This window comes from Oncorhynchus masou, chromosome 25 (assembly GCF_036934945.1).
Source record: "Oncorhynchus masou masou isolate Uvic2021 chromosome 25, UVic_Omas_1.1, whole genome shotgun sequence".
In the NCBI taxonomy this organism is placed as follows: Eukaryota; Metazoa; Chordata; class Actinopteri; order Salmoniformes; family Salmonidae; genus Oncorhynchus; species Oncorhynchus masou.
The window spans coordinates 32,965,998-33,110,176 of record NC_088236.1 but is presented as its reverse complement, the minus strand read 5'-3'; the positions used below and the strand labels follow the sequence as shown (position 1 = coordinate 33,110,176).

Genomic DNA, 144,179 nt, shown 5'->3' with positions numbered 1-144,179 from the left:
AGCTAATTGGATGAAATGGCTCTGCACTTTCCCTCCTTCCAGTGGCTGGCGTCCACACAGCCCCATCCACAGGGACCTTGGAGCCACTGAAGAGGTTATTACAGTGTGTCCTAAGGGAGCATTAATACCGTAGCCCTTGTTCAGACATGCAAATAATCTAATTCAAGGTCTACCTAATTAACAACTCAGCTACAGTAAAGATAAAGAGGCTCAATAATAGGTGAGGGCTTCTTTCATGGAGGGAGATACAGCACCACCTCCTTGAGTTGCACAAGTGTCACAATAACAAAGATGTGGCTATGAATAACCCAGATATAGTGGTATTATAACTGCACCTTCCAGAAACGAACAGTGGTATGAACAACAACATACAAAAAAAAAAAAAACACGTTTTTGAGAGTGGTCTTCTACAATATATCAATCAATGGCACAATGCAAACTATGTATGGTTGTCTTTATTGATTCATATCCCTTTTATATCTTAGCCCTATAAGAGTAGCATGCTTTCTCTACTGAAAATCTATAGAGCAGAAATGTTGCTACTCCTGGGATTGACATATTCAGAAATATAAACTGGTCGACGTGTTATCATTTCAGTCAAAGATTTGATGTGTATGCATTCCTTTTTTTTGGACACCTAGCATTTTTAGGACTAATAAGAGTTTAACCTTGAGTGCTTATGGAGTATACTGTGGACATTCATTTGAATAGCCTCTGTAGGCTGTTGTCTCATAACACACAAGGAAAATGGAAAATGTTATAAGGCATCTTCATGTTTTCCCAGGTAAAATGTTAATCCAGCTTTAGCAAGGTTACATGGTCAAGGTTGCCAAATTACCGATAAGCACTAATAACCCTTGCCTCAGAGCAAGTCTGGCTCGGAAGCAAACACTGTGGAACCATCGTTCCCAGTCCCTTCCGCAACGCCTCGCCAATCTCCCAGCCAAGCTCCTTTCCTGTTTATGAAATTGTGATTTACTACATCAATTTACACATGCCGATACCCAATAACCTTTCCTTAATTCGTTATAGTCCAAGACGTTGATTTTGAATTTCAGGACCCCTTTAAGAATAAAACAAATTATATATATATACACACACACATATACATACAATTAAAACGGTAGGTAGAGGTAGAGAGAGAGGTAGAGAGAAAGAGAGAGATATGTTGGCCTTTACTGCTAAAGCACATAGAAATGCATTGAATAACACATTCATAAATGACAGAAAGGATAGTCAAAAAATGTATCAGGGGAAACAAGGTTTTGAAGTGTTTGTCCTTAATCTAGGAGATGTAAAACAAAACTGGAAATATACAGTACCAGTCAACAGTTTGGTGACATCTACTAATTCATGGGCTTTTCTTAATTAAAAAAAAACTATTTTCTACATTGTAGAATAATAGTGAAGACATCAAACTATGAAATAACACATATGGAATCATGTAGTAACCAAAAAAGTGTTAAACTCCTCCTCCGCTGCAGAGGATAAGTTCATCAGTGTTACCAGCCTCAGAAATTGCAGCCCAAATAAATGCTTCACATTGTTCAAGTAACAGACATATCTCAACATAAATTGTTCAGAGGAGACTGTGTGAATCAGGTCTTCAAGGTCGAATTGCTGCAAAGAAACCACTACTAAAGGAGACCAATAAGAAGAGACTTGCTTGGGACAAGAAACACGAGCAATGGACATTAGACAGGTGTAAATCTGTCCTTTGGTCTGATGAGTCCAAAGTTGAGATATTTGGTTCTAACTGCAGTGTCTTTATGAGACGCAGAGTACGGTGGTTCCGTCTTTAAAAGTTTTGAGCTTATGCCGCAACCTAGCTTTGTGGTAGATGATGGCAGATTATGGTAAATTGTGTTATTCTGGCAACAATGGCTGACACTTAAATAACTACCATTAAATTCTGCGGCACCCCACTAGCTTTGCTGCAGCACACCACAACTTTTAAAGGAAGAACCACTGTATTTGAACGGATGATCTCCCCACATAAGTAGTTCCCTCCGTGAAGCATTGAGGAGGAGGTGTGATGGTGTGGCGCTGCTTTGCTCGTGACACTGTCATTTATATATTTAGAATTCAAGGCACACTTAACCAGCATGTCTACAACAGCATTCTGCAGCGATACACCATCCCATCTGGTTTGCGCTTAGTGGGACTATCATTTGTTTTTCAACAGGACAATGACCCAACACATCTCCAGGCTGTGTGAGGGCTATTTGACCAAGAATGAGAGTGATGGAGTGCTGCATCAGATGACCTGGCCTCCACAATCACCCAACCTCAACCCAATTGAGATGGTTTGGGATGAGTTGGACCGCAGAGCGAAGGAAAAGCAGCCAACAAGTGCTCAGCATATGTGGGAACTCCTTCAAGGCTATTGGAAAAGCATTCCAGGTGAAGCTGGTCGAGAGAATGCCATGAGTGTGCAAAGCTGTCATCAAGGCAAAGGATGGCTACTTTGAAGAGTCTCAAATATAAAATCTATTTTAATTTGTTAACACTTTTTTGGTTACTACATAATTCCATATGTGTTATTTCATAGTGTGATGTCTTCCGTTTATTCTAGAATGTAGAAAATAGTAAAAAATAAAGAAAACCCCTTGAATGAGTAGGTGTGTCCAAACTTTTGACTGGTACTGTATATATATAATAGTTTGACCACTCTAGGTAAAGGGGAGACTCTCATGAACACAATGGTGTTCTCCATTTTGCTCTATGACCCCCATAAGTGTCACGGGACTGAAGGTAACCGGTACCAGTAAAATAAAATGAATAATGGAAGTATGAAGGTAGTTTTGTGACTACTGCAAAAAGGGGTTAAAATGAATAATGTGAAGTAGGGGTTAAAGATGTAATATATATATATATATATATATATATATATATAGTTTTGTGACTACTGCAAAAAGGGGTTAAAGATGTACAATATATATATATATTGTACATCTTTAACCCCTTTTTGCAGTAGTCACAAAACTACCTTCATACTTCCATTATTCATTTTATTTTACTGGTACCGGTTACTTTTACTGGTACCGGTTACCTTCAGTCCCGTGACACTTATGGGGGTCATAGAGTAAAATGGAGAACACCATTGTGTTCATGAGAGTCTCCCCTTTACCTAGAGTGGTCAAACTATTCGGACGCTACAGATGTTTACAAACACCTCTTTAGCTTTGCCACCTTTCACCGCAAATTCGGGCGTGCAACACTGGCGGATGCGGTGGATTGAGACGCATCCAGATATCTCCAGCTTAAACTGAAAGCTTTTTTAAAGCTTTTTTCGTTTTTTGCACCGGTGCATCAATCGACTCTAGGGGGCTTTAAATACTCACAGTTTCTGGTCGGAAGAGTGGGGAGTTTTTCCTCTGAGGCAGTTTCTCTGAGATGTGCATTAAGCCATGCGTATTGAAGTTGTATCAGAATAAGACTTGATAAACATCAACATGACTATTGACCTTTGAAGATACAAGAAATTACCATTGCCAATATCAGAAGATAGATAAACAGTAATGAAGAGCAATGACGAATATTCCACAGTATCATTAAAACAATACACAAAATATCAAATGCTTTATTTATTGTTGATTCTATATTAAATTGTCCATGCAAAATGGCCTGATATTTAACTCATCTGGAATAAAAGGTTTGACATTTAGTAAGGAAAACATTTTTGAGTAAACTGAACCTTGATATCATGACATATGATGCTTAACATAGCTAATAGATTCTGAGTGCAAATAAAGAGTTTTGATATCAACTCAAAGATACTAGGCAGAGTACTATAGTTTACAGAGTATGTTGCAAGAGTACAGTAATGTTTTACAGAACCAACGAGACTGTTTTATGTGTTTATTGGTCTGGTTGGGGTAAGTGGAGGGAGGGCATAGAACACAAATGACTAAAACAGATAAAAGATTAAATTGTTTTCTTCTCATCCATGAGAGTTTTAAAAGAGTCAAGAAGGCATCATTTTAATGTAGGTTTAGTTTTTAGAATTTGCTTCAAGCCAAATTAGAATATGTAAATGATGTACAAACAACAAAGACAGTCACACAACAGGGTATAGTCTGGCTAGGCTGAAACTGCTGTAGACGAAGACAGGGAGAGTTTGAAGTTACCCCCAACCTCACATCAATCTGTTTGAACACCTCAGCATGCCGCTTTGCATCTCTCTCTACAAAACTCATTACATAAGGGTGGAGAGAGCATGCTCACATTTCTTTAATGATGGTTTAACATAAAATATTGTATACTAAGTCTTAGGATTCAATCCCTCTTTTTAATAGCTTCGTAGAGGCCAGAAAATAAAGTGTTCATGAAGATTGAGGAAGATGATCCAGTGAACTTCAATTTAATTGGTGCAAATTAAAACAATCCATCTTTTCCAGCTGTCCATCTATCTGCTATCACCACTTCATTGCTCGTCCTGCACCTTGATTACAATTATCTTTTAATAGTAAAACTTGTCAGCAATTTCTCCCCCTTCTGATTTACATCACCTCAACACAGTATGGATTCACCAACATAACTCATGTTTTTACTGTAATTCAGAGTAAACCTCCACGGGCCAAACACAAGATATATTGACACCTTCACCTCATATCTGCTGGGTACCATGACATAGTCATGTCTACAGTCAAACAGTGAATCCTTTACCCATTGAAACACAGTGAGCGAAGGGAACTCTGTCTCTATGGAGTGATAAGTGCACATGCAGACACAATTTTTTGCAGTGTCCAATAATGGTTCTAGGCAATTAGAGCGAAGGATGACATTCTGACTTTTAATTTGGGACAAAGTGATCTCTCTCTCTCATACCCTTCTCTCTTTCCTCCTCCCCTGCATCCCACCTGAAATGCTGAGGTAAGAAATTTGGAAAGATACATGGCCATAGTCTTTATTTTATCATAAAATGGGATCTTGCTATTTCTGCTCTTCATACTGACAGTAAGTTAAAATGCTCATTGTAAGTGACTCGAGATTTGGTGGATGACACTACATGTAGCTCTGAGAATGGAACACATCAACAGCTATTGAGCTAAGCAGAAAGCATTCACATAACTCATTTAAAAAAGTTAGCAGGAAGAACTGATTAAAGTTGAGTTCAAAAAAGTTGTTTGACTATGGCAAACAAACACCTTTGAGAGAACACACTTTTGAGATTCAATTTCACATAGACATCATGCCTCTTTCTTTCAAAGTATCAACAGCAGACTAGTTTTGCTGCACCTACAGTACACTGAGTGTACAAAACATTAGGAACACAGTCCTAATATTGAGTTGCACACCCTTTTGCCCTCAAAACAGCCTCAATTTGTCGGGGCATGGACTCCACAAGGTGTCGAAACCGTTCCACAAGGATGCTGGCCCATGTTGACGCCAATGCTTCCCACAGTTGTGTCAAGTTGGCTGGATGTCCTTTGGGTGGTAGACCATTCTTGATACACACAGGAAACTGTTGAGTGTGAAAAAGCCAGCAGCGTTGCAGTTGTTGACACAAACCTGTGCCACTGGCACCTCCTACCATACCCTGTTCAAAGGCACTTAAATTCACCCTCTGAATGGCACAAATACACAATCCACGTCTCAATTGTAACAAGGCTTAAACATCCTTCTTTAACCAGTCTCCTCTCCTTCATCTACACTGATTAAAGTGGATTTAACAAGTGACATCAATAAGGGATCATAGCTTTCACCTGGATTCACCTGGTCAGTCTATGTCATGGAAAGAGCAGATGTTCCTAATGTTCTGTACACTCAGTGTATAAAAACAGATTCAACCAGCAGGTATACAATCCATATAATGTACATTTTAAAAAATATATATATATAAAAAAGAGTTTTAGAATGTCTGACAGCAATTCCAACCCAGTAAGTATTGTGTAAGCGCTCCTGGAAAAGTGTTTCCCTTTTTCAGGACCAGTGTAAATCAATGTACGTGTAGGTATGTTGTGCTAATCTAAGGCTACAGTATATGGTGAAATACTAAACAAGCACTTCTGCTATAGTGGTCTTTAAAAAAGCCTATGGGTGCTTTGGGGAATGGTTCTGACCATTTCCACTCTGCCCCAAATAAACGTGGATGTTCTCCATCCATCAGGTGACTACATGGAGAGCTGACCTGTCATAAATTCACAGTGGGGATGATGACAGCGCTGGAGCCAATCTTCATGAAAAAAATAAAAATGTCACTAGCTCCCTCCTACCATCCCCCACTCCCTAAGCCCCTTCCAACCCCAGCTCACCCTTTACCCTCATAACTAGAGCTCCTTCTCTCACTCTTTTCCCATTGTTTCTCTCTCTACCGTTCCTCATCTTACCCCTCTTTCTCTCTCAACCCCCTCTGTCTCCCCCACCCCCTTATATCTCTCTCTCTCTCCCTCTCTCTTCTTTTCTCTCCATGGGTAAGCAGGTAATCATGAGCTGTCACAGAAAGGTGACCCATTAATGTGATGGATACGGTGTGAAAAACAAATGGTGTGAAACGTGTGGATTGCTGTCCTTACTGCACCTTGGCCTTTTGTTCTGTCATATCAATATCCACACAGGGCCTCATTACACCGCTGCACTACACAATGAGTGGAGCGCCAGGGTCAGGCCTGCGCCACGCTCCCTTTGACTGGCTTCGACTGGGCTTTTCAGCTAAATCTCGCCCCATAGGACTCCCAGGTAAACAGGAGGAGGGGAGCCTCTGGAGCTGCAGACAGAACACATCAACATGGGCTGAATGGGAACCACAAAACAGCCATATTTTAGAGAGGAGCCACCATTATTGCCCAAGGGCTCCCGGTCTCCAAACAAAACCAGTGCGTCCGAGATAAGCAGATGCAATGGCTTCTTTGTTGATGTTAGACACTTTTGTTTCCCCTTTTGGTTGGGTTGAATTTCATTCAACAGGAGCAGAGAGCATCGCTCAGAGAGATAGGAGCTTCTCTTTGTGTATGTGTGAATGTGTTCAAGCTTATACATAATTGTACTTATTTCATGACAGCAACAATTGTGAATACTACCCGAAATACTATTTTACATTACCAGGTGTAAGAAGCCCCCAGGACATCTTATCCACTACATACAGTATAATAATGGGGACACTAAAAAGCTATGATTTTCATAATGTTGTGACTACAGCAACAGTAAACCTCCCACACATGTTCTGCATAAGAGGGGAGCTACAAGTGATGCAGTTATATAATACCCTTATGAAACACATGTACTTCATACTACATAATTATGGTTTTAGTCAAGAGGTTCTCCATGCTAGAATCACAGAGGACCATGCACATATTGTATTACTAATTCATCACTTTCTATGTAAATGTAGGTTGTATCTGTACAATTTCTAAATGATTGTTGCATGGGGAAGGGATGAATGAACAGGACAAATACTGTTCTATAATACTGTATGTACATCTATTGCTTCTGGCTTACTGCAGGATATGCCATTTTCAAAGAGCCACCCTGCCATTCAAGGTCAAGAGGACAGGCAGAGAGGAGCTATTCCAGTCCTGGGCAAACCTTCCACTGTCCATTACACTTGATGGTCAAGCTCTTATTAAAGACCGGGGCTAATTTCATAGCCAGGACCTGTGATCCACAAAGTAACTGATAATCACCAATTAAGTAATATTATGGATTACAATCCATTGATTTTTTTTGGTGCAGAATCCAGGAATAAGAGCCCCAGGGATCTGTGAAGAAGCTTGGAGGGATATACTATACTATGCAGGGCTCAACTGTTCTACATGTGAGTCCCACACGTAATGACCAATGACACGGTACTAAAGTTGGAAAATGCTTATGACAGCATATTCCACATTTCCAGAGAAAAAAGGTTTATTTTTTTCTCTCCTAAAAATATAACTTGAAATGATCGTAGTTTATTGGCTTTGTTCACACACAGTAAGTGATAGTGTATGCCTGAGAAAGAAGCAGCCTACTCTGCCTCCCCACGAGTGAGCCAAACTCATGTCAATACACATAGCCGTGTTCCCCCCAAGGTCTCCAGTGGTGGTCTAGTGGACACCTCAGATGAAACGGTGGAGACTCTATTCAAGACAGTGGTTACAGGCCACAGACTAATCTAGTATGACAAACTGGAGGTGTCCTGTTATTTCCAGACCTGGTGATGAATAGACGGCCGTAGTCCCCCATGCTGTCACGTCAGGGTGGAACTGAAACAGATTGAGAGGGTGCGGACAGACAGCGGATTGATGTGCTGGGCCACTTCTCTCTCTCTCTTGTAAAACCCACAGAATCAGTCCATTAGCCCTCCTCCTATTTGCCTATCATCTTACACTGTTGGCTGCCAACACATTCAAATGTATCACTGGGATTTACTGAGAGACCAGGCAAAAAGCATAGAGCAGACCAGTCAATGTTCTTGTTCTTTCATGTGGCAAGAATGCCTTATCATATATTCAAGATATGATACTAGGACTATTTGTTATCAATACAAAATATAGTGTACACTTTAGTGTACTTTAGGTTTTGCAAAGTATTAGCAACCTTTAATAATTGTTTTTTCATGACCTGTTCAATTAATCTTTTAATATATGTCCTCTTCTAGATGAGGATAGCCTTGTCGTGGTCATGAAAATCATATTTAGTCCTTCATTATGACCCCATATTGTCATGCACAATTGATTGTTATAGGTTGGGTTAAATATATGGATTAGATGATGAGCTTCAATAATCTATATTGGATTTTTGCCCTCTGAGGGAGCACTTTCAACCCTGTAGCTAACCATGGCCTCATAGGTCCAACGGTTAAGTGATATATTCTAACCTCTGATTGGTGTGAATGAGCCATGCAGGGACAGACCTCACGTAACTGCTCTAACATCCACTCTTTCATCAATCAAGACCATTGAGTGAACTACAGCTGTTTCAGAGTTTCATTCATAGCATGATTGACATACAGTACACCACTACGGTATTTACACTGGTGCTCCAGTCCAGAGGATCCTTGGCCAGCAGGTAAACTGTAGTTTCTCTCTGCAGCCATTGGCAGCACTAATGGGGGGGGGGGGGGGGGATGAAGACAATGACATCTCTCTCTGTCATCACGGTGGGCCCTGGTGTGTCTGTCTGGTCTGTACTCCCCCCTGTACACCCCCCCTCTCTGCGATGACCACGTCCTCACTGTAATGTACCGCTGTGTGTGTGTGTGTGTGTGTGTGAAGGACACCCCGGCAGGGCGGCAGGGCTATCACAGACACAATCTCAGAGCACTTTAATAACTTTCAGAGCGGTCAGCACCCTGCGCTTTAATAACACTCCCTGTCAGCTCGCCCTGCGCACCGCAAAATTGTCTCGTTGGAATTCTTTATGGTGGCGGCCAAAGAACTGTGGTGATGGTGATGGAATATAGCCACGCTCAACCCACTCTGCCTCCAGATGGGTTTCCAAGAGCACGCTTTTATCTGTGGGTCAAAATAAAACAGGAGAAAAGACATTTACTTGCTCCGTGATGCAGCAATAAGCTTCTAAAATCAGTGCTGTCGTCTATGAAGGAGGACCAAGTGATTTTGTGAGAGCTTCTCCTACAGCTCAGTTCACTTGCCCATGTGATAGAATGACACAATTGACACAAGGCCTCTGAGCACATGAAATGCAGTTCAATATCTTTATCTGTAGAGTAAGGCAAAGGATGGTACAGCCAGCATTTCAGACTGAACTATGAGGGTGCCCTAAGACCTGTCCTCATCACATGCAAACATTTATGCGTTTGTTAGGGAAAAACAGAGACTGTGGGTTTAAAAATGCATCAGGTTTCCTCCCATAAAGAGAGATCGCACACATAGTCTGGAAACATGAAGGGTAACGCAGATTGCTTGGTAAAGAATTGCTGTGTTAAAGCTAATGGTGCATTTGGGGTGTGTTTTTGTGATGTGTCTGTGATTATAGCCTCTCCAGCATCAGTAGAGGTACACTCCTGGTCATTACAACCTCCTAGTACTACTTATTAGCATAATCAGCCAGCGTTAGTTATTCATGTGATGCGCAGAAGTGTTCTGGGAGTCACAACTTCGCTCTGTCTAATAACCTGTGTTAAATATTAAAGAAGAGCATGGTCTGCCTGATTTACATGCCTCTCATCCTGCCTCTTAGATGCACCATTGTCGGGGAACTGACTCCGGGCCTGTTTCAGATTACTCTGAACCAATGTGATATACTATAATATGCTGAAAATACATTGTTTTGAAGAGTATATTGAAAGACAATATTCATAGACCATGATCATGTACATTCGATAATAATGGATAACATATTTGAATGTTTCCATGTCCAATCACTGACTGGCCACTGCCTCACAGCAGACAGGCGATCAGTGTATTGTGTAAGAGGACCACGTAGCTATGTGTAAGAGGCTTTTCCACTCGGCTTCATCTGCCTTTCTGAAAATAAGGAGCCCACTGGGCATGAATGGGCTGACTCACTACGTCCTTATGCCCCTGACTCTTGATTAAAGACAATGAGCGCAGAGGCTAGCCAAGCGTTGTGCTGGCCAGGGTGGGTTGGAGAGGGGGAGACCTACAGTAGGGCCAGCGAGAAGAAGGCTGCTGCTGCTGTGAACCCTGAGGAGGTCATTAGGAGACCAGTGACCTCACTGGTACAGTGCTCTTACAAGCCACCCACTGGCATGATGTCATACTTCACATGTCATCACTCATCACGGCCACACACAAAAACAGTGAAGACCCAAAAATTATATTTAATACCGGGTAGCTTTACCTATGTTTCTATTAAAAGGAACAACAACATACACAATTTCCCCCTCCAAAAATATTAATCCTGTGTATTCTCCATGCAACAGAAAATTACATCAACTGATTCAGCAGCAATTCACTAGAATGTTGCATTACGTCTCCAAACCTGCCACCATATTGGCATATGCTGTGAGTATGAAGTACTGAAGCTGTAAAAAGAGAAAAGAGGAAAGTCCTCATTAACAACTTGTAGTCTGAAATTGAACAGATGCACTATTTATCACATACATTCCCCCCACCCTGTAGGACCAGGAAGTCCAAGCATGTAGACTAATAACATGGAAACAGTCCTCTAGGCTTTCCTTTGTAATGATTTAGCTACCTGGGATTTCCTTTTTAATTTGGTCCTTAAGAAAATAACAATTCTCCTTGGTGCTGCTCATTACTGTATGGCTGCGGTGACCATTAGGAAATGAAAATAACCTTGCTCATTTATATAAAGCAAAGCATTTTAGTTAAAGGCCTCAAGGCCAAGGGTTTGAATAAAGAATGACATTTCCAAACATAAATCATACAGCTCTAAGGTTACTAGGCACCAACGTGAAGAAATGTGATTCTGCCAAATGAATTCCTGAATACTTGGACATCTAAATAAATTCAGTCAGGGAATAAGAGATGTATGTTGTGGTATCTATCTATCAAAAACCAGAGAGACGCAAAATTAAGTATTTCATGATCTTATGAATTACGCTCTCTATGAGTCAGGTGTAATGAATAACAAACGCTGCATACTATACATACAATGGAATTTTATAAAGGAACTATAAGCCGTTATGAATGCTTATAACAAGTCTTAAAGGCATGATTCATATTATATTTACATACAGGTGGGTCAAAGAGAGTGTCACCATAATATTGTCTTTTTCATGAAGAATTGTGATCACTTTATAATCATCACTCTTACATTTAAATTGACAAACTTGATTTTGTATTTTTTTTATGTGTCTTTTCAAATATCGCTTGACATAGATTCTGGACTGGGCATATAAAAATGGTGGTCTACAAGCCCGGCAGGCCAGTGTCAAATTCCTTCAATTCCACCCCTGATTTTGAATGATTCTATACAGTAAAACATGAAATACAGAACTTGTGACTGAAGGCAGAATGTAGAGTCATTCTTTCATAACAGAAAAACTCATGTACACATATTTCAATGATATAATCTCACAATCGTGTGTCACTTACTCCAAACATAAATGCACTAGAATGGTATCCCAAAAGTAATTGGGTGAGACCAATGTCCAGTGTTCGCTAGATGGATGGGTTACAAACTTGCATCCCTCAGATCCAGGGTGGACTGTTTAAATCAAGCAGTGGTCACACTTGGTGTGTACATCACCACTGAGGCATGGTGAGCAATGAGACGCTTGTACAAGGCCCCTGCCTGCCCGTCGCAGGGCTAGACTGCTGAGGCCCGTGGGCTGCCTAATCAAATCTGAAACCATCACATTTACTTGCCTCTCAGGCAGCTATGCATGCAAAAAAACTGACTAGGCTACATAACCAATCACACCCTCATGGCCCTTAAAGACAGCCATTAGAGAAGGATTATAAAGGAATACGCGGATGGATCATATTTGATTTGTCTCTTTTAGTTTCCCTCTATAACCATAGGAACCATGCTTGCAGTTACTATTGTGCTGAGGAAAGTTAGAACATAACCTGACAGTGACATCTCATTATGATTTATTATAAAACAAAACCATGTGTTACATGAATGTGGAGCAACTGTAGTCTCCACTAAAAGATAGCCAATGCCTCAAACCCTGAACATAATATGGATAAGTGTTTATTTTGCTTGGCCAACCCAAAGTAGAGCTGTTATTGCCTGGTCTGAATGGGAAAGATGTAAGCCTCTTATTCATTACCATACAAGTTAATAGTTTCCTTTGATGGAGATTTGGGCCATACAAACTTCATTAGGCAAGCTTGAGCAATGATCATGATAAAGTGCAGAGTACTAATTAAAATGCTTAAGCATTACAGTGTTTTAAACATGACAATAAATATAACAGGAGGCCCAAAATGTATCACATGCTGTAGAGGGCAGACTTCCAGATAAACTGTAAGAGATGTAATGAAAATATGTCTGAATATATGAGATCCACCATGAAACAGCGGCCAACTGTATTGTGTAACATCCTTTTAACCTTAATTCTATACCCCCAAAGATACTATAAATCCAATATTGCCCCATTGACTCTGGAAGAATGTTTACCTTTCTCAGTATTGGAATCAGTAGAAGCCTGTTTATGTAAATAATGGTCATGCGGGGAAAACTGTTTGCATTATTCTTTGAATTCAATTGAACAGATCAGTAATACACATAAATCTCCCAAATTGAATGAAAATTGCATATGTTGCTGCATTAGCTTCCTGTAAACTGGTATTATTTATTTTAACTATAATCCTGTCATTTTTTTAAACTGAGTTGTACCTGGTTTGTATCTACTCTGCTCATTTTGTGAATATGTTTAACCAATCACATGAGTTTGTTTGGGGTCTTTCTCCAGATGGATAACAACAATAAATTGTAACTCAATGTAACAAAGCACTTTCTACATGCGCAGTAAAATTAATACCATTAGTTATCCAGGTTGTATGAATACACATAGATAATATAGTAGAAGAGCACTTTGTTTTACCCACTGGTTTGACCTTGTCTTTTTCCTTCAAAAAACATGTCCATAAAGACCCAGTCAACATTCCACATCATAATGTGATGTCAGCCGGGTTACTGTATTCATTTTTAGCCTCGCCAATCTTTTAATGCATGTACTGTGGCGACTTCCAAGAGCATTTGTTTCTCTGAAGATCAAAATAAAACAGGGTTTTTGAACCAGTCTCCCGAGAGGAGCATTGATTCCGTAATGAATGCAAGGGCAGAGAAAAATGGATTTCTTCCTTTAGATGTGTCTCTATATCTCTCCTTTAACATCTCTGCAGCACTGCATTGCATTGCATTTGATTGCACATTGAGAAGGAGAAAATCTTTGCATCTCTATAAAATATTCATTTGAGTGGATGTGAAACAGTGCTCTGTGGATGGGCTTGGGGAATGCTTAAAGATTTGGCGGATTGAATAGATGAAAACAGTTCATGGATTTAGTGGTAATAGGGAGAGGGAAGCATGTGCATTTTTTCATCTACAAAATATGATCAGTTTTATATTAATCGTGTGGCCGCTGAAGTTGTGTGTCATCCTGTTGTGTTTGGAGGCAGATTTATTTGATTATTTTGAGTGTACGTACAGTTAGATACCATATTCTTTAAATTGTAGAAGGATTATAGCTAGAAGCCTTAGGGTATTTAAGCTGAGGCTATAGTCAATTCTCATGTGCTTCATTTATCCATATTGCTAATTCTGTATTTACAACGGAATTCACACATTTTCATTCCCGAAACAATGCCCTATGTCCCCACATTCACTCATTAAAGCATATTTTCAGTCAAAAAAGACATAATCACAAATTGATTTTAATGCCTGGCTTTTAACGTGCCTTAATATGTGTTAATTGGGTAATAATTAAGATGGATTTTTATATGCAAAACGTAATCAAATTAATTTGGAGTTTCCAGTCAATGGCCATAATTAAAAGGAATCACATTTACATCATCTGACAAAGGGAAACATATGAGTTTGTGATTGGATAATGAAAGCTGTGGTGTATTGTCTCCAGGGTATGGGTTTCGGCTACTAAATGGTAAAACGTTATTCTGCTCTTGATATATTTGGATGAGAAATACCTGGTGACAAAGTGTTTGATTTGTTTCAGTCAGTGGCGTAGCTCTTAGATGTGATTGACATGTGTATAATCCCATTGTTATTCATCACAAAATGTAAGACAAAAGGGGCGGCAGGTAGTCTAGTGGTCAGAGCGTTGGACTAGTAACCGAAAGGTTGTAAGATTAAATCCCTGAGCTGACAAGGTAAACATCTGTCCTAGGCCATCATTGAAAATAAGAATTTGTTCTTAACTGACTTGCCTAGTTAAATAAAGGTACAACAAATAAATAAGATTAACTAATATTTCACGTCTCAAGGCTGAACTAACTCACTGCATATAATTATTGTATTCATCTTCCATTCATTAATTTCACAATTAAATAATTACACATAAGAAATCAATTGGTTTTACTATGCTCTATGATTAGGGTGAACTTTTGTACACATTTAACTTGTTTGGATTGTGTTTAGGGAGTGCCAGAAGGTGTCACTGTTCATGCAACACTACCAGAAGGTTCATGCATCAGAGGAGCATGGAATCACTCCCTCGTATGAGTCTGCGGTCCATTGGATCATGTAGCACACTCAAAATAAATCAAAACGTCATACAGATAGTATAGGTAATTATATAGCAGGTAAGGTGGCATACAAAACGCATAAATGACTGTTGAAGTAATTAATGAGAACTAATCAACGAGGAAGAGTTTGCTTATGCATGTACAGGAATTCTGATTCCTTTTAAACTTAATTAATAGGATATGCTACTGTATTTCCGTTGAATATAGTGTAAATCATAGAAATTATGGTATTAATCATACCAACGTGGGATCCACAGGGATGCCTCTCAGGCAAGGTGGTGTGGGCTAGAGAGACAGGAACAGTGTGCACCTAGAGAGATAGCTGGAGCTTGTCAAATCAATAATACTGCTTGCTTGGTATCTTCAAAGATGACTAGATGACAAACATGTCTGTCAGAGCTGTGCCAATATAGTTTAGGGCCTCTCGTGATGGGGCATACACCCAATGACAGAAGCAGGTCATTTCCGCTCCCTGGCACCATAAATCGAGCGTCTGGCCCCTGTCCGAATGCTGATGCTGCAGAACACCACACGCAGAGGGCCTGTCTGTACACCATGAGCTACTGCACTGTCGCCATGGCATACTGCACAGTCCACACTTCTTCCCTCCCTCTCTCTCTTGCTCTCTCAACAGCTACCACAGCAACACCTGTGTAATGCAAGACAATCCACATATTTTCACAAACTACAGTGCTTGTTATCACTTCTTGGATGTTCTGTGTCACTAGAGGCTGGTATTTAATGCTGGTAGTTGTACAGTGTCAACAAATGTTGTAAAAACCCAGAGGTCTTGCAGTTGACGTACGACGCCTTCTGGCGGCCATGTTGGAAGACCACCGCCTGAATTCTTCTGACAACAGCTGAGTAGCAACCAACAACGGCATGATAGCAGTGCCTAAAACTAGTTGATTCATCACCACGGTCATTTTCTGTGCAGTATTTGGCTGCTCTAACAAGGCAGAAAAGACAACGGGGATATCTTTTTTTAAAGATTCCCCGCAATCATGAAACACCATTGTTGACACCAAGGAGATAAGACTCAAGAACTGTCGGATAAGTAAAGAAACCTTTTTGCCCGTCAAGCCCTAAATTCAGACAGCTGTCAGTATGTGGTCTGCTACGATCATTTTATCACTGATAGGTCAAGTCTGTTCGATTTTGAGTTAAGCTGTTATTCTAACCAGGTGTTGACAACAACACTAAGTTAGCCAGAATTAGCTAGCTAGATAGCTTGTAGTGTAGCTATTAGCATGTGTCATGTGTGTTTCAAGTTTTGGGGAAGCTATTTTTTCACCATAAAAATGCACCTTTATTACAAAGGATTACATGCATCTATCATCGCATTTGCAGCCTTATGTAAACCTACTATTCCTAATATGAGTAGATTGGATAGTCATAATGCAGGCTATCAATGAGTGCGTAGTGGAATGGGCCTATAGGCTATATCAGACTTAAATCAAATCAAATTTTATTTGTCACATACACATGGTTAGCAGATGTTAATGCGAGTGTAGCAAAATGCTTGTGCTTCTAGTTCCGACAATGCAGTAATAACCAACAAGTAATCTAACTAACAATTCCAAAAACTACTGTCTTATACACACAAGTGTAGGGGGATAAAGAATATGTACATAAAGATATATGAATGAGTGATGGTACAGAGCGGCATAGGCAAGATACAGTAGATGGTATCGAGTACAGTATATACATATGAGATGAGTATGTAAACAAAGTGGCATAGTTAAGTGGCTAGTGATACATGTATTACATAAAGATGCAGTAGATGATATAGAATACAGTATATACGTATACATATGAGATGAATAATGTAGGGTATGTAAACATTATATTAGGTAGCATTGTTTAAAGTGGCTAGTGATTGATTTTACATAATTTCCCATCAATTCCCATTATTAAAGTGGCTGGAGTTGAGTCAGTGTGTTGGCAGCAGCCACTCAATGTTAGTGGTGGCTGTTTAACAGTCTGATGGCCTTGAGATAGAAGCTGTTTCTCAGTCTCTCGGTCCCAGCTTTGATGCACCTGTACTGACCTCGCCTTCTGGATGATAGCGGGGTGAACAGGCAGTGGCTCGGGTGGTTGTTGTCCTTGATGATCTTTATGGCCTTCCTGTAACATCGGGTGGTGTAGGTGTCCTGGAGGGCAGGTAGTTTGCCCCCGGTGATGCGTTGTGCAGACCTCACTACCCTCTGGAGAGCCTTACGGTTGTGGGCGGAGCAGTTGCCGTACCAGGCGGTGATACAGCCCGCCAGGATGCTCTCGATTGTGCATCTGTAGAAGTTTGTGAGTGCTTTTGGTGACAAGCCAAATTTCTTCAGCCTCCTGAGGTTGAAGAGGCGCTGCTGCGCCTTCTTCACAATGCTGTCTGTGTGGGTGGACCAATTCAGTTTGTCTGTGATGTGTATGGCGAGGATCTTAAAACTTACTACCCTCTCCACTACTATTCCATCGATGTGAATAGGGGGGGTGTTCCCTCTGCTGTTTCCAGAATCATCTCCTTAGTTGTTGACGTTGAGTGTGAGGTTATTTTCCTGACACCACACTCCGAGGGCCCTCACCTCCTCCCTGTAGGCCGTCTCGTCGTTGTTGGTAATCAAGCCTACCACTGTTGTGTCATCCGCAAACTTGATGATTGCGTTGGAGGCGTGCGTGGCCACGTAGTTGTGGGTGAACAGGGAGTACAGGAGAGGGTTCAGAACGCACCCTTGTGGGGCCCCAGTGTTGAGGATCAGCGGGGTGGAGATGTTGTTGCCTACCCTCACCACCTGGGGGCGGCCCATCAGGAAGTCCAGTACCCAGTTGCACAGGGCGGGGTCGAGACCCAGGGTCTTGAGCTTGATGACGAGCCTGGAGGGTACTATGGTGTTAAATGCCGAGCTGTAATCGATGAACAGCATTCTCACATAGGTATTCCTCTTGTCCAGATGGGTTAGGACAGTGTGCAGTGTGGTTGAGATTGCATCGTCTGTGGACCTATTTGGGCGGTAAGCAAATTGGAGTGGGTCTAGGGTGTCAGGTAGGGTGGAGGTGATATGGTCCTTGACTAGTCTCTCAAAGCACTTCATGATGATGGAAGTGAGTGCTACGGGGCGGTAGTCGTTAAGCTCAGTTACCTTAGCTTTCTTGGGAACAGGAACAATGGTGGCCCTCTTGAAGCATGTGGGAACAGCAGACTGGGATAGGGATTGATTGAATATGTCCGTAAACACACCAGCCAGCTGGTCTGCGCATGCTCTGAGGGCGCGGCTGGGGATGCCGTCTGGGCCTGCAGCCTTGCGAGGGTTAACGCGTTTAAATGTTTTACTCACCTCGGCTGCAGTGAAGGAGAGGCCGCATGTTTTGGTTGCAGGCCGTGTCAGTGACACTGTACTGTCCTCAAAGCGGGCAAAAAGGTTATTTAGTCTGCCTGGGAGCAAGACATCCTGGTCCGTGACGGGGCTGGTTTTCTTTTTGTAATCCGTGATTGACTGTAGACCCTGCCACATACCTTGTGTCTGAGCCGTTGAATTGAGATTCTACTTTGTCTCTATACTGACGCTTAGCTTGTTTGATTGCCTTGCGGAGGGAATAGCTACACTGTTTGTATTCGGTCATGTTTCCGGTCACCTTGCCCTGATTAAAAGCAGTGGTTTGCACTTTCAGTTTCACGCGAATGCTGCCATCAATCCACGGTTTCTGGTTTGGGTATGTTTTAATCGTTGCTATGGGAACGACATCTTCAACCCACGTTCTAATGAACTCGCACACCGAATCAGCGTATTCGTCAATGTTGTTGTCTGACGCAATACGAAACATATCCCAGTCCACGTGATGGAAGCAGTCTTGGAGTGTGGAATGAGATTGGTCGGACCAGCGTTGGACAGACCTCAGCGTGGGAGCTTCTTGTTTTAGTTTCTGTCTGTAGGCAGGGATCAACAAAATAGAGTCGTGGTCAGCTTTTCCGAAAGGAGGGCGGGGCAGGGCCTTATATGCGTCGCGGAAGTTAGAATAGCAATGATCCAAGGTTTTGCCAGCCCTGGTTGCGCAATCGATATGCTGATACAATTTTAGGGAGTCTTGTTTTCAGATTAGCCTTGTTAAAATCCCCAGCTACAATGAATGCAGCCTCAGGATGTATGGATTCCAGTTTGCAAAGAGTCAAATAAAGTTTGTTCAGAGCCATCGATGTGTCTGCTTGGGGGGGAATATATACGGCTGTGATTATAATCGAAGAGAATTCCCTTGGTAGATAATGCGGTCGACATTTGATTGTGAGGAATTCTAAATCAGGTGAACAGAAGGACTTGAGTTCCTGTATGTTTTTGTGACAACACCACGTCTCGTTAGCCATAAGGCATACACCCCCGCCCCTCTTCTTACCAGAAAGATGTTTGTTTCTGTCGGCGCGAGGCATGGAGAAACCAGCTGGCTGCACCGACTCCGATAGCGTCTCTCCGTCTCTCCATGTTTCCGTGAAGCAAAGAACGTTACAGTCTTTGATGTCCCTCTGGAATGCTACCCTTGCTCGGATTTCATCAACCTTGTTGTCAAGAGACTGGAAATTGGCGAGAAGTATACTAGGGAGTGGTGCACGATGTGCCCATCTCCGGAGTCTGACCAGAAGACCACTTCGTTTCCCTCTTTTACGAAGTCGTTTTTTTTGGGTCGCCGGCTGGGATCTATTCCGTTGTCCTGGGTGAAAGGCAGAACACAGGATCCGCTTCGCGAAAGTCATATTCTTGTTCGTACTGATGGTGAGTTGACGCTGCTCTTATATTCAGTAATTCTTCTCAACTGTATGTAATGAAACCTAAGATGACCTGGGGTACTAATGTAAGAATTAACACATAAAAATGATTTTTTTAAACTGTATAGTTTCCTAGGAACGCGAAGCGAGGCGGCCATCTCTGTCGGCACCGGACACAGGAAACATGTGGCCTTTGATAAACATGTCATACACTTCTACTGTCATTGTATTTTGTGTTGTCGTTATATATTTGGTTAGGCCAGGGTGTGACATGGGTTTATGTATTGTATTTTCGTATTGGGGTTTGTAGTATTTGGGATTGCGGCTGAGTAGGGGTGTTACATAGGTTTGGCTGCCTGAGGCGGTTCTCAATCAGAGTCAGGTGATTCTCGTTGTCTCTGATTGGGAACCGTATTTAGGTAGCCTGGGTTTCGCTTTGTATTTCGTGGGTGATTGTTCCTGTCTCTGTGTTAGTGTTCACCAGTCAGGCTGTAATAGGTTTCACGTTCCGTTTTGTTGTTTTGTATTTATTAGTTATTTCATGTATAGGTTCGTTATTTGTTTCACTAATAAACATGACTAACCAACACGCTGCATTTCGGTCCGACTCTCTTTCGACAAACGAAGAACGTTGTTACAGAATCACCCACCACACTCTGACCGAGCAGCGTGTTAACAGGCAGCGACAGCTGGAGCAGCAAAGGGAGGAGGAATTATTCGGAGCATGGACATGGGAAGACGTGCTGGATGGTAAAGGTTGTTACACTTGGGAGGAGATATTGGCCGGAAGAGATCACCTCCCATGGGAACAGGTGGAGGCACTAAGGAGAGCTGAGGCAGCCGGAGATAGGAGCCGACGATACGAGGGAACACGGTTGGCAAGGAAGCCCGAAAAGCAACCCCAAAATTTCTTGGGGGGGCTATCAGGGAGTATGGCTACGCCAGGTAGGAGACCTGCGCAAACTCCCTGTGCTTACCGGGGGCTAGAGAGACCGGGCAGGCACCGTGTTATGCAGTGGTGCGCACGGTGTCCCCAGTGCGGGTGCATAGCCCGGTGCGGTATATTTCAGCTCCGCGTATCGGCCGGGCTAGATTGAGCGTCGAGCCAAATGCCATGAAGCCGGCTCTACGCATCTGGTCCCAGTGCGTCTCCTTGGGCCGGCTTACATGGCACCAGCCTTGCGCTCGGTGTCTCCGGTTCGCCTACATAGCCCAGTGCGGGCTATTCCTCCTCGCAGCACTGGCAGGGCAACCGAGAGTATTCAACCAGGTAAGGTTGGGCCGGCTCGGTGCTCAAGAGCTCCAGTGCGCCTGCACGGTCCAGTCTATCCAGTACCACCTCCACACCCCAGCCCTCCGGTAGCAGCACTAGGCTTCCTGTGCGTGTCCTCGGCCTAATACCACCAGTGCCAGCACCACGCATCAGGCCTACAGTGCGCCTCGCCTCTCCTGTCCTGTCGGAGCCTTTCTCCTCTCCAGCACTGCCGGAGCTTCCTGCCTATTCGGAGCAGCCTGAGCTGCTAGTCTGCATGGAGCAGCCAGAGCTGCCAGTCTGCATGGAGCAGCTAGAGCTGCCAGTCTGCAAGGAGCTGCCAGTCTGCATGGAGCAGCCAGAGCTGCCAGTCTGCATGGAGCAGCTAGAGCTGCCAGTCTGCAAGGAGCTGCCAGTCTGCATGGAGCAGCCAGAGCAGCCAGTCTGCATGGAGCAGCCAGAGCCGCCAGTCAGCATGGAGCAGCCAGAGCCGTCAGTCAGCATGAAGCAGCCAGAGCCGTCAGTCTGCCAGGATCCGCCAGTCAGCCAGACTCTTCCAGATCCGCCAGTCAGCCAGACTCTTCCAGATCCGCCAGTCAGCCAGACTCTTCCAGATCCGCCAGTCAGCCAGACTCTTCCAGATCCGCCAGTCAGCCAGACTCTTCCAGATCCGCCAGCCAGCCAGACTCTTCCAGATCCGCCAGTCAGCCAGACTCTTCCAGATCCGCCAGTCAGCCAGACTCTTCCAGATCCGCCAGTCAGCCAGACTCTTCCAGATCCGCCAGTCAACCAGACTCTTCCAGATCCGCCAGTCAACCAGACTCTTCCAGATCCGCCAGTCAACCAGACTCTTCCAGATCCGCCAGTCAACCAGACTCTTCGAGATCCGCCAGTCAACCAGATTCTTCCAGATCCGCCAGTCAACCAGACTCTTCCAGATCCGCCAGTCAGCCAGGATCCGCTAGTCAGCCAGGATCTGCCAGATCTGCTAGTCAGCCAGGATCCGCCAGTCAGCCAGGATCTGCCAGATCTGCTAGTCAGCCAGGATCCGCCAGTCGGCCAGGATCTGCCAGTCAGCCAGGATCCGCCAGTCGGCCAGGATCCGCCAGTCAGCCAGGATCCGCCAGTCAGCCAGGATCCGCCAGTCAGCCAGGATCTGCCAGATCTGATAGTCAACCAGGATCCGCCAGTCGACCAGGATCTGCCGGATTCAACTGCCTGGCTGGGCTTCTTCTCAGTACTGGGCTTCTTCTCAGTACTGGGCTTCTTCTCAGTACTGGGCTGCCCCTCAGTCCCGAGCTGCCCCTCAGTCCCGAGCTGCCCCTCAGTTTAGTGGGGTTCTGGGTGAGGACTAGTCGGCCATGGTCGGCGGCGAGGGTGAATCATCCCAGGACGCGAAGGGGAGGAACAATGACATTTATGAAGTGGGGTCCACGTCCCGAGCCGGAACCGCCACCATGGACAGACGCCCACCCGGACCCTCCCTATGGTTTTGAGGTGCGTTCGGGAGTCCGCACCTTAGGGGGGGTTCTGTCACGCCTTGGTCATTGTATTTTGTGTTGTCGTTATATATTTGGTTAGGCCAGGGTGTGACATGGGTTTATGTATTGTATTTCCGTATTGGGGTTTGTAGTATTTGGGATTGCGGCTGAGTAGGGGTGTTACATAGGTTTGGCTGCCTGAGGCGGTTCTCAATCAGAGTCAGGTGATTCTCGTTGTCTCTGATTGGGAACCGTATTTAGGTAGCCTGGGTTTCGCTTTGTATTTCGTGGGTGATTGTTCCTGTCTCTGTGTTAGTGTTCACCAGTCAGGCTGTAATAGGTTTCACGTTCCGTTTTGTTGTTTTGTATTTATTAGTTATTTCATGTATAGGTTCGTTATTTGTTTCACTAATAAACATGACTAACCAACACGCTGCATTTCGGTCCGACTCTCTTTCGACAAACGAAGAACGTCGTTACATCTACTATACTTTGACTGGACACATTATTAGCACAATATATTTTAATAAAATCCTACCCTAGGTCTTCTCTTCTGACAACAGATGACCGTGTCTTGAATTTGCGGTTTATTATCTATACATAGTCACATTATCCCTACCTCCTGTAAATGTACAAACATTTCGCTACTAATCCGCAATAACATCTGCTAAACATGTGTATGTGACCAATACAATTACATTTGATGTACAAATTACCTCAACCAACCTGTACCCCCGCACATTTACTTGGTACTGGTACCCCCTCCCCTGTACATAGCCTCGTTATTGTTATTTTATTGTGTTGCTTTTCATTAAATCTTTTACTTTAGTTTATTTAGTAAATATTTTCTTAACTCTATTTCTTGAACTGTATTGTTGGTTAAAGGCTTGTAAGCATTACACAATAAGGTCTACACCTGTTGTAGTCAGCGCATGTGACAAATACACTTTGATTTGATGTAACAACGTAATCTAGGCCTATGAAGAAAAAAAAACAGCTTTTATTAAATTAATGTGAAGTTATTTGTTTTGCATTTTAGTTAAGCCTAACCCCCTTCCTTACCTTAACCTAATTCTCCGAACCTGCTACGTTAATTCTCCTAGCCGGCAGCGTAAATTCTCCTAATCTGCTACGAAAGTCAAATTATTTTAATTTGACAAAAGTTGGATCCCTTATAGCCATGGCCATGAAAAGAGGAGACAAATTATACAATGAGGTCCATTATTAACAATATTGTTTTAGCAAATGTATATTAAAAAAACTGAAATACCTTATTTACACAAGTATTCAGACCCTTTACTATGAGACTCGAAATTGAGCTCAGGTGCATCCTGTTTCCATTGATCATCCTTGAGATGTTTCTGATTGGAGTCCATCTGTGATAAATTCAAATGTTTGGACATGATTTGGAATTGCACACATCTGTCTATATAAGGTCCCAAGTTGACAGTGCATGTCAGAGCACAAACCAAGACATTAAGTCGAAGCAATTGTCTGTAGAGCTCGGAGACAGGATTGTGTCAAGGCACAAAGGGTACCATAACCTTTCTGCATCAATGAAGGTCCCCAAGAGCACAGTGGCCTTCATCATTCTTAAATGGCAGATGTTTGGAACCACCAAGACCCTTCCTAGAGCTGACTGCCGAGCCAAACTGGGCAATCAGGGGAGAAGGTCCTTGGTCAGGGAGGTGACCAAGGACCCAATGGTCACTGACAGAGCTCCTCTGGAGATGAGAGAACCTTCCAGGAGGACAACCATCTTTGCAACACTCCACCAATCAGGCCTTTATGGTAGAGTGGCCAGACGGAAGCCACTCCTCAGTAAAAGGCACATGACAACCCTCTTGAAGTTTGCCAAAGGGCACCTAAAGACTCTCAGACCATGAGAAACATGATTCTCTGGTCTGATGAAACCAAGATTGAACTCTTTGACCTGAATGCCAAGTGTCATGTCTGGAGGAAACCTGGCACCATCCCTAAAGTGAAGCATGGTGGTGGCAGCATCATTCAACGGCAGGGTCTGGGAGACTAGTCAGGATCGAGGGAACGATGAACCGAGCAAAAGACAGCGAGATCCTTGATGAAAACCTGCTCCAGAGCGGAGCACTCATGCCCTCAGACTGGGGAGAAGGTTCACCTTCCAACATGACCCTTGAGTGGCCCAGACAGAGCCCGAACTTGAACCCAGTCTAACATTTCTGGAGAGACCTGAAAATAGCTGTGCAATGATGCTCCCCATCCAACCTGACAGACCTTAAGAGGATCTGCAGAGAAGAATGGGAGAAACTCCCCAAATGCAGGTGTGCCAAGCTTGTAGCGTCATACGCAAGACGACTCAAGGCTGTAATCACTGCCAAAGGTACACCGTTTTATTGTAGCCCCGGACAAGCACACCTGAATCAACTTATCAACTAATCATCAAGCTCTCAATCAGATGAATCAGGTATGTTTGTCTAGAACTGCAACAAAAATGTGTGCTATTAGGGGTATTCAAGGATGGGAGTTGGGAACCACTGCTGTAGTTCTATGACTGCATTGGCTTTGCATGCCATTATCAGCTGCAAAATGGGTTCACATGGCTGATGCTGTATCTTGAAAAAAAAGTGTGACAATCAAACAAAACTAATTGGACAGCTTACAACTGAACAAAAATGTAGGTAGTGCTCATTTGAGAAGAGACAAATTCCCTTACCCTCTTTATTGCAGGATTGTGAGCTGTGGTTAATCGACATTGACACTAGTTCATCTTGAATAATATAGTTAAGTTAATTATAACTTATTTCTTTAAAAAAAATAAAAAAAAGCAAAAAAAAACTTTTTGGGTGATATCCAAATTGGTAGTTAGTCTTGACCCATCGCTGCAACTCCCGTACGGTGTCGTGAGAGGTGAAGGTTGAAAGCATCCTCCGAAACACAACCCTGCCATGCTGCACATGTTCTTGACACACTGTTTGCTTAACCCAGAAGCCAGCTGCACCAATGTGTCAGAGGAAACACCATACTGGCCTGGCACAGGGAGTTGCTAGCGCGTGATGGGACACCCTCCCCTAACCTGGATGACACTGGGCCAATTGTGCATGTGCGCCACCTCATGGGTCTCCTGGTCTTGTCTTGCTGCGACACAGCCTGGGATCAAATCTGGGTCTGTAGTGATGCCTCGAGCACTGCGATGCAGTGCCTTAGACTGCTACGTCACTCGGGAGGCTCCTTAAGTTCACAAAATAAAACAAGTTTAAACACTTCACTTCGAAGAATCAACACTTTCATATCATGTCAATGTGTACAAGTAAGCTAAATCATATTTAAAAGGTTACACATCTAGCAATAGCAAGTATGCTATTATTACTAAAGCATAATTTCAGGTGAACCAAAAAAAAGTAATTACCAGAGGTGGCCAACCTCACTCCACTGATCCCTAAACTACTGGCTGAGCAGACTTCTGTTCCAGCCTAGCAATAGGACACTTGATTATCAACTAATTCGGTTTGATACATTCAATCAGGTGTGTTAGTTATGGGCTTGAACAAAGCCTGCACACCCAGCAGGGTTGGCCTGCTCCAGTTGTAATTGGTTTATACATTGTTGACTTTGTTTACAAAATGTGCTAACAATATAATCCATGGTATACTAGGATTTACCTTTATTCTCTTGGGACATTCACTGGGACCTCTTCAACTGCAGACAGGGTTTCACGGCTCTCTATATCTGACAACAGAAAACATTAAAGAAACAGGCTGCATTATACTCAAATTAGACAGCACTGAATATTATGTTTCTATATCTCTCTCTGTCCTCATAGTTTCTCGCTAGGGATTTTAACTGGAGAATAGTTTCATAATGTCCTCCCACAAAGCTACATGCCTTATCCAGAGTAGCCTACTATCCTTTCTGACAGCTGGAACTGCTAGCTTTCACCCTCTCTGTTAGTTAGCTAACTACCTAGCTACAAATACGTTTTGAGTTACAAAAATAAATACATCAAGATAGGTAGCGAACTAGCTAATATTAAGTTAGCAAATTGGTGAGATTTAATTAACTTGGCTACTGTAGCTATATAGTATGTAAAGTTTGCTAGCTAGCAAACACATTACATTAGCATATCATTTGAGTTTCCTTGCACACAAAGTACCTGTAGCTATCATTTTCAGAATAAATGTATTTACTTGAATAGGTTCTCCCAATGCCTCCGTTTTCTGGGTCCTTAGAAAAACAAAATAATGGACAATCTTCCCGAAGTTTCCAGTGATAGCAGAACACATCCATCCTTTTGGACTATTGGAGGACTTCCAACAGACTGATTGGTCTTCCAACATGGCTCCTATTGCGGTTGCTAGGTGGTTTGTGACGCACTTGCAAGCCCTATTTTGTGTGCAATTATAAACTGCGTAGTTCGAGCACTGAATGCTGATTGGTTGACAGCCGTGGTATGTCAGACCGTATACAACTGCTATGACAAAAGGTTTATTTTTAACTGCTCTAATTATGTTGGTAACCAGTTTATTTATAATAACAATAAGGCACCTAGAGGGTTTGTGGTATATGGCCAATATACCACTGCTAAGGGCTGTATCCAGGCACTCCTTGTTGCGTCGCACATAAGAACAGCCCTTAGCTATGGTATATTAGCCATATACACCCCCTCGGGCCTTATGGCTTAAATATACTCTTCAGCTATGACGAATATCTCTCACCAGGAGTACAGTAATATATAACAATATCTTGCAGAACATCCATAGTCTGTCTTTTCTGTGATTCTGAATAGTGCTTGTGACATGAGCTGTCTTCTGTGTTGGCAGTGAGGTTAAGCAGCTACCACATCACACCACAGCATAAATAAAGTGTGGAACATGGTGGTGGGGTGAGGAATACTGTATGTAATATATTCATGTTTGTTAAGATCAGACTCAAGGTTAAAACAACAGCTATTTTTCTCCATGTCACTTCTCTTTGGCAGAGTGTGGAGAGTTGCAATGTGCCAAATTTGACGCCTATGTTCACTAATGGAGGGAAAATAAAAGATGAATGATAAATAAGTAAATATTTTCACAACCTTTCACTGCCCAACCCCCTCGCTCTTCTCTCTTCCAGACAGAAATGCAAATAGCCCCATTGGGTTTCATCCCCCTTATGCTCTAACATGCATTGACAGAGTCTTTATATTCCCACTTCCCCCGAAAGAAAAATATAGGCAACACTTTCGTTTAATATGAAAAGATATTAATGTTTCAGTATGTATAGGTAGGGATCAAATCTGTGCTTTAGGATGTCATAGACAGCAGTTGAGTGGAATGCTAAATGCCATACATCCTCAAGGTTATCTCTGCAGACAGGGGCCTTTTGCAATCCGTCTCTGTTTTATTTTCTTCAATGCATGCATCAAGTCAGCCGAGATTGTTGTACAAAGAAGATGAAGGTGACTTTTAAAAGAAGCCAAATCCTCCCTCTCGACATGTATTCTGTCAGTGATTTTAAATTAGGTTCACACCTTGCTGTGACCACAATGAATGGTAGTAATTTGGAGGGTCCAGTTGTGCTCTCCCAAAGCAGTGTGTGGGGTTGGTTTTGCTTGGGGGTGAGATTAGGCAGAGGTACAGTAACCCAGGGGCTATCACAAAGCACTGACACATGAAAGTGCCATTTCCCCCAACGAGTGCCCACCAAATATTAAAATTAGGTCATCAGTATAGCACACGCCAATTTTTGCCCTCATAGATCACTGCTGCCCTTCCATCCAGGATCTCATTATGCCATAATTGGTCAATAAGCAGTTAACATACAGTAGACAACGTGTAATTTTAACATGGATGAAGAACATGTTTCCATGTTTTCTGTAGAATTTTGTTTGTGTTGGTTCGAAGGCAGTCAGGCCCCTATCAAACAGTCATTTGTATTTGTATTTATTAAGGATCCACATTAGCTGCCACGGCAGCATCTACTCTTTCTGGGTTAAAGCATCATTAAGGCAGTTATATACAATTTAAAATATACAATTTAAAATATTACATGACATAAAATTTCACTTTACCCAATACATTTAGTGTGTTCCCTCGGGCCACTACTCCACTATCACATATTTACAATACAACATTCATGTGTACGTGTGTCCCCGCTGTTCCATAAGGTGTATTTTTATCTGTTTTTTAAATCTGATTCTGCTGCTTGCATCAGTTACCTGATGTGGAATAGAGTTCCATGTAGTTATGGCTTTATTTTGTACTGTGAGACTCCCATAGTCTATTTCTTAACTTGGAAATTGTAAAGAGACCTTTGTTGGCATGTCTTGTGTGGCATGCATGGGTGTCCGAGCTGTGTGCTAGTACAGAAGTTTAAACAGACACCTTGGTGCATTCAGCATGTCAACACAACACAAGTAGTCAATATCTTCTCCACTTTGAGGCATTTCGAGAGTTACATGCATATTATTAGTGGTGAAAAGTACGTAAAAAATACTCTAAAGTACTACTTACAGTGCATTCTGAAAATATTTAGACCCCTACAATTTACCACATTTTGTTATGTTACAGCCTTATTCTAAAATATATTACATTTTTTTCCCTCATCAATCTACTACACACAGTACCCCATAATGACAAAGTGAAAACATGATGAACGGTGCAAAAGACAGAGAGATCCTTGGAGACAACCTGCTCCAAAGCGCTCAGGACCTCAGACTGGGGCGAAGGTTCACCTTCCAACAGGACAACGACTCTAAGCATACAGCCAAGACAATGCAAGAGTAGCTTCGTGACAAGGCTCTGAACGTCCTTGAGTGGCCCAGACAGAGCCTGGACTTGAACCGGATCGAACATCTCTGGAGAGACCTGAAAATAGCTGCACAGCGACGCTCCCCATCCAACCTGAGAGAGCTTGAGAGGATCTGCAGAGAAGAATGGGAAAAACTCCCCAAATACAGGTGTGCCAAACTTGTAGTGTCATACCCAAGAAGACTCAAGGCTGTAAACGCTGCCAAAGGTGCTTCAACAAAGTATTGAGTAAAGGGTCTGAATACTTAGGTAAATGTAATATTTCAGTTTCTTGATACCTGATTTTGCTTTGTCATTATGGGGTATTGTGTGTAGATTGATGAGGGGGGGAAATAATTTAATCAATTTTAGAATCAGGCTGTAATGTAACAAAATGTGGAAAAGGTCAAGGGGTCTGAATACTGTAAGTCATTTTTTGGGATATCTGTACTTAATTTACTATTTATATTTTTGACTACTTTTACTTTTACTCCACTACATTCCTAAGAAAATAATGTACTTTTTTCTCCATACATTTTCCCTGACACCCAAAAGTATTACTTACATTTTGAATGCTTAACGAGACAGGAAAATGGTCCAATTCACACACTTATTAGGAGAACATCCCTGGTTGTCCCTACTGCCTCAGATCTGGCAAACTCACAAAACATAAAATGCTTTATTTGTAAATTATGTCTGAATGTTGAACTGTGCCCTTTACTATCTGTAAAAAGGATTGCCTAATGGAAGTAATTTGACATGAATTATATTTTTACTTTTGATACTTAAGTATATTTTTTGCAATTACATTTACTTTTGATACTTAAGTATATTAAAAACGAATACTTTAGGACTTTTACCCAAGTAGTATTTTACTGGGTGAGATTCACTTTTACTTGAGTAATTTACTATTAATTCTATTAATGTATCTTTACTTTTACTCAAGTTTGACAATTCTGTACTTTTCCCACCACTGCACATTATTAATGTTAGCTTTCCGTGTACATTTAAGGGCCAGCCAGCTGACTTGTTCTGAGCCAATTGTAATTTTCTGAGGTCCCTCTTTGTGGCACCTGGCCACACCAGTAGTCCAAGTGCGACAAAACTAGAGCCTAGTTGATAGTGTTGTTAAAACGGCAGAGTATTACTTTATTATGGAAAAACTTCTCCCCATCTTAGCTACTGTTGTATCAACATGTTTTGATCATGACAGTTTACAATCCAGGGTTACTCCAAGCAGTTTTGTCACCTCAACTTGCTAAATTTCCACATTATTTATTACAAGATTTAGTGAGGTTTAGGGTTTAGTGAATGATGTGTCCCAAATACAATGCTTTAAGTTATTGAAATATTTAGGACTAACTTATTCCTTGCCACCCATTGTGAAACTAACTGTAGCTCTTTGTTAAGTGTTGCAGTGATTTCACTTGCTGCAGTAGCTGATGTGTATAGTGTTGAATCATCTGCATACAGTACATAGACACACTGGCTTTACTCAAGGTCAGTGGTATGTCATTAGGGGCCTAGACAGCTGCCCTGGGGAATTCCTGATTCTACCTGGATTATGTTGGGGAGGCTTCCATTAAAGAACACCCTCTTTGTTCTGTTAGATAGGTTACTCTTTATCCAGAATATAGCAGGGGGTGTAAAGCCATAACACATGTGTTTTTCCAGCAGCAGACTATGATCGATAATGTCAATGTAGGAAGTCTAACAAAACAGCTCCCACAATATTTGTATCATAAATTTCACTTAGCCAATCATCATTTGTGTAAATGTGGTGCTTGTTGAATGTCCTTCCTTATAAGCATGCTGATAGTCTGCTGTCAATTTGTTTAGAATAAAATAGCATTGTATCTGTCAAATGCTTTTTTTCTCCAAAGGTTTACTAAGGGTTGGTAAGTGGCTGATTGGTCGGCTATTTGAGCCAGTAAAGGGGGCTTTACTATTCTTGGGTAGCGGAATTACTTTTGCTTCCCTCCAGTCCTGAGGGCACACACTTTCTAGTAGGCAAATACAGTAGATGTGGCAATATCATCCTCTCAGTAATTTTCCATCCAAGTTGTCAGACCCCGGTGGCTTGTCATTGTTGATAGGCAACAATACTTTTTCCAGTTCTTCCATACTCACTTTACGAAATTCAATATAGCAACGCTTGTCTTTCATAATTTGATCAGTTATACTTGAATGTGTAGTGTCAGTGTTTGTTGCTGGCATGTATAAATTTGCTAATCTTGCCAATGAAAGAATAATTAAAGTAATTGGCAACATCAGTGGGTTTTGTGTTGAATGAGCCATCTGATTCAATCAATAATGTAGTTCAGTTTGCCTTTTTGCACAAAATTTCATTTTAGGTGCTCCAAAGCGGTTTACTATCATTCTTTATGTCTTTGTTTCATACTATAGTTTCTTCTTCTTTTAATTAAGTTTAGTCACATGATTTCTCAATTTGCAGTACGTTTGCCAGTTGGTTGTGCAGCCAGACTTACAGTTCAAGTCGGAAGTTTACATACACTTAGGTTAGAGTCATTAAAACTTGTTTTTCAACCACTCCACAAATTTATTGTTAACAAACGATAGTTTTGGCAAGTCGGTTAGAACATCTGCTGTATGCATGACACAACTAATTTTTCCAACAATTGTTTACAGACAGATTATTTCACTTATAATTCACTGTATCATAATTCCAGTGGGTCAGAAGTTTACATACACTAAGTTGACTGTGCCTTTAAACAGTTTGGAAAATTCCAGAAAATTATGTCATGGCTTTAGAAGCTTCTGATAGGCAAATTTACATAATTTGAGTCAATTGCCATTCCTTTTGCTCATCCCTCTCAACCATACAATTGTACAATTCCTCATCAATCCACTGGGATTTAACTTTTTACAATAGTGCATGCTTATTCGTAACTGGAATAAGCAATTTCATAAATGTGTCAAGTTCAGCCATTTAAAAATCTGACATCTTGGCTGGATTAACAACAAGTTAAACTCTATTTTGATGTATTGCACTTTTGATTTCATTAAAGTTTAATATTTATAGTAATTTAATTTGAACTTGGCGCTCTGCCATTTCACCGGATGTTGGCCATTTCACCGGATGTTGGCCATAGGTGGGATGCTACCGTCCCACCTATCCCAAAGAAGTTTTAAGCAAGTCAATATTTAAATCACCCCAAAAAATATACCTCTCTGTTAATAACACATACATTATCAAGCATTTCACACATGTTTCCAGATACTGACTGTTACACTTGGTAGTCTATAGCAGCTTCCCACCAGAATGGGTTTTAGGTGAGGTAGATGAATCTGTTCCAATATTACTTCAACAGTATTTAACATGAGATCCTCTAAAAGCTTCACAGGAATGTGGTTCTGAATATAAACGGCAACACCTCCACCTTTGGCATTTCTGTATTTTCTGTAGATGTTATAGCCATGTATTGCTACCTGTCATGCATAGGTGTATAGGTGGCAGGGAAGTCAGGCGCAGGAGAGTCAAACGGAGTGTAAAATGGAGTCTTTTAATAAAGTCCACGTAACATGCTCCATAACACTAAAAGGTACATACATAAACAAACATGGGTACGAGGACCCGACGCGCACCTATACAACATAAAGTTACACTGACAATAAAACAATCTCTGACAAAGACATGAGGGGAAACAGAGGGTTAAATACACAACAGGTAATGAATGGGATTGAAAACAGGTGTGTGGGAAGACAAGACAAAACCAATGGAAAATGAAAAATGGATCAATGATGGCTAGAAGACCGGTGACGTCGAACGCCGAGCACCGCCCGAACAAGGAGAGGCAACGACTTCGGCAGAAGTCGTGACACTACCACTCTATCATCAAAGGTGTTATCTCAGTGAGTTTCAGAGATTGTCAGAATATGAATTTCATCTGTTACTAGCAAATTATTGATTTCATGACCCTTGTTTCTTAAACTACATATGTTAACGTGGGCTATTCTTAGCACTTTTCTGGGACGCTTGATTGTTTTCATTGCTTTACTGGGAAGCTTAGCAGAAGTAGACATGCTCATGTTATTTATGTTAGTGTAGGGTGTGCTGCACACATTGGACTTCCAACTAGGCCACACCGCCTCACAGCTAACAGTAAAACTCTGGTTCATAGGCACATGATTACTGCATTCAATAGCTGTATGATCAGCAGAGGCATTCAGGTCAGTTAGTGATACATCAATTAGGTTACTTATATTGTGTCTTCCAACGCCCCTGGAATAATGTACATTTGCTGAAGCATTATGACAACTCAGCGACACAATGGTAGGGATTAACTGAGCTGGGCTTGGGTCATTGATAAGTCATTGTCTCAATGCACCCTTATATTGCTGTGAAAGGATCCATGAACCCAAATGTTTTGTGTGGATCCCATCCTCCATATAAAATGTTCTTTGTTTCCAGAAGGTATCAAAATTGTCAATAAATGTTACACCCACAGAGCTGCAAGTTATGGAGGGCTAAAAGTCTGCTGAAACATTCAATGCCACGATTTAGGGAGGGCACAGGGCCAGATATTATGGGGCATTTGTTGGTGTCAAGCAGAGACCGAATCAGTTCTTTCAAATTCATCTTCAGCTGTTCTGAGCTGCTCTTCATAATTTCATTGAATCCCACATGAACTCGACTCAATTTCCTGATGCAGGTTTAAAATGTTTGGGAAAAGCTTATTGGTGTCCAATGTAACACAATGTTTGGCTCCAGGGAATGAAGCATTTCTCACCAATGAACTGCCCAATACCATGGCCAGAGAAACTGGTGCTTTATATAAGTAGTGATATACAGTGCCGTCATAAACTATTCACACCCCTTGACTTTTTCCATATTTTGTTTGTGTTACAGCCTGGATTTAACATGGATTATACTGAGATTTTTTGTCACTGGCCTACACACAATATGCCATAATGTCAAAGTAGAATTATGTAAAAAAAAAAGTATTACAAATTGCTTACAAATGAAAAGCTGAAATCTATTTAGTGAATACGTATCCAACCCGTTTGTTATGGAAAGCCTAAATAAGTTCAATAGTAAAAACTCTACTAAGCTAACATAGAAATGTTTTAAGATGGTCATACCCCGGCTTATTAAGCTATTTGATTTGGAATTTTAGGACCCATTTAGGTATCCACATAATTTTCTTTTTAAATACTTTGATTGAATTTGGCCTTTACTACTATAGCCCATAGAAACACATTAAATAACACATTCATAAATGGCAAAAAAAATACAGTAAAAAAAATACATGATAAGGAATAAGGTTTTGTAAGTGTCTGTCCTATATCTAGCAGATATAAGAAAGCTCAGGAAATAAATATATACATATATATATATTTACACATATTTAATCACTTACTTTTGTTGGCTTAAAACTACCTCCATACTTCCATTCATTTGAGTTACCTTCAGACAAGTCCCGTGATACTTGTGGGGTCATATTGTTTTTTTTTAGAAAACAGTTTGGATCCTACAGACAGAAGTTGGCACATCAGCATTACCGACTTCAGACTTGTCCTGTGGGGCCTGTGGAGAGAAAAACAGAGAACACCAATCCATAGGGTGGTCATATTAGTCCAAACCGTTTGGACACAACCGATGTTTTCGTGAGAAGACCGATTTTCGGGATGTCTCATGGTCTGACAAGCTTCGCTGTTGCTCGGCAACCATCCAGTCCTTGCAAAGAAATTATATCTCTAGCTTAGACTGACAGATTTTGATGGTTTTTTAAAATTATGTTACTTAGATTGACATGCTTCAATAGACTCTGAAGGATTAATAGCTCTGAACATAGTTACCTGCATTTGATTGGTTCTCTTTGATTTTAAAACTTCACAATTGCCTTCAGATGAGCAGGAGGTATCAAAATTCTCTATAACAAACCAAAGCAGGGCTCTGAGCCCCCAGCTATAATAAATGGGGGAAATCGTTGTCACAGCCCATGTTTCTCTCTTCTTTAACGCAGTTACATGACTGTACTAGGACATTTATGGACTTCTTGATCCAGTGGTGGTGGATTAAAACAAAATCAAGCCAAACTGGTTTAAACACCCTTTGTGAAGGAGTCTCAGCATACTGTGTAACAAAAAACATATTATGAACACTGAAGCATTGTTTTATTTTATTTTCCTTTTTTGATTCAATCTATTCTCCTCAATTTTTTTGTTGAGTACCTTCTTCCTGCTTGTGAAAATGGGGTTTGTATTGATGAGCTGGGCCCAATATTGATTTCCCATCATTCCAAGTGTGGACATTTTCTGGTCTATTATACTACAGTCGCAGCATATTCCCCTAGCAGCTGTAAAGTGGATATATGGACAACCTGACCTTGGCAATACGGAGATAATGAAATATCCTTAATGACCCTCCCTGAAAGATTTTACAGGCCCGACTATAGACTGCCAACCCATGTACAATAATAGTTAGTGGAGGGGGATTTTAAAGGCCTACCTAAATCTATAGCTTCCAGTACATATTGGTGAAACGGTTAACTCTTCTGTTCTGTAAAAGTACTGCAACCATTAAGGGCACATGAGTACATAATAGGCCCAAAAACATGAAACACAACCTGTGAGTGAAGTTTATTTTGAAGGGTACTGTTAGATATGGAATATGCGGGGAGAGTATTGTAAGAGTTATCTCTTTGGCTTGCACTGGTTAGCAGCGGTAATCTCGATAACTTTTGTTTCGAGGCGCTTTCCTGTCACTTTCATTCAATGGATAACTAATAATAATATTATTTTTTTTAATAAGAGGGGAAATATGAATACTGATGGTAATGACCTAATCCACCAATCTTTAAATATATATATATATACCTTATACTAGTTTCGGCTTAGACTTCAGCTGAGCATATGCAGGTGAATACTGTAGATCATTATTCACTCTACTATCTGACAGGCATTTCAGCGATAGGTACAGTAGCGAAAGACGATAATAAAAGATTTTGAACATGAAAAGAGCGTCTGTGTTGTATGATTGCCATCCAGAGGCAATCATACAAATACTGTAAATCACTTTAACATTTTTGCCATAGGATAATATAAGCCTAACTATCAGTATTGTGGACAGCCATCACACTTCATAGGTGTTTGTGAAAGGGCTATTGTAAATATTCCTAATGTGAAGCAAGAGTTGTTTTACAGATTTGTAAAATAACAGTTACACTTGTACTTATTGTGTGGGAAGTCCTTTGAGTGTAGGTTTCTGATTTAAATAAGGTCCTGGCCATCAGTCTGTGTGGCTTTTCTGGGCCTAAATTGAGGAGGGATGGTTGCAGAGGCAGCTGGCTGAGCATGTCTGGTTCAGACACGGCTGGTACATAATGACTATAATCACAGCAGATAAGCAACTGGTGCATGGGAAAGGGGGAGGGACTGAGGGGGTGAGGGAGATAGAAGGAGTAATTTAATCTTTTGGACCCACATTTGTATGAAAGCTGTGGGATTTGTGGGAGATGCCTTTCAGTGAATGACATTTAGATTACAGAGGCACCCCTGCTGACACCACGGTCAATACCACCCTCTCCACAACAGAGGTCCTAAGACTAAGCAACACCATTCTCAGAATAAAGCAAAGGTATTTTACAAGCAATCATTTTTTAAGCCTGTAATCATTTAAATATGGACATGCTCAGGACTTAGAATGAGTCAGATGAACATTCATTTCAGTGGAATCTATGATTGCTTTGTTATTTATGTCCAATCTAGTGCACTCACTTTCACGGTAGTTTAGCAAAACATGTTGTATTTGATCATTTAAAACATGAATTGGTCATGTACTGTACTGTATAATTGTGTATTGCTTTAGGGTGGGTTTATGGGATATTTGAACAACACTTGCGTTAGGTAGAGAATGCCATCTTCTTCGTCATCATCGTAATAATTATCATCATCCTCCTCATCATCATTATCATCTTATTTGTTGTTATCATCATATTGCATCTCATGAGTAGTAGTAAATCCACATATTTGGTGACCTCCTGTACATTGTTAAGTTTGGCCCCTGATCTGCGTATGTGGACACTAAAACAACAAAATAACTACCCTCCTCAGTGTAAGACACAATAACGTAGTGCTTTGCTCCTTCCCTGTTTCCTAATATTAAAGAGATCACATATTTCCCTGCTGACATATTTCAAATGTATCTCAGATTAATGATATATCACAGTAAGGGATCTACAAAAACCGTTAGAAAGCCTGACACCTTGATGTCAGATTTTTTTAAATCTGCAAGTAATCTTGTTGATTTATGAAAGTGTGTCCAGGTTCATCGAGAGTGATTTCAGATTTATCACATCCTGGTTAGAATTATTAATGATTTTCAATTTGTAAATCTGATGCTGCCATGTTCTGAAGTGCTCCGCAGAATCACCAATGGCTGATATCGGGGTCTAAAGCTTGTTCCTGGAACCATGATTACTTTATCAAAATATCACTACCTATGAGTTACATTTCACTTATTTTCCTCTCTTGCAGTCTCTCCACTCCCCTTCATTTATTTCTCCTCACGTACAAGTGCTAAACACATTTTTCAGAAGTTCCTCAAAACAACACAGCCACAACTTACTGTATTTCATTGCCCAGCTAATCTTTTAAGGTTAATAAAACATGATTTTTATATTACTGTTGACTAAATAAAGTTATTTGACCTTCATTGCCTCAAAGAGTTTTCATATGAGCCTCCCGGGTGGCGCAGTGGTTAAGGGCGCTGTACTGCAGCGCCAGCTGTGCCACCAGAGACCCTGGGTTCGCGCAGGACGACGCACAATTGGCCTAGCGTTGTCCAGGTTAGGGAGGGTTTGGCCGATATCCTTGTCTCATCACACACCAGCGACTCCTGTGTCTGGCCGGGCGCAGTGCATGCTAACCAAGATTGCCAGGTGCATAGTGTTACCTCTGACACATTGGTGCGGCTGGCTTCTGGGTTGTTAAGAAACAGTGCAGTTGGGTTGTGTATCAGAGGATGCATGACTTTCAACCTTCATCTCTCCCGAGCCCGTACGGGAGTTGTAGCGATAAGACAAGATAGTAGCTACTAACAACTGGATCCCACGAAATTGGGGAGGAAAGGGGGTAAAAATAAAATTAAAAAGTTTTCATACCACCAATTTTCAGTGGGGTAGAGAAAGCCACAAAGCTTGCATAAAAGTTAGACAATTATGAGTTATACCTTAAAGGTACTGTTATTACAATTTACATTTAAGATAAACAAACAAGCCAACTTAAGTTCGTGACACATGCACTTTTCCACCAAACCTTGAAGTGTAACTCGCAGACAGCTATATTGCGCAACCTTTGTAACAATGCTGATTAGCAGAAAAACTAGACCATCACTTTTGAGATGGTGGACAATGCCTTACTGTTGAGGTTTACTAGATTTTGATGGCTATGACATGTCAACACATTCACAGATCCCCTTCACTCTCCCACTCTCATGGCAGCAACTCAGAGCTGTACTCACTCGTTATGAAGGCTATGTGGGCATTCTGATTGCAATATACCCATGACAGACATGAATAAGGATGGCAATTTGCGAGTTGGCAGTATTACCCCACAAACATGTATTGTTTGGACACTTCTGTTGAAATGTGCTGTTTCAAAAGAGTAATTTGTAACTAACGAAGGACAAGTTTGCTCTTACCTGTTGAAATGTACATATACAATCTATTTTGGTTTGCTTTATTCCAAAGTAATAATTGCTGCATGTTATTTATATACTGGCATACCTATCAGGCTGCGATCAGATACTATAACCTTGAAGTAAATAGTGAATCTTATGTGAGAATAACCCCCTACATAAATGGTGCCCCATGTGAGGAGAATCCACTACTTCACTGTCTAATCTGTTACAGCAACAATTGTACTCTCTGTTTAATTGGTTGACTTTTTCGTGTTCCTCTCTTGCAGTAATTTGCCAGTTGGTAAATCAGTGTGAAACAGTGTTTATTGCTTTTTGGTAAAGAGCCCAGGGGAGTTTGTGTGTCCTAGTGGGGGTAATTAAGAGACATGAAGGAGTGGCAGGAAACAACGGTGGGAGTTCACACTAAATGATGGCCTATCTCCCTCTCTAAGTGATAACCCCATCCAATATGCAACATTTATTTCTGTATAAGATACTTTTGCTGGAAACAGTCACAGAGATGCCCTTGCCTTTAGCATAAAGTGTCAACTGATCAGAGGACCAATTTGTGCTTAAAGGTTTAACAGTTAAGAAAATATTTACTAAATAAACTAAAGTAAAACATAAAATGAAAAGTAACACAATAAAATAACAGTAATGAGGCTATATACAAGGGGTAATGGTACCGAGTCAGTGTGCGGGGTACATTAAACAATGCAGGATATTACCTTCACTCCAATAACATGTAGAAATAGTGTGCATCTTTCAGCTGCAATGCATTAAATGTGACATTATTTTTGAAAGAGCCCACCATATTTAAATTGTGAATATTTTCTCAGGTTGGATGGATAGCTCTAGTGTCGCTTTATCCTTGTACCAACTCCCTCTGTGGTGGGGATGGAGAACGGCTCATATTCCCCACCCTCTCATCCCATTTCCATTCATTGTGCTTGCCTGGGGACATAAGGCCATTAACCCTCCAGAGCAGTTGCCTCTTTTCCATTAATGAGGGTCTGGTGCTGCGACAAATGCTGTCATCCATATTGCTCAGCTTCTATATGTTAGATTTGAAGAGATATTATGGGGTCTTTGATCATTACCTTTATTGAGACAAGTATTTTTAGCTAATCCACTGAAAATCCGCAAACATTCCTTTGTGTGTGTTTTTTTACAGCCCGTTGCACACTAAATACAGCAAACCTGAACAATGCCATTCTGAAACATCATCCTGACTCACTCCCATTCAGCCATGCAGGTTATTTTCTCATAAGGAATCAATAGGAGGATGGAGAGTGAACAGGGATGCGTAGATGTGTAAAGCAGATGCTCTGAGAGGACACAGCGACAGGCTGATTTCTCTAGGGGGAGCGAGGGGAAAAAGGGAAAATGTGTTCCATACCTCTAGCTAGACACAATTGGAAATGGAGTTTGAATGCAAAACCCTCCATTGCCCCAACTCCTCTCTGAGCTGGGAATTCTCATTGGACGAAAACCTGTTTGTGCTAATTTGGTTTGATGTGCCTCAGTCTGTATGCCTACCTCTCAATGTGGTCATGTCTCCCAGAGGGACTGCAAAGGTGAAGGGTGACAGTACTTTGAGTAGGATTGTACATTTAATTGATAGCTTTAGGGGTTAATGAGAGAACCGTAATGGAGGAATTTGGGGTTGAAAAAGTCAAGCAAAGGATCACTTCCAACCAGCCCCTACTGTCATGACATGCTGTGACAAACAGGCTGCCAGCCTCTACAGACTTGACTACAGTAGTCTGACAACCAAACAAATTAAGGATGGCTTATGAAGAAGTATTGTGGTCTAAGAGGGTAGACTGCAAGTGCCAGGACTTCATTTGTGTCAGACTAGCAATGATGGTAAGTCATTCCTGTGGTGGGCTGGACACTGTGCCAGGTTTTGATATCCATGCCATGAATACACGAGACACAGATTCTGGACAGGCCACGACGTCATTTCTAGTTGCATCACTTCCTGCATGTATTCTCCTCATCTCCTCACATGTGGATAAGACCAATTTTTGCACAAAACAAGCAATATCTTTTGAACCATGGCTTAAAACCTCAAAGTGCAAATTCATGTGATTCTCCATGTAGTAACAGAGTCTCGGAGGTCTATAAAGCTTTGGGCCAGAGTATTTTATCCATCCTGTAAATAACCATTTTATTGAGAAGGTCAATGAGGAGATCTGGTTACCTATGCTGGATCGGAGGAAGAAGGAGACTTAATTGCTCCCAGTGAGTGCAGTCTGAGGACTTGATTAGACCTCCAACCACTTCTCATGTTCTTCGTTTGTATGGCGACAACCTTCCTCCTGACTGAAATCAGGCTGGGGTCGTTCCATGTCTACTGGTCTCCTGAGAGTCATACCCCAATGACTCTCCAACCTACTGACTACATTCCCTCCATTTTACTTCACATTGTTACCCAGTGAAAAAATATATACTGTATAACTTCAATTAATAGCCCGGTCATTTATTTGCTTTAATCACAAGGCAACCGGTGCTTATTAGAGATGGGCTTCTACTAGAGCCAAGCGTCTATTTCCTTAATGCACTTTTGCTCAGTAAAATGTTGCATACACTAGACTGTTTATTGTGACCAGTATGACCAGTATAAACATTACAATGAGTGGCAGATACCCTAGCAGTTAAGAGCATTGTGCCAATAACTGAAAGGTTGCTGGTTTGAATCCCCGAGCCGACTAGGTGAACAATCTGTAGATGTGCGTTTCAACAAGGGACTCAATGAGTCTGCTAAATGTAATAACAACAAATCCATCTCGATCAGACGTGCAAAGGCTTCCCCTGATACACCCCTGATTTCGTGCTTCAGCACCATGAATTTGATGTTGTGTTTTCTTTTTGGTGGTGCCATGGCTAGCAACGGTGACAGAACATTTATTAAATCATTTTTATGCACTTGACCATGGGAATATCAGAGCCGTTGTACATGGTAACATTGTAAACCATTCATTTATTCATTTAGACCTGCCATTTATTTTAAACAGGTGCTCATTTGTTAAAATGTGTGCCCGGATATTAAAATGTTTTACATTATTCATATCAAGACAATTAGTAAAATAAATGTGTTGTTTTTTGAAAGTACAAATCATACTAATATATAAAAAAAATATTAGATGCCTTTTACTTGAGTAATTGTCTTATTCTGTGACTGAATAATAGTATCTTCACTCCTGTATTTCAATTATTTATTTTGTACTTTTGTACAAAATTAATCCAAATAAACTGTGTTGAGGGAACTGAGGACAGACAGAGCTGTTATCTCTTAAGTGTACTTTTGCTAATTGTATTATCTCAAGGAAAAAATAGGAACTGCAGCCAGTATCATAAAATGAAAAGAGAAAATCACAATAATAGCGCTCAACTGAGCCGCCTGCCATTAGCAAGATGAATTAGTTGGGTCCATGCTAGTGACAACAGCTACAGAGGGAAACTGATCCTGGTGCCTTGAAGACCTGAGCTCCCAGACACCACCAGGAAGCAGACACAAGGCCGGGCAGACCTCCAAGACCCAGTGGACACACACACACACACACACACACACACACACACACACACACACACACACACACACACACACACACACACACACACACACACACACACACACACACACACACACACACACACACACACAGGGAAACAGTTGGCACAGAAAAGTATACGTACATACAATGAATAATCTGAGATCTAAGATACACATTTTTGCAATTATATTTGATGGAAATTCCAGTATTACTTTTCATACAACATATAAGCTTTAGTACTTTGGTAACAACGGACACAGAAAATAAAAACATACTAATTGCGAAAATTACTTTGCCCCTTTGATGTATTTTACTTTTAGCTTTTGTATTTAAAATCATCCTTTATTTTGCATGGTCATTGCTTGGAGCCTGGCTCCCCAGTGGACTCTACTCGCCATTCTATCCAGAGGCCTACGTAATAAAGTGAGGACCCTTGGTCAGAGGCAGGTTACATGGCAAGCACTGCTGCACATAGGTGACATTGACTACAAATTAGGTTTAATATTGGATTCCAGGCTGGCGGCCCTTGCCCGGACTCCATTACACCAGGGAGCCAGCAGCCGCATGAAGAAATTTGTATCAGATCACATACAGGACTATTTCAAAAATACGTAGCTAGGGGGAGTGAAAGTCACCTGAATACCATGTTTATGTGGCTAAGGAGGTTCGCTTATGCAAGACCTGAAGACTTGTGTTAGCCGGAACTGATACCTAGTCTTCAGGCTTTAGTTATACCATTAATGTTTTGGGCTTAGGTGAATGCCCCAATATCATTCAATTTATACACAACTAACACTTGAACAACATAAACCAATCAATGTTGTGGTGTGTGCCCAAATATTGTGGATAGAGAAGGCAATGTATTTTTGTGTTAAAAACAACTATAATTGACCATTGAGTCAACTTCAACGTGCTGTTATCGGTTCCATTGAATTTCACATTAACACGTCTGTTTGTCATGAAAGTATTCTGGTTAGTATCTATATACTCGTCATTTTTAGTGGCCATAGGTGCTGGGATGATTGATGACATGTGAAGTATGACATCATGCCAGTGGGTGGCTTGTAAGAGCGCTGTACCAATGAGGTCACTGGTCTCCTAATGACCTCCTCAGGTTTCACAGCAGCAGCCGCCTTCTCTTTAGCCCTACTGTAGGCCTCTCCACTCCACCCTGGCCAGCTCAACACTTGGCTAGCCTCTGAGCTCATTGTCTTTAATCAAGAGTTTGGGGTATTGAGTAGTAATTAATTTGGTATCTCCTTGCCCTTAATTGATAGCATGTTTTCTGTACACATACAGTGGTGTTGCTATGTATCTATTGATGTTGATCCTGTGGATCTTCATTCATGATAGCATAACGTCTTTCCTGCTACCTCATACTAGTGGGTATAATTTGCAGTATATATTCATGAACTTTAACTGGTCAGGTCACGAAAAACTCATGAGCTAGAAGTATGCTTGCATTAAGTATGCTTACAAGTTCTGTAACATGGTTACTATTCCTAGAGAGGGCTACTGTACAGCCCTTACGGTGGTCGCTAAAGGTCTTGTTGCCACACAAACATCGCCTCAGCAGACTAGCCACAGCCTCACATCAGTATTTGTTCTGCTCTGAATCATAGGTGGCCCAAAGCTGTCTTGATAAATAGCTACTCCAGGCAAGCATGGAGTATGCTCTCTGACACTATAGGTCACATAACCTTGTTGTCGGGACTAAGACTAATGCAATGTGAAGTGTCAAGTTATTATACTGAAACTAGACTGTGGAACAGAACCCGAACTAGTCTGGTGATAGGAAATAGGTGAAACAAGGCAAGGTGAATGTAGAAAGGTCAGAGAACAAAGAGATAGTGAGGAGCAAATGAGAGGGTACGGCCGGGGAAGTATTACACATTAACGGTAGCCTGTTGGAGCTGGAAAGGGGCATTGGGGGTGCTTGCTAGTTGATGTGAATGATAATAGGCTGCACAGAATAATTGAACACGTGATATGTAATAGCTACTCAATGGAGACTTGGTAGCACATGATGCTTGTAAGGAACTTGTTTGTTTATTTCAAGACTAAATAATGCAATAATAATTCAACTCTCTGTGTCTCCTGAGCAAATGCCTCAGCACCTGTCAGAGATTGTGGTACAGTGCCTATTGAGAGAGATGCTAGAAGAAAACATGCTATTATAACAAAGCCAAGTAAACTCAAAGTAATTGTCTGCAGATGGTGAAAACAAGCCACAGCTGTTAATATAGAGTGAAACATGAGCTATAAAATATAAATGTAGCAGCAAGGGATTGAGAACACACAGCACCAGACCAAAAGCAAATGACTTCCCATTACAGAATATAACCTACTGATCTGACTATGCTCTAGGTACATAGAGCATTTAAAAAGACCAATCTATGACTTGCTCATAAGGGTGGGGGGGGGGAGAAGGAGAGAGAGAGGTCTGATTTCACTGATATGCCTTTTTCTTTTCTCTTTTTTTGGAGGGGGGACTTGATGTCAAAGTACTTTACCAGCACAAAGGAATCCCGTGCTTGCTGACATGCCTCTGCTGAGAGGTAAAGAGAACATCTGTCTCCTGTCACAAGCCTTCACAGGCCTGCCATTACCCAACAAGGGTAAGATAAGCCACCATCAGTTTGGAAAGGAGGCTACTTGAAGCCTTGTTGCTATCCTCATATAAGAACGTACATTGTACTAGCTATGGGGAGGGAAAGATGGTGGAATGGTTTCAGTGTGCTTTGAAATGAAATTGAGAATGAACTCCAGAGATGCAAGGATAGGTGGGATCAAATGTTAATTAACTGTACTGTTTATAGCTCAAAGGCCACTTAGGACTCATGTCTTTATAGAAATCAGCACTCCAGATTAACTCAGTATAGTGAGTCCATGCCCCATAATGCTCATGCTCAATAAATCAAACTAGTCTACAGCTTGAGTCGTGTGTTATATGCACGTGATGTGCATTATAAAATAACCATATACACTGAAGGCAAACTGACGTTTTTGTGTAATGAGTGTTGACTACATCCAGACAGCCTATATTTGCTGAATTCCCTACAACTATCACATTATCAAAATGCAAGAGGGCATGCTAAATACATGTCCATGCTTTTCAAATATTATTATGCTGCTTCTTTCAGAAGTCTTTACCCGCTATTAAGGTTGTGCTGGTAGCCTAATGTTAGTGTCGTTTATTTGATGACAGATGGCAATTTTAAACAGCAGAATAAGCCTACATAATGCTAACATACTCAGTCATTTACAGAATCAAACCAAAAACAGCAATCATCTTCCATCTCCATTGCTATTTTCCTGCAGTGGAGATGTCTGTGCACATTGTTAATCAAATGTGTTGTGGAAAAGCAATGCATTTGTCTATACATCACCCACCAAGCAGGGAGAGCCAGGCAGGCCCTGTGCAGTAAAGGCCCTGTGCTGTAATGGGTGTGTGGTGCTTCAATGAAATATTAAAGGATCCTAATGAAAAATAGGAAGATTGCCTTTCGCTGCAGAATTACAAATGTGTCTATTAATTTATATTTGAAATCATACCAATTTCATCTGGTGTGAGTAGAGCCAGGCAATAAGAGCAGTTTAAATTTTAATGTATAAACATTGTTTCCCTATTGAAATGTAACATGGGTCTTTGAACAATGTACTAGCAGCAATAAATCAACAAGAGTAGAAAATTGCATGTCAAATTTGCATTTAACAGAATATGAACTCTACCTTAATAAAATCAATTACATCTTTCTTTAATTTAATTGACGTCAGCTCAGATCTTGCAGAATGCTAATATAATTCAAGATTTCCATATTTAATGATGCATGATTTTCATGGTAAATTTTACTTGGAAAATGTTGTCTTTAATGAACCTTAGAGAAAGCTTTAGTAGGATTCTTATTTGATAAATGTAACTTCTTTATTTCTAAAGGTCTTTTGGTCATTTTTCTTATTTGATTATAAAAAGCCTAATGGATCATATTTGAACAATAAAGAAATACTTAAATTGTTTTGTTTTTTACTTAAATGGGTCTTGTTTATTTATTAACGTTGCACACCGCATAGGGGTCCTACTGTATGTTAGTGATGGAAAGGTTGACTCTTTTTACTGACGGATCTTTTCGACTCGTTCGGTCAAAAAAACGAATCTTTCGACTAATTTCGTTAATCTGAGTCTGTAATGCCCAGAGCATACAGGACCCCCTACCGGCGAACGATGAACTGACGACTCGAAAGTGTTACGATTCTACAAGCCTCTCGTTCATATGTCGTTCACTTTAGGGGGGTTATTGGAGCTTTAATTTCCGACTGAGACTTGTAAAAGTGTGCTTTAAACAATCTAAATGTATTGAGTGCTAGTTATACAAATATGATTACTTCTTTGTACATGCATTTTTCTTCTCTATGCTTCCTGCAGCGTAATCTATTTTCCTGCGCTCATTTATGACGGACAGTTCATGGTCGGAACACGTTCCTGGACTAGAGCTCCTGAGCGGGAGGAGCGTATATCAATCCTGCTGTAGGACTCATAGCTGCCAGCAGGTCAAACTAATTACTAAAATGAACAAGTCATTAAAACGAATCATGCCTCTTGAGTCAGTAAAAAGAGTTGTTCAAAAATCATGAATAGTTTGCTCAGTGCACATCACTACTGTAAGTGCAGAAACTCTTTCAGGGGTTTGTTACATTATTGTTGAGCTATACCATATCAATACAACAGTAACAAATGATCTATTCACACTTTTGGTTCATACTGTATGATGTAGGTACAGCTACAGTAGCCAGTTTGCCAGGTGCTAGCCTAAATTAAATAATGCAACATGAATTACAATGCTGGTCTGTTTTAAATGTGTGTTATTTAATCCATCATTTACAGTTGAAACTGAGCTTTCATAGCGAATACATTTTTTGGTGTATACCATGCTCTTAGCTAGTGTTACCTGGAGTACATGTCCGAGCCCACATAATAAAAACATTGCCATCAAAATCCCTCTGTTTAAACTAGAAACTATCTGAGACTCACGAACGTGTTCTACGTTTATTCTACGACAACCAGAAAATTCACCGGCCTCGTGACGCCGGCGTTCCAACTTCGAGCAGGTCTTCTCACAAAAACGTCTGTCAAATCCGAACAGTTTGAGCCATAGACTATGACCCAACCATCGAAAAATGGGACTCTCTGTCTGAAGACAACCCGGTACAGACCAGTAGAACATGAATGAAAATTGAATAGGATTTTTTGGGGGAAGCAGTGTTACACATGTAACTTTTTTTAAATTATTGTAATGATATCCTATATGTATCAGATGCATCTCAGACACCTAAAACCATACTTCCTTTAGATTTATTTTTGGATGAATGTGTTATTCAATGCGTTTCTACGAGCTAATATCACTCAGGCCGAATAGCACTAAGGCCTAATTCGGTGTTTCATCAAATATACAATGCATTCAGAAAGTATTCAGACCCCTTGACTTTTTCCACATTTTGTTACATCACACCCTCATTCTAAAATGGATTAAACCATTTCTCTCATCAATCTACACACAATACCCCACAATGACAAAGCAAAAAAAGGTTTTTAGGCATGTTTGTAAATTATTATTATATTGTACTTGAAATATCACATTTGCATAAGTATTCAGAACCTTTACTCAGTATTTTGTTGACGCACCTTTGGGTATGACGCTACAAGCTTGGAACACATGTATTGGGGGAGTTTTTCCCATTCTTCTCAGCAGATCCTTTCAAGCTTGGATGGGGAGGTTGGATGGGGAGTGTCGCTGCACAGCTATTTTCAGGTCTCTCCGAAGATGTTCGATCGGGTTCTGGCTGGGCCACTTAAGGACATTCAGAGACTTGTCCCAAAGTCATCCCTGCGTTGTCTTGACTGTGGAATGTGTACTTTGCTCCATTCATCTTTCCCTCGATCCTGACTTGTCTGCCAGTCCCTGCCACTGAAAAACATCCCCACAGCATGATGCTGCCACCACCATGCTTCACAGTAGGGATGGTATTGTCCTGGTAATGAGTGGTGCCTGGTTTCCTCCAGACGTGACGCTTTGCATTCAGTTTAATCTTGTTTTTTTTATCAGACCAGAGAATCTTGTTTCTCATGGTCTGAGAGTCTTTAGGTGCCTTTTGGCAAACTCCAAGCGGCCTGTCATTTGCCTATTACTGAGAAATTGGTGGATTGGTGGAGTGCTGCAGAGATGATTGTCCTTCTCTCCAGAGGGACTCTGGAGCTCTGTCAGAGTGACCATTGGGTTCTTGGTCACCTTCTTGACCAAGGCCCTTCTCCCACGATTGCTAGGAAGAGTCTTTGTGGTTCCAAACTCCTTCCATTTAAGAATGAAGGAGGCCACTGTGTTCTTGGGGACCTTCAAAGCTGCATAAATGTTTTGGTACCCTTCCCCAGATCTGTGCCTCAACACATTGCTGTCTCGGAGCTCTATGGATAATTCCTTTGACCTCATGGCTTGGGTTTTACTCTGACATACACTGTCAACTGTGGGACCTTATATAGACAGGTGTTTGCCTTTCCAAATCATGTCCAATCAATTGAATTTACCGCAGGTGGACTCCAATCAAGATGTAGAAACATCTCACGGACGATCAATGGCAACAGGATGCACCTGAACATTATTTGGAGTCTCATAGCAAAGAGTGTAATACTTATGTAAACAAGGTATTTCTGTTTTTTTATTTTGTACATAGCTGCATGCTTCCCTTTTCAGTCGCAGTAAATGCACAGTCCCTTTCCAAGGAGTCTGCTACGAAAATGGGAATAAATGGATGTCAATTTCCATTTTAAATTGGTAACCAATGACCCATTGAGACAGCCTTTCTACCACAGACAGACAGAATAACTGGAATTAGAACAGCCTGACATTTCAGTTAATTGCACCAAGCATGCCACCTTCGCAATAACCTCCAAACCAGGTTCAATTAAGTCTTCACCTTCCAGCCACAGTTTCAAATGAGAGCAAAGACCACTTAAACAGTGCTATGAAACAGGAGACGCATGATAGATTGTAGCAGTCTTTTGAAACAAGTTCCTATTGGAAAGTCACATTGGGTAATTATATTTTGTACACTGAGTTCTGTCTCTGATCAATTTTTCTTCTCAATCAGACATATTTCCTCATCTTTACTCTAATATTCATAATTGGCAGGCTCTTCAATACTCAGCTCTTTGCATCTAAATGCATTTCCATGCAGACATCCATGAGAAGCTTACTTCACTGTCCAATGATTTTTACATGTTGTTTGTTTAGGATAATCCAGGATTTGGATTAATCACAAATCTGCAAACATCCCAATTCATTTAGTTGCCTTTGTCAGAGGACTCAGGCAACAAATATAACTATTAATATGATCTCGTCAGATGTCCCTCTTGTAGATTAACAAAATGTTTATCTTTCATTTGCTGTATTGGACTTGTTAATGTGTGAAAGTTACATATTTCAAAAAAATATTTTTGAATTTAGCACGCTGCCTTTTCAGCGGAATGTTGTGGAGGGGTTCCGCTAGCGGAACGCCTGCCCGAGAAAGGTTAAGAACACATTCTTACTTAAAATAATCATTGTGAATTGCAAGTCCTATTGGACTCCCAATCACGGCCGTATGTGATACAGCCTGGAATTGAACCAGGGTCTGTAGTGACACCTCTAGCACTGTGATGAGGTGCCTGCACCACTTGGGAGCTGTTCCTTGTATTTATATCAAAGCAAATGCCTGAAATGGGCCCTGAAGTCTTATAGCCTTGTCTGGCCTTGTGGATAAACCATGCTTTCTTTAAGGGTTGGTAGTTTGATATTTAGCATGCCACAACAAAATTAATTACCTAGATTGGTCATACTTTATGCAATGTATCAACCCTTTATGCAATGTAGGGGTCTTATGAGCCATATATAGATACTCTATTACTTTTGACTTTACTAGTTTCTGTAATGCATTCTGATCATGACTGAATGTCAAAGTCAAATAAATGTAAATTATATTATATATATATGGGGAACGATTGTTAGTAGTAATGTACAAATTAATAATAAGAACAAATTTCAATTTTTAAAGCAAAACGTTTATTCATGTTTGAAATTACACAGAACTACCACAAGGAAGACTTTTCAGTCCAGGGTGTAGTCGGGTTAGAAAGAAACACTAAACATTTTTAATACGTTAGAATCACTGTCACAAATCATTTTCCATGACTTTATCAGTTTCAGAATCACATACAATACAAAAAAGAGAAAGAAAGTTTGAACCCTGTCAAACAGAGCTTGAAATGTACAGTTCTGAAAACTGAAACCTCTATGTATTACAGTTTTTATAATGATTTTTTGTGTGAATTAGTAACAAGATGAGCAACATTCAAAATGTTCTTCAGTATTTACAACAGTTTTACTGTTTGGTGTTAATTTATGACCAACATTCTCCTAGCCCCTCCCTCAAAATCCACCAATTAACAATTTTGCACCTCTCCCTCTTATTTTTAAAAATGACTTTTTTTTCTCTCATTATTCTTAGTATTAATATTATTGTTGTTAACATCATACATTTTCTTGTTTTTGTCTTTTTGAAGTTGCAATAAAGCAACATTCTTTTTTTAAGATTAAAATATACATTAGATTACATGAACAAAAACAAAGAGTTTATTACAAGATGTAATCAAAACCACTAAATAAAAATGTTAAATAAAAAGACAAAAACTATGGTGGTGATATTGTTTAGAGGTAGTAAGTGAGCACTCTAAGCTATAGAAATGTTGAAAATCTATTGGTTTCTATGAGTTTGAATGAGGTAATAAAGCTGTGTATTGATTGGTGGGATGTATAAATACTCTTAAGCTATATTATATACAACATATTTTGTGTGACTGGTATCTTGTCACATGCCAAAAGGAAGTGCTATAACTGGTTGGATTTACTGTTAGACCCATGACTATTTCAACCAATAGCTCAAAATAACATTTGAATATCACATGACTTTCACCTCACACAGAATGTTAACCTATATAAAGTTGTCATTTTCTATGCTTGAAGATTTTGTCCCAAAATACAGTGTTATCCCATTAGTCTTGTCAATGAAAGGACTGCATGTCAACGAAAGGACTGCATGTCAACCTGGTGGTTGTAAGGCAAAACTAATACTGAAAGCAACTCTTCCAAGCTGCCAGTGAGTTTACAACAGTAGCATTTCTTATTTGCTGCACTCCTTGCGTTCAGTGATGGAACTGCTACTTTGTTAGTCAATATACAGTAGGTAAGATACCAAGGGAATTAGCTGATCTAAAACAAAACACAAATGATATATATTGCATTTCAAAACCAAAACATTTTAGAATGCATATGACAACACCAAATGCCATCCACTTAGGAAGAAATTCAGCTTGGGGAACATCACTTCTTAAATCAATTGTCAATTGAAATGAATGTTGCACAATAAACATCTGGGCCTTGTTTGATTGGTACATGTATGTGCTTACCCCTTCAAATGACAGACATAAAATAGAGAAATGGTGAAATATAATCATGAGACTGATGGAGTTTGAGCGAAGACTTCACTGAACTACCAAGAAAACATCAGGTGTCCATATTGTAGAACATCATTGTGAGGGGTGTTGAGGACTCTGGTAGATGTAGCAGACAATTAGTTCTGAAAAAAAGTTTTGTTTATCCTCTCTGGTTGGTCAGTCAGTGAAAGTTCACGCTCTACAGCTTGGGGATCAGATGCATCGAAAACAGATCAATTCGAGGTATCAGAGTGCACACTTCCAGGTCCTTCTGTCGGGGAGATTACAGAGGATGGAGTCATTGCATCGTGCCACCCCCCATTAGCCTGGGAAGGAAGCAGAAGAGAAGGGATCAAAATGAAATACTACAAATGAAAGAAGTCCATGTTAACAACATAATGCTTCGTAAGGAACCTATATTTGTAATCAAGACCGGTTATTCCCATCAAAATGTTTTCATGTGAGGGAGAATAAGATGACTCTGTACAATAAAATATATTTAGTAATACAGATAACCAAAATACAGGTAAAAGAGTCATTCTTATTGTGTAGAGTTTGTTTGTGTACATATGCTCAATTACTAATGAATAAATGAAAAGAGGTATCTCCTTTGATATACAGTAGTATGCAGTACAACTGGAAAGCCAATGGCCATTCTCTGCATTATACTAGCATCAGCCATGAGACTCCTAGAAACAAATGTGCCTTATGCCTCAGCCAATGGGAGCGATCCCTGAAATCAATGTCTAATCAGATTTCAGCAGTGGCAGACAGCTTGTCGCTACATATTCTTATGTCAGTCAGGAAGAAGGAGGGCTGGGGGTGGGTGAGGTGGGGAATGCTGAGTGGAAGTGACGGGGCAGGGCCTTTCCCAGAGAGCCAGTCTGAGCCAGCCTGACTCCGATTGGCTCGCGGCAGGGACTAGCCTTTGCTGCATCCCCTTCGTCACCATCAACAAAACAAAAGGTTAGCGTATGCTAATTAATCTATGATGCACTTCATTATCAAAACAATCTGTCTGCATTACTGTACATTGGGGGCTCTAGCACTCGTTGTTCATTGGTGGAATTAGTATTTTTATGATTTAGATCGCCTGGAATAGGTCAATAAATAGCTTTATCTGGTCTGCTTTGTCACAATGTCGGTACTGCATTGAAATAAGAGTATTGCTGTATGAGGAGGCCTCTCCATCTCTTTAAATGAATTATCCAAAGCATGTTTTTGTTGTTTTCTGGATGTTTCTCCTCTTTTGCTATATCATTGGATGTGTTGACTTGTCAGTAATGTTGTATTTCAGAGAGTATGTTTGTGTGGTGATTAATTGAACTCTGGCCTAAACAGTGAAGGAAAGTGAGAGAGTGAGAAACACTTCAGTTGAGCCTGCTAGAGGTTGACACTTCTTCTAAAGGCCTGCGGGCTAAAAGGTGTTCAACAAAACCAAAATGACACCAAACGCTGTCCGAGAACACTAACGACGGCCTGTGTTATCGTGTGTGTGCTTGCTTACATGGTAAATCCCCCCCAATTCTTTTTATTTTAAAAATAACAGTGTGATATTTTAATATACTTCCAGATATCTATCCCACTTTGTGAATGTCAAGTGATTGTCAAGTATGGAAAATTAAACATCTAAGCGGTTCATTGACAAAGGTTGGCAATGTCGAAAGTATTAGGTTCACCTCTTTGCAATACTGAAAATGTATAACTTTTATATGACTATCAGAATGTACATATTAGCTCATGATAGTAAAATGCCTCTCAATAACAATGGCTGTCATGTTGGGAAGCTGAAAATAACCAAGCCTTCACATCACTACTGTCCCAACCATGGCGACATGAAGACAACAAATGGTAATAGTTTCTCTCTGACATTGCAAAGGGAAATATGTCAGTAACCATTTCTCTCTCTCCCTCTGCCTCTATCCTTTCTCATCAAACAAATTAATCTTTACTCTGATGGCTTCAGATTATGCACTGTGTTATAAAAAAGAACCATATCAGCCCTCATCAACGAAGATGGAATTCACGTCTGGAAAAGGCTGCAGGCGATCTCACTTTCATATTTTATCATGGTGATAAGGATAAGTCTCTGAAGCATTTCAAAACAGCTAAACTAAACATAGAATACAACTAAAAGCCTACTTATGTCATTTTGCTTTCAGTCACATAAGGTATTACAAGATGTTTATAAAATCAAAAACAGGGGGGATTTTAAATCCAATGTATTTTTATTCCACCTGCACTATGATCTAGGTGTGTTTCATTTATCCCCATGCAATGAAAATGTGCCAACTTTCCTACAATCTCTAATCTCCAGTGTCATGTTTGCTCTATCCTTTAAGAAGCTCAATCACTTGCTGCGTTGCTGCGGCAGTGCTGAATGGAGTTTCTCACTTCCCTGGCTCCCAGCTGCTACTATCTATTCTCCTGACATCCTAGATTTCCATTCAACCTTTCACGTAACATTCAAAACTTTTTCTAAGAAAAGTAAATGTATAACGAGTCAAGAAATAAAATCAATTAGTGCAATTCATTTGGCCTAAGATGGCACTTTAATCAGACAGTTGGCAGCAACACGGGGTGCTCTCCGTCTGAGCTCCACACTACTACCATTATGTGTATAATGTTTACAGTAGAATGGATCCAGTTTGGACAAGGTCTGCTCAAGGTAATGAAAAAATAACCACTGTCTCCAGAATGGTGCCTACAGGAAGAGGATACCGAGATCACTTACATTCAAGCCATTTGGGCTGTACATAGTGTTCCCCCCCAGAGCTTCACTGTATCCTGCCGTCTGACTGATAACATGGCGCAGGGTATCCACCTGTGGGGAGAGAGAGGGTGGGCATGGCTGTCAACTCACTGTGGCATGGGGGTTTACATGAACACACATGCTCAACTCCACATTTCAAAACATACAGGACTTACTCCATGTGGAAAGGGACTATGAGACACAGACAACACATTATGGTGGGTGTTTGCAGTATCCAGTGTATGTAGAGTACATCCACTGTCATCTAAATGACTACTCTACCTATGGCTATGTCGAAGGTTCTTGTGGAAAATGTCTAAATTCTAACGTTGAGACATACCATTGGGAAAAGCACGGCCACACTATAAACATAAAGTATTCAAACATACAACAATGTGTTTTGTAAAAAAACTATATGCACAAACAAATAGAAGGGAGGAATACATCCGAATGGACATAATGACAAGGACATATTTGCTGTAACATATGGACAATACAGTTGTATTGTATGGACATGATTCATATGTTCTTTAAAGTGTTAAAGCCATACGTCTCTAGTTCTAAGGGGTTCATCTGACATGCGTATGATTATGCTCCTCTATGTGTCTCTGAACCTGAAGAAATAACATAATGGATGACAACAACAATATGTGACACAACCAAAATGAGACAAAGACAGGAAAAGATACAAGAGAGGAATGTAGGGGACCATAAAACCCAACACCAACCCAAGAGCTCAAGTCAAAGCCAAATGCATTCACAAAATGGAAACTTCAATCAAGTCTGTTACAGAGATGAAATAAATCCATTTTCTGGAGGCTTTTATAAATAATTGTTGATAGCAATGGGGTGGGATATTTTTAGGTAGGCCAGAATATTCCATCCAAAGCGAATTAGAGTCAGTAAAAAAGAAAATGGAGCTCACAGTGTGGCTCACTTTTGCAGTGGAGACCTGACTGTGGGAATTTGAGCTGGCCCAATGTGGGCAGCATATCTTAGTTACTGTACTTCAGACTGCACTGTGGATGGCTCAGCACACAGGCAAAACTGGGACGGCTCTGTGCATTTGCACACAGGACCTGTCCCTGTTTTTGGCTCCTACCTGTGACTGCACATTGACTCCGACTTGTGCCCCTTGGTAAGAATCCCCATTCAGAGACTGCATGCTCAAGAACATGTCCCCAGAGTTTGGGAGGTTAAAAGAACCTGAAGAACCTGGAAAGGGAAGATGTAAGTAGCTGAATAACTATATAGAGGGCTAAGAGGGAAGAGTACACACTAACTTAACACACACAAGCGCACAGAGAGACACAAACGCAGACACAACCTACTGTACATAGGAACACAACGCCCACTACTACACTCAGTTACTAGATTCCCAGAAAGTAAGCAACTACAAAAGGAAAGGACGGAAAGCAAGGAAATACAAGATAGAGGAGAGGATTATGGTCATGTCAGAACTCTGAGAGGCTATACAGATTTTCCCCAAAAAGGAGGCAAAACAAACTGAATGAAAATCACATGACACAAACAGAGATTCAATATGTGCCTGGTGGCTTTAAGCTCCAAATTTGTTCCACATCCCTTAATCCTTATCTAGTGTTAGTGGGGAAATATCATATACCAATGACAAGGACAATAAGAAGCTTATGAAAAGAGCAGTACCAGTAAACATGTTGGTTAAAAGAGTGTTTTTGCTCTCTGCAGAGTCCAGCTGAAATTCTTCATCTTTCATCTGGAATCCTGGGTGCAAGAAAAAGGGGACCACTTCAAATAGCTATCGCTTACCAGACCACATCCCTTTGTCAGGTCAGCCAAGTCCAAAATCACAGTCATTCTCCTGGACTATACATTGTGTTGGATGTCTTTGTATTGTCATTTGTGAGTCCTATTCATTAATAATTGTGTGCATTGTTGTTGTTATTTCACATTGGTAACCTATACAGTCTACTCTAACTGCTCCCAGCTATTATTTTCAATCTCTCTTAGAATAAAATGCACTACCATACAGTGGAGCTACAGTTTGACAAATTAGAGGGGGGGCTGAGAAAAAGTCAAGGGAAAACAAAACCTCAGTGACATCATTTTGAATTGTCTTTTTGCCAGAAATACATCTGTTCTCGGTTCACAAACCAAGAACGCACTCTTTATGCATGAGTTTGCTTGTCTTATTTGGCATCGACTGTCTCAAAGACAGGAGACTCTGGGATCCCCAGGCTGGGAGCAGTGCCTGTCACTCCTGCCTGTGTGAATGGTGCGTGAGTGGGGGTGAGGCATGGGGGGGCTGGGGACTGAGGGCTGGGGGTGGATGGCAGAGTTAGGGCCTGCACAGGGGTGCCTACCGGAGTTGGGTGTGGTAGGGGAGTTGGTCTGGCTGTTCTGCACTGCGGCGGCCACTGCATGCGCTGCTGTTACTGCAGTCTTAGCAGCGTACAGGTTAGCTTCTTCCTGGAACTTGCCTATGTTCTTCTTGTACCGGATTCTCTTGTTGCCGAACCAGTTGGATACCTGGGGGAGAGAGCAGAGGGAGAGCCGAGGTGTCAGACGTCAAGCAGCCAAGGCACTGTGCACTGAGCAGTGTGATTGTTTCAAGACGTTTGGGTCCATCAAGTACCCAATTCCCAGCCCCTGCAGTAATGTCCACTGGGTATGCAGGCTAATTAAGCAATAATCAGGAATCACTTGTGCGTTTTCATAAAAGTGAGCATGACATGCTCTCTGTTTGTCTCTTGACAAAACCAACACACCAGGGGTTGCTCGTCTCCCACAACACAAACTGAAAAGTTCTCCTGACTGTATTACATTGCCAGGCCTATTGCTAAGGAAACAAGTTCTGCCATTACACTCAAAGAAATGTAGACTTGTTTGCTTCTGCATTGGTGGTAGAACTTGCTTGTTTTTAACAGATACACAGTTTAATATTAATGAAGGATACTGCGTACTACACCAGCGCAGAGCATCAAACCCATGGCTGGCCACTACACATTCTGTCAGTCGGGCTGCATAACACAGGACACAGGCATTGTGGTGCTATGGTGAGGTCAAAGAGTAACAGTGAGACCTAAAGTGCCTTCACAAACTATTCACACCCCTTGACTTTTCCCACATTTTGTTGTGTTACAGCCTGAATTTTAAATGGATTAAATTGAGATTGTATAACTGGCCTACACACAATCCCCCATAATGTCAAAGTGGTATTATGTTTTTAGAAATGTTTGCAAATTAAGAAAAAATGAAAAGATGAAATAGGTTGAATACTTATTGACTCAAGATATTTGTTATGGCAAGCCTCAAGTTCAGGTGTAAAAATGTGCTTAACAAGTCACATAATAGCATAGTAGCAATAATAGTGGTTAACATGGTTTTGAATGACTATCTCATCTCTGTACAACACAGATTTTTTAAACACAGATTTAACCACAAAGACCAGGGAGGATTTCCAATACCTCGCAAAAATCTGACTTTGAATATCCTTTTGAGCATGGTGAAGTTATTAATTACACTTTGGATGGTGCGTCATTACTTTCCTAACTCAGTTGCCGGCGAGGAAGGAAACCACTCAGGGATTTCACCAGGAGGTCAATGGTGACTTTAAAACAGTTACATAGTTTATTGGCTGTGATAGGAAAAAACTGAGGATGGATCAACAAATATTGTAGTTACTCCACAATACTAACCACAATACTAATGACAGAGTGAAAAGAAGGAAGCCTTTACCAAATAAAAACTATTCTAAAACATGCATCCTGTTTGCAATAAGGCACTAAAGTAAAACTGCACAAAATGTGGCAAAGAAATTCAATTTATGTCCTGAAAGCAAAGCATTATGTTTGTTGCAAATCCAACACAACACATCACTGAGTACCACTCCATATTTTCAAGCATGGTGGTGGCTGCATCATGTTATGGATATGTTTGTCATCGGCAAAGACTAGGGAGTTTCTTAGGATAAAAAGAAACGAAATGGAGCTAAGCACAGGCAAAGTCTTAGAGGAAAACATGGTTCAGTTTGCTTTCCAACTGACACTGGGAGACAAATTCACCTTTCAGCAGGACAATAACCGAAAACACAAAGCCAAATATACACTGGAGTTGCTTATCAAGATGACATTGAATGTTTCTGAGTGGCCTAGTTACAGTTTTGATTTAAATCGGCTTGAAAATCTATGACAAGACTTGAAAATGGCTGTCTAGTAATTATCAACAACCAACTTGACAGAGCTTGAAGAAATAATAATGTGCAAATAGTGTACAATTCAGGTGTGCAAAGCTCTTAGACTTACCCAGAAAGACTCACAGCTGTAAGCGCTGCCAAAGGTGATTCTAACATGTATTGACTCAGGGGTGTTAATACTTATGTAATTGAGATACAGTATGTCTGTATTTCATTTTCAGTAAATGAGCAAACATTTCTAAAAACATGTTTTCACTTTGTCTTTATGAGGTATGATGTTGTAGATGGGTGAGACATTGTTATGAATTCAGGCTGTAACACAACAAAATGTGAAATAAGTCAAGGGGTTTATGAGGAACTGTTGCGTCCATATGAGATGTCTGCTGTGTCTCTTCAAATTGAAACCTGAAACCTCACTTTAACAATACTAGTAAATGCTAGCATTAAAAACAGTATAGGGTCCAGCTTCTATATTTCTAAAGTGCAGTTTCTATATTTACATTTCTACATTTCAATATTTATATTATATTACTATGACTACTACTTCAATATTACCGCACTGTGATAGAAATAAAACTGTCTCTCATAGTGGAAAGAAAGATTGACATTTTCTTTGCATGGGGTAAAACCAGTGTGTGAATGCTGGCTCTGCAATAATAGTGGAATAATAATGAGATTAGGTTTGTGTTTTAATAGTCCTATAAATTAGAGTGGCCTGTCGCCGTGCTATGGCTCCCCTCTCAGCTCCTGCAGCCTTCTGCCGGACCAGCCAAAGAGCATCTGCCCCTAATGAAGCTTTATTTAATTTCCACCCCTGCGCTTACTTTTTAATATCTCCAGCAGCCCGCCAATACTGCAGCAAGCGCAAACTGACTGGATTTGCATGACATCAGATCATTTCTATCCTGCATGTCTCTGTGCTTCTAAATCTTTAATATCTAGGCAATTAAAATTAATGACCATTCAGGCGAAGCCACTGTTGGCATGGTTTCCTTGACATCAATTGTTTGATGGGTTTACCTAGAGGTTAAACTAACAAGCAAGGTTTAATTGGATGCAATGAAAGCCCTAGCCATCATCCTTTTTACTTAACCTGCTTACAGTGTTTTTTAAGGGCAGACAGGATACAGGCAGTCTCACCCTTTGAGCCAGATCACCAACAGCATTGCAGACCATAGAAAACCTCTCTCTGAGTGGTATCATTACTGGGATATTACTGTATATATTTAACAGGAAACAAAAACACATTACCCTGCTTTGAGAAATCACTTTAAGGCAAATGCAAGGACATTGTTATATTTTAGTAAATGCAGAACTAAATTAAGTATAGAATTATCATTATTACAGTTAATTAAAATAAATGCATATAATAACAGTGATGATTGTGCGGTATAGTACTTGGGCTAACATTTAAGAGAGAGAAAAACAAAGCATAGGTAAAAACAAGCTTCCAGCCAGCTCTCTGAAGCCTCTGGCCTGTTTCATCTAGTAGTAAAGGCCAAACTGAGCTGCCTGTCTGTGTGTGCTTCTGGGTAATGGCTGGAGCTGCCTTTAATCCATCCTTTATGAAAACACATGGTGGACCAAGGCTGATGCCGTACACCCGTCTGCTTCAATGGCATCTATGGGCCTCACAGCGCATCATAAAAAAGTCACTTATCAGCAGCGTTGTGTTAACACAAGGGCCACAACATAATGAAAACTACCGAGCCCACCGTAGCCAGACACTTTATGCAGCCCATCTACATGGCATTATAGTGCATAATAAACACAATGATTATGACACTGAGCTTGGATTAGCAATATATGAGAGGCCTTTGAACATTTTTATACCGCTAATGATCATCATTGTGACTATCACTGGTTTTGGTTATGCTATAGAAACAGTAGTTCTGTCAGAGATATTTGCTTCTGATTCTTAATAATAATTCACTATCCGGTATTCAACAGTGTTACATGAATGCTTGAAATAGAAAAGTATTGCAATCAATTAATCAAAAACAGAATTGCTTTGACAGGATATATAATGTTGAAATGGTATTTAATATATCAGTATATCAGTTTGTGATGACCTGGTCAGTGTTATTCTGTTATTCAGGACAGGCTGTTATGACTGTATTTAACCACTGTTTGGTGTTAGATTGCACAGCCTCAGCAGTGTTAGCATCACCTAGCCTGGGTACTCGGGGGCCACTTCCTCTAGTCTACACACATTTTTCTCCTGCCCACTGAACCCTGGCTTTGGTGATTCACAGGTTGCGCTAAACATTGTGTAAATGCAGGCACCGTAAGGTAAGGACCACAACCCAATCCACAGAACTAATTCCCTTTTATCTTGTGGCAGACCGTGCATTCAATTGACTTCCCTGTGTTAGTGGGAGCCAGGTTGAAAGACTGAATTACCTGACCTCAGCAGCTGCATCAAAGGGAGCGATTGTATAATGGTCATGCAGACTCCTTGCAAGAACACGACACCGGGTTTGTTCTCAGCGACCCACTAGAGAGGGCATGTAACAGTAGTTAATAATCCACTAACATTTCTGTCCCATTCCGGGTCAATACGCCGCTCTTGTCATCGAAAGAGAATAGATGATCTTTCCCAGATCTCAATACAACTGGATTTATAAGGACTTCTTAGAGAACTCCTTAATGAAGCCTCACACTTGGGTCTTAATTATACAGACAAAGGTGGTTTCAGTGGCCGTGCTGCTACTTATATTATCAATAATAGAACAGAGAACATTAATACTTAACACATTAACCCAAGGCATCCCTCGCGCCCTCGCCTAAATATATAATGACCTGAAATATTGATAAGTGTCGCTCAATTGAAGAGTGTGAGCTCTGAACTGGACAACCACAGATTGCGGTGCTGAGTCGGCCATGTGTTCTGAACTCTCTCGTTTGTCGGTCTGGAGGGCTGCCTGTCCCTGTTCGTGCCCTGGGAGCAGAGTGACCCCTCACAGCAGCACTGTCTGGAGAAGATATCAATTATGGCCCCAGACACATCCATAAACCAAGACACAAACCACTGCCATCCAATCACATGCTTTCATTTAGGAGCCCAGTGTCACACATGCAAACTGACAGAGTGAAATAATACGACTGCATCCTGCATTTAGAGGGCCATTGCCTCATGAAGTGAGGTCAACTTTTAAACAACACCATTAGCTCCTTTCGCATCACTGATGGTCGCTACAAACAAGCACATTTGGCCTCGGATGGTATAATCCGAGGATATGCTGTTTACTTCACCAGTAAATAAGGCATCCATTCCTTTTATTGGATGAGAAGTCCAATTCATGCTTGTAAGTGTTGGTACACATGTTTTACAGATCTAAGTTAGGTTACTTTTTTTCAAAATGATGTTCATGCAATGAAACTCACACTGCACGTTCCTTCTTGTCAGAGAAGAATATAGGCATTGTATAATGTCCACCCAAACCTACTTAATCAATCCATTAATCAAAGCAGTACAATCCACCTAGACATCTGTGATAACCTTCAGGTTGATATTTAATGCTTATTGATTCACATAGTTATACTACAGTCATTGAAGTTCACCATTAAATTTGAGGTTATTTGGAAATACCCAAACACTCATTCTCTGGAGTAACTTTCCTGGCTCTCCTCCTATGCTTGAGTATTTTAGGATGACAAACTCAAAGAGGACTTGGCTTAGTCTAACTCAAAAGTAGTCAGCAGGAGTGTCTGCAGTGGCCTAGGCTTGTCAAGGAGAACCCTGCTAATGGGGCTTGAGATGAGTTCAAGTGAATTTGTAAAAGACCTCTTATTTCTGCATAGACTGATTTGTCCTCCTGGGAACTCCTACAGTGTCCTGTTTAGTGAAGCACTCAGAACAAAGAATTGTTCCACTTGTGAGGGTCAATGTTCACTCCTTCAACTAACATGAAGCACACAGGTAGAAAGCAGAACATTAGACACACGCTGCATGTTTTAAAACCAAGAAGAACATACCTAACAAATGATCTACAACTAACAAAAAAATGCATACAGTATAGAAAACAAATTATTTGTGTTATAGAAATAACAAAAAAGTGAAATGATATGACATGAGACATCAAAACAAACACAGTGTGGTGGCATGGGTGTTATCTTGAACTGGTATTTAACAATCATAAAAAATGATTAAAAGTGAGCTGAAAATACAAATGGAAATGTTGTATGATCCCTAGTCTTTGCATATGATTTGCTCACACTCTGATGTGTGAGATTCACAGCAAAATAACACGTTCTATGTATCACAGTGGAACTTGCTTGGTGCCAAACCTACAGTAAAACTGTAATCATGTTATGCCTACATGAAAATAGCATCGGATACATTTGTTATGCCAGGATATCAGTCCATTTGTGTGAGGGAGGGGAGCTGTGTGCAGTGGTAGACTGTGAAGGTGCACATACAGAAACAAAGAAAATATACAAAGAATGAAAACAACAACAGTGGATCAGGAGAAGTCATGACATACCTGTGATACTGTGATGGTGCTTCCCACCCCCTGAAGGCAAAAAAGAATGGGCTTTTACAGTATCTGACTGCATGACTACACTCAATATACCCTTTCACACCCCCTCCCCACAGAAAAGAGAGAACATTGCAAATCAGTGTTTCTTGTATAGGTAATTCTCAAATTGGAACAGCCATGGATTAACATCTGAACTAGAATACAAAAATCTAAATGGTTCAAGTTGTAACAATAGTAGCAGAACAGAGTGCAGGAAGATAACAATACTAAATTGGTTTGGGTGTGGGGGTTGGGTGTGAGAGATTATATTGCCTTCAGGTTAACCCAACTATTAGGCTAAAGGTCAAGTGGGAAAGTCACATAAGTTGTCTGTAAAAACAAAATGTTTAGTGGGTGAAGCAGTGTCGTCTCCATGTACAAGCCAATGTGACCACACACGTACACCTTAAAAATCATATTTATTTACTGGATAACCTATACTGGTAGACATCCAGTCACCTGGACTGATCAGGCAGACAGAGAACACGCATGGCAGATGGGAATGAGAAAGAAAATGGCAGGAGACCCAGAGTGGACAGCTATTGAAAGGCTAACATACTGTAGGCCCAGAGTTGACATATATGGAGGATTAACAGGCCTAGAGTGGATAGCTATGGAGGGCTAACCCACTGTAGACCTCCTATTGAGGCCACTATTGAGGACACTGACCTCCACTCCCCATGGCTACTGCTGCGATAGGCCGAACACGCCCGAACTGAGGTGTCATTAGGGTAAGATAAAGACACTGGGCTCTGATAGTGCGGAATAGCCGTCCTTCCAGGCTGGTCTGGTGTTGCAGCCAGGGGCCTCGTTTACTGCCTTTTCCCCCCTGATTACCCAACAGCCACTGCGTCTGAGACAAGGAATCTGCACCCACCTGGGATACTGTGATGCTGCACTTCTTGGCCAACTCCTCTTTGGCTTCTTCACTGGGATATGGGTTGCTGAGGTGCGAGTAGAAATACTCGTTTAAGATTTCCGTCGCCTGCTTGCTGAAGTTTCTCCTTTTCCGCCTGAAAAGTGAACAAAATGAGAGAAAGGCCAAGCTCATTAGCAAGACCAGTATTAACTCATCCATTTGGAACAGACAAATTGCACAATCAATCTCACACATAAATGGTGAAAATAATGAGGAATGTGGGTCTGAGAGAGGCGTCAGGAGCAGAATATTGTGTCCTGCCTTTCAGCACCATCCTCATCAACACACACCAAGCCATCCGGCGACCCACAAACACACACAACACAAACACGTACAGTACATTGCTTAATTTGGTCTGTTGGTCTCTGATCTCCAGTCCAAGCGTGTAATGTGTAGTGTTTAGTGCAGTGGATGGGTAGGCGTGGTGATGGAGAGCTAGGCCCAATTGCCCAGTCAGAGTGCATCTCGGTACATTATAAAAATCACAACATGCCCAGCTGAGCATTCTTCCTGAAGTGCCACAGCCCCAGGGAACTTCAGTGGGAACAAAGCAACTCTAACTAGATCCGGGTCCCCTTCTTCCCCCCAGGGCACTACTTACCATGTTATTGAGCATTAACTTATTTTGCCTTGTTTACTGCACTTCACGAAAGCAATGGGAAGCAAATGTGCTTCTGCTTGGTTTGCTTTAGCCCTAAACTTCCTCCCGCTCTCTTTAGAGCTCCACTCCACAAACTGTTTGTTATTACAGTAATCCAGAACACCTGCTCATGACCTCCACTCCACCAATTACACATGACTTTGTTCCTGCTTCATTTAATCTAAACTGCTTTCAGGTGCTAGCAGATGATTGTTTTGAGAAGATGGCTATAATACATAACGAATGCACTTTATGGCAAGATCATCTGTGAATATTTGCAGTGTGCTCTTTGACGCTGTATGTTGTGGGTTCGTTTTTTCTCAGACAGGAAGTGCATTTCTCTAATGTTGTTATTACGATCATATGTCTACATAGAGTTCTGTCTTATGGGTACCTTCCAATGCTCCAGGCTAGAAACATTGGTTTTGTGCATCACAGTGAAACACACAGGAACACACACGCACATATTTACACACTGACCTGGCATCAAGGAATCTGGAGCGCAGGATCATGACGGCCTCACAGGTGCTCTGTTTGAGCTGCATCTGGATGGAGCTGAACTTGCGGTGGATAATCCCCACCATGCGCTCGATCTCTTTGGGAGAGATGGGTCGCGTGCGACTCTGCTCCCTCAGCAGGTTCATCACATGGGTGGTGAACTCGTTACACGCCTGCAGAGAAATCACAGAGCACAACCCAGCCCTGTTAGCGTCCTCCTGGCTGTATCTTTTGGCTAGGTACAACTCTCTAAGTAGCTGACCCGCCTCCCTTGGTTAAAAGCATCTTCACTGAACGTGCCCTGTATTTATCCTACTGCTGAGTGCTTCAATGACTTAATAGGTGAAGTCATCTATGAATGCAAATGCCGATTTGCAATTTGGCTTTGTCCCAGCACAGAGAGAATTTAACCAGCTTTTTGTTAAACCAGTAGTTCATACATGATTCATTAGAATAACTAATTTACGTTGTGCACACTTTAGCTCATTACTCTGAGTAAAATTCGTTAAGTATTTACATTTAGATAATTAAACAAGGAAACACCCCTAAGAAAGATGCCTTCACTCCAGGCAACGCTATCTCTCAGAATGAGAGAGTACATTTGTGTAATTTACCTCGCCGCGTTGCTGAGGCAGTGTTCCAACCTTTCATTTTCTCCTATAATCCTCCTCTGTTTTATTGCTGAAGCTCAACGTGGCAGCCTAATGAGTTGATCATATTCTCATTTTACTGAGACGACTGCACCACTCCTCAGAATTTGTTCACGACCCACACAATATATACATGTTTACAATATTACAAGGGGAATATTTTGTTCCCAGTTTTGTACTCATGGTGGTTAATATTACTGGCAATATTTCTAGAACATCAGGGCAAAGTGAGAATGAAAAACATCATGCAAGCCTATGAAGCTTAAAGGTGTGATGTAAAGGAGGTTAAAGGTGTGACTCACACCCACCTGTTCGTATTTCTCCAGCTCTGTGTGGTAGATCTGTCTGATCTGGGTGAGTTTGGATCTGTAGTCTGAGTGTTCGATGGAGTTGTCTGAGGCCCCGCCCGAGGCTGCAGCTGCAGCGGCTGCAGCGGCTGATCCACCCCCTTTCTCTGGTCCTGACACGCCCTCCGCCAGCAGCATGTTGTCCAGGCGCATGAGCTGGGGGTCAGGAGGGTCCTCCTCTTGGGAACCACGGATGCTGAGGCCTGAGAGACAACAGAGAGAGAGAGAAAGAGAGAGAGAGAGAGAGAGAGAGAGAGAGAGAGAGAGAGACATAATGACATCCAGACCTCCAGACATGACACAGAGGCTTTTTGATTAGTGGGCTGTATGATATGGCAGAACCTCCATGGTAACTGAAAAGTAATATCACTCCATTATTTGTTTAGTGTTCCTTTGAAACCAGAGGGTGAGTTTGATTGGCTCACCAAGAACCACACCTAGACACATATTCTCAAACAACTCCATGGCTGACTGGGTGATTTCCATTAGGGTGGAAAACACACAACAGCTCAAATTATGCAGCTAAAGTACTAGCCTCACAAGTATTGTCTTGTACAGAATCCTGAGCAGTGAGCCACTAAAGCCCAAATTCACTGGATGTCTGAATTCTGGTACGTGCAAACATTGCAGGGGTAATTAACGCCATTACCTCAACAGAATCGTAAAGCCGTAGTGTGGGACAGGTAGTCCCCTGTGGGCATGGATTGGGTACTTCCTGTGTATGGTCTGTATTCTTGTTGCCCATGCCTTCTTTTAACTGCACACTGTGCTGCTCACTGTGTGTACAGGTTACCTTACATGACAGCAACATCCATAAACTGACAAAAGCTCAACTGCAAGGTAGCGCTTCTATTCTCCGAAAGGATGAATATACCTCAAGCATGTGTCTGCCTTTTCGGCATAGAGCAGAGCCTTAAATCACAATTGTCACTTTGTTTTCTGAGATGAAACACATTTTTTGCATTATTCCACTTCATTTACAACAATCTGCGAGAACTAGTGTACTACTACACTATAAAAAAAAAAAATCCTGCTAATTGTGCACTTATTTACTCTGCAACTAAGAAACCTCAGGGCACATGCCCGTGCACGCACACACCCACAAATCGTTGAGCGCTGACTTTTGCTGCTGTTTCTTTTTTCTTTCTTTCTTATCTTTCAACAAATCCTGATTAGCCATCAGTCAGCCTCGGAGCACACCTGCGCGCATAGAGAATGTTGCCATGCCGGCTGCAAAGAAAAAAAGACTGCAGCAGTTCAGAATTACCAGCCAAATAGCCCTATATTATTCAGTCTAATAAATGGATTAAAAAAACTGCACCCAATCTGCAGTAAACACTGAGTGCCCACTCAGACGTTATGATTACCAGAGTTGTCTCAATTCAATAATCTGCCTGCGATTCAGGGATTTCCAGCAGCTCATTAAGGCTTCATTAAGATATGGTGAGCCTCTGAATTCCAAATAAGAAGATTAGTGGTTCTATTGTGTGAGGCAGTAGCCTAGCAATCAGAGGCCCTCTCAAATCAAATCAAATTTTATTTGTCACATACACATGGTTTGCAGATGTTAATGCGAGTGTAGTGAAATGCTTGTGCTTCTAGTTCCGACCATGCAGTAAAATCTAGCAAGTAATCTAACCTAACAATTTCACAAGAATATGTACATGCAAATATATGAATGAGTGATGGCCGAACGGCATAGGCAAGATGCAGTAGATGGTATAGAGTACAGTATATACATATGAGATGAGTAATGTAGGGTATGTAAACATTATAAAAAGTGCCATTGTTTAAAGTGGCTAGTGATACATTTATTACATCAAGATGGCAAGATGCAGTAGATGGTATAGAGTACAGTATATACATATAAGATGAGTAATGTAGGGTATGTAAACATTAGTGGCATTGTTTAAAGTGGCTAGTGATACATTTATTACACCATTATTAAAGTGGCTAGAGTTGAGTCAGTATCTTGGCAGCAGCCACTCAATGTTGGTGATGGCTGTTTAACAGTCTTGAGATAAAAGCTGTTTTTCAGTCTCTCGGTCCTAGCTTTGATGCACCTGTACTGACCTCACCTTCTGGATGATAGCGAGGTGAACAGGCAGTGGCTTGGGTGGTTGTTGTCCTTGATGATCTTTTTGGCCTTCCTGTGACATTGGTTGGTGTAGGTGTCCTGGAGGTGTCCTGGAGGGCAGGAAATTTCCCCCCGGTGACGCATTGTGCAGACCTCACTACCCTCTGGAGAGCCTTACTGTTATGGGCGGAGCAGTTGCCGTACCAGGTGGTGATACAGCCCGACAGCATGCTCTCGATTGTGCATCTGTAAAAGTTTGTGAGTGTTTTTGGTGACAAGCCAAATTTCTTCAGCCTCCTGAGGTTGAAGAGGCGCTGCTGCGCCTTCTTCACCACGCTGTCTGTGTGGGTGGACGATTTCAGTTTGTCCGTGATGTGTACGCCGAGGAACTTAGAACTTTCCACCCTCTCCACTACTGTCCACTACTGTCCCATCAATGTGGATATGGGTCTGCAGCCTTGCGATGGTTAACACATTTAAATGTTTTACTCACGTTGGCCGCAGTGAAGGAGAGCCCGCAGGTTTTGGTAGCGAGCCGTGTCAGTGGCACTGTATTGTCCTTAAAGCGAGCAAAGAAGTTGTTTAGTCTGTCTGGGAGCAAGACATTGTGGTCCGCGACAGGGCTGATTTTTCTTTTGTGATTGACTGTAGACCCTGCCACATACCTCTCATGTCTGAGCCGTTAAATTTCGACTCCACTTTGTCTCTATACTGACGCTTAGCTTGTTTGATTGCCTTGCGGAGGGAATAGCTACACTGTTTGTATTCGGTCATGTTTCCCGGTCACCTTGCCCTGATTAAAAGCAGTGGTTCACGCTTTCAGTTTTGCGCGAATGCTACCATCAATCCACGGTTTCTGGTTGGGGAATGTTTTAATAGACACTGTGGGTACAACATCAACGATGCACTTGCTAATAAACTCGCTCACTGAATCAGCGTATTCATCAATGTTGTTGTCCGCCCCTATGCAGAACATATCCCAATCCACGTGATCGAAGCAATCTTGAAGCGTGGAATCAGATTGGTCAGACCAGCGTTGAACAGACCTGAGCGCGAGTGCTTCCTGTTTCAGTTTCTGTCTATAGGCTGGGAGCAACAAAATGGAGTCGTGGTCAGCTTTTCCAAAAGGAGGGTGGGGGAGGGCCTTATATGCGTAGCGGAAGTTGGAATAAAAATGATCTAGGGTTTTGCCAGCCCGGTTTGCTTCTTCTTACCAGAGAGATGCTTGTTTCTGTCGGCGCGATGCGTGAAGAAACCAGGAGGCTGTACAGACTACGATAGAGTGTCTCGAGTGAGCCATGTTTCTGTGAAACAAAGAACGTTACAATCTCTGATGTCTCTCTGGAAGGCAACTCTTGCTTGGATTTCATCTACCTTGTTGTCAAGAGACTGACCATTGGCGAGTAGTATGCTTGGGAGCGGTGCGCAATGTGCCCGTCTACGGAGCCTGACCAGAAGACAGCTCTGTCTGCCCCTTCTGTGGCGCCGTTGTTTTTGGGTCGCCGGCTGGGATCCAATCCATTGTCCTGAGTGGTGGGCCAAACAGAGGATCCACTTCGGGAAAGTCGTATTCCTGGTCGTAATGTTGGTGAATTGACGTTGCTCTTATATCCAATAGTTCCTCCCGACTGTATGTAATAACACCTAAGATTTCCTGGGGTAACAATGTCAGAAATAACACATAAAAAAACTAAATACTGCATAGTTTCCTAGGAACGCAAAGTGAGGCGGCCATCTCTGTCGCGCCAGAAGTGCCTGGCACTGACTGAGCGACTGACCCAGCACACCTAGTGAGTAGGCACTGGAGTGTGTTAAGCCTCTCTCTCTCTCGCTCAGACACATAAACACAAAATTGAGCTGAAAACAGTGACACTATATGGTCCTTTTAAATGAACATGATGTCATTTCTCCTATCACATTCCCAATTGACATTGGTGTGTTTGGTGTGTGTAGTTCAGATGTGGAGATGCGAATGCAAGACAAATGTGTGTCTATTCATGGATGGTCTGGATGTTTGTCTTGTAGGTGTAATGGTGTGAAAGTAGAGGATGAATGTGGTCATTTGTGTTGGAGACTGTAACGGTTTTCTTGTGGTGAAGGAGAGGCGGACCAAAACGCAGCGTGGTTATATTGATTCATGTTTAATAAAAAAAAGATAAACATGAACACTACAAAACAATAAATGTGGAAAACCAAAAACAGCCCTATCTGGTGCAAAACACAGAGACAGGAACAATCACCCACAAACACACAGTGAAACCCAGGCTACCTAAGTATGATTCTCAATCAGAGACAACTAATGACACCTGCCTCTGATTGAGAACCATACTAGGCCGAAACATAGAAATACCCAAATCATAGAAAAACAAACATAGACTGCCCCCCCTAACTCACGCCCCTGACCATACTAAATAATGACAAAACAAAGGAAATAAAGGTCAGAACGTGACAGAGACACTGATGCTGGAAGAGTTGTAGCATCAGGTCTGCCAAGCCAAATCCCCCATGTGGACAATATGCCATTAACTCCACTAACTCTAACCCCATCCCCATCATACCTGCAAAGATGCTAAGCTATTAGAATCGTATCTATGGTGGTGACAATAGCTGGAGGTTGATCTACTTTTGTCTACCTTTTGCTGCAGACACTTGTTTAGGTCTGCACTTTCCTTTGTGCTGGAGGTGCTAGTAAGTAGGTAGGCACGTTTTTCATGTCAGGTATATTAACTAGAACTCTGAGAGCAGCCGTTCACATTTCCACACCAAGCACATGTTGTCACTTTCACTCCACTCTTTATCCAGGGGAAATACAGCTGGGGGAATTTACAGGGCTTTTCAGTTAAATGGACATAAATCACTGGTTTCATTCCAACCAAATAATCACCGGCCATAAAGAGCTCCTTGTCTCTTACCATATATTACCTCAAAGTTCCTATGAGCAATAATGTGGCCATTCAGAGCTTGGGAAAACAGACCGAGGTATTAGGAAGTGACATGTAATCCTGTTATGAAGCTGACGTGTGGAGTGGCCATGACATTTTTATCATAAGTGTCCATTTCTATTTGGGAAATCAGCGGGATAAAAATGATTACTCTACTGGTCTGAGATTGTGCCGCCCCTCCAGCAGCCCACTAGGGTGTGTTTGTGCCAGAGCAGCTATCGAGCCCCATCCATAACAAACACGTTTGGAAACACTGCCACCCTCCACCTGGCTCAACATACAGTAGGGAGCAGCTCTCATTCAAAAGACCAAGTGCTGCGATTTTCCTCACAAAGTCTATCTACTACTGTCCCACTGGGTAAAAACTGGTTGAATCAATGTTGTTTCCATGTCATTTCAACCCAAAACAATATAGTATATGTGATGGTGTGAAATCCTCGTGGAAAACTGATTGGATTTGCAAAAAAGTGATCAACGTACTGTAAGGGAATTGTCTTTTTTTTTTCACCCAACTTTTAAGCTAAATCCAATATCATGGTGATTAAGTTTGGGGGGGGGGATTTCTTGTTGATTTCACGTTAGTTGACAACTCAACCAAATGTCAATCAAAACTAGACGTTGGAATGACGCCTGTGCCCAGCGGGGTGTTCCTCTCCCTCTCCCTCTCACTCTCCTTGTATTTTTGTTTTCTCTCATCATTGAAATCTTTGTTCATGTTACTTAATACCTAATTTCTCCTCTAGGGTTGAAAGGAATAGAAGTCGACAATGTGATTAATACATTCATATCAGCGAGGTCTGGCCTGACTTTTTATTTGTACATGTTTCAATGTCGTATCTGATCCGAGACAATAACACATACGACAGATAAAGACAAAGCAGGCGTCTCTCACAGCCTCTCTCCCCTCCTCTGTTTATGATCATTTCCGGTTTCAGGCTGTTGTCTCGTTCATCACCCCTGCTTGAAGTTCTGACAGTGATCTGAGCAGTGCCTCCAGCCTCTCCTTCTTACCACCTCTTTCCCCCTGTGCCCTCTTTCATTCCGTTGGCTTAGCTGACCTTTGGCCAGTGCTTGTTTACTCTCATCACTGAAGTGTGAGCTGGAGAGCCATAAAGGTAGAGCCCTGCTGGGTTAATGTGAGCTTCTGAGTAGAGGAGCAGAATCAGGGGCTGGAGCAGGGTTATCCACCAGTTCATACTGCAGTACTACACTGTTATAGAGAACAGAGACAATCATTTTTTCTAATGAGATGATTTTCTTCGTTTTGCATTTCCTTTCTTTTAATATTTCTTCCACAGATTGAATCAAAAGACTAATTATTGTTCTCTCTATAGCATGTGATTGGATAGAGGGCTAAGAATATGGAACAATATAAACTGTAGAATAGTGTCGTAAATTGTTAGGAAACTGTGTGCCTTGCTGTATTTGAAAGAACACATTGTATCTCTGTAACTTCCACTGCTTTCAAAATATCCTGTTCGATACACTTAACCCTGATCCCCTGCAGTTCCTTTCCTGCTCAATGCTTCCAACGAATGGGCCCAGCACATATCTACACACTCTGCATCTAATTGCATCGATCCACAAAGGTCTCCCAAAGCTAACTAATCGAAACAGAATTTATTTTCTGTCAATAATTGCAAAGGTCATCTCTCTTAAACCAGGAGACAATCTCAGGCAGTACAGATACGGGCAGGCTGTGGTTCTCCTCTCTCCTCTCAGCCCTCTCTGTTGTGTGTATTAGTGAAGATCCCTGATTTCCACCATGTGATTAGACCACACTGCCAAAGCAACACACCAGAGACCACGGAGGACTTAAGAGAAACACTATCACAAAGAGCACCGTGTCACTACAGTCTTGTTCCCATGTCTCTTTTGACTTGATATCATCTCAATTTTCAAAGCCCCCGGATCAGTAGCTGTCCTCTTTGGAAGCAAGGAAGTGCATCAAATTACCATTGGATATCTTTTGTTCTGGCAAATCAAAAATAAAGATTCTCTTTCATTGATGTCCTTAAAGTCTTTTATAAGCTTGGCCTACATCCACATGGTACAAAGAATCTGGGAGAATGCCTGCGGGCTCTCTCAAGCATGTACATAATTAACATGCCATTAACACATTAATACACATTAGCTATTCCAAATGTTAATGGCAATCACACTGAGGGAAAGCTAGCACGCATTAGCCACATTTTGTTCCAATTTCTTTCTTACCATGAAAGAGCTGAAAAGGATCCTGTCTAATTCGGGGGCTAAATCATTATATTTCCCCATAGACAGAAACAGTGGCTTTGACAGTTCTCTGCACATGTCTGTCAATGCGTGCTCACACTCTCTCTTTCAAACTGCATCAATAGGAAATGATACACACATTACATTACTATTCCATCTCAATAAAAAGAGACTTCAAAGCATGCAAGTTGTCGTTGTATTCAATGTAAACCGCAAAGGGTTTGACTTTAAAGGAAGAGTAACTGTGGGGATGAACAAGTGAGCATGCCGATTAAATGCAGAGTAATAGAGGGTAAGAAAGGGACCCTAAACTGGGGAATCCCTGTCCAGCATGATGCTGTATTTCCTCCCAGTATGGTGAGTGATAAGATAATCAGCAGGCCCGTTGACAGTGAAGTGGTACAGCCCCCGGTGCTGGGTCAAGTCATACACCACCAGCACATTCTAAACGGACAGCACGCGAGGGTGGAGGGACAAGACGTGACAAAAAGTGGCTCCGGTCAGAGAAGAAGATCCCTGTCAGCTCAGGTAGCCTTTGTCCTTCGATGATGATGCTCTCCTCTCCCAAAGGAGGCTTTGACAAGCTAATGGGGAGGGGGTGTACTCCAAATCAGAAAGATGGGAGGGGGGATGGGTTAGGGGGTGGGAATAGATAACCCGAACAAACATCTTGTAGACATTTTGCCGAGTACACCAAAATGAATCACTGTCCCATTGTGGCACGGACATTTCTGGAATGTGACACAAGGCATGACAGGCCAGGGAGAGAGGATGGGAGCAAACTGAGGGAGGGAGACTGGGTAAACAAGGCCTAGTGTCACTTGCTGTGTCTGTGTGTGTGTCCGTGTGTGTGTGTATGTGTGTGTCCACTCTGAATGCTGCTCTCTCAGACTGTGGTGGGCAGGCAGCCAAATGGCGCGGTGATGGCTGACCAGGCCTCGCTGTGGCGGCCGCACGCGGCGGTCGGGGAGACTGGCCAAATGAGTGGACAGGACCTCCGTTACAGATCAGCACACAGACTGACCCTACAGAACACATACAGGGATCAGCAGCAATCACCAACTCAATTCTGCCTGTTTACCTAATGAACCACTTACCATCAATATTAACATAAACCTAATAGAAAAATATGACATATTTATACCTTTAAAAAAATTGCATGTTGCTCTACTTTAGTAACAAATAAATTAGATTTACAATAAAGTGCTCATGTACAATTTCAATATGACTAAGATCATTTGTTGCTTCTTCCCTCTTCATTTCATATCTTATGTACTTTTGGTTTTTAGCTGCTAGCCTCAATTTACTGCAAAAGTACCCAGATTTTTTATTCAGACCCCAAGCACATAATGCAAATGTGGCACTGAAAGCCACTTATGAAATACCCAAAGGCAACTAATCTCTCCTCCTCTCGTTCCAGCCTTCTCTGCAGCTCCCTAATTAGAAGATTGTATGAAACCAGGTCACACAGCAGGTCCTGTACACACAGACAACCAGGCATATATACAGATACCATTTCATCTAAACATCATGTGCATGAAGCCATGCATACATTATTCTACAGGCTAAGGGTGTTATTAATCCCATGTTTTTACTGTTGTCCTCTAAAGAAATGGTTTAGGGTTGAAGAATTTGTGTGTGTGTGTGTGTGTGTGTGTGTGCGTGTGCGTGCGTGCGTGTGTGTGTGTGTGTGTGTGTGTGTGTGTGTGTGTGTGTGTATATGTGTGTATATGTGTGTTAGTCATGCACACATAAACCATAAAGCAGCATGGGGAACATACAGCAGACCATGATCCAGTGCCAGACAAATTATTCTTTGCAGTGGCATTTCTACACGAGAGTTGACAGTCTATCACTTAGATTTTGTTGCAGTGTATCCACGGTAGAGACTGCACTGCCTGGAGGAGAAGGAGCTGTTTCCCTCTGAAGAATGTATTTCATAGAGAAGAATATGACTCCAAATTATAAATTAACATTCCCTTCACAGCCGAGCTAACGTATATCGTCCCAATTACACTTGGAGGCAGAGGCTGTACCGGTGGAAAATGGCCGTCTTTGACACACAAAAGAATATCATACTGCTGAGCGGTGAGAAATGCTGAGAAGCGCACCATACATTTGTTTTTCCAGTGTTTATGACCTAAGGTAAATAGTGGATGTGATTTGGAGAGACAGAATGCTCAGGTCAGCCCAAGTCTCGTGTACCTGAACAGCAGCATCATAGCTTCTGGTGTATTGTTGTGCCTGATGCTGCAGGTTGCTGTGGTCTGCAGTGTGACTTTGAGGAGGAGCTGGACAAATCAACGTCCAGTCCCAACAACAGCATGTGACAGAAGCAGGCCAGAGAGGATGGACAGAGGAACAGAGACTACCAGGAAGGCTGCCAATCTACTCTTAATCAGCTCTCCTTTTGCTCAACGCATCACATCATATCCATCGCAAGAATAACTGTGACAGTACTGCAGTGGTATTGGGGTTTAATACAAGCTATTATAATAGGGATTCACAATAAAATAAAAATGTCTATAATAATTCCAACAACAAATTGCTAAAGGGAAAAACCCTTTGTTTTTTGTGTTTAATTTGATTGTATGAGTAACTGTTCTGTATTTATGGTGCTACTGCTTGTCTGGTATCCAGTGAACAAGTTAAAAAGGTTATTTGTTTCTAATTATTCTCAAAGTGTATTTTACACACCATTTAATGAGTTTGTCTGGAGGAGTGGCCATGGGCTGTGACTTCCTCCCCTAGTTATCCAAGATGAACCGTCCAGTCTCCCCCACGTCACCCCCATCATGTGAATCAAGTCCCTCTCCCTACTCAATTCTCTACAACGGCTTCACCGAAGCAAAACAGCTCCCGTGCCATCTCGTCTCGGCTTACCGGGAGAGAGGGGGGGTTGGGGGGGACAGAGCGAGGGGCTTGCTCCATAATTACAGTAATTAACAGTTGCAGATTTAATTGGAAGGGAAGGCATTAACGGGAGGAACATTGTGGCGGCGTGTGCGGAGAGAACCTTTGCGGCACAGGGCTTTTGTGTGGTACACACCTAATGGAGCAGTGGCTTGCTAGCTGGCTGGCTGGGCTGCGGTAGCGCTGCAGCCCACTGCTGACACAACAAGCACTGGGTTCAGATGCCGGGGCTCGTCACGACTCAAACTGGAAGCAGATAATTAGGTGCCAGGTTAATGAGAGCATGGGCTCTTGATGGCATTTGGTTACTGTATGTGGGCAATTAATGATTTAGCTTTTGTGTGGAAAACATAGGCCATTACTCAGCTTGGCCTCTGAGTTGGAGTGATGGAGTGGCAAAGGGCTGTAACTATGAACCTTTTTTAAATGGCTAACGTTGAATACCTGCAGTCAACTTGCAGTTCTATAACAGACGAATGGAAACATACATTTAATCTCAACTTCCGTGTTGGAAACATACATTTAATCTCAACTTCCGTGTAGCCACCAGCTGACCTTTTCAGACTGTATTGCCATATGTCACTGCTTCTACGTAAAAAAAAAATAGCCCCATAGACATCAAGCAGACCATGAGGTTCCAGGTCAAACACAGTACATTGCACGCCCATACACACACAAGAAGAAAGAAAATGGGTACTCATGCCATAAGTGTTAACTCACGGTATCGCCTTTCACAATGTGTTTGTGAAATCCCATACACTTTTGAAAAGCACTGCATTTTCATTCCATAGGATTTACTGGCAATGAATCCACAGAGAGAACTTAAGACATCCTCTTTCTTAGCCCTCCAGCCCAACGGCTCCACATCTCTTATTTTGGAGTATGTTGTTCTCTTGTCTGTGGTGGCCAATTAGAGTGGTATAAGATAAATGGGCACACACAACTTTGATGTCCATCTTTTTAATAAGCTTTGGTTAAGATGACATCTGTGTGAAAGGGTTCAATATCCTCACAGTGGGAGAGAAAAGAGGTTTATTCAGAAGAAAAAAATCATGTAAATACTGTTTGAAGGTTTGGGCTGGGTTGGGGATCATCGCTTCTGCTGTGACTCTGCTGCTGATATTCATGATCATTTATAGCCCAACATATTGGACGTCTTAGTTCTGCAAATTAGCCGAGGAGAGATGATGTTTAGAGCTTTTCCAAATCGTTACTTTTATTAACAGAGGCATGCGCAAAAAATATATATTCAACTACAATGTATAATCCCTCCCTCAAAAATATTTCATATTTCATGCATGGACAAAAGATTTAATTGAAAATCATGAAAAAATAACTCTATACTAGTATATAATATGTATCTGTGTAGCCTTTATGCATGGGTAATGTGTAGCCGCCTGTGACATACTGTACAGTGCATGGAGATATGATCACATTTTTCTGAGCATATTTGTTGGGCGTCCACGTGTGTGTGTGTGAAGTGCGCATACCCGCTCTGGCCTGGGGACGTGCCCTTTTATGTGTGTGTGTGTAACTCAGCCAGGAATAATGTAAATGTCTGAAGAGTCTTAAGACTGAGCAGGCCTGTATAAAAGCGCCCTGTTTTTGAGGCTAGTAAAACAAGTCAATAAATACAGACGAGAAGCCAGAGCTGTCTGCTGCGGGCTCTCCTGAATGAAAAGAGAGGTGAGCTGCTTATTTTCAACATGGCATCACAAGATGACAACAGCATTATGAGCCCTCATACATTCTGACTATCACTCGTCACTCGCTACGTATATCTGTCAACATAAAACTCGCCTACATCCTCGATGTAAAAAAACATCCACCTCCACAAGAGAGAACTGTGATGGTCATAGAATTTTGGAGGATGGTAATTGGCCAGCCAAATGACCACGGTCACCGTAAGAACCGTTTCTTTTTCTCCTCTGCTCCTGGCTGCATGAGCTGCCCTAGAAATAGAATGAATCCCCATTCAAGACAATGATGGCATAGTGGGTGGACTGGTGGCCATAGCGAGTGTACACATAGGAGCAAAGTAGGAAGTAAAATACTGTATGTGCTAAAATATATGTTGTGCTTTGTTGATTCAACTCAACTGACATTTGCACATATTTTACTTCCAGCTTTGCTCCTATGGGTACAGTTGCTATGGCCACCAGTCCTCCCTTGAATGGGGATGCCCATTCTATTCATTCTATTTCTATGGTAGCACATGCACATGTTTGTTCCACAAACACAAATATATATATTTCTTTTTTTTGGGGGGGGGGTTATGATGGTTATTATATTTTCATGACAGTCTACATACATAACCGTTGGTTACACGGTTATACAGTAATTGTGCCACTGTCAGTACACAGCTGGTTGTGTTGGGCAGTGACACATTGTATTAAATGCTGCCTAGTTACTGATCCAGGTTGTGAACTCTCTCTCTCTCTCTCTCTCTCTCTCTCTCTCTCTCTCTCTCTCTCTCTCCCTTTGAATTTTTTATCTCTAAAAGAACAGCAGCAGGAGATGGTACCACTCTCTGACTCCCACCACAGACAGCACCCAGAAGGTAGAGTTCCCGTCCTGTTTGCTCTCCAAATGGGAGGGTGATGACACAGACTTACCTAAATGGAAACACCATTACGAAGACAAACACTACACTATAAAAACTGTTACCTGATTACAGGTGAGAGCAAAGCCATGGCTTTCTACCTTTTACATTATGTCAACACTTCAGAAAAGCTAATAGGTCAGCAACTGACTGACTGGCCTCTCTTTAGTCTGGTCCATTTTGTGTTCTTTCCCTTTTCTCCATATCTGTTATCCCAACAGGATGTGTTTACCAATGGGGAAAGTTCCTCTGAAAACAGGCTACAGTACTGTACTGTGTGTATCATATCTGTGGCTTTATGTATGAATACTCTGAGGTCATATATCACCACAGGTCGTATATCACATTGAGGCCATTTTCAGTCTTTTAAATAACACACCTAATATTCAATCGCTGTATGTGGATATCCGTCTTCCATTTCTTTTGCATGTTTTTAGGGAGGATCATGTATGAGTCATTCCACCTCAAAAAGCACAACATAGAGGATTTTGACACCCACCATGTCACATTGTTCTGAAATTGTTTCTGCAGTTACCGTTGCTGAAAACGTACCCAACATCCAATTTGGAACATAATTCTTCTTAACAATGAGTAGGACGTGAGGAATCCAATAAAATGGTCAAAAGCCACCCACGGACCCCCCACACCCCACGCTAATCCCATCCCAACAACCAGGATACACAGTCAGTTCTCTATGTCTGACAAGTAGTATGGAGCTGCTGCTTGGAGTATTGCTTCTTCAACCTTTGTAGTGTATTCCCTGTGAGTATGGTGAATTTTTGTTTTCATATTCTACACAAAGTTGCAAAGAAAATGTTGTGATCCATTTAATAAACACAAGAGATCAGAAAATGGATACAAGGGTGTTGTGGAAGTACTCAATGGTAGGAAGAAGTTTGGTCCAAATCAAATGTTGCTTACTATTTTTGTTGAATATTATGTGAATCCCATAAATGAAAAGGGTCAATTTGGGTGCAATCAATTAGCTTAATCTCTCAGGGATCAAATACAGTTTCACCAAAATAATATTTCAGGAATGCTAATCTTATCTGTTTCCTAACTACAGAAATTATTCCAGAACAATCTGAGATAGTGGGTGTCATCACTTGCTGAAATGACATGGAATTTACCCATTTGAAGTATCATGGAGGCATGTACTGCACATATCTGCACAACAATGTCTGGAGTGGGAGGAGTCATGAGACAAATCTACAGGAACAACTATTAGTCCGTTTCTTTCCCCTCAGACAATACCACCACTGGTGATACACCAAATGTTGCAAGCCTAAAATCCTGTGATAAGCGATACAAATCCCCTGGACAAAATTAAATGTATTAAACATATGGATTTCATAAATCTAGCCTCCCTCACTCTGGGTCAGAGGTAGAGTCACTATAGAGCCCAGCATGCAGTTTCCCTGAGCTCTGTTACTCAAAGTCACAAGTGCTCTGTCTGCTATAAAATTGAACACCAGCAAAAGCAGCAAGAAGCCAATAAAAAATGTCTCTCGGTCCAGGAGTTGTTGAATTTCTCAGGGAACTTTGACTTACTAGCATGTTACACGGTAACTATTGTAAGCTATTCCAATGGTTGTGACTCTAGTACAGTATAACCTGCGAATCTGACACTTGGAACGGTAGTAATGATGTTTCATCATTACTACTTTCTGGCATCCATATTGATGGTGGATGAAAAATATGGATCAAAACCATCTAATTGAGACAACTGATCATCTTCATTCACTCAAAGACAAAGAGTTCACCCAGGAAATAGGAGGGAGATATTCCTCAAGGTTCAGTGCTCTGCACCATTGCTATTCCTGTTCAAGATACAGTAGCTCATGTTAGTGTTAGCCCGGTTCCAAGCCGTACGCATTGTTAAACACCCAACTGGGATCCTTTTCACCTTGAGCAGCATACCAAAGGTAGAGGCAGCCTGGGGCTATGGGGGGACTGGGTTCCACAACTCCCAGTGCCATGCTGCTTCACAGTGGGGGCCCAACATGGCCAGATTGGTAGAGAGGCCTTGTGGTATAAGGACTGAACAGGGAGGAGGTAGAGGCTAGATGAGGGCCCGGGAACTAAACCCATTCATCTGGACCAGTGGTACTACATTCATTTGAGTTGTTTCATTATTTATTTGCTTTGATGTCCAAATGAGGCTTGTCTGGCCATCTCACTAGGCAGTGATACAGGGGGAAAATGCAAGAACATTCACCTTGGTAGAGACAGTGGTGGTATATGAGCATCTGCTCCCAGTCTGTTCACAAGACATTCAGGGTAATTATTTCTCTAGCTTGATGGATAATCTGTGATCACTAAAGATCAGAAAGAGCTAAGAAAAGACCGCCAGTAATTATCATTGCTCTGTGACTCTCCCTGATAGGTGAAGGACTTTTGAGCATCTCGTAAGTCAACTGCGCAACTTGTTTTAAGCAAACGAACACAGAAATATTCAGATCCAGTCTGGCAACAAGGTCACACTAACAAAGGCAAAGTCTTCCCCACTAAAACACGTTGTTGGAGACACGGCATCTGTCATGTTGACTGCAACTCAGAATGTACTGCTGCAGTAATCTTACAGGCCTCTTTAAAACAGATGCGGTCTATTTATATATTTTTTAAGATATACGTTATAATTTTGGGGTCCATTGTTGTACAGGGTCAATAGGAATTTTTGGAACGTTGTTTTACAACAAAAGGGGGGCACTGTAGAAAATACTACAAATGTCATATCAGTGATTATGTACTTGACTGCCGTGTGCTTCCATTAGTAGCTAGCATTTTTTATGCCATTTTAAAAGTGATAGCAAATAGGCTTTTGTGTCAGAGTGGAGAATAGAATGGAAAGGAAACAATGTGTGGAAATAGGTTAGGACAGAAGTGCAGTGGGCTAATAGATGTCCAGTGGTCCTATGAAAACCATTACTTTGTTTTCCTGTGTCCCTCCCTACCAGGCTGTCCTCAGAGCACACAGAGTCCGAGAACAGCCAGAGTGGATGACGGTAATACACTAGCAGACTAGGTTTAGCAGCCTACTGTATGTGTGGGCAGAGTGAATATGATGAATAAATGAGTATTTGAACAAAGTAGAACCCTTTTTTCTCTCAGGCTCATATTATTAGTTGTGCAAAAACAAATATACAGCCTTCACCCTTTGAATCATTTAAATTCCGATTTCCAAGTATAATTTAAGATTTTTTTTAGTTGCGACAGTTGGCGGTTATTTCAAAACAGCGTAATGACAGATTAAAAAGTTGTCAAATTGGATATTTAAGAGGACTGCAGGCAGTTGTGAATTTTTAAAGGAATAACACAGATTGGAGATGAAATGAGGAACCTATATGCATATGTTATGCCATAGGAAATGAATACGTAGATTTTCCTCCAGGCCACCTACTTTCTAATAAGGAACCGGAAGTGTATAGACGTGGTAATGTCACAGAGTTCATGTGGGCGAGACATTGCTTTTACACAATGATGTCAAAAGGAATATGTCACTGTATGATCATGTGGAATAAAGATACTATTTTCTTCTCTCTGTGAGTTAGTATGGTTTCATTATTCCCCTTAAGAATAAAGAAACCAGCCTTTTATATGAACCTTGAATCAGCTTCTATTGAAAGTGGTTAACAGCATTTTAGTTTTCCATAGCAGCACAGATCTGTTGAAAATACCCACGTGTAACATAGGCTGTAATGTAACAGCTTTCTTGTATATTGAACAAAAGAGCAAGTGACAAGTGACAGTAATGGTATGACAGTTTTTGCGAGATGAGTTTTTGTAAACGTACAAAGCCAATGTGCTGGATGCAAGAGGGTTAGGTCTCAAAGACAGCAGGGTGTTGCTATTTTACACAGCCAACGTAATTGATTGTAGGAACAATGTCTGATCAATACACACATACAAGCCTCTTCCTAACAAAGACCTGCATGTAGAATTCCTATACAATATCATATCTCAAAAACAGATAGTTCTGGACAAGCATGCTGAAATAGCACTTACTGTACCCACTGTCACTTCTGGCTGTTATTATTCAACACCAACGATATAGTTTTTTCTGACCTTTGGTCATTTTGTTGTTGTTTGTTTGTTTTGTCTTTCACAAGCGTTTCCTTTCAGTAATTGTTACTCAGAAACGCCCTCATGTCCATACACACTTCCTCATGTCCATACACACTTACTCATGCAATAAGCATCATTGTCACAGTTCCTTCCCTTCCAAATGGCTCTGCCTCCACCATCTGCAGGCATTCCCAGACACCCCGCTTTGAGTCTGCCATAATGATGCATGACTAAGTACAGTTAAAGTGTTGCAGTCTGTTGGCAAAAAGCAGTCAAGCACTTTGCTATAGTGTCACTACGGATAAGCGAGACAGTTGAAGGTTGACGTTGGATAAAAGGCAGTGACAGGTGGTGTGTGTATGTGTGTGTGTGTGTGCGTGCGTATGTGTGTGTGCGTGTGTGTGTGTATGTGTGTAGGTGCGTGCGTGTGTGTGTGTGTGCGTATGTGCGTGCGTGTGTGTGTTCGTGCGTGTGTATGTGTGTGTGTGCGTGTGTGTGCGTGCGTGTGCGTGCGTCTGTGCGCGTGTGTTTTCGTGCGTGCATGTGTATGTGTGTGTGCGTGCGTGTGTTCTGCGTGCGTGTGTATGTGTGTGTGTGTGCGTGCGCGTGTGTGTTCGTGCGTGCATGTGTATGTGTGTGTGGAGACCATGGCACAACAGCTTTAAGTGTGTATTTCAGTGGCATGTGACATGAGGATGGACACACAGAAGAGAAGTGCTGCGCTGGGGTATATTAAATCTGGGACATGGTTTAAAATAAGCTCCTCTGCCAGGGAGTGTGGCCACAGTGCTGCCAGTGCAGCTTGGTCACGCCACTGCCACTGGCTCAGTACAACCACAGCAGCTGGGCATCTCCCTCCACACAGGTGGCAGGACCAGGGCAACACTGGCACCGTCTCTTAGGAAACTAAAACAGCCTGATGATGCCGGACTAAAAATACTGCTCAAATGGTGAAGGAAGTGTATGGTGTAAACACATGGTAATATAACTGAAACGATCACATTTATAATAAGAAATCCCTTGGAGAAGGCAACGTTACTCTTCTGAGAATGCCTACACAGAGTGCCCCAGCACTTGCAGTAAGCCTGTGAACAAAGTACAGCCTTTCCAGTGCACTCCTCATTAATGCAGTTTATTTGGCTTCTTATGCTGGGCTGTGAGAGCCGGTCTCTTTGGTGAGTCTATGGAGCAGCTGATGCCTGCTCTGTTTGACAAAGCAATCAGGGGGCTGGAGGTTCACTCAGAGCAGGGATTCTCTCTCTTCCTCTCTCTCGCTCTCCCTCGCTCTCTCTCTCTCTCCATTGTCCTGCTTCTGCCACTAGATATTCAACTTACAGTCAATGAAAAGCAGACAAAGAAATACCCGCTCCACTTTCTTTTGCCTGGGGTTTAATGTCTACAGTAAATGCTGCATAGACTCACTCGCTCCTTTACCAAATGTAATGCCGCTATTGCTTTCATGTACATTTTTTAAAGAACGCTTTTTTTGTAGAAATGCTCATTTTGCCTCATCATTCTGTCACAAACCCTTCTCCTCTCCCTCTTTCTCCCTTCCACTCTCTTTCTCTCCCTCTCCGCCGCCACAGACTACATAATTGATGCAAATGCTGTCACTTGCGTCAAGAGTGGAGGCTCTTCTGGTTAACTTCTCTGCAACACTTTATCGAGGAACATTAACTACAGAAAGCAGCCTCGCGCCAGGGGTGGGAAATATGCTTGTCATGGGTCTCATTCAAGCTGCCATTCAAGGGACTACTTCAGGACTGTTTCATCAAGGTGATTGAGAACAAAAAAGTACTGAAGCAAATTCCAGCTTATGTTTAGGGGCCTCGGCACATACATTATTTATACTGGCCCAGCCCAGCCTCTCCACCCCTCAGAATACATCATTGCCTTATTCTCAAATATTTCTCCAGGTTTCATTCCATTTAAGCTATATCATTTTCGCATCAGGCTCGACAAACCATTAGGCACAGAGAGCCTGCTTTTTGTGTGTGACACAGACCTGAAATTATGGATTGCTGCTTTCATGTGGGAGCAGTTGGGGCTTGATGGGAAGTCTCTCACGATTGGTTAGCGACAGGGATGCAGTCAGAGACACAAACCAAGTTCCGTCTAATAGAACAATGCTGGAGGAATATTCAATTTAAGCCCGTTTCTAAAAGGGTATAGATTGTTTTCATTTATGCAATTACAAGTACTGAAATTCATCATATTTTATGTGTAGGTCCAACATTTAGCGTTCTAAATCTGGTTAGGATAGATACTTGAAAGGCAGACATTTGCAGTTCTCAAGTATGCACATTGTCTACTCCCTCCGACTTCCAGCAGAGTGCTGCGCTTGTCTGCTCCTGCCTCTCCCTTTCTCCCCCTCTCTCTCGTTCTCTTTCTCTCTCACTCCCTTGTCCTCTGTTTCTGGCCCAGGCCTGTGCTACAGATTAAGTGACTTGATCCTGCAAACATCTGAGGAATTCAGTTCCACATAGGGGTCAGAGCAAGGCCAGGGGATAGCCTTACAGTTCCTGGTCCATTAGCAGATCAGCAGAGGTGTCTTCAGCATGGCTCTACCGGCAGGACAGGAAGTAGGTATAATGCAGGATGCCATTCAACAACACTCATTATCATTACAACCATAACCTCAGCCTACTCACTCACATGACCACAGAGATTAAAGAGGAAATGAATTAGTACCACACAATAGTTGTTTCTTTGGTAGCATGTGTCTTGCTTTATGTGTTGTACTAAAGAAGCATACCTTTGGAGATAAGACTTTAGTTAGTAATTGCGATGACACAGTTTTGAAAAGTGCACAATGATATTTTGAGCAGTAATTTTTGTTGTTGTTGACTTTTTCACTTATTTGTGAACTGCACAACTCAATCTCACTAGCCTGCTGACTGGTTCTAAGTAGGTACTTCAGAAATAAACAATACAACATATTTCTGGCCAATAACGAAGATCTTGCTTCCTGGAAAAACATTTCAACCATAATTAGCTTTCTCCATGAGAGGCTCAAATGCTTCAGATAGATTTTTTGATGATCTCACTGTGTTGACTGTTCAACCCTCTGTGCCATTCAGAGGCAATAGGCAAGACAAAATATTTAAATGTCTTTGAACGGGGTATGGTTGTAGGTGTCAGGTGCACCGGTTTGAGTGTGGCCAGAACTGCAACGCTGCTGGGTTCTTCACGCTCAACAGTTTCCCGTGTGTATCAAGAATGGTCCTCCACCCAAATGACATCTTGACACAACTGTGGGAAGCATTGGAGTCAACGTGGACCAGCACCCCTGTGGAACGCTTTCAAAACCATGAGGAGTCCATGCCCCAACAAATTGAGGCTGTTCTGAGGGCAAAAGGGGTACAACTCAATATTAGGAAGGTGTTCCTAATGTATTGTACACTTAGTGTACACAATCCATGTCTAAATTGTCTCAAGGCTTAAAAATCCTTCTTAAACATGTCTCCTCCCCTTCATATACACTGATTGAAATGAATTTAACAGGTGACATCAATAACGGATCATAGCTTTCACCTGTACTCACCTGGTTTGTCTGTCACAGAAAGAGCAGGTGTTCCTAATGTTTTGTACACTCAGAGTATATTGTGGTAAGCAATTTAGGTACGCTATTTAGCTTGCTTGTTTTATGGCATTTACATTGATTGTGTTTTGCTCTATGTGGTAAAGTATATGAGGTGAAAACATGCCAGCATGAAGAACTGCCGTTAAGGCAGTGGTGTCCATCTCTCAGGAGCCAGGAGCCCTGCATAGTGTGACCTGCTCAGAAGGAGCTCCTGTAGCTTACTGGCAACGCAATGTGAGTTTACGGCTAACACAGACTCATTTATTTGACTTATAGAGAGGCCCATCATGGGCAGGTTCTGTAGAACATGCTGACCTTGTCATTCTGGGGGGGGGGGCTATCCCCCTGGGCTGCAGGAGCAGGAGCCTATTGGTGCTAAAGTACTGTTACCCATCCACCCTCTGGCCCATTACCACACAACAGAAAGGAGATTTTAATGTGTGACAGCAGCACAGGTGTCTGCTGTAGGGTTAGGCATAACTAACCTTTTTGTAAAGTAAGACACGGTAACATGTTTGTCTTATTTCTGAGCCCAGCTCAGATTTTATTAAATGTAGTACATTATATCAGATGAATAGGACATAAATGGGGTATATCTGGTTTTGCAAGAAGATACATATTTCCTTATACCAGGGCACTCCAACCCTGTTCCTGGAGAGCTACTGTTCTGTAGATTTTATCTCCAACCCTGTTCCTGGAGAGCTACTGTTCTGTAGGTTTTAACTCCAACCTTGTTCCTGGAGAGCTACTGTTCTGTAGGTTTTAACTCCAACCCTGTTCCTGGAGAACTACCGTCCTGTAGGTTTTAAATCCAACCATGTTTCTGGAGAGCTACCGTTCTGTAGGTTTTAACTCCAACCCTGTTCCTGGAGAGCTACTGTTCTGTAGGTTTTAACTCCAACCCTGTTCCTGGAGAACTACCGTCCTGTAGGTTTTAAATCCAACCATGTTTCTGGAGAGCTACCGTCCTGTAGGGTTTAACTCCAACCCTGTTCCTGGAGAGCTACAGTCCTGTAGGTTTTAACTCCAACCATGTTCCTGGAGAGCTACAGTCCTGTAGGTTTTAACTCCAACCCTGTTCCTGGAGAGCTGTAGGTTTTCCCTACAACCTTAATCTAGCACACCTGATTTTAATAATTAGCTGGTTAATAAACTGAATCAGGTTAGTTACAACTGGGGTTGGAGCGAAAGGAGGGGTAGCTCTCCAGGACCAGGGTTGGAGAGCCCCGCCTTATACATATGCTGAGTATAAGAGAACCTAAGCATTCATTGCAATAGTCTTAAAGATGGTTTAAAATGACACCAATGACACCAATGAGCCCAGTAACTGCCCAGTGTTTCCTATCTTCTATGAAATATGACCTATACATATTATATAATTACAATACGAGTAAAATAGTTTTCCTTCTATGTTAAAAATAGCTTTTCTGTATTGGAATGGTGTGGGCATACCCCAACAACAGAATGGTGTGTATACAGGTAATTAAAAAGGTTAATGCAAGTAGACCGCTGATTGGGCAGCTCATCGTCCTCTAGCCCGCTGATTGGGCAGCTCATCGTCCTCTAGACCGCTGATTGGGCAGCTCATCGTACTCTAGACCACTAATTGGCCAGCTCATCCTCCTCACAGAGATTATATCATGTTCTATGAGGAAAAAGCAAGCATTTTTTAAACAGCCTGAGATAAAAGTCTGGGGTGGGGTTGTGTCTCCAATATGTGCTTTGGCCACAAATATGAGTATAGGGTGAGTCAACAACATTATTTGGATATGAACATTTAAAAGTGAAATTTTCTCTGGGCAGTTACTTTAAGGATAAAGGGGGAGGAGTGGCTGTAAATCAGGAGCAAGGAGAGCATCTTTTAGCTCCCTATAAATCCTTATTATTTCAAATAGCATTTCTGAAGGCTAGAGAGTAGAGCAGAGCATGTTCTCTTTATTCTGTAGTCAGTGGCAGACACGGTCAAGCACTATGGGTTAATGTAATATCACAGTTGGATGCATCCCCAAGCCACTTAAACTCCCTATTAGTAAAACAGTCCTTCTATGCACAAAAAAATGAATGTCTGCAGTAACTTAAAGAGCAAAGAGCATTGTCTAACCTACTTCAGGGAGTAGATATGTAGGGAGTAGATAACGAAGAAAAAAACACAAGCTGTTTCCATTGCAATATGAACAGCATATGAACATAATTTCAAAAAACAGCTACAGTTGGTGGAAATAATGATAATTACTAAGCTTTATTCAGAGTTTCTTAACAAACTGAGATATTCATAAACCCAATTTGGTCATAGGAGGAAGTTAGACTAAGTAGCCTATGGAAAAATGGAGTGTACAAAAGCCATGGTTCATCTAGTGGGACTGGCATATCAATTAGGATTCTGAATAAGAGTGTAATTGGAAGCAACAGGAGCAGAAAGAAGCGGAAATTCATCAAGGCAACCATGGAAAAGCACAAATGGGTTCTGAAGGAAAAGTAGAGAGCCGTTCCGCCACTCCCCTTCCTAGTCTTTGCCAGGAATAAAATCACCTACTATCACCAATGCTTACCAAACAATTAAATCAGCAACCAAACAACTCTTGATTAGTTGTTTCCTTCCCTGGACAGTCCTAGAAAAGTTAATGGTTTTGCTGCAAATATTAGTGAATTATTCCAGAAACCTTGGTCCTTCAAGTCACATCAGCTGAGATGTTAAACTGGGTCTTAAGAGCAAAACATGGCATTAAAGTTTTATGGCTCATGTGCTCCACCAAGTTGTAAATTTGTTTCATTAAAAATAAGATAAAAGGGAGGAAATGAATGTAATGACTGTCTGATGCTCTCGGCATCCCTCCCGTCCAAAAGAGGACAACATCATTTTGTGAAAACTGAAATAGCTACGTGGTGTTTGGGTCATGGGCAATATTCCAGGGTGTTTTATAGGTAGGTGGGTTTTATGGGGTGAGCATGGTGAACATGTGCACTGTCCTTGTGTTTTCAGAGTAGGACTGGCTGCCTGGTGACAGAGGCCCACTGCCCAGGAGCATCTGTCTCTCCACACGCCCTGCCTCTGCTGCCAAACAGGCACACTGGCGCAAGCTTGCCACACACTCATTGTGCCACAGCTCCACTGTCACTAAATGGCACGTTCTCTCAGCCCCAGTCCTCCCTTTTCATAGGCACAGGCTTCTCCAGCTGCAGCTTAATTTCCTGTGACTTGCCTAATTACTGTAATTAAGGATTAATTGCCATTAATTATTCACACATAAGCTCATCGCAAATCATGGGGTAAATGTCTTATGAAAGCTGCCATACAAGTCATGTATAAACACACTAGGATGCTCCAGGCTGCTGAATCGATCACTCAGCCCTCCAGCAAATCTCCACGCCACACTTAGGAAAACAGCGATAACTCTCCCCAAAATCAACAGTCTAGCCAGGTAATGGAGGAATCAATCCAAATGTTTTTTTGTCTCTGTTTCAATTCATCTATTTCCAATGGTGCATCCGAACATCTAAAACATCAAACGGATATATGTGCCTGAAAGTGTTACTCAATCACAACCGTAAATGTTGCCGTAGCAATGTTTTGGTTTACCCGTGAGTCATGTGGTCAGAGATGATGTATGTTGGTACTAAACACAGGACATCACAGACTAAAGAAACCAAGAGGTTGGAAATCAAGTTAATGTGGGAACATAAACATGAGCATATGAAAGGGCTAATTTAGCTTTAAACTCTGCTTCTAATTCTCTCCCTCCAGGTCAAATGCATGAGAGGATAGTTTATTCAAACTGCTATCACAGCAGAAAAGATGCCTGAAAACTGGCAGGAATTATCTTTGTGTGGCACATGGGGTGAATTAAATCAGTTAAAACATTTTCAGGAGGTTTCAGGGGGGAGGGAGTGAGACAAGGTTTCAGGGGGAGGGAGAGAGGGATAGAGATGGGGTTTCAGGGGGGAGGGAGTGAGGGAGTGAGACAAGGTTTCAGGGGGGAGGGAGAGAGACAAGGTTTCAGGGGGGAGGGAGAGAGACAAGGTTTCAGGGGGGAGGGAGAGAGACAAGGTTTCAGGGGGAGGGAGAGAGGGATAGAGATGGGGTTTCAGGGGGAGGGAGTGAGACAAGGTTTCAGGGGGGAGGGAGAGAGGGATAGAGATGGGGTTTCAGGGGTGAGGGAGTGAGACAAGGTTTCAGGGGGGGGGAGGGATGAGACAAGGTTTCAGGGGGGAGGAAGAGAGGGATAGAAACAGGGTTTCGGGGGGGAGGGAGTGAGACAAGGTTTCAGGGGGGAGGGAGTGAGGGATAGAGACAGGGTTTCAGGGGGGAGGGAGTGAGACAAGGTTTCAGGGGGAGGGAATGAGGGATAGAGACAGGATTTCGGGGGGAAGAAGGGAGACAAGGTTTCAGGGGGGAGGGAGAGAGGGATAGAGATGGGGTTTCAGGGGGGAGGGAGTGAGGGAGTGAGAGATAGAGACAGGGTTTCAGGGGGGAGGGAGTGAGAGATAGAGACAGGGTTTCAGGGGGAGGGAGTGAGGGATAGAGACTGGGTTTCAGGGGTAGGGAGTGAGGGATAGAGACAGGGTTTCAGGGGGGAGGGAGTGAGACAAGGTTTCAGGGGGGAGGGAGTGAGGGATAGAGACAGGGTGTCGGGGGGGAGGGAGTGAGGGAGTGAGAGATAGAGACAGGGTTTCAGGGGGAGGGAGTGAGGGATAGAGACAGGGTTTCAGGGGGGAGGGAGTGAGTGAGGAATATAGATGGAGTCATGCAGCAACAACCTCTCTCTCTCTCTTCTCTTAGAGCTACACAGACATAGACACACATTTACATGTGCCTGTGCAAAGCCTGAGAAAACTCCATGCACTTTTGAGGCAATAGTTTAAAAAGCTCATGGTTCATAAAACCATAATAATGGCCATGTAAATCTGCTGAATATGAAATGTCTTCCAGGGGGTAGCATGCAAACAGTATTTAAAATCAGACACTTTTACTAGCCCTTCAATCAGTCCTTCCAGTTTGGCCCATTTATGTGTTGAGAGACAGAAAACAAGATAAACTATGTAGTCCTTACAACCTCACAGCAACCCAACAAACTCAGTTCTAATATACAAGTCTGACAATTATTTTCAGATTCCTGGAGTGGTGTCTGGCAAAGGTGCTGCTTCAGCAGTGACATGGAACTCCAAATCTGCTGTCCCAGGTAGTTTCTACATAAACACTACTGGTACTACTGATTGAACTTGGGCTGGGGTGCGGGTGGCAGAGGGGGCACTAATTGTTAGGCTGGGGCCGTCTGTGCCAGATTAATGCAGGGAACATTTTCATTTGGGTACATAAGTTTGTTTGTCTGATTTAAACATTTATGTTAATGGCCCTTCTGGCAGCTCTTTAATGCTTTATACACTCTTGTAAACTACTTCTTAGCAGATCCATCATTTAGCCATCCTCTCCTTGCTATCCTGCTCAACCCAAGTACTGTAGAAAAAAGAGAGCAGATAGAAGATCATTTGAGATGGAGAAATGTGGAATACAAGACCTCCTAACAGAGCTGGAGCCAACACTTGCAGAATTTCATAAGATCAGCATTATTTCAGCCAGTGTTTAATTTATAGAGCCGACCCAGGGCTGTTTTATGCGTTTACTAAATTCATGTGCAGAGCCATACTTTTTTACTGCTGTGGTCTTTGATCGAGTGAAATTTATTGGGATTAACATGCGGTTAAAGCGTGGTCTGTGATCCATTTCAAATCATTATAAGAAGCCACTTTTTTTTCCTCTCTACGATTGAGTCTGCAAAGCTCAGTTATTATATACAAACATAAACTGTCAGGTTGTCTGTCACGCCACTATGCAAGTCTCACCATAATGCTATTACTGTACATTCTGAACAACTCCTTACAGAAAAAAATAAAAACCAGTCATAAAGTGTCATAAAAAGTCCAACTTTGTCGGCTGAATGTGTTACTCTATGTGACTCGGTGCTAATCATTACACATGTAGACACCATCACCTAAAGCAACACCTTATATCCATAAAAAAAGGTGTCTGGGGTAACGTGCTGTTAAAGCGCCAACGCGAGATGCAGTCAGTGTGTCATCACCCCTACACAGTGAGTCAATGTGTGAGCTGCAGGACCCCACAGCTTCTGTCTGTAGCTAGCTGTCTGTAGACCCCTCCGCCCCCACACAGCACACTCCTGACTCTCACCTCCACCCCCTGCATGACACCTCCCAGCACATGCATCACCGCCACTGCCTCTGCCTAATTGATACTTCTCTATTTATCGTCACCTTCCCTCTGTCAGTTGGCTAGGTTCTCCATGTCTCTTTGCATTTATGGACTCCCAACTGCCTTGATCTGGGTAATTAGAGTTTATGTGTTAATTGGTGTAAATACAAAGATGGGAGTTGCAGGCGAACATTTCACACTGCCAGCTATAAATTGTGGCTCTGATAAGTGCGGGCTGCCGTGTTGGAGGGACAGCAAAGGGAACAGAGAGGTTTCTGAAACTGATTTTATAGCCTCTCCTTTCAAGTGCAGCAACAAACTTTATGATGTGATTGCAGCAAAGTGCTTCTAACAATCCGTATGTATGAACACATGGTGAGTCGTGTTTAATATCTACTATATCTTGTTAATAAAATCCCCATATATTCCCAATGTAATTTACTGTTTTGAGTATTTGTGTACAAGAAAATGGCAAATAATTAGCAGAAACACAAAACAATAATAATAATACATGTTATCAATTAAATAAATACAAATGTAAAGAAACACATTATCAGACAAAATATGCAGATCAATTACACAACTTTGTGCTGATTACAATGTGCCCCAAGCCTGTGCTTTTCACATGCAAACACACAGATGGATGTTTCTTTGCCCCCCTTTTCATTTTCAATGTGGTTCTTTTTCAACTCTGTGGTGTCAGCAGATGTCCTTCTAACGGAGACAAAGAAAATGAGAAGGGGCTGGATATCATCAGCATAGAAATGAGGCTCCTCTTACTGCCCCCTCTAAGGCACAGCCATAGCGCCGCTCCAGCCACTGCACTACCTTTTCAACTTGCAAATGACAGTGTCACCAAATGCTATCCTTCCATCAATCAAGTCGGGGGGGTCATGAATATACAAAAGGCGAAGCGGAGACTGGCTGCCTCCCGCCGCTCTACTTGGCCCAATTATACAGGCTCAGCTTTCTCCTCTGCGCTCCCACTTTTTGTTTCAGTCTAAAGGGTACTGTCCTAGGCAGCCCCAGGCTTAATCAAGGTAGGTCACGCATACTGGCCCTCTCAAGTGGACTGCAAATGCAAGTTAAATGTGGACACCAAATGTCATCTTTCTTTTGCATCATTACTGCTAGAGGGCAAAGACAGCAGGGGACATTTCTGCAACCCTTACCCAGACATATCCCATGTGCCGCATTCCTTCTCTTCCACCAGAACCACACCAAACTCCTACATGTCTGATCATAGAAGTGAATTAGCATTCTAACGGATACACTCCAATCCAGGGATGAATTAGCGCACTGGGCTAATGACCTTCCTACTGAAAGTAGAACTGATGGTCGACGGCACTGCTGATCAATACCAAAGCCTCAGCTCTCCCTTTCCTGTTTCCCTTTTTGTTGATTCCTCAGCCTCATAACACACTATAGATACATCTTCAATACAAACATGACACACTTTGTTACCATGGGAGCCATAAGTGTGGAATAAGGTGGAAAGAGAAAGAGAAGATTTCTGATCAGGGTTGTTATGATCAAGAAAACTATAGACATTATTCAGGCCAATCTATTTCCTTTGTCATAGATAATTGTCAGATAAGTTGGATGTAAAATGCAAATAAAATACTGTGCCTACAAATGCAAGTATGGCTAACAGAGCACAAGACATCAATCACCGAATACAGAAACAACTGATGTACCTGCGCCGCATTGACACATTTGGTAGTGAAAGATGACTCATTTATCATCTTATTAAAAGTGATGACTCCAACTGCTTTGATTAGTGCAGCTCTGAAACAAAGGTTAAGTTCAGGCCATTTCTTGGGGCTCAGCCCAGAGTGGATGATGTGCTACACTATGTCTGAATTTGACACATAAATCTGTGCCGATGGAGGGGGAGGAGACGTTCCTCTGCATCTGACCTGGTCGACTACACTTTGTTTGGACATGACCACTCCCTGAACCTAGTCAGTTTGGCATTTCCTTGAGAAGTTCATACTCCCTTTCTCAGATCTCTCAGACAGATAGTCTAGTATCATGAAATACACAAAAGCATATTCATACTGTTAAAGGACAAGGATTACAATAGTATTTCTCCATCTTCACAACAGTCCGTCTGAAAAAGTCTTGATAGTTAGTGAGCGTCTAAAACACATTCGACAGGGTCTGTTTTCAATTAGCTTTGATCAGGTTTTTGAGGTGTTCATGTGGCAGCATTACCTTGGTAATCAACACACACACACAGAGTCCCACAGGAGAGTGAGAAAGTAAAGGGTTAACCTTGGCCCACGGCTGAGAAAATAAATGACTTTAAATATGTAAGTGGACGTCAGAATGGGCCATGCAAGAGCAGTGTGGGTTTGGGTAAACCAACAGTCTGCCTCCAGTAATTTATAGACAGCTATGATAAATGCTATTTGTCCATGACAGTCACATGAAATAATAAACCTTGGCTTGCTATAAACATTACCAAATCCTGACACTATTGATTTATAATGTCTAGCAGTGACATCAAACCAAACAACTGACAGAAACAATGCCGGGGCTTTAGGAGCAGTTTGTCAACTATTAATTCTGTCAAAGGGGGTTTCGGCTCTAAGCCGGGAGAGCTTGTCTTGCAGTTGTCAATCCCTGTACTGAGAATGAGTGCAGTGTGTTCGTGGGTAAGGGCCCAAGGTACTGCTCCGTTAGCCCTAATTACCCCCCAGCCCTGCCTTGGCAACCACAGGGCCAGCCTCTATTTAAAATGCATGTTAATTATGCAAATTATTAATTGGGCTGGTGCTCGAGGATTTGTGTTTATGCCCGGATTATAGTTAATAACTGTATCAAGCCGCATTTTAAGCCTGACCTATGACATGTAATGCTGAGGTGCTGAAAGGGACATTTTCCAATACATTAGCTTCTCTTCTCTTCCAAGTCCATTCCCCATTACTACAGGCTGAATAAATGACATGTGCATTTTCCAACATAGTGGAAGGAAACAGGGTATGAATACCCTCCTGAAATTGTACAGTAAGTGTATTAGATCTTAAGAATAAGTAGCTATTCTTCTGAAATTAATGTCATGTAATACTATCTATTATTTGTATACAGTATATAAAAAAAGCCAGCTGTTTATTTCACACGCATGCACACACACACACACAAACACACACACAAACAAACACACAGGCATTTTGGAAGGTGTCCTATTTCATGGCTGTCCAGGATTAGCTGTCAGGCTAATTGCACACACCTGTGAGGGAGACCACACATGCCCTGTCACCACCTGCAATATGGAGCTGGCCTATTGCATGCTGTAATCCCCATACTACCAAAGTCCTGCCAGCCTCAGCCCCGGCCCCGGCCCCAACTCTCAACATCTGTAACGGGGTCCCAAGTAGACTTAGGTCCCTCTTACTCCACACCTAAACTACAGGCCCTCTCCAAAATTCTCAACATCAGTCCTGTGTCCCCTGGCCCTAACCTTCTCAAATGCAGCTCAAGCCGTCCTGTGCGAGTATGTGAGTATGCAAACTAGCCTTCAAAGTTGAGCAACAATACAACTCTGGGGCAAAGTTATGTCAAATGCCATAGTGAGCATGGTTGTGACTAGCATACCTTAACCCTGGCAATGACTCACTCACAGAGATCCTGATGGAGCTTGCAGGCCCTTTGGGATCTTTGAGTGTTTCCTGGATGGGGTTAAAGCTTGATTTGGTGTGCAGACAGTCATGCATGAGTGAGAAAGTGCTACACAATACCCAAGAGCTATGTAAAGAATATCCTCGGCCAAAACCTTGACATTAAGAGATTAGATAAATACAGTGAGCTCCCAAAAGAATTGGGACAGTGACACATGTTTTGTTGTTTTTGGCTCTATACACGAGCACTTTGGATTTGAAATTATACAATGACTATAAGGTTAAAGTGCAGACTGTCAGCTTTAATTTGAGGGTATTTTCATCCATGTCGGGTGAACCGTTTAGAAATTACAGCACTTTTTGTACATAGTTACCCCATTTTAGGGGACCAAAAGTATTGTTACAAATTCACTTATATGCTTATTAAAGTAGTAAAATGTTTAGTGTTTGGTCCCATATTCATAGTATGGAATGACTACATCAAGCTTGGGACATTACAAATTTGTTGGATGCATTTGCTGTGTTTCTGATTATTTTGTGCCGAATAGAAATGAATGGTAAATAATGCATTGTCATTTTGGAGTCACTTTTATTGTAAATACGATTTGAACCTAAAAGGGTTCTTCGGCTGTCCCCATAGGAGGACCCTTTGAAGAACCCTTGGTGATTCCATGTAGAACCCTTTTCATTCCAGGTAGAGCCGTTTTGGGTCCATGTGCAACCCTTTACATAGAGGGTTCTACATGGAACACAAAATGATTCTAGGTGGAACCAAAAAGGGTTCTCTTAAGCGAACAGCCGAAGAACCTTTTTGGAACCCTTTTTTCTAAGTGTGTAAAGAAAGTATTGTGTCATTTTGGAGTCACTTTTAAATAAGAATAGAATATGTTTCTAAAGACTCCTACATTAAGTTGCATGCTACTATGAATCCTGAATGAATCGTGAATAATGATGAGTGAGGAAGTTATAAATATAATACCCCCCCCCAAAAAAAAATGCTAACCTCCCCTGTTATTGTAATGGTGAGAGCTTAGCATGTCTTGGGGGTATGATATTTGTGCATCTGTAACGCTCACTCATCATTATTCACAAGTCATTCAGGATTATTCGTAATCATGCTAGGATCAAATTAAAGCTGACAGTCTGCATTTTAACCTCATAGTCATTGTATCATTTCAAATCCAAAGTGCTGGAGTACAGAGCCAAAACAACAACATTGTCATAGTCCCAATACTTTTGGTGTTCACTGTATTTCTCAATCTTAATGGTTCACTATGCAGAAATTGCTCCACCATTTCCTGGTTGGTAAATTCAAATATTTCGCCCAATTTCAGTTTACAAAACAAGAAAGTATAGTGTAGAGAATCATTGTACCATCTAAACAATAATTTATCATCTATATCATTGTACCATCTATTTTCAGCTGTTTGAAGCTGGTGTACAAAACTGAAAGTAAAAGACAAAAATTAAAATAAAAAAAACTCAAGAACGGGAAGCATAGAAATAGTGCATATTGAACAGATCTACCACTTATTAGATATGCTTTCAATGAGAATGACAGCTATATGAGAATGACAGCTATATAAGAATGACAGCTATATGAGAATGACAGCTTAACCCCCTTTTTCTCCATATCCAATTATAATCTTCGCTGCAACTCCCCAACAGGCTCAGGAGAGGTGAAGGTCGAGTCATGCGTCCTCCGAAACATGACCCGTCAAACCACGCTCCTTAACAGCCGCCCGCCCGCTTAACTCAGAAGCCAGCTGGACCAATGTGTCGGAGGAAACACCATTCAACTGACGACCAAAATCAGCCTCCAGGCGCCCAGCCCACCACAAAGAGTCACTAGAGCGCAATGAGCCAAGTAAAGCCACCCCCTCTGGCTAAACCCTCCCCTAACCTAAACGACACTGGGCCAATTGTGCACCACCCTATTAGAATCCCAGTCATGGCCAGTTGTGACACAGACCTGGGATTGAACCCGGGTCTGTAGTAATGCCTCTAGCACTGAGATGCAGTGCCTTAGACCGCTGTGCCACTCGGGAGGCCCAATAATACACACAATTAAGGCATTTTTTCCTTCAATGAGCCAGGACACCATAGCAAGATATTTAACCCTATGACTCAAAAAGACATGTAAACAGTCAGAAGCCATTCTCTGATGTTAAATAGAAAAGTATTGTCAAATGTACTGATACTTAATGATATTACTTCACAGCAAGAGGGGTTTCACGCATTCCTGATAATCACCTCTATTACTAACCTAGCTAGCTAGCTAACTCAGAGGCCTGTGCAAGGGAGGGAGCAGTACGAATAGCCCAAAGGAGAGTTGTAATGCTGTTGAGATTGCACACTGTACATCACATTGAACAGTAAACACACTGAGAGTCACAGTGTGTACTATTCCTCGGCTCAAGTGCCAGCTAACCAGCAGTAAGCAACACTTCCTCCAGTTGCTGCCTGCATTGAAATGGTTAAGAGAGCATTAAGCCATTTTGCTCAATAGCCTTTGATCAATACAAAGAAGTGCTTGGATTGCATGTTCTGATTTATGCCCTGTGAACACATGCATGCACACACATGCCTATGCACACATACAAACGCCAACAAACACACTTTGCTCCAAAAGCGTTGCTATACCACACTAATGAGTTAGAATATCATGAGAAGGAAAGGCCAGTAACCTTTGGCAACGGACTGAAATACTAAAAACAGCCTTCCTAGGCACTTGTCTTACATCACCTTTGAATTTGAACCATTTGCTCAATTGATTTAAATGCTAGTTTGAAGAGAGCCTAGTAGAAGGCTACTGTAAATCCTGCTCTCCTTTAATGTTTGCTGCAATTCCTCTGAAATGGGGAATATTGATCAGTGTGATTTCCCTGGGTAGCCAGAGCCAGGCAGAGAGAGTGACAGACATTCTTTAAGGGACATGGAGCCAAAAAGTAGAGGGGATGTTTTTTGCAGATGTTTTCTACATCCCGATAAGCTGATAGATGACACGCATCACTTCCCCGTGCTGCATGTGTTGTACGTGTTGTGCTGACAATGGTGGATTTGCTTTAACGTGGGACTGTTGGCTACACTGGCTCTAGCTCATATAATGGGTATTCTAATGGGTATTCTAATGGATATGGTAGGAAAAGCTCTTTTCTTCTTACTTCAAAACTGTGGAGCGGAATCTGCCATTATTTGCACTAGATCAAAGCATGTAATCATGTTTCAGAAATCAATAATTGCTATTTTCTCTGAGTTGCCTGTTTTTCTTGGCTGGAATGTTAGAGCCCCTGAAACAGATGAGTTAGCTAAGTGGGTTCGCTAAACGGAGGGGCTTTAGCTGGTCAGGTAAAGAGTATGCATCAATGCCTGGGAACCAGTGAGTAGTGATCTGATGTTGGTTTTACATTATTAATTTGAGACACACAAGGTCATTGGAGCCTGATAGTCCTGGGAACTGGTTGTTATCTTAACAAAGTTGTCAACCTGCATCTGCATTGACTGATATGGCACTGATTGATAACACTGGGCTGTGTAGCGGTTCTGGATATTCTTTGGTGATCTCTGAAATGTAAATGGCAGACATTTTGCTTTAAAAACAAAAACACAAAAGTGATTTTTGGAATACTGAAAATAAATGTTTATGCAGTCTGTTTGGTGGCAAACTGCCAGAACTAAACATATCCTTATTCCCTTAAATCTAGCTCAAAACGTATGGTCAGTTGGAAGAGAAAGCACACCTATTTGTGTGAATTGTTTTATTCTAACTGGAAAATAAACATTTGAAAAACCTGTGAAATATTTTACAAAAGGGTGGAATCCTGAGCAGCTGGCATGAAATGAACTCTTCTGTAGAGGGAATGCCAGTTTCAGAGCGCCTTGAGCATCGATTTGGAGCCAAGGCAGTAAACAGCTTTTATCAGCAATAATGATGGCATAATCCCAGTTAAAGAGGAAAGTAGCATATGGCATCAGGCTTACAACTGCAATCCAAACAAAGTAGGGGGGATTTATAACACTGTGTCCACTTGAAGGATATTGGATAGCCAATACTCTTCTTTTTCTTTTCATTCACGGGTTATCATCGACACTGTTAGAGATTAACCTGACTCATGGGATTTATTCATTCATTCATTTTTGTCATGATTTGAATCATGCCAATACACATCATAAGAGTGTACTACTGCACCATAAGCAACATAAGCAGCATGGCACCATATGGTTAATAGCTTACAACTGGCAAGTGGGGAAGTATCCATGTTAGCCATGCTACCATGTTAAACAACTTGTCACAAGGTATCAGTCAAAACAAATCCTGGCTGATATAAAATTATATAGAAAAGTATAATACCTCAATATTGCTGCTGTATTGCGAGCACCTGAAAGGACTAGCTACAGTAGTGTACAGCGTGTTTATGCAGAGCAAAAGCAGTCTCTCTACTTCCCCTAAGCAGCCAATTTAAATGTATTATCAATCAGGCCTATTGCATGGCTGGGGCTCTGAAGTAGAAATTCACTGCGCCGCAATATCTATATTTCTGTTGTCAGTTCTATCGTATCTCCCTTCATTAAACCTATCAAGTTTTCCCTTTGATCATGCAACCAAGGCCAGAAGGCAGATTTGTTCCTGGAACAGTGTGCGCCTGCCAAGTTGCTCTCGAGACCGGCTTCAACCTCCTCCATTGATTTTCCTCCAAGCTGCGACCATTCATTGTTTGTGACATTCTCCTGTCGCCTCTTTAACACCCTTCAACCAAATCAATTTCATATTTTTGTCAATGCCTTGCAAGAGGATGAGGATGAGCCTGATGGAAAGGGACTATACATGATTTAGGATGTCGATTTTCTACAACAGTTTTATCTGCAGGTTTTACAAGACTTTTACATTTAAGGACATAGAGAGGAAGAAGAATGTGCTGTCCATCACGGTAAGCTAACAGTCCTCTTAACCACCTCTCGAAACAAATGTTTAAAGGAAAAAAGGGGATAAAACACTGCAATTCTGTGAGACAAGAGACACATCATGTATGTCTGTGGAGCACAAAAAAACTCATACTTGATTTAGCAAACAATGACAACCATTTCAAATACAATCTTCCTAGACTTGTAACCTAAAAGCTCATTCACAAACTAGCAAAAGGTAAGACATATTTGTATTATGACCAAACAGCATGCACTTATATTTTATGCTTTACATTATAGGAATTCTAATCTTATTTCTTTTCCTTTTTATGTTTAATTTGTTCTGTTACTTTCTCTCTCATCTCAGCAAGCGTATGCTATTCTGCTTTGCCCTCCATTATAGTCTTGATACCAGAGTCACAATGACAACAATAATAACAAAACTGACCTTGACTTTCGGCATGAATTCTAAGAGTACTATTTGATAACAATATTAACTGTAGCCATAATGAGATGAATATTCCCTATTTAGCGTGGAAAGCTTTAGGACAAATTCTGAGGGGAGAGCTGCCTGCTCCAGCTACATGCTGGTCACTCTTGATGATTTATTGCCTCCTAGCTGTTCAATTTCACATTTTGTCCTCGTCATATCCCCGACTCATGATCATTCTGCGCTGACCCTTGTAGGGCAGGCAGGGAATATTGATAAAACAATTATCTGCTTGCCGTTCATTTGATTTTCCATTTCAATTACGGATTGGAGAAGGCAAAAAGAAAAGATTGCAGCATTGATTTCCCCCCCTACCTTACAACAGGAAGGAGGCTGGGTTTGATGGGATGCTTTGGTGACATGAAATGGAGGCAGGTGAAGCGAGGCGTTCGGTAGCTTCAGGCTTTCTACATCTTCTTTTCTGTTGCCGTTGTAAAGGCTTTGCTTTATGGCCTGTTCTCAAATTAGGTATAAAGATGTCATAGGGACCAATGACGGTATTTTAAAATGCAACAAGATGGCGAATTTTTAAAAAAAATACAAAAAGGGTATACATGTTTGCCATTGATAATCTCAAATAAAATCTTAACCCAATTTCCATCCCACTCTATAGGCTAAAGGGTTTGACGCCTGTCCTCTCCACCAGTGGAGTCTGAACTGCGATGGGATGAGCTGCTCTCCATGGAGGAGCACCATATTTACACCACTGCTGACCGGAGGTAAATCAGTGCCAGGTCCTCTGGAGGCCAGGGGCCCAAGAGGTCAGGGCACTTTGTCAGTGACACCATTCCATTCCCCCATTCTGATGTTCTGCCAGTGTGTATTTGTCACTCTGAAATGACAACATACTGTAGCTGCATCATACTAGTACTCCCCATGGCACTGACGCAATCCTTACTCCACATGGGGCTGTGCTATGGTTGAGAGGATACAGTTTGACCAGACCAGACAACAGAGCGCTATGTACAGTATTCCAATAACAATTCAACTATACACAAATAAAGGCTGCAGGCATTTGAGTGCAAATTCTGTCATACTGAAAAATCATGTAAATATGTACAGTGCCAGTCCAAAGTTTGGACACACCTACTCATTCAATGGTTTTTCTTTTTCTTCAGTTTCTTCAAGTGCAGTCGCAAAAACCATCAAGCGCTATGAAACTGGCTCTAATGAGGACCGACACAGGAAAGGAACACCCAGTGTTACCTCTGCTGCAGAGGATAAGTTCATTAGAGTTGCCAGCATCAGAAATTGCAGCCCAAATAAATGCTTCACAGGGTTCAAGTAACAGACACATCTCAACATCAACTGCTCAGAAGAACCATTACTAAAGAACACCAATAACAAGAAGAGACTTGCTTGGGACAAGAAAGCAATGGACATTAGACAGGTGGAAAGACAGGTGGAAATCTGTCCTTTGGTCTGATGAGTCCAAATTTGAGATTTTTGGTTCCAACCACTGTGTCTTTGTGAGATGCAGAGTAGGTGAACAGATTATCTCCACATGTGTGGTTCCCACCGTGAAGCACGGGGGATTAGGTGTGATGGTGTGGGGGTGCTTTGCAGGTGACACTGTCAGTGATTTATTTAGAATTCAAGGCACACTTAACCAGCATGTCTACCACAGCATTCTGCAGCGATACGCCATCCCATCTAGTTTGTGCTTAGTGGGACTATCATTTGTTTGTCAATCGGACAATGAACCAACACACCTCCAGGCTGTGTGAGGGCTATTTGACCAAGAAGGAGAGTGATGGAGTGCTGCATCAGATGACCTGGCCTCCACAATCACCCAACCTCAACCCAATTGAGATGGTTTGGGATGAGTTTGACCGCAGAGTGAAGAAAAAGCAGCCAACAAGTGCTCAGCATATGTGCGAACTCCTTCAAGACTGTTGGAAAAGCATTCCAAGTGAAGTTAGTTGAGAAAATGCCAAGAGTGTGCAAATCTGTCATCAAGGCAAAAGGTGGCCACTTTGAAGAATCTAAAATATATTTTGAATTGTTTAACACTTTTTTGGTTACTACATGATTCCATGTATTATTTAATAGTTTTGATGTCTTCACTAATATTCTACAATGTAGAAAATAGTACAAATAAAGAAAAACCCTTGAATGAGTAGGTATGTCCAAACTTTTGACTGGTACTGTATTTCAAATGTCACAAAACTTCAACAGAAAATCATGAAGTCTATACAGAAGAAACGAGTAAGATATGGATGTGGAATTCTGGTGTTCATGAGCATTGAGCAAGCCATGTGAAATACATTTATTAGCATATAAAGTAAATAATTCTGTATTTGGAACGTTGGTAATGGGTTAAGACCTAATGGGAATCCTAGTAAAATAGCCTTCTGGGAGCCTGGGAAAATGTGCCTCAGTGAAGTGGCCGGCTCCTGGCCAAAACTATGTGTAGAGGGGAAGGGGAAGGGAGGGGAAGCGCTGACTTCACAGAGATGGCAGGACAGTGTGTGAGAGAGAAAGGGCGAACAGAGAGCGAGAGCAAGAGAGAATGGGGGAGGCAGAGAGAGAGAGGGAGAGAGACTGCTCTAGGAATCTTCACCCATGGATGATGTTAAGTTCCAGTGTTGAGCATAATCGTGTAAAAACGCTGAAGACTTGAAATGGCTGATGATAATGCTATTGCTGGCCAGTGATCCAACACGATCCCAGGCAGCAGCAGCAAGGCACCCAGTGCTATACAACCTCCTATACTGCAGTCCGCTTCAGCGCACACAGTGGCTCCAGGGGAATTCACATGGCTGACCTTAAGGAAGTTTGGCTTTGATCAAAGTTTAGCGTTAGCAGGATTGGGCTGCCTGCTGCAGATCAGGCTAGGGGATCAGGGGCTAAAGCCAGGGGCCCTGGCAAAGATCTGTTCCCAAAGCTCCAGTGCACCCTTCCAAACCAGGATTCTGTTTGGCAATTAACGTAATGAACTGGACAACGTAAAAACGCATAATTACCTTCTTTATCCCCATCCATTGAGGTGCCTCTCCTACATTTTCTAACATGTTTACCACTCTATCATAACTGATAGGAGGGCTTGACCTGTCTCTAACTGAGTACCTCCCTATCCTGCATGACCCAGAATTCATCAAAATGATATGTTATGATCATCCTAACTGTTAGTATTCTCACTTATGTCTAGGGTTGCTAAGCTACCGGTAGTTTACCAAAGTTACCGGAATCTTCAGTAATTTTGGTAATTAACAGAAATCTATGGTATCTAGTGTAACTTGGGTAATTTATACTTGAATATAAATATTGGTCTCCATATTTTCCCTGAGTTTCTAGGGGAAATTATTAAAGAGAAAATAGCCTCATTAATGTAAAAAACTAAAAAATCTCATCAACGATGGCAATATTTTCAATAAACTCTGCAACTCTTCTAACTGGCACCAGTTCGATGCCAAAACATTGACAACAAATACATACTGACATAGTAAAATAAATACAAATGTGTACAAAAAAAATATAAAGGATATTTCATGCTGAAACCCTCACATTAAACACCAGTGCTATTCACTAGGTTGATGGTTTATATTTAGGATAATGTTTTACAGATTTTTCATTACATTTTTTACTTTGAAAATCATCGTATTTAATTATTTCATATATTTTAACGTGATAAAGACACACAGAGGGTCAGAGATTATTACAGACACCTGTGATAATTTGAAGTACCCAAAATGACCACTAGATGTCTTGTGATAGATTACATAAAATCCTTGAAAGATACCAAAATTCTGGTAGATTAATTGTAAACTTCAAAAGTTTACAGTAATACACCATCCCTTCACAACCCTGCTTTATGACACAATAAATAATATCACAAGTGCTGACACGTCTGTAAAATAACACTTTCTTGTAGACTTCCTTGTCATCAGCAGGGGTGAAACACTGCAGCCCTTGTTCAGAGGGCAGCCAACAAGGAGAGGCCATGGAAAGAACAGAGGGGCAGACAGAAGAGACAGAGTGGAGAAAGAGAAGAAGACCTCCAGTAGGGAGAGAGATAGTGCTTCCAGGGCATATGGTGTGTGTGTGCATGAGTGTGAAAGATAGAGCCATGTGTCCATATGTGTTGCTGGGAGTGCCCGTGCTCTCGTTCCCCCATCCAACCTCCCAACTCGTCGATGCACAACATGTCTGCTCGCTCCCTTTTCATTTGAACACATTTACTAGCCCCAAATTTCACTTCAATCTCACCTCATCTCGCCATACTACATTAACCCCTGGCAATTGCCTTCCAAATGACCCCATTAAGCCGTAATTGCCTCAGCAGGCCCGCTCCCTCGCTTGTAATTCTGTGCTGCTCGCCCACCAGACGTTCCCCCGGCATTGTTTCATGTTCTGGCTCCCATCAGCGAGTTCAGATGCTGACCCCCCGCCATCGTGGCCGGAGCCACCACTCCACTCACTGACCGCTAGCTAACAGTGGCACTGTCAGATGACTACTACCCCCCCACGCCACAGTGAGCTCACACACACTGGAGGCACCATGCATTCACTTCCTCCTCAATGACCAGACACACAACCAATTTGATTGACAACCTTGCAGATGATACAGGAGCCATTCATTGGCGATCAATGACTCTGAACTTCAACCTAGATTACCTCAGACTCAGACTATTTCAGTGTTATACTTAAACCGCTGTTGTGACGTTGTAATGGAAATATGCTATGGAAGTGTGATGTAATATATTTTTCTTAATGTGTGCCTATATCAGCTCTCAAGAACCAAAGCCAAGATTTTCAAGTGATGTGTTCAATATTTAACTTAGGAAGTGATTGGTGTGATATCTGAGCATTTACAGCCAATGAGCTAACAATCCATTTTTGCCTTCAGTATTAATCAGGTTCGTGTTGGGAGAGAGTGCAGCCAGCAGTGACACCCGCCATGGCACCTCCCAACATTGCCTCACCTTCCGTGTTCCCACCAGGGAGCTTGTGTCAGGACTGCTCAACTTTTTTGATGAGGGCCTCCATGGGTAACTAACGTGCAAATGCAGATGGGTGGGGAAAGCAATCCTGACAGTGATGTATTGCAACTGGTTGCAGGTGTCAGAGAAGAGAGAGGCTTGGCCAGCCATTGGTGTGCTTGTGTGTTTGGGGGGGGGGGGGGAGTAGGACTGATACCCCATCTCCTCTCAGCCACCATGTCCACACTGCCTCCCACAACTGGTTCATTACCCCATCAAAGCCCTCATCTTCTCCTCTCACAAACCCCTCTCTCCTCTGCTCTCTCTCTCTCAGTCTCTCTGCTTCTTCACAGCACTACTCAGCTAACAGCCTGGTTCATCTCAACATCCATAATGTATGTGACCTTTGAATACAGTACTGTTGACATACGTTCAATAGAAAACTGATAATAACAAATCAATACTCTATACTAGACTATACACTATAAAATATTGTGGTACAGTTCTACATAAGTATTGTGTATTTAACGAATCCACCCAATACACTACACAGGACACACATTCATACATTGTAAACACACACACATCCGCGTCGTTTATAGCCATTTCATTGTTTATTTTTTCAGTTTTTAAATAGCTCATTCATTTAAATTCATTATTTTCCAAAGCAAAATGTTCCCTCGGAATATCAAGGTGTTTTTGTTGCAAAGCTCTAACTGATCCAGGGGGATTTGGTTCCAACAGCCTGTCTCTCCCTGGCCTTTCAACACAAAACTCTGTGCTCCAATCAAAATGAACCACCAGGGACCCCCCCCCCCCCACGCACACACACACCCTCCCCTCCCCCGAGCTATGCCTTCTCTGAGTGCTGTGATACCAGCATCTCTGCCATTGATCGCAGAGTTTTGCAAAGAGCATGCATGCTAGTATTAGCAGAGAACAAAGGCCTGTGCTGCCTTGATAAACTACTGCACACGATTAGTGCACCTAATGTCTCAAATATTTATTTATTTTTCTCCAAAGAATAGATCACTATTATACAGGTTAACTAGGGTCTCACACTAGTCACAACTAATCTTTTTTGAGAAATTGTATGATACTTCAAAAATGTATTGATATCTTTGTGGTTTACAATTGACTTGTCATATATGATAAGTATATACATATCCAGTATGTAATAAATATACAATGTTTTGTGTGATGCAGTTCTATGCACTTCAATTGCTTTCATTATGTCCAATCTAATTTCAGGCACTAAGTACATTAAATGAAATACAGCTTTATTGATCCATAAACTTCAGCTGACACAAATCAAGGAAATCTAATACATTATAATTGGGATAAATCACAATTAACCCACGGCAAACTCAGTTATTGGTCGACCACTGACATAGTGCTAATTATTTTTGGAAAACTGTGTAATTCTTCCTGGCAAAGTTTAAAAATAACTCTTCTATAAATACAGTATGTGCTCGTTTATTTAATCAAAGGCTAATTTACTTCTGACAGAGAGTAAATTCCACTATTTTCTGTGAGGCTCTATAAAATTGCCATCATTTTTAATTAATTCTTAATTAAAATATATTACACCACAGCTTCTACCCATCTCTCTTGATATTCTAACATAATCAATTCAGAACCATTTACATATCATTAATTAAAAGCTTTCCTCTCTCATCCTTAAACCCATAATGAGGGCCTATTCCTCATTAACAACCTATAAGGTAGAATATAACAATGCAGTGGAGAATGGATCGCAGATTTTGCAATGTGTCCTCTGGTTTTCAGCAGAGCTTTTTCTCATTCTAAAGTTGACTAAATGTTGCAGTGTAAATTTTAAAGCACTGGAGGCCTATGGGTGAAACATCATCATGTTTAGAAATCACAATCAGAATTGTGCAAAAAGTAAACCTATATCGTTCCCAATTTTGCTATTCAAAGAACATACTCTTCTTCCAGAAAGGGGAGTTTAAATGTATTTATAATGCAAAGAGAATTGACAGTTCAATATCAGCAGTCCTGCATTTTACTGTATAATGAATTGTGCAGTAAAATGAAAAATAAAAAAGCAGTGTATTCATTACCGAGGCTTTAAAAACGCTGCCACGTTTCAAATATCTCTCCATCTTGAGCTCTCTCTTAAGGAAGAGTAATAATATCAAGTAATGGTAGGTATTGTTATGCCGAGGATCAGGTATATCCTGATGTTTATCGTCAGTCTCTCACAGGTGCTCCAGCGTTACTTGTCACGACTGCATGTCTGGGTCTTCCACACGTCAGATGGAAATCTCTGCACTTGGTGTTTCAGCAGGGTGACAGCAATTTATTTGAATGTTTCGTCACAACGGTGGTGCATATTGTGTTGGCTGCCCGCACACCAGAATGGCAACAGCTCGTACCATTCTGACACACACATAGTGCTGTCACAAGTCCTGCCATATTAGCCAAATGGCCAGTGAGGGGGTGACACGTTTTTAATTCCTTATTCACAACCCAGATCCCGGGATATGTCTTATATTCAACCATCGAAACCACCAAAATGACTGATTTGTGCAAAATGAACCGAGTCAAAGACACACTGACACATTCCACCAATGTAAGGCAATCAGACAATAATCAATAACAATGCTTGTGTGTTATAACCTCAGTCGCTGTTGAATAGTCAGTATTATTAAGGAGTTCTAGCAGGTGGAAATCAGCAGTCTTTCTGCACCTCCGGGTTGTACAAACAGCCTTTACCCTGATAAGTTTAGGCCTATGCCCAATTACATGCTTGCAAAGTCATGCCCAAGTAGAGAATTATGAACAGATCCTACCGCAGCCTCATCCGTTGCCTCATCCGCAGCCTCATCCGCAGCCTCATCCTCTCAACACAGTGTTAATACCACTGGCCCAAAGCAAGCTAACAGGAACACACATGCACACTCACAGACATATACAGACAGCTAAAGCATTGCTGTACTTCAATCTGCAACCACAAACACTCATTTCTAAGAGCAATAAACAAGAGTGTGTTGACCATAATTGGCTGCACGGTGGATAACAAACATATTCATGAATGAAAGTAATACATCAAGTTGTTGTGGCCAGGAAATAACAAGAAAGAGAGCATGTCATAAAACTGTTATGTATTGGATTCACACCTATACTAAATATTAAACTTACATTACATTACAGTACGGAAACAACTTCAAAGCCAAAATAGTTTAACACCAAGCTGTCAGCAAATGTCATGAATCTTATTGACTTGGGAATTGACATGAATATGTTGTCTCTATTTTAGAATAGGTGCTTATATTTCACTAGCCAGAATAGCCCAAGGCTGGCTGTGTCAGTACATACCTACTACATACCAACTACATAATGTAAATACAATTCCTCGTATTATTCTGGAAGAACAAATTTAGCACACACAGGATAATCAGTAAGTTAATGAAATCCTCTCAAAGATAGGAACTCTATTTTTACACTGTGATAATTAAAGTACTGCACAGTTATAATTTACAGCCCTCGCTTAATTGCATAGGAAAAGTAAAATGGGAAAGGTCTATGAGGAGATTAAAATGAGAGAGAGAGTGTGTGTGTGTGTGTGTGTGTGTGTGTGTGTGTGTGTGTGTGTGTGTGTGTGTGTGTGTGTGTGTGTGTGTGTGCGTGCGTGCGTGCGTGCGTGTGTGTGTGTGTGTGTGTGTGTGCGCGTGTGTGTGCGTGTCTGTGTGTATGTGTGTGTGCGTGCGTGTGTGTTTGTGTTTCTGCTCTCGATGTTGGGTTGCAGCCTCAACAAGAGATTTCCATGCATTTAAACAAAAGCATTATATCTTTTAGCATCATGGAATCAATCAAGGATTAGGTAATGAAATATGTACTGTCCTATTTTCTTCTGCTACCAGGCCCTTTGACAAATCGAGCGCAATCCAAAATCTCCATAAATCACTATTAAAGAGAAGTATATCATCTCCAGCGCATATATCTTCCCCAGCCTGACCCGTAGACTAATGAGAAGAGGCCTAGACTATCTTGTCTGATTAATTAATTCAAAATGTCGCCTGTTATTCAAATGTGAGGCTGGTGTTATTTGAATAAGACTTGACAGAAATGCCTGAAGAAATAATTTCTGGTTTGTGAGGTTGCTGTTGCATTACTGATGATGGCTTATGGAAATGTTAGAAGCAGGGAGTATTTTCTCCCTCTGCGCCACTTCTCTCCCCCTCTCTCTCACCTCTCTCCCCCTCTCTCTCACCTCTCTCCCACTCTCTCTCACCTCTCTGGTCATGATAGCTCAGGGAAGTATGTCATTACTTCCACCCATTCACAATTAGGGTTTTAGAACTTATTTCTACTGTCCTCTGTGTTTTTTGCATTCCGTCCCACAACTGGCCCAGATCTGCAGGGCAGTGCTTTGGCTCCACAAGAGGCATGCTGGCAGAGAGCGAGGTCATGGTTTTTACAACAGCAGCTCCCCACTGCTGACAGCCACTGCTGCCAAAGTGACACACACTGTTTGGCTTTCCCACGTTCATACAGTTCATACAGCTCCACAGCCCTTCATCTTTATCACGCCCCATGCCACACACAACTAATCACAATTACAATGTAACGGTATTCCTCACTCGGATTTCCCAGGATCGCTCCCTTTAGCTCACCATGCTAAATCATATACAAGGTAGGCTACACAATTATCAAAGGCGTAAAGATAATAATTTTAAAATATCTGACTCTATAGAATGATTTTTCCTTAACCCTAGTTTCTGATCTTTACTGGAGAAAGCGGAGGAGACGGATAGAGTGGAGGTGGGGAGGAGAAAGGATGGAGGAATCGGGAGTCCGTGGGTCTAAGTGCGTGAGGCTGGTGCACACCACTCTATCCCTTCCCTCATCAAGCATGGATTCTAATCAGGGCTCGGGAGATAAAAGACACTCAGTCATTAAATAAATTAACTCTTCCACTCCATGCTCTCCATCAGCACCCAGGAGAGGCCAGGCCGTGCTCGGCATACTTACAGACAGAGGTACCAGGCGCCCTCGCACCCAGCCTTCACTCCAGGACCTGACGGGTCGGCCAACCCACACAAAAACACACACACACACACACTACGTTAGGGGATATTTTTCATTATTTAGAGAATGTGGGGAACCACGCCTTCTGTTCTAACCCAGCTATGTGCACATTTGCATGGGAGGCCTATCACTTTGCATAATTGTATTAAAAGACCGAAAGCAAATTGAGAGCATTACATATACAGTACAGACTGACACAACTTACTATATGTAGTAAAACTGTAGAGGTTTAAACAGTAAACAAACCCTTGCAACTATGCTGATTCAGTGACTTTGTGAGATTTTGTTGATGGGAGCTTTGAGCCTTCATACACAGGAAACAATTGAAATGACGAATGGTGAGATAGTAACTATTCAAATCACTGACAAGCCAAATCAAAGCTGACATTGTCTTCCTACGCACCCGTCTGAGAGCAGAGAGAGACCCTTATGAGGCTTTCTGATTCACTGTTTAAAACTTTGACTTCTCTGCTGCTCGCATACACTCCTACCTTCCACAGTGCTACGAGAAAGAAAGTGCTCCCTAAATATGTATCAATCATTCTGACAGAGCTAGTGCTTATTTGAGAAGCAGGAGTGAGGGAAATACCCCGTGTCAGCAGAATGTCCATTGGCAAAACTTGCTTTTAGAATTTTCACTGCAATGTGCAGAGAGAAATGACCTTAGCAATCCTCTTACAAGGTGCCTGGTATCATCCTAATGTATGCTTTAATTCTCCATTACGTAGAAATGAAATACCTAGAAGGTGGAAAAGACATTAGTGAAAGTAAGGCCTGAACAGAATGCTCTGGGGATGTCTGTGGCACACAGGATTAAATATGAATGTGTCTGCTGCTAGGACACAACAGACACTCATATGATGGCTACTGCACATCAGCTCAGTGTGTTCACACATGGGCTCCCGAATCTTTCACTTTCAGACAATCCTCAATGTTTAAGATGTTCAATTAAACCACTGTTGTTATATCCCAAAACACACTTACTATGAAAAAGCACATTGTCATCATCCTTTCTTTACAACATTGAATATATCTTATTTTTGTTTGCTGTCCTTTTCCAAGTGTACAGACATGATCGATCATATTGATACATGGATCTAGGTTGCCAACATGCCATTAACTGTGTTATAATATCTATAGACATGTAGTGAAGATATTAGGGACGCCTGTTAAACAAATCAAGCAAACATCAGTCAATACCTGTTATGTTGTAATATAAGTAATTCCATATATCAGTAGGTGCTTTTCCTTTCCCATGTACTTCCTAACAGCCATAACTCCAGGAAAGACTGAGTACTCCCAACAGCATGCTAGTGGACAGGATACCAGCTCACAAATCTGGGGAGCGGACCATCCTAAATTCATTAGGAGGAACCATCCAATCTCCCACCGGAAAAAAAGGAAGAGAAAAATAGCAGTAATGTACTCTGGGTGACCTCCACTTTCTAAAGGGAAGAGAAGCCAGCCTTTTTCGCTTTTCAATGCCCGTCAATGTGGAGTAAAAGGAGGGACAGCGTTCCCCTGCTCGCCGTCATTAATCATGGCTTTCTGGGAGCAAGAGCGTATTAATTTCTGTCATCCCAAACATCATTGCGTATTGTTATGGCACGGCTCAGTCCTCATTCACCACCAGGCGTTACCCGCTCGTCCTGGCTGAGGGAATACAGGCCCGGTGTGGCTATGTTTCAGAGCAAGAGGCCTTTATCCCTGGGGCTCTGACACCAATTAAGCCATTTCACCAAGAGACGAAAACAGGACCCGCCGTTTCACTGTAACATGAGCCAGAACCTAGTCATTGGCCACTTGCCATCTTTCCATTGCTTCAGCCCACAAAAATGAACTTCAAGGGCTGAGGTGAAGAAAAAGAAAGATACATTTAGAGTAGGCTTATACATTCACCAACCCTTGCTTGAGTAAATATGACGCGAGAAGAGGAAGGGGATTTCAGTCCCTTGTGTATTGTTCTAGGAGTAGAGATAGTAAATCTGGATCACTCAATAATAGAAGGTTTCTCTGTGTGTTCAACACCAGGAACCAATATGTTGCCTTTAAAACAAATACAGCCCCATCATGGAATTGTTTTCATCTGCCCTTCAATATATATTTTCACTTTTTCTATCATTATCTTAATGTTGAGTAAAAATAGACAATCTCTGCCCCATTTTAATAGTATAGTGTAAGGCAGTATAGTATTTATTGATAACTTCAAAGCTGCTCATCCAGTTGCCGTTAGACATTTACATCCACTTTTACATTTTTATGGTTGCCTTTTGGCAGGCAGCAGAGTGGGGCTTGTTAGGGCAGCAGCAGAATAATGCAAGGTTTGTTATGAATTAAATATTAGGAATCTTAACACAGCAGCCATAAGAATTATTTGCCTTATTAAAGCAGCAGCAGAAGACGCTGATTAAATTTTCATTGCATTGCAGTCTTTTTCCCATTTCGGCCTTCAATATATCATTCTAATGTGTGAAACATGTGGAACAATGGCTTGTGGAACAATGGAAAATAGTCTTCATTTCAGCTGAACAAATAAGGACAGAACTTTAGAAAGCACCTTTTGGGAAGATACATATGGTACAGCAAGGGAGAAAACGGACTACAGTCACGCGTTGTTATTCAACATGGTAGAGCATGTGTGTGATAACACTGATAATGATTTGAACACGGTAGCAGCCTTGCAATGTTGTACTGTTATAAATGCTCAAATAAAATCTGTAAATCTAATAGCCTACATCTGAAAATGCCAACACTTCTCTGAGAGAAAAACAGATCACCTGTAAGAGTTCCATTCACTATACATGTTACTGTATTAGATGGATAATATTATATTCATCGTATAACGAAGAAAACAAACGGCCAATCATAAAATAGATAAACCCCAAAACAAATAGCATCATCAAAATATATTTCCTGTGAACAGCAGTGGTGCACCTCTGTACTAAAAACCATTATAGCATGTTGGTTGTCCACATGTAATGTGTATGGAGAGTAAATTAACATCAGGCATCTATTGCCCCATGAGAAAATCTCTTCCCTGAAACACTGGAGCTAATGAAATGGGGACCTATAAATAGCAGTATCATTACTGACAGCAGACCAGTCTCTCCATCTGACCCTCTTTACACTAATAACTGCTATATGGCAATATAGCTCCACCATCTAACGATGCTGCGTTAAAACATTAAGACCAAGATTGGGCCCAGATCAAGAAACTCTATAGGAAACCTCCGGTAACCAAACCTTTAGTTGTATCATTGTTATAACTGTGTAACAGTCTTCCCCATGGTCCAGTGTCTCTGTTACCTGACCTGATCTGTGATCAGCTCTTACTGAATCAATATCACTTATCGCACCATAAGACACTTTCAGACTAGTCCCTTATAGGCTTGAACTGAATATTACCGACACAAATCTAGCAATGTATAATTGAGAAAATGTCATTAAGTAAACATGAAACAAATTGATTTAACAGACATACTCGCTGTCAAATCTATATCTGAAAGGAACCATACAGCGAGGTCTGCATGGGTAAATGGTCATTTTACATTTTGCTGTAGACATAAACACCGTGGTGGGTGGATGGCTTTTTAAGCTTTTACGCCTGCTGACAAAATTATTGATGATAACACATCACAAATTGTACTTATTTCATATACACGTCAGGGGAAAAGTATGAAATATTGAAAACAGCTGGTGGAACATTCTCTTTAAATGAAAATGTAATGTTTCAATACTGAGCACAATTTGGTTAACCTGCAAAGAATAGCTGCCGAGTCAAAGGTGATATCGAATTCATCAGCCGGCCTCTTTCTGGTCTGTAGAGCGCGCAGCCGCGGCAATATATTAGAGGAGATGCCATGCTAACAGATGCCGGGGCCCTGATAGAGAACAAGCTACCTCCTCCATGTTGCTGTGCCCCTAAAACATCTACAACATTTCCGTTCCTCCATCAACATAAGGGCACCATGTAGCCCACAGGGGGAAACATTATGACCTCTGGCCCCTGGAGAGGAAGGCTTAGCTACGCAATGATATAGTGTAGAAAAATTAATTATATATTCTGCAGGGATTGAACATCTCGAGTAACTCACACGTAAAACAAACATATTCCCATTTTAATTTTTATTTTATTTTAAGACAACTGAATTGATCAACTCCAATGAAATTATAATACCAGAATTCTGGCTATGAGTTAATATTCTATATGTTCATATTCACTGTGTTTTTCTTGAATTACAAAGAATGGAGCAAACCGAGGGATCTGAGATAGAAGGTACTTAAATGAAACATGAGCTCATCGAAAGAGTTGGGGGTGGGGGTGCAGGGACCACATTTATTAAATGAGATTAGCAAATATAAGACAATGTCATTGATACCCAGACTGGGTCAATGTGGGAGGAGCCTTTCTGCCTGATGGAGGACGAACAATGCTGAGGAGGATCTGAGAGATTTATTCTAATTTTCTTTTCTATTATTCATCACGCTTCAGCAGCATGTTGGTTCAGGTGGGATACTCTGTTTGGTTAGCAGAGAGAGGCACCAGAACATTGAGGATAATGGAGAGTGCACAGAAAGCAAGCAAGGGCCATGATGCTCAGAGCTTTACCGATGTCAAACGTGTGAAATAAACGTGTGGCAGACACAAAGCAGTATTCCTTGACAGCCACACTCCTACAGCTGTAACCCCTCAATTTCAATCAATCCTTCCCTTTTGCATCCCAAGCAGCCTTTCCTGGCTGCCACCGCCTGAAGATAGCTATTTCACCACCTCTGTCATGCCTAATTAACAACGCAGATGTACAATTTCGAAATTTCACAATTAACCTACTAAAATATTGTTGGAGGATGCTAATTCTTATGCCAGTTGCCATAAAGACTAATTTGCATAACGTATGTGGAAAAAACAATTATCGGCTGTTGTTCGCATAGGAGCCCACAGAAAACGCTTCCAGCTATAGAAATGGGAGCGAGAGAGGCAAGTGCAAGGTTCTGCGTTTGTACAGATGGAGGGACATCGGCACCAGCGGATTATCGTTCAAAAGCGCCTCGTTCAGATCAGAATCAGATTCCAGTGCTGCTATATACTGTAGGAGTCAGGATAACAAAATACAACAAATACTCAGAGCATGTGAAACCATGAGATTACAGATTTTCCCTCCCTATAGATACTGATATGCACCCTACTTTTTCTCCATTCTCTCTTTGTCATATGCTTGCTCTTTTTTCTCTGTTGTTAGGAGAAAGGAGGGAATTTGGGAGCTGCTTAGATAACAGCCCCATCTTCCCAATCCCCTGCCCGCTGCCCGATGCAGAGGAAGCACAAGTGGCCCTGCCATTGAGACGGCCAGGAACCCAGCTGTGAGAGAACCATTCTGCCGAGTGCTATCTAGTCACTGCAGCCACATCACCGAGGCACTCTCAAACAAAAAGCAGCCAAAGTCAATTGTCTGTCTGCTGAATAGCTTTCTGTTCCCCGGCATACATTGACTCTGGTATTGTGCACAAATCAACACTATGAAAAAAACAAATGGTAAAGAACAAGGCAGTCTTGACAAAGATTGACTTTTGATCTTGGGCCACGGTAAGGACACTGATATCATTAACTTAGATTGTTTTCTCAATGTAATAATAATACAAACACAAATACTAATAATACGAATAAAAATACTACTACTACTAATAATAATAATAATAATAATGGGATGTAATATTAACACCAAACTAGATTAAGGTGGCTCATTAACTCTGTCAGAGAGCCTTGAAATTAATGTTCCCTAAAGGTTTGAGAAATGCTTACCCCTAAAACCTAACAATATTTACGCAAGGTAATGCTTTTACTCAGCCTTGCATGTGGTTAATTACAACCTCACTCTGAAATTAATTCAGCCAGTCCAGTGTTCATAACCACAGCGTGCACATAGATGAACAGACACATTTTGTAGCATGTTCAGCAGTGTGTTCAGTAATGTGAGGAGGCTAACATAATGCTGTCCAACACAATGCTGACATTCCCCTAGTCTGTAGCTAGTCTCTCTAATCCTCTGCTCTACACACTGGATCTGGGTATCTATCAGCCTGAGTCTCCTGCACTCTCTTACCTCTCCAGACCTCCCGTTTCTGAACTTGATGAGTCAAAGGTCAAGAAAACAACAGGTCAATAAGTCGCCAGGAGGAGTGCAGAGCAGCTGAGAGAGCTGTGAAGAGGACTAAGCCTCTCAGTGGCGCGCTGTGATTTAGATTGTAATAGTTTTCTGTAATCTCTTTCTATTGATTAAACCTCACATCAAAGAGGAGTCCTGCTGCAGAACCTCTCCTTTCCTGGTCAGAAATGCCATATGGAGGTAATCTTTCACCGTTGTTATTCTTGCTGCTCCCGCTGCTGCTGAAAGCCGCTCTTCCAGGGCGAGAGAGAGGGGAAAGGAGAGCAAGAGAAAACACACCCAGCACATCTGATTAGCACTGAGATCTCCCTCCACAATGCACCGTAGTTCTTCCTCAAGCTACGGCAGAAAGAAATGACAGCATACTTATCTTTTAAGAGTTTACTTTTCTTTTTCTGCTCCTGACATGCTGGGCACAATTCAGAAGAGGTGTGGAAAAAAAGTAATGTCGAAGAACAAACCTGTGTGATCTTTTGCAGATTGCTAGTCTCAAACATGATGAGAGAGAAAAAAACAAATGGGCAAAAGGGCACAGAATTCTAGCAGTTTTAGCAATATCTCACATTCAGCTCATTGAAATGCAAAACCAAGAGAAAGTGAAAAAACAAACCCCTCCTGCTAAAAACACTCAATTTACTGACAAGTAAATGACTTCATGCTGCCACTTAATCTCATTTCTTCCATAATGCCCTCTAATTAGCATATCAAAGTGAATTAATACTTCTAGGGTCTTAGCAATGAGGAAATCTGCTCTAGGTCTACAATAAGAGTGCCAAAAATTCTCCGAACACAACAAACAGCCTTGCATTGCAAAACCCATCTGTCTGTTTACCAGTCAAGTGCATCCCTCTCTCTTTCCCAACCACACAACACGGGCTACTGACCCAAGCGGAAAAATAGATTTAACTTAACCCCCCGCCCTTGACGCCATGCACCGAGGTCCCTGGTGAGTTTCTGAGATTCTAAGTGGGAGGCATACATACATTAATTCTCCACACAGGTTGAAATGGCCGTCGTATTTCTAACATGGATATTAATGTAAAGATTCTAGATATATATCAGGTACTGTTTCACATTTTTCCACTGGAGCTGTTTAAGAGAGCCTTGATACAACTACTCTACTTTTCTCCCAAAAATAAATTTTCTACTCAGTTTTGAAACACATACTTTAAACATAAAATAATTAAAGCCGTGCTTGTTTGTTGCACTGCTGTCAAATTCATGGTTGGAAATGATTTTCACCGGATGGGATCATTGCATGGTTAAATGACATTGGGATTGTGTGCCACTTGAACAGACATGAAAGGGGCAAAGATTCACAGGGGCATGTGAATGGCCCACAGTGGGAAAGGAAAACAACCCGGTCAAGAAGGCCACCAGACCAGCTGAGCTCTGTCAATGGCTAAGAGGGGGGAGGCTGTGACTCCAAACCACATGTTAACCACACGCACACTCACACAGATACACACTCACACAGACACACACACACAGATACACGCTCACACAGAGACACACACACACACACTCCAGACAGATACACACATCATCCATTCACTCTTTAAACAGATGTAAATACGTATGTTTGCTGTCATTGTTTACATGGCTACAATACAAACACTTCTGGTTTGATTTAGCCTGTTTTTATTTATGCTTGATACAGTGTGATCCAAGAATAATAATGAGCATTTTATATTTCCGAACATTGCTCTCTCCTTTGATTTACGACAAAATATTTTAGCAAACTAATTGCATTGAATTGCATTATGTATCTATTGATAAAGTATAATCAAATGAAGGTACTGGAGTATCTGGTTACAATGAGATCAATAATGTCCACCTGTCAAATGTTTTCATACATATAAGATGTAGACAAAACTGCAAAGAAGCTAAACACACACACACACACACACACACACACACACACACACACCTCTGCATTTCGAGGCACATCTCAATTCAAAACAGAAAGTGGATTTAAATTCATAAAAGTAAAAACAAAACTTTACAGCTACTTCCAAATGCCAAACGGCACACAAAACACACACTGATCAGAGGGACTGGGATAGAGAAAATGTACAACCAGAAGAAGCATTATTCCACAGCCATTTCTAAATTGAGTGCTCAAACAATGTAGTACAGAAGAATATTGTTTAGTGGAAAAAATACATTGAAACAAAGGCCATCAAAGGGATTAAAGAAGATTACAACAACTGAGCTGGTAAACAAGCTCATTTAAATAATTTGCATACTTGGAGACCCTATTCCTCATGCATATTTAATTAGATCTTTAATGTAATATGAAATATAAATATGTAAAAAGTAATCCAATATGTGCCCATGGAGATTTGAGTTCTACAGGTGGGGTTTAGATCTGAAAGCGTATAGAGAAAAATACATATCGTGTGTGTGTTTAGATTGATGCATGGATTCATCTGATGCACACACAGAAGCATACACAATACTGTATGCACAGTCGCTCACACACTATTACATCGAGCTAAACCATCCAGTGATCACTTTGTCCCTTTTTCTTACACGATCGCTCGCTCGCTTTCCCTCTTCCTTTTCGACAGGCATAAAGAATGCCTCAAGTAGGCAAGGCAGCCAAGCGGGCCCTTCTCTTGCCCCTGTGGACACCTCCTGTGGCCAAGAAGTTCATTAAGTTTTATGGTCTTCCCCAAGTCACTTCTGCTTATTATTAGCCCCACAAAGGCCACAAATCTGGCAAGCCATCACTATTTTGAAGCAGTAGCAAGTGAATGTCATTTAAGTTTGTTTGTATGATAGGCCACTTTCCTATGTTTTAAAATGGGTTTAAGAGTTTCCTGGTATTTGACAGCTGTCATCACTCTCTCTCTCTCTTCAGACACTAATATACAAAACTTAGACCTGACCGGCATGTAGGGGAAAATGTCAAATGCTTACATCACTCTTGTAATCTGATGTATTGTCTCTTGTAGTCATTAACTAATACAACTTTGCCATTGGTATCAAATATACCAAATATATCAAATATTCACTAGCAAGAGTAAGTATAATGCTCCTGGCAACAGATTGAAAAAAAACTTTCCACAACTTGAAATCTTTAAAATGAAAAGGACATTTTATATTAAATGTCATTAATAAAGTTCAATATTTTGGGCAAGAATAAGAACCTCTGCCTATTAGACTGTATAGTGTATTGGCCCAAAAAAACAAGCCACACACACTTTAACAATAATAATGATTGCGATATTTTGTATATGTTTCATATACACCTACAATGCTGAAAACTTGTATTTGTGTTTTACATTGCAGTGCAAACACATTTTTGTAATAGGTTTATATGTGAGAAGTTGACTAGCAGTAACCTCCTTTTGGCTCATAAAAATTGTGAGAGGAATCCTATCCATGAAAAAGACCTTCTCCAATAATGTGGGCATAAAATCCTTAGTATTTTTTTGTCATATCCAAATGTTCTATTATTTGTATTAGGTCCATACGATATCCATCTGGCTTTGGAATGACTGGCAACCTGTCCTAACAAAAGCATCATTGGCTGTGGTGTTTGTGGCTTCTTATGAGAATTCTCCTTTCACCAAAACCTACAGGCCCACTCGACCTTGGGTAAGCAACAGAAATTAAAAGGCGCATTATGATAAAATATTGTGCTATCAGTGTATCATATTTGATATGCTGCATTTGCTGTGAAGTCAGGATTGCATGGCATCGCAACACACAAGAAAGGTGCACAAGACAGGTTAACCCACTATTAACAACCTATTAGTTTGTGGATTTATTATGGTTAGAGTTTGAAAAAGGTGATCCTGAAGTCGCATGGTGCCACAATTGTCACTCACTGGCTTGCACATGCACAAACTCACTCACACAGTGGACACACACACAATGTTGTTGTTTGGGGGGCGTTTGTTTCCCCTTTCGTGTTTTACACATCATCTTACAGAAGGCTACTATAAGATGACCAAACAAATGTAATATAAAAAAATATATACTTAAAATTAAATTAAAATCTTAAATCATGTCCTACTTTCTAACAATGTGTGAACCCTAATACAATTACTAATTTGTATGCTACCCATTTGTATTAGGAAAGTCAAATGATATGCAGAGACGGGTTCTAAAGACTGTCCACGAATACCTGGCAAATATTTGTATGTGTTGTTATATATACTTTACACCGTTTCATTGCACTTAGCTTGTCACGTTAGAAACGTCTGACTTTATTGATCCAATGAATGCTGTATGTGCGTTACAGATGGCAACAACGGTTAGATAGACTGGCGCTAATAATGTCAATAGTGATCCTGTGGTCAGAAAACCTCATTATGCAGGAGATTACATTGTAACTGACACATTTTCGGATTAATTTAAATAGTGAAAACAGGGATGATCCCTGTAGGCTATACTTTCAATGTTAATAAAACACAACGACGCATTGTTGAGATGCAGCTCACATAATGGGCGCTGTGTGGTGTAGCCTAAAAACACCAAAGCCGGTGAATGTCCTTTATTTGTGCGAAACGGGAGAATGTGACGCACAGCGTAAACATGTGCAGGTTGCCAGCTTGTCCATGCCACGGCAATGGAACCACCTAATAACAACCCACTATCAATTTGTACGTGAGAGCACATCATACATTTTTTTTGTGGGGTATGGATGCTTCTTAACGGGTGAAACCATAGCCTACATTTTCCCGTTACAAATTTGCTCCGTTGCGGAGCTGATTCTGTCTCCCGCTTGATAACATCGGATAAGGCTGCCTAGAGGAAAATAAAGATGGCGGTGTGCAAATGCGTTGAGGTTCCGCAATGTTTCCTATTATTACAGTCCTCGTGTTGTTTAATCCTACACTTTAATGCATGTGAAATCTTACCAGTTTTCTCTTTGATCTCGCAGAGGACGCTGAAGAGTGCAGGTTTCATTCTGTGGCAGTTCAGTCCATGTTTCCTGTTTCAGTTTGAGACAAGAACCAACATTGAAATATAGTCACTATAACACCACAGTTGTTAAAACTTTTAAGAAATGACTGAATAATGTCTTTGCTCTTTACAATAACTTCGAGGTCTTGCTCACTTTGCACATGGAGGATCTGTAGGTAATGTTGACATGCATCTCAAAGTTGTAACATAAAGAGTTATTTGTCAACTCGAATGACAATGGATGCATTGTTTGTTGAAATACTAACTATTCTGTATGACTTCAAAGTTAGTTTAAAAAAAGTTTATTTGTTGAAAATTCACAATTGAATCTACTCTAGAGTGTACATTCAAAATTGTTACTAATGGAAAATAACTTGCTATGGAATTAAATTAGGACATTACCCAACGTTATTTTAAAATATCATGAGTTACTGTGAAACAGATTATTCTACAAATACGCATCAGTCAATGTTTACAGTAGCCCAGCCTACCAATACGTAACATTATATGTCAATGAAATATATAGCCTGCACTTTCCCCTAAAAGTTTATGTAGACTCCACACAAGGCAAAGATGCAAGTGTCAAAACTGTTAGAATTACTGGATGACAGGTGTTAACTTTTTAATATACACTGGTCGCTGCAACTATTTGTCCGTGGGTTTCAGGTATGGAGCCTCATTTTATAGCCTAGCTACCTGTTATTACATGGGCATTAATTAGCTATAGTGCGTAATGGTGCGTAAAGTGTTTTGTAGTGAAAACATATAAATGAACCAACTTTGCTTGCGCCTCGTCCAGACTTTGGTCAGTAATGGTCATTATTTGATGCAGAATGTCACCGATATCTTGTTTTCGCCCATCATCTGTCCCATCGTGTCCATGTGGAGGCTGCAGTCCCATGCCTCCTTGTACGGAGTGGCCAGCCAAGCTGACACCGCCGAGAGCCTGCATGATCCGGGCTTGTTCGTCCATAGTCAGCCGCAACAGAATCAATGCACTAAGCCACACAAACGGAAATTTAGCTTGAAAAACTCACATACAAAAACTACTAGTACATGTGTTGCGTTAAGGAGCTGAATATTGGTGATATTGCGCTTACGCGTATAAGAAAAAATAAATAGGTGAGTACCAGTGATGGTATCAATATCGCGTGTCCATGTAATCACTTTCTTACTATCTTGTTTATTTACGGTCCGAAGTGTGTGTAGTTATGAATGTTTGTGTCCGAAGATGCATAAGCTATAATTCTTCAAAACTTCTTTGTCAAAATGACAGCCGCTGTCCCTCGTATCCTGCACAAGTCCTCTTGTCAATTCGTCTTTCTCTTTAGATTTGACGTGTTGGGTATTGCTGATCCTTGCTGATCTCTCATTTATTAGCGGTCTTCTTTTGATTATGTTTCCTCTTGCAATTCCTCTTGTAAATGTTCAAATCCACATTATTGTGAGCGCGAAAAATATCCAAAGTGAAATAAAGCAATGAGCAAGTGAATGAAAAACATCAACAATTAAAAACAAACACCACCAACACTTAGGTAGTAAATGAGTACCTTCTACCTGTAAATGTATAGCAATTATTTCCAAGATAACTGCAAATTAAATAAATCATTAGCGGCATTGGTAGCCAAATGCAAAAATAAAAATATGAAATGTAGAAAAAGTTAATAGCGTTAGTGGAAAAATTATAGAAAAAAATAACAGCGAGAAATTAATTAGGCTACACGCTTTAAAGCGATGCGCAAAAATATCTGCCTGCTGAAATTTATGAGCCCGAGCCTCTGCCTGTGTGCTTTATGTTGTTTGATGGCAGCGGTAGTGAGCGATTGACAGTGTGCCAATGCCACTCACTCAGTGCAGACGTGTCAGAGCAAAAAAATACTAAATCGGAATAAAAATGCACGCTCCGCCCTTCAGAGGAGGGGTCTATATTCTTGTCACTTCTCTCTGGAACCCCGAAAATAAAATGCTAGAGCAGTGCTTGAGATTGTTATTATAATGATGAAATAACGGTGGAGTCCCACTTGTCGTATGCCTTACCCGTGGACGTGCACCAAAATGCCGTCATTCTCCACACATAATAAAAAATTGGAGTGTAACACACAAAATAAAAGGCTTAGCAGAGTTTTATATAGTTTGATACAGAACTGATAATGAATTGCACTGACTCTTCGCTTCTCAGGGCTATGCTATGTATGGTCGTCCCTACCAAGCCTTGCCTCATAGGGTAGGCAAGCAGTAGACATGTTTATAATATTGGAAGTAAACCTCATCGACCAATCAACGCTGTGTTTGAATGCGACTGACGACCAGGGTGACCTATTGCTGGCCGATGCATGGTCCTGAAAGCCCACCCACCACATCCCTTCATGTACTTCTACAAAGGACATAGAAGGAAGAGGCGAAGCGAGAGGTTTCACTCTCCCCAAAATCTGTCCGAAATAATCCTTATGCGTTTCTATGGGCTTATTTTGGACCTCTGCTTGTCGCCTTTGGGACAATTACTCCAATTGTTAGGGCAGAGACATGAGCATCTCTTCATTATATACAGATCTCTGATAGTATATAAACTTCTGATTGGTCGTTGCTACGGGTGACATCCATAGCACAAGCAGGCAGCACTGCTCAGCGCTCCCCTGCAGTTGCTATGGCAGCAGACAAGTTGTTGAGCTGGATGCAAGGCTGCAACCATAGAGATCCTATTAAATAGTATTCTAGTAGTCGAATTCCTAATTCTTGGGCAACAACATTTAATCATCATCTATATACCCACCATTCATATAAGACAGGTTTTAATGAAATGTCACCTTCATGCAAGCACTCTAGAATAGCAAGTGTGGGAAGAGTATCTCTGTGCAAACTTGTCAGAGAGCTCCACATGTTGGTGAGGGTGTAGGTCACACAAACTGTGGTGGTGCAATATGAACCAAGACATAATAACTAAATGTTATCTTAATTCATTGTAAGTATAACATTGACAAAATTAATAAGGCTATACAGAATCTTTGCCTCTAGGGGTGCTTTTGAGCCAAAGGGGGTCCCCTAAATGGACAGCTATTCTCCAGAAATTAACTCAATAGACAAAAAGGGGCTCATCCATGCCCATGAGCAAAAGCCCTGTTAGCCTAAAAGAAAAGATTATGTGCTTTCATTAGTTACAAAATAAACTTAGGTACTGTACAGCCTCTAATGAAAACTGAAGGGAACCCCTTTTGGCTCAACAGCATTCCCAGAGCATGAAGTTCCATATAGCCTCTCTAATTCTGTCAAAATAATTTGCAACCAAATTGCAACAAAAATTGAAAACTGTTATTGGATCATACAGTCATCATAAAATATAACAACAAAAGTGGTTTAGTGTTGTTTATCAGAAAGGAACACCAAGAGGTTTTACGTCACAAAATAAAATCAAGATTACAATGTAGCCTTTGGGAAAAGTCATACCACTGAGTGAACTATACACTACACTGTGTACTGTGTACCTTCACAAAATTAATGAAATAAATCCAAGAGAGATTTGGTTCTGGATTGAATCAAGAACTTAAAATGTCTGAGGGTTGAGATCACCACAAACAGCTTCTAACAAGTGAACTGTGTGGTTCCGCTCCTTTCTTATTCACTTGACCTTGAAGTATCAGCTCAACACAGTCTTGAGTTTAGTGAATGGGAGTCCCAGGACTACTGCATTTATCATTGAAATACCGGAGCTGTCAAGTCACACTGCATACCTGTCAAGGAGGGCTCAAAGGTACAGCTCGAGCTCCTCTCCTCTGTTGCAGTGCATGATTCTTCATTGCATTGCATACCATACCTTTTCACCATTGTTTTCAGTCATATGTCAACATAATTCATTTCCGTCATATGACAGCCCCCTGCAAAAAGACACAGTACCATTACAAATTCACCACCCTATGTTTACATAACCAGTCATGCACTACTGTCATAAAACAATGTTTTCAATTCTGAAACCATATTATTAATCTAAAATATATTATTTATTCTACTTTTATTAATTTCCCTAATCATTTTCAGTAGAAAACCATTGCAAAAAATTAGTACGTAATAAAAGCCTCTTCTATTGCATTTATAATGCGACTGCAGTTGATCTAAAAAGGAGTAAGATGTAACCGAAAGTCAATTTTACTGTATACCTGGTATTTATTTTTAGTTGATTTGTGTTAATTGAAACATCACCACTTCGATGAAGAAAAGTTGAACATTTGAAATTAATTATTGCTGTTATGGTAACACCTCTTGAATCAAGGGGGAAAAAACAAGCGTCACATTACATTGCATATGAGATCATTTGATCATTTTAGGATCGACCTTCTGTGGACTTTGTCAAGAATGGACATGGTATTGGAGGAAAGGATGTGTGGCATAACATATGTTTAATGCATGAGGACGTATTACTGAGCCTCATCAACTCACCATTACTAATGAAATGAGGACTTTTAAAGCAGAGCATGCTCGTCTGTTTGAGCTACACATGAGTGTGCAGAGACAACACTTTGTCATCTGTTCAAATGTATATTATGCTTTGCAATGTGACATCTGAAAAGACCCACAGGTGCCATAGAAAGCAGTGACTGTGTTGTCATATTTCATTTAGGCATCCTTCTGCAAAGCTGTAATTGCCTAATTAGCTTGTTAATTAGGAGATTAGCATTTACTGATAGAGTGGCTTGCTCTGTTTTGATGGGAGGGATACAGTTTAAGTGAGGAAGTTATGGGTGCGTGATTTTAGAAGGCTGTTGTCTGCAAGGGGTTAACGGGAATACTAAAGAGTATTAAAAAAAGAAACATGAAAATTCTGTAAACCACCAAGTGCTGTTGAACACAAAACAAATGAATCAACAACATTTCCAAATGAACTGAAAATCCAAATGTTTGCGCTTTTAAGCTGAGATCAGCGAAACAGCACCACTGGCCGACCCACCACCATTGTTATTGTTTTTGTTGCCGAGCTAAGGAGCATCTTCCAGCATGGAGGAAAAAAATTGCTCTTCTATCGCACGTGCAATGATGTCAGTGGGGAAAAAGCGGCGTTTGTTGTTTGCAGTAACTTCTTTGTTGTTGTAAAATCGCAAACGGACGTGGCCGTTTCACCAGTAAGGATTGCAGCTTTAAGATATCAAAATGATATGAATTAATAATGTATATCTTATTGTTATGATTCATATTTTGTATGTTCAATAGAACTAGAGCTGCTGGTAATGGGTCTACCTCTGACCAATGGTACAAAGGAGCGGTGAGATGGATCCTGGTCTGAGTGTCGCCTCTATGATCCCCTTGTTGAGGGAGATTCGAGGAAATGACCAAGCAGACGGTGCCAGAGACATTACTAACCAAATTATGAACAGTCTTTCATTTGGTTTGTGTACATTGTTTATTTATTTCCCGGCATTTGTTCCAGGCTTGCACTTTGTCTTCATTATTGCTGCACATGTGAAAGATGAGAGGTACTGTGACTGTTTGTTGCATCTGTTTATGGCTGTAGAGGGGTGAAGAAACATACATGCTGCCTGCATTTGGCTTGACTTTTAGGATCTTTGCTCATGTTTGCGATAATTTTGCATGATACTGTTTCAGAAATATCAACCTATGGACATTTTTATTGACAATGTGAGGTAAATATATGATTTGCTTCAGGCTCTAAATCCATGCTAAATTTGTATGAAATACGACATGCAATAGATGTTTAGTGATTGTGTATTGCCTGCATCGACTGTTCCAAAATGAATCTATGAAATGGTCTTATTCATGGAAAGGGATAACTGGTCCAAGAAAATCGTCAATGCTGCCTACTTTAAAGCTGGAATCTACATTAGGGGAAACAGCGCCATTGTTCGCCCCCAGCGTATTTGTTAATTCTGTTCTGTTTATGACATGGCGAAGAGGAGCATTGAGTATGGTGGTAAATATGCAATACGTACTCTGTGGTTCTGTGCTATGATGTAAAATGACATACTATGATGTGCAATGATGTAAAATTATGTGCTATGATGTGCTATGATGTCCAATGATGTCCTATGATGTGCAATGATGTGCTATGATGTGCTATGATGTAAAATGATGTGCTATGATGTGCAATGATGTGCTATGATGTAAAATTACATGCTATGATGTGCAATGATGTGCTATGACGTAAAATTATGTGCAATGATGTGCTATGATGTGCAATGATGTGCTATGATGTGTTATGATGTGCTATGTTGTCAGAGGGGAAAAACATTGTTCGTTGTTTGAAGTAATTTCTTTATTGTTGTAATATTGCAAACAGACGTGGCAGTTTCACTATTACTAAATCCAGTTTTAATGTTGATTCTTTAGAAGTCCATGTGTGTGCTCTTTGCAAGTGCAATCTTAGTGTAGGGGGGAAATTAACAAACCATTAAGAATGTTTTAAATGCACAATTAGCATGCTGACATTTCTATAACATATTCATGAGCAGTAATTTTTATAGGGAATTTGCAGACCCTTTTTAAAGCAATATAGTCTAAAGTCTGTCTGAAAAAGAGGTCTCAAGATGGGCCCTGATTTAATGGGTCAATAGAAATGAGTAACCACCACTATATCTGGGTTAGAGCATGTGCCTCTCACCCCACACTTCTTTATCTTTGGCCGTTCCTGCTTTGTAGACCATGGCTGTTTACATTGCTCCACTGTAGATGAATAAACTCTAAAGTCCATGATACGGTACATTGGCAGCTCACCACTGTAATTTTAAAAGAATAAGATGAGGGTGCCAGGGTGTTTGTGATGTGATATGTGGTTTATGAGGTTGAATAAATGAAGCCAGAAAGATAAATGTACTCAGTCACAAATAAGCTTGAGAATATGACCCTCATTGGCAGGGTCAATCCCCCCCTTGGGGTGTGCCGTGGCGGAAATCTTTGTGGGCTATACTCGGCCTTGTCTCAGGATGGTAAGTTGGTGGTTGAAGATATCCCTCTAGTGGTGTGGGGGCTGTGCTTTGGCAAAGTGGGTGGGGTTATATCCTTCCTGTTTGGCCCTGTCCTCGGGTATGAGATGGGGCCACAGTGTCTCCTGACCCCTCCTGTCTCAGCCTCCAGTATTTATGCTGCAGTAGTTTATGTGCCGGGGGGCTAGGGTCAGTTTGTTATATCTGGCGTACTTCTCCTGTCTTATCCGGTGTCCTCTGTGAATTTAAGTATGCTCTCTCTAATTCTCTCTTTCTCTCTTTCTTTTTTTCTCTCAGACGACCTGTGCCCTAGGACCATGCCTCAGGACTACCTGGCAGGATGACTCCTTGCTGTCGCCAGTCCACCTGGCCGTGCTGCTGCTCCAGCTTCAACTGTTCTGCCTGCGGCTATGGAACCCTGACCTGTTCACAGGACGTGCTACCTGTCCCAGACCTGCTGTTTTCAACTCTCTAGAGACAGCAGGAGCGGTAGAGATACTCTTAATGATCAGCTATGAAAAGCCAACTGACATTTACTCCTGAGGTGCTGACTTGCTGCTGACAACTACTGTGATTATTATTATTTGGCCATGCTGGTCATTTATGAACATATGAACATCTTGGCCATGTTCTGTTATAATCTCCACCCGGCACAGACAGAAGAGGACTGGCCACCCCTCATAGCCTGGTTCCTCTCTGGGTTTCTTCCTAGGTTTTGGCCTTTCTAAGGAGTTGTTCCTAGCCACCGTGCTTCTACACCTGCATTGCTTGCTGTTTGGGGTTTTAGGCTGGGTTTCTGTACAGCACTTTGAGATATCAGCTGATGTAAGAAGGGCTATATAAATCAATTTGATTTGATTTGATTTGAATGACAATCGGCACAGTGAATCTTATGCCCAATTGTTTCAACACAGCCTGATCTCATGATTTAGTGTTTTATATTTTTGGGGTAAACATTTGCCAACCCGTTACCATAAACCTAACCCTGACTCTAACCCTGACCTTACTCCTTACCCTTGCCTTAACCTTAACCTACTGTCATCCTACAACTAACCCTCATCAATATCTGCAATATTGTAATTATTCGCCTACCTCATGCCTTTTGCACACATTGTATATAGACTCCCCTTTTTTTTCCTACTGTGTTATTGACTTGTTAATTGTTTACTCCATGTGTAACTCTGTGTTGTCTGTTCACACTGCTATGCTTTATCTTGGCCAGGTCGCAGTTGTAAATGAGAACTTGTTCTCAACTAGCCTACCTGGTTAAATAAAGGTGAAATAAAAAAAATAAAAATAAAAATGCAATATGTACAATTAACAATACTGGAAATCCCAACACTATGGTTTGAAAGTCTTGTCCCTAATCCCAAAGTTCCTCCTATGTACCCGTCAAAAGAGAGTCAGGAATTTAACTGTGAGAGGTATTCTGGGGGAGTGTTTCTTTGGGAAGTCAAGACAGATGTGAGAGATCAGGAGCAGGCAGTAAGCACAAGGGAAGGTGAGAGCTACACAGCTATACTGCTCCCCATGATCAATCATACTCTACTTGTCCTTCCTAGACTCCAGCTGTTACACTGTCTCCACTGAATGCACTGTTCGCTTTGCTTAAAATTATTACACAGGCTATAAACCCTGAGAGTGAGGAGACCTGTTAATGTGGGTCCATGTAGTGGTCGCAATAACCTTTAAGATCGGCCAGTGGTGGGTTGGACACGGGCCATATATCCCGTCCAATACAGGATCGAGAATTGACTTGAGGAAGCATTTAAGGCCTTTCCCTTTTAATTGCCACTCACTGACTGTTTGCTGCAGTTCCATTGATTATTTTATGACTACGTTGGACTCAGGCCTTCATTTCAAGGCTGCACTGAAGAGCAAGCAAAAAAAATCTGGCATTGTAAAACAGATCATGAAACATTGGAGGAAACTGAATTGTGTTGTTGGTTAAGTAATTATGAATTGAATTAGCCCAACATGATAGTATTTGCCACATCAAACAATGTATTATAAATCAATGAGTCATCAATATGCCAGATAAGTTACACAATTGTTATCCATTTATCATAGAATAATCTGTAACTACTGAGGATGCTAACTAGCAGTAACGCTAATCATGAGTTCGAGTCATTCAGTTGTTTACAATTTTGAGAAAGTATGTTAGGATTAAATATGTTAGATTTGGATTAAGCCTAGAGTATGTTCTCATCAAGGATAAATGTTCTTTGTGTAATCATTGATGTGCTGTAGCCTATAATGATGTGAAACATCCTGATAACAGCGTATCATTCAATATACCGCTCTGACATTGCTTGTCCATATCATTATTCTTAATTCCATTCCTTTACTCAGATTTGTGTGTATTGGGTATACTGTATGTTGTGAAATTGTTAGATATTACTTGTTAGATATTACTGCACTGTCAGTGCTAGAAACACAAGCATTTCGCTGCACCCGCAATAATATCTGCTAAACACGTGTATGTGACCAATACAATTTGATTTGATTATATCCTGTAAACAACTTGAAACGTAGACTTTGAATATACAGTATACCATCTTATTCAAATGCTCCCAGACAGATATTGTACAGATTAGAAAATTAGGATGACCGTGATAGATATAGCAATTGTGTTACCTGAATGACACACCCACAATTCACATCAGTTTCTTGGGATCCGTCCGTCTGATTTTTAAATGGTACAGCACTTTTCCCTGCTACATTAATTAAACATTGTGCAAAGGTCATAGCACAGTGTGTCTAAATCACTGTAGCCAGGCTGCCCTCAACTCAACTTGGGTGTTGACACCATGCCAGATATGACACCATAACTCAGCCTACTGCGATGGTCATTTGATAAATAGTGCCATAAATTGTTGACAAAACAATTTGTGATGTATTATGTTACCGACTGCTTATCAAATCAAGTAATCTGGCAGGGTGCTCCATTCATCAGCATAATGTCAGCTCTCGTTTGGGCGGGATAGAGACAACTTTCCTGTCCAGTGGACATATCGATCTGCTTGGAGAGATCAGCAAAATGTTCAGAGAATATTTGTGCAATTTTTCTCTATCTTTTACTACTTCTGTGTATCACAAGATATTTTATGACTTATTTTTCTCTTTTGTTGTTTTTATTCTGCTATGTTGAGAATCATGACTTTTAAAATACTCTTCGGGACTTTTACTATGCAGTAGGACCTGGACTTAGCTGTTATTGTAAGACTGCTTCTCTCTCTGAACTCGCACTGTTAAGCAGTAGACAGATTCACTTTATTTGATCCGTATCCGCAGTCATCTTTCATGACAAATGCCAGAGATACAAAAGGACAACTGAGAACAATAGTTGATTAATATTGGACAGCACTGTGTGATCATTTCCATCATCTCTATTCCTCCTTTTATGTGTCCTCGTCTTAAGCTCAAAGACATAAAAAGCAAAAAAGCAGGCAACCAGAACGCTACAATGGAGAAAGTAACAGTGACTGAAAAAGAAAACCCTTGTCCAAATGAAGTGTCTGTGCATTCAGGTACACTTACAGTATCATACATGTTAAAAGCAATCTCCGTATTTTGTGTTCCTATCAACAGAATCATACAATTGAAAATGCTATCCATTGTTACCATACTTCAAACTCCTTTTGTTGAGCATGTCTGTCAGTATCATCACTGTGACTCGCTTCTTTGTATGCTACTCATTAAGTGAAATGTGAGCAATATCTGTGCTACTCTAAAGCCATTCAGCCCACGCAATAGTCAGTTTTAAACAATGAAATATTTGATCTTAAAATAATGCCATTGCTCAATAGCAGTTGCATCTTCTTGATCAAGAAACAATGTCTACATAACGCCTCTTCATCATGTCTTTGCTGGAAGTCGGCTGTCCACCCTCTCATTTATAATGTTCAGTATCTGCTCGGCTGACAGTGGCTGACCTGTGAGCTTCAAAGAGACATTGAAGTTCTGCAAATAACCTGTCTATCATGGAGTCTGTCAATGATCACGATTTATCCACAGCATCTCAATGATGCCTTTAATGAATACTCAAAGTATGTTGGCAAAAACTTTTTCATCATGACTACCTTTTAGTCTGGCCTCTCCCTATTCCTCCTGCATGTTCTAGCGTATAACTTGTTTAATTCTTTGCCATTGTCTTAATGCAATCTTGTTTGAAAAAGTGATCAGATGACATCCTGACCTGTACTAATTAGTATCCAGCAAAAAGGGCCAGGGGATTTATGAAAGGGTTCACACTGACACTCATAAGTCTTACTTAGGCCTCGAGTTAAAGTCACACAACCTTGAGAGTGAGGGAAACAGATTGCCCGAAAAACGTTCATGCGGTGCATTCAGCCTAGATTAATTAAAAAGGCAATTACAATACATTTTTTAAGTAGACAAATAAAAATGGAAGTTTAGAATTATGTGTTCTTTCACTATATCTTCAACATTAAGAACATCTTCACTTTAGCTATGAGGAATATGTGTAATTTGTTAGGTGGTGATATCATCATGGCTATTATTATTTTTCTTACTGTATAATGCGAATGAGTGAAACGTGCTGATTGGAAAGCTTTGTGGTCTGCCAGTGAGAGCATCTTTAAATGCTGCAATTAAGCCCAGCTGTCAGTCTCTGGGGGAGGCGGAGGCAGAGTGGTGGAGGGAGTGAGGTGGGGCTAGGGATGGGATTGGAGAGGGTGTGGTTGGAAGCTGGCACATCAATGATCTTCCTTCCCAATGAGGAGCCAGGTAGGCATCTACTTGTGGTGACTTATCTTGATCGATAAAATATCTCTTACAAATAATTTAGAAAGGTGTCACTTGTACTGAGAAAACTAGTCTTTTAAACCATTAACAGGGGTGTAATCATTAGTCCAAACAGTTGCAAAGTGTTTTGTTTTGCAACGAAAATAAGAGTTCCTATTGAACAATTTCGGGTAGGTCCCTCCACGTTCCGTTCTGTTTGCTTCTGTTTGGTTTCTAGAGAATCCACCCACGTTTCCTAGTTACTAAACATTTCTGACAACAACATGGCAGTCAAAATTAGGGGATTTGACTAAGTGGCCTGCGTTGAACCGGGCTATGGCTGGTGAGGGAGGCACACTCTGCTCAAATTGAGAAGTAATCTGTTCCCCTCGGTCATGTTCTCAACAAGGCAGTATGATGCATGGTTCCGAAACAAACATAATCTTTCCCATAAAATAAAGTGAACTCCCAAAGTATTGGGACAGTGACAATTTTGTTGTTGATTTGGCTCTGTACTCTAGCACTTTGGATATGAAATGATACAATGATTATGAGGTTAAAGTGCAGACTGTCAGATTTAATTTGAGGGTATTTTCATCCACATCAGGTGAACTGTTTATAAATTCCAGCACTTTTTGTACATAGCCCCCCCCCATTTTAGGGGACCAAAAGCATTGGGACAAATTCACTTACAGTGGGGCAAAAAAGTATTTAGTCAGCCACCAATTGTGCAAGTTCTCCCACTTAAAAAGATGAGAGAGGCCTGCAATTTTCATCATAGGTACACTTCAACTATGACAGATAAAACGAGAAAAAAATCCAGAAAATCACATTGTAGGATTTTTTATGAATTTATTTGCAAATTATGGTGGAAAATAAGTATTTGGTCAATAACAAAAGTTTATCTCAATACTTTGTTATATACCCTTTGTTGGCAATGACAGAGTCAAACGTTTTCTGTAAGTTGGCCCATTCCTCCATGCAGATCTCCTCTAGAGCAGTGATGTTTTGGTCAGCTAATACAGGACTTGTCAAGGCCCAGTGCACTACATTTTTGAAATTTTGTAAAAATATAGATTTAGATTTTTCAGGGGGTACTGCAGCACCTCTACTTCCTGTGGCTATGAAAATACCCTCAAATTAAAGCTATCAGTCTGCACTTTAACCCCATGGTCATTGAGTACCTTTACCTGCACAATAATAATTGGATATTAAACTGTAGCTAGATTAGGCAATAGTCATGTAAACACCTTACTCTGCTTATCTGAGTCAAAATCCAAGTAAGCCTACGGCGATTAAAAACTCCTGGTTTTCTGAGCAGTCTTTCACATTTTTACGACATGTAAACACCTTATTCAGTGTTCCAGATTTGTATTTGATATGTGCATGTGCTCTAGCTGAGCAAGCCTCCCTGTTCAGCGTGAGTGACTTGAGTTCGGAAAAACTGAATGTATCTGTCTTAGAAGTCGTTATCACATACAAACGTTATATGTCAGAACTCAGAATCAAATATGCTTACAACGGTAGAATGTTTATTATGATTGCCGATTTTCTACCAATCAGTCAGCCTGATTTCAGATGTGTCGATAGAAACAGGATTTATTAGGCATAACGTTCTCCATGCAAAGCATTTAAACAATAATGTCAAAGTGGAATTTTGTTTGTCGAAAGTTTTTTAATACAAGTATTACGAGTATTACAAGAATACAAGTATTCAAGGCTAAATATGTTCAGCAGTAAAAATATGCTTAACAAATTCACATAATAAGTTGCATGGACTCATTCCGTGTTGAATAATAGTGGCTAACATAATTTTTGAATAACTACCCCATTCTTTGTACGCCACACATACAAGTACCTTTAAGGTCCCTCAGTTGAGTAGTGAATATCAAACACAGATTCAACCACAAAGACCACTGATTAGTAGATGACATTTTAAAAAGCAGACGCTGAATATCCCTTTGAACATAGTGAAGTTATTAATTAGGCTTGGATGGTGTATCAATACACCCTGTCACTACAAAGATACAAGTGTTCTTCCTAACTCAGCTGCCGAGGAGGAAGGAAACTGCTCAGGGATTTCACCATGACGCCAATGGTGATTTTAAAATACCTACAGAGTTTGGTTGTGATGGTTGTGATATGACAAAACTGAGGTTGGATCACCAACATTGTAGTAACTCCACAATACTAACTTAAATGACTGAGTGAAAAGAAGGACGCATGTACAGAATAAAAATATTCCAAAACACCCATCCTGTTTGCAACAAGGCATTTAAGTAATACAGATTTTTTTTGTGGGGTAAAGCAATTCACTTTTTGTCCTGAATACAAAGCGTTATGTTTGGGGCAAATCCAATACATCACATCACTGAGTACCGCTATTGATATTTTCAAGCATTTATTTTTATTGATTTCACCTTTATTTATCAAGGTAAGCCAGTTGAGAACAAGTTCTCATTTACAACTGCGACCTGGCAGGTGGTGGCTGCATCATGTTATGGGTTTCCTTGTCATCGACAAGGACTAGGGAATTTCCTAGGATAAAAAGAAACGGAATACAGCTATACGCACAGGCAAAATCCTAGAGGAAAACATGGTTCAATCGGCTTTCCAACAGGCACTGGGAGACAAATTCACCTTTCAGCAGGACAATAACCAAAAACACATAGCTAAATCTACACTGCAGTTGTTTACCAAGACAACATTGAATGATTCTGAGTGGCCTAGTTAGAGTTTTGACTTAAATTATCTTGAAAATCAATGGAAAGACTTGACAATGGCTGTCTAGCAATGATCAACAATCAACTTGGATTAAAAAAAAGAATAATGGGCAACTATTGTGTAATCCAGTTGTGCAAATCTATTTTGAATTCAGGCTGTAACACAACAAAGTTGAAAAATCAAGGGGTATGAAAACTTACTGAAGGCACTGTATGTTAAAATTATCAAACTATGTTTCATTGAGAATTCAAATAAAGCATTTTTATCAAAAGCAAACACTTTTGCATGTAAAAACACAAAATCCTACTCGTTACTTGCCGACTTCACCTTCAACCAGAACACGACACCAGGCTTACGCCCTGGAGGCAGTCCTGTTCCATAACGAATTCAATCACTTTTAACCCGGTGCAAAGCCCACCCGCCCAGGTGCCCGGACCAGCTTAATCGAAGTCCCCAAATGGCTTCTCCCATTTCTGTCACGCTCACTCTTTCTGGGAATCCCAAACCATCCCCTCACCCCTAACAACTCACTCGGAAGGCCCTCCGTTCTCACGTGCTGCTGAAGAAACTCAGAGGGTAACTATCAGAGAGTGGTGATGAGACCAATAAACCCATCAACTTCGGGACACACTCCTGACTTGACTGATGCAATTCATGTTCCACTTTTAAATTATAAAACTAGCATGAAATTCAAATGAACAATCCCTTTATGGCATATAATTATCTATTCTTTGGTATAAAATTGCGTAAACATTTCAGTGTGTGTCAGGATAGCACTTCAGCTTGGTGGAATTAGCCCTTACACCCTAGATCATTTTCACTCCCTCAGCTTTGTGATACTTGTGCAAATGGTGGAGGAGCGCTTGAATGCTCAAATGAATGACCAAAGGGCGAGGGAAGGGGGTGATTTGGGTTTCAACCCCATTTCACTGAAACCAGGAAGTGACTCTTGGTCACCTCCTAGTTTCACTATCCATTCTAGTGGACGTTTGTAGCCTCTCTGTCCCTAAAGTCAGAGTAATCCATAACACATTCTATGAGAAAATCTAGTGTTCTGCTGCTTGGTGTTAAAAATCACAATAACACCCAAAAATATTTTGTCAAGAAAGCCTTGAATATTAATGTGATGTAGGAGCCCTTGCACCAGCCTTTTCTGCAGCAATTCTTGTAACTAGGCTTTTTTTTAAACAATTTAAATGGTAGTGCTGAGTTTAAGGGACAGCTTTAAACATGTGCTCTTAAAGTCTGTGAGAAGCAGATAACATAGAGTTCAACAGAAATATAATACAGTAGTATGATGATTACAGTAATGGTCATATGAGAGTTTAATCAAGAAGGCTGATAACAATTGGATGGGCCCCCCCTGTAATTTGACTGCTCCACATACACTACAGGACCAAAGGTATGTGGACATCTGTTCGTTGAACATCTTATTCCAAAATCATGGGTATTAATATGGAGTTGGTCGCCCCTTTGCTGTTATAACAGCCTCCACTGGTGGAAGGCTTTCTACTAGATGTTGGAACATTACTGCTGGGACTTGCTTCCATTCAGCCACAAGAGCCTTAGTGAGGTCAGGCACTGATGTTGGGCCATTAGGCCTGGCTCGCAGTCGGTGTTCCAATTTATCCCATAGCTGTAGGATGAGGTTGAGGTAAGGGCTATGTGCAGGCCAGTCAAGTTCTTCCACATCGATCTCAACAAATCATTTGTGTATGGATCTCGCTTTGTGCACAGGGACACTGTCATGCTGAAACAGAAAAGGGCCTTCCCCAAACTGTTGCCACAAAGTTGGAAGCACAAAATCATCTAGATTTGCTGGACAGCAATGGGTGTGGCTGAAATAGCCAAATCCATTCATTTGAAGGGGTGTCCACATTCCTTTGTATATATAGTGTACTAAATCATGTGCTGCATATGTGGATAGGTGAACTGGGTCACAGGTCATAACTGTACTTTAGGAATTATTGTAGCTCTGTAGGAAAAGGGTTGTGGAAGACTTACTGTAACATCTACCATAACTTTAGGAAATCAATTAGGCTATTTTCTATTTAAAGGTGCACCTCCAACTTTGTTGCACAGGCTGATAGATAGAACGATGAATGCTATTGAATTCAAATTATGTCTTGGTATTTGACATTGAGGTTTTCAAAGAGAAGTTGAATAGGAAGCAAGAAAATGTTTTCTCTTACTCATTTAATGGGGAGTGTCATCAGTATAGGCTGTGACTGGTTCAGACAGAACATCTGAGACTCAATTCAATTGTTTAAAAAGAACGTTCCTCATATCCCAATTTTTTTATATTGAGGAAACGGGGGGTTAATGTAAAGTCCTGAATTCCTTCAAGATGGCTTTCTTTAGTGTTCGAGGAGAACATTATCATTGTGAAAAGAGATAGCATAAATAGGTCTGTTGACCATGAATAATTTTTGTACATTTTGTTACTCTGGCATATCCTTCATTAGGCGTTCAGCATTAAATTAAAGTAGAACCAGTTTCCAATAGTAATTAACTTGAGTATATCAGGAGGCCATTATTCACATCAAAGTAACCTTTTAATAGCTGAGCCTTTAACTCCACTGCAGGTAATGACTTTAAAAAATGCTTATTAAAAGACAAATGGTAATGAGCTTTAATAAAGCAGAACAACTTTGAAATGAACAGCCGTTTTCAATAGAAAAAGGATGGAGGGATAGGACCCATGATTGCATTAAATAGACTAATGATTCTTTATCAGCCCTCTCATGCGTACATGAAGTTAACATTAACCGTGATTGAGGATGGATCTCCGTGAAAAGAGGGGATTTTTCAGGGCTCTTTAGAGAATCAGATAAAATAAAAAATAACCCTGGTAATTTCAATTGCCGAGGACTGATAACACAACTCACATGACCTAGAACTAGTAGAGTGTAACAAAAATCTCTTTCAGCAGTTATATGGACTGTCACAATACAGTACTTATGTAAATGGTATCATTATAAAATGAACCTTGTTCATTATTTTAAATAGGTTCTAGATAAAGGGAAGTGGATTAAGATAGTTGGTCAAAGGGTTTAACATTATGGTACGAAGGAAGGTGAATTGGATATTGGCTATCATACATATGTCATTTGCTGCTATGATTTATTCTACACAAAATCTATACAGACAATGTGCATGGTTAATTCTATAAACCATTTATAAAAAATGTTGATTGAAACAATGAAAAAAATTGCACAACATTATTGTAATACTGCCTACTTAGCGAATGTAAAGTGTGTAACGGTATAGGCATGCACACTTTAAATACATTATGATAAAGAAAAGACATGCAGTATGGACTGACATGCTGACTGTTTGTTTAAGGTGTACATTAAAGTTTCTCTATACCTGTGCTATAACACTGTAATTACTACAGTTCTACAATATGCACAATATTCCGTAGCTATGCAAACATTGCAGTGCTTTTGGTATAGGTGCTTTGAAGTCCCGGGAAAATATGTAGCTAGACAAACAATAGACTGAAATAAAGACCAAAAGAAAGTAGACAAAGAATTACCAACAGAAAGAAGGGAAATAATTATTGTGTGAGCAGCTGGAGCTGGATTCCAGCTGACACCAGCACCTGGGTGTGCAAATCAGGCTGCCTGGGGCTGGCCTCCCTCACACTCCACAGCCCCCCTACAACTCCCCTATGCCTGCTGGAGCTCTGGCTGGCACCCCCCGCCTACCAGCCTTAGACGTAAGTAGCATTGCCACTGCGACGTTCACAGACTTATTAAAGGGATGATTTGTGAAATGCCATCTTTTTATTTAATTAATCACCAACACAAAGCCATAAAAGCCATGATTTAAAAATATACTTGTTAGTTTGCCATGTGCCTAATAGATCATGGTACATTAAAGAAGTGACATGATGATGTATTTTAAAATGTGGGCACCTGAAAAGACTGGCAAACTTCCCAATATTTTAAGGTCCTGTCTAGCCATTTGGTGTGTCAGCATTTAGCGACATAATACAAATGCTTTGCTCTACCTACTGGTGACGACAGCGTGCTCTGCGTTACATCACTTTTTGTTTCTCTATAAGTTACAGAACAATGTATACATTTGCAATTTTACAAACAATGCTTTCCTCCTTCAATGTTCTTCTTCCACTCAACATATTAATTAGTCATTCAAAAAACGAGTTCATTTGGAAGACAAGTAACAGGAGCTGTGCATGTTTGTTTTTTAGATGGCAAAGCTAAAGATATGTACATCTCAGCATGGGCTTTTCAGGAAAATGATTGAGAAAATGATTTGCATATACCTCATGAAGTTTCAGTTACGCTTTACTTTACAGTCTGTTATTTACCTAGTATTTACAAATGTAATAATTTAGTAATGACCATAAACTTACTCCATTGTTTCTCTAAGGTTAATTCAAACAAACACAATTACCTAATATTTGGTACCAGGTAAGTTACCCATCGTTACCACACACTTCCTTCGTAAATACCAGGAAAATATCAGCTGACACAGGACTGTAAAACATTAATTAATATGGTTTACTGATTGGTTTCCTCATAGTGAACTACCGTCTACCATCTGACAATTAAGAATTGAAATAAAACATGTACATGCTGTATTTGAATATGGAGACGACACATGGGGGGTGTCTACAATCAGGGAGTATGTAGAGAGAAAGATAATTACTGTAATTGATGTTATCATTACTGTGATGTGTCTACCAAGCTACCAGTCAATGGAATGAGGAGCTTGAACTCATTTGTGTACAATGCACAGCACTGGTCTCTCCTGTGTCTGTGTGAAATTTAAAAACTATTAGCGACTCTCAACTGTCATTTCATTTTTATGTAACATGTCTTATCACATATCTATAATTACACTAGGCACCAGAAATGAACAATAAACATTTGTTCAGCACTTTTGGGGAACAATGTGTGTGAACTAAAGTAATTTGGTCTCTAGCCTTTCAAGATTACTTTAGTCAGGAACATGATGAATGCAATGGCAGGCTATGCTCCGATGCATCATTGTCACTCTAGCCCCTTCTATAAGATCTTTCATGGGAGTTGAGCATTTTATGATTAAGTGTAGTATTAGTCATTGTTTTGGAAGAAGACTTGTGCACTAATTTGCAGAGGAGCGACAATCTATGGGGGAGTTTCCATTAGCCATGACAATGAACTAATGCTATAAAGTAAGAGTGGGAAAATGTGATTTTTACCCCTTTCTAAAACAGGAACTAATTTCACTTGTGGTTGGGAAAGTCATTCCACACTTGCAGGTGTGTATACCTGTGATATTACAGTTCTTTTGTTAACATCAGTCTCTGTCTTTAGCAGGAGTGTTGTCATGCTGCACTGAAAGCTACATTAGAGGATTTATTGAAGTTGACTAAATAGGTACGTTTGGGGTGCATGGCATGAGCTAACAGAAATATAACCCATCTAAACAACAATATCAAAAGTGAGCTATTTGTTTTTGAATTTAGAAACGCATTAAGTCTTGCTTCCTTCAAGCAGTGTAATGTGCCATATATTACCTGCCTGGCGATGATAGAGGAAAATTGTTTTCAAACAAATGATAAAACATGCCTGCAGCAAACATGGAAAGTAGGGTAACAGCGTGCTAGCGAGATGAGAGTTACTGATTAAAATCTGTATCTTTATCTCCCTAAAATCTCTTCCACCGTGACGTCAATAAATCGATCAATTGAATACTAAGAAGCAAATGTTAGTTGTATTTGTGAATGCAGGGTTGACCTCTCATTCAGAAAATGTCACTGTTTTGTCTTCTTTCCTTGGTGGCATTTCTATAGAGAAGAATGTATCGCGGTTGTCTCTACCTTCTTGCCCTTTGTGCTGTTTTCTGTGCCCAATAATGTTTGTGCCATGTTTTGCGCTGTTACCATGTTGTGCTGCCGCCATGTTGTGTTGCTACCGTGTTGTTGTCATGCGTTGCTACCATGTTGTGTTGCTACCGTGTTGTTGTCATGCGTTGCTACCATGCTGTGTTGCTACCGTGTTGTTGTCATGCGTTGCTACCATGTTGTGTTGCTACCGTGTTGTTGTCATGCGTTGCTACCATGTTGTGTTGCTACCGTGTTGTTGTCATGCGTTGCTACCATGTTGTGTTGCTACCGTGTTGTTGTCATGCGTTGCTACCATGTTGTGTTGCTACCGTGTTGTTGTCATGCGTTGCTACCATGTTGTGTTGCTACCATGTTGTGTTGCTACCGTGTTGTTGTCATGCGTTGCTACCATGTTGTGTTGCTACCGTGTTGTTGTCATGCGTTGCTACCATGCTGTGTTGCTACCGTGTTGTTGTCATGCGTTGCTACCATGCTGTGTTGCTACCGTGTTGTTGTCATGCGTTGCTACCATGCTGTGTTGCTACCGTGTTGTTGTCATGCGTTGCTACCATGTTGTTGTCATGCGTTGCTACCATGCTGTGTTGTCATGTGTTACTGCCATACTACGTTGTTGTCTTCAGTCTCAGTTTATGTAGTGTTGTGGTGTCTCTCTTGTTGTGATGTGTGTTTTGTTCTTTATTTTAATTTTATTTTTAATCC

At 41.2% G+C, this 144,179-nt stretch overlaps 1 protein-coding gene across 6 annotated transcripts; it reads right to left on the bottom strand.

The window, feature by feature from the left end:
• Nucleotides 1-50,582: 50,582 nt before the first annotated feature.
• Nucleotides 50,583-125,438, bottom strand: LOC135514160 (pre-B-cell leukemia transcription factor 3-like). 6 transcript variants are annotated; one of them, XM_064937405.1, is made up of 11 exons: nt 124,007-125,438; nt 123,182-123,255; nt 66,494-66,735; nt 65,518-65,708; nt 64,356-64,491; nt 63,443-63,472; nt 57,124-57,289; nt 56,447-56,524; nt 55,884-55,996; nt 54,764-54,853; nt 50,583-52,355 (listed from the first exon to the last, which is right to left on the bottom strand). In XM_064937405.1, the coding sequence occupies exons 1-11, from the start codon at nt 124,198-124,200 to the stop codon at nt 52,263-52,265; spliced, it is 1,407 nt and encodes a 468-aa protein (XP_064793477.1). In that variant the 5' UTR covers nt 124,201-125,438; the 3' UTR covers nt 50,583-52,262. The 6 variants fall into 6 exon arrangements, with proteins under 6 accessions (XP_064793477.1, XP_064793479.1, XP_064793478.1 ...); XM_064937407.1 differs by lacking the exon at nt 55,884-55,996; XM_064937406.1 differs by lacking the exon at nt 63,443-63,472.
• Between the last annotated feature and the right edge of the window lie 18,741 nt (nt 125,439-144,179).

Excerpts from the sequence above, each read along its gene's own strand:
- LOC135514160 (XM_064937405.1), bottom strand. The coding sequence starts at position 124,200 with ATGGACGAACAAGCCCGGATCATGCAGGCTCTCGGCGGTGTCAGCTTG. Across the intron at positions 57,290-63,442 it reads GCACCATCACAGTATCACAG|GTATCCAACTGGTTCGGCAA; the intron begins GTATGTCATGAC and ends TCTCTCCCCCAG. Across the intron at positions 52,356-54,763 it reads ACAGCCCAAATGGCTTGAAT|GCTAATGGGGGGTGGCACGA; the intron begins GTAAGTGATCTC and ends CTTCCTTCCCAG.